Source organism: Rhinolophus hipposideros (genome assembly GCF_964194185.1).
Source record: "Rhinolophus hipposideros genome assembly, chromosome: 12".
NCBI classification, from domain to species: Eukaryota; Metazoa; Chordata; class Mammalia; order Chiroptera; family Rhinolophidae; genus Rhinolophus; species Rhinolophus hipposideros.
In genome coordinates, this window is record NC_138058.1 from 23,010,490 (window position 1) to 23,154,668 (window position 144,179).

The following is a 144,179-nucleotide window of genomic DNA, read 5'->3' on the forward strand; positions in this document are numbered from 1 at the left end:
TGGGCTGCCATCAAAGATAGCATCTGCCATCTTTAAATATGAGCTATATGCAAAGCATGGGGGGGGAGACACTTTGCGTATGTTATTTCTAATCCTCACAACCACACTATTTGGTCGTATTTATTTTCCCCATTTTACAGATGAGGAACAAGTGGCTCAGAGAAGTTAAATAACCAGTCCACTGTCACACAGCTACTAGCTATTAGTGGAGATGGGATTCAAACCCAGATCTTAGGACTCTGCAACTCATTCACTTCCCTTAATCCTATGTTACTTTTTGAGAATGGTATCCACCTTGGTAGAGGATGGCAGGGAGAAAGTAGTTGGGAATGGATTTGGCCATGTTGCAGGGTTCCTTGTGAGATTTCAAGTTTAGACAAATGATACCTTTGCCTACGTGTCAACCATGAAAACTGTTCTGACCTATAGTCTCAGTGGAAAGAGAAACTGGGTGTGAGCAAAGGGCACAGAATGACCTTGACCACTTCTTTTCCTTGGTAGTCAGTGGGCTTCCTGTTAATCTGGCATCTTCTTTTGTGTGCCTGTGCCTTTGTCCTGCTATTCCCTTGCCTGGAGTTACCATCATCCTCGACTTGGCTCCACTTGGAGAAAGTCTGACTGTCACCTCTGCAGATCTTCAAAGAAAGCCTCTGCAGGCTTTCTTTCTCTGAGGGCTCTCCCAACACACAGGTGGAGTTAGGCACTCTCTCATCTCGTTCCCATTGTTCTTGCCCAGGCACCAGTGCATTATTCAAGGCACAGTCATTGTTTGTTTAGGCCCCAGGCTTCTTGAGTGGGAGGGGAATTCTCTTTTAACCAAGACAAAAGCAGATGCCAGGAATGATGAGTGCCCCAAACTGTCAAGAACAAGGATATCCAAAGGGAGTCTGCAGAACTCCCAAACCAAAGGGGGCTGTGGTTAGGGGATAAAGCTGGGTCCCAGAGCCAGGAACTTGGAGACGCTGATGGGAGCAAGCTCTGCAGGTCAGGTCACAAGGCACAGCATCTGGCATGGCTGAACATAGATGGAGGATTTTTAGGAGGTGGGTCATGAACGAGGGAGGAATGGATGAAATATGATGGAGCAGCCTTTAGTAAGCCAAACCTGAGGCTGTACATATTTGTCACAGGCAGTTACTGGAGGCTGGGTTGAAGTCATAATTCTCCCAAGAACTTGTCATGCTTCTGGAAGGTCCTCCTGTGCTTCTCAACTGACTGCCCCACCAGTTTGACCGAAGACCTTGACCACTTGAATTGATAACCACACCAACTATCCTGGCCCTCTCTGAGCAGGGCTTCCCTCTCCAGGCGCCTGTATGCACAGCTAGAAAGAGCGGAGCCCTACATGGTGTTACAGGATGACTGAACCCCTTCATTTTGGGGCCGGCTCCTACTCCAGGCCATGAATCTAATTGTTCCCAACACCCCCTTGTTTTTCTAACTTTGAGTGTTGGGAATTTCCTTGATAAAGCCTCCAGGTCTTCCCTCCTTCCGGATTTAATGAGCTCATTTATTTTTCTTTTCCACTTAACAGGTTTTAGGGCTGGTTAATGAGTGGTGGGGTTCTCTTTAAGAGCCAAGTTGGGCCAAGCGCAGGGCACTTTCCTTGCCATTTCTCAAGTCCCCAGTGTCTCTCGCAGTCTCTGCCCAATTTTGGCAGCCTCCCTCCCCAGTGCAGTTCCCACCTGTGGAAGTTTCTGGAATATAGCGACATAAGCCTTAGGGTTTTGTTTTGCCTTTTTCCCCCCCTGTGTATCTTTCCTGGGACAGTTGTTTCAAGATGAACGTGTTCTTTCTAGAGAGAAGAAGCTGTTGAAGCGTCAGGAAAGAGATCCATTTTAATATACAGCGTTTCCTCTCTGAGTTTTGTCTGAAGCTTTTGGTAGATTTGGAGGTGGGGGCTGCTGGTTGTGAATTCCAGAGAGAGTTGCCAGAGGCTGTTTAAACCTCCTTTCTGTGAAGCTGTTGTAAAGAACTGCCAGGAGGGAACATAATGGAAGGGAATTTGGAAGCCTTGCTGTGGTGGATGGTGTTTGGGAAACTTTCAGCCCAGAGAGAGTGAGAAAGAATTTAGGGTCCACACGGCAAGAACAAGAATCTGCAGAGACTCAGAGACTGACTCACTTCCTAGAAGTTCCTTGAGGTAATGATTTCACAGTTGTCTTATTGACTCATGTACCACAGAAAGTTTAGCCCGGTCTCCTTGTACATTTGTCCATCAGTCCATCCATCCTTCCATCCATTCAATAAACAAAGACTGAGCACTTGCTGTGAGGCAGGCGTTGGGGCTACAGGAGTTATGATTGGATACAGCCTTAATGAATGCCCACAGATCGTCTCCGCACATTTCAGAGTGCAGTGGAGGCCCCAACAGACAGTGGGGATAAGTCACAGAATCCTTAGTACGCCATGTTTGGGTAGTTTGCAGAGCAGTTGTTAATTCCTTGTTTCCTGCTGAACCCCTGAATCTCGGACACAATGCTCCCCCTCCCAACTCCCCACTGTGAAGTCACAACCATCACCCTGCTTCTGCCTGGGGTCCAGGCTGTGGGTGGCCATGGGGATCCTGGGGTGCTTCCATTTCAGGTTGTGGTCTGACTCCTTACCCAACCAGTAAAGGTCAGAGAAAGGGGATCAAGTGGGGAGGCAGCCTTCCTTCAGCTGTGTTGGGTTGCCGTGGGTATTAGTCTGCTTGGGCTGCTGTAACAAAGTGCCACAGAATGGGAGGCTAAACAACAGAAATGTATTGTCTCCCTTTTCTAGAACCTAGAAATCCAAGATTGAGGTGTCAGTAGAGTCGATTCCTTCTGAGGACTGGGAGGGAGAATCTGCTCCAGGCCTTTCCCCTAGCTTCTGGTGGTTTTCTGGCAATTATTGGCCTTCCTTGGTTTTTAGAAGCACCGCCCCAGTCTCTGCCTTCATCTTCACATGGCATTCTCCCTGTGTGTCCCTGTGTCTAAACATTCCATCACTCTAGTGACTTAACTAATTACATCTGCAACACTGTATTTCCAAATAGTCACACTCTGAGGTACTGGGGGTTAGACTTCCATGTGTGAATTTTAGGAGGACACAGTTCAACCCATAACACCATGTTTCTGACTTTATTCCCCTGCTGCTGCCATCAGCAGAGGAGGTCAGAGAGATTCTCCATCAGGGAGGGTCAGGAGTGGTGCCCCAGGGTGAAATCCAGGGGAAGAAGCATCTGCTGGGAGGGGAGTTTGTGCTGGAGAGCAGTGGCCTGTGGAGGTCTCATGGACTGTTGCAAAAAGGAGGAGTGGCAGTTGGCAGGCACAGCAATTTGGTCCTCTGTGCCTTTGTGTTCAGAGCTGGAAGGAGCCTGAAAGGAGGAAAGCCCCAAGTGGGAGCCCTTTAGCCTAGGACAGAGTTACCTGAGGAGAGCAGGGGCAGGCTGCCCCCTGGATCGGGGTGAGGTGACCCCTGGTGATGTAGGTGACGTTGGATCTACCAGCAGTTTCTGAGTGTAAGCCAGGATCCTGTCTGGTGAGACCGAAGAATGAAAACATGGACCCAGGAGAGGCAAAGAGTTTTAAAAAGAGGATAGTTTATTGAAAGCAAAGAGTCAAAGCTCCCGAGCAGGAGGGGGTCCCTAATGTGGGTGCCTTGTGACTGAGGCAAAAGCTCCTGCTTTTATACCTTCCTTTGCCTGCTTGGGGAAGGGGAGCTATTTGAAGAAGGGAACTGTTTGAAGAAGGGATCTGGCTCCTTCTAATGAAATTGGTCTACCGGGTTTGTTCTGCTTGCCCATCCTAAAGGAATTAGCAAAATAACCTGTTCTTATCTATCAGATCTCCTTTTGTCAGGCCAAAAGGAATTTTATGATTAATCTCAGGGCTTTGTTACATTGTGTCCTGAAGTGAAGGAGTGATTTCAAAACCTAAAGTTTTAGGATATGGTTGTCTTTTGTTTATTCCACCAGGGACCTCCCTGTCTACATAGAAACATGCTAGCTAACCCGTATCACTGGGACTTGAGGGAAAGGGGAGAACAGTGATCAGGGTCCAGAGTTCTGGGGGACATCTGGGTCGTCTGGTGGGCAGGAAACCAGAGTATGAGGCTGTGTGTGTCTGGGGTAGGGGGCGGGGAATGGAGCCTGGGGTGACTTGGCTTTTATTCCTGCAGCCATTCGGGATTCTCTGAGCCTCTCTTAACCACATTCTCTTTGAAACATAGATGAATTTAATTAGAAAACATAATTATAGTGGGGCATTTTAGCAGAGCGCTTGTAGACTTTTGTCAGATAATTTTGCAAAAGAAAATAGGGGACTTTTTCTTTACCAAATATTAAAATTTAAAACACGGTGATTGTCATCAAGAGAATATGTTTTGGCACATGAGTAAATTAGCTCAATGGAATAGGTCAAATTCTAGGAATGGACACAATATGTTTATGTACTTAAAATTTGATAAAAGTGACATTTCAATTAAGTGGAAAAATTATGATTGATTCAAGAAATGGTATTGACCTAATTGGCTCTCCATCTGGGGAGAAAAAGGGGGGTCGACACTAGGTCATACCATACCAAACATTAAATCCCAGATATGGGTTTGGGTTAAAGATCTAACTGTAAGTAAACAAATAAATACATACATAAAATATTTGAAAAAAATTAATAGAAAATTAATTTTCCAAATTTCAAAATTTGTATAACTTTAGAGTAGAAGGGATATTTTTAATAATGGTGGAAATCCTAGAAACTGTGAAAGGAAAAAGAAAAAAAGATATGTTCCTACATATATATTTTTTAATTCAAAAAAAATTACTACAAGGAAAGTTAAAGGACAAACTATGCACTCAGATAAACACTTGTAGCACCTATGAAAGATATTATCCTTGATTTGCCCAAAGCTCATATAAATTGGTAATAAAATGGAAAAAGGCAATGGGAATATAGGAAAAAATATGAACAGGCAATTCACAGAAGAGGAAATGAAGATTTAATGAAATCCAAGAAGAATTAGAAAAAGTCTAATTTAATTACTTATTCATTAGTTGGCAAAAATTTAAAAAGACCAGAAACATTCTGTGCTTGAGAAAATGCAGGAGAACTTGCTGGTGGGAGTGTGAACTGCTGAAACCTCTAGGGAAAAATACTCTGGCACTGTTTATTAAAGTTCAAGATGTGAGCCATTGCCTCAGCAACCCCATTTGGCTCGTCATTCCACCAGTGCCTAAGAATATATGGACGAAGGTGTTTATAGAAGCACTGTTTGCTGTGGCAGCATATTGGGCAATGCATGTATGTCTGTCAATAATAAAATGGCTAAATAAACATGACGCCTCCATGCTGTGGGGTGTCTCATAGCAGTCACAAAGAAGAATGAATGGGTTAGATCCATCAACATACTCACATGGAGAAATGCTAATATATTAAGTGCAAAGGCAAGTTGCGGAAAAATGTGCATACTGTGATCCCATTTTTGTAAAACAATCAAAAAAGCAAATAAAACCCAATACACATGACTGTTCTGTGTTTGCATGTATTTATACAGCTTGCAGAAGTGTGGCTTAATAGCACAAGTTACCTCAGGGCATAGGAATGAGAGGGAATGATTTTTAATTTCTTGTTTCTATATCTTTGGCCTTTTTTGCTTATTACAAGAATCATGTTTTTGCTTCTTTTGATTAAAAGTCATTGGATAAAGGCTATTTTAAAGGGAGAAAAATGACAAAGTGCCTAAAACACTTTTATGATTCGTTGGGCCCTCAGGATAAAGTCCACTCTCTTTAACGAACTTACAAAGCCCTGGATCTGGGGTCCACATATACCACCAGACTCTTCCCTTTGTTCTGCTCTTTTCCCTTTGTTCCCCAGCTGTGCAGGACCAGGAGTATTCTTGACAGCTCTCTGCCCTCCCCACACACCTGGACTTCCCTTCCCATGGGAATCCATGAGACTGGGAACAGGACCTGCTCATCATTCCTGTATCATCTCATGCCTATGCCCCTGGTGGCATTGCTGCCCTCCTCTGTAATTGCCCATTTACCTAGTTTAATCCCCCACTGGACAGTAAATCCCAAGAGGACAGGACTAGCATTCCTCATAGTGTCCCCAGGGCCTTGCCTAGCTCATTGTAGAAACGAAATACAATAAATGTTTGTTGAATGAATAAAGGATAGAAGAATGAAACGGATGAATGCCAAGCATTAGAGATACAAAGAAGAAAACAGTCTCTGCCCTCACAATTGTGTGGTGGACAGACAGGTATGTAAACAGGCCAGTCATAATACAACATGAACACTTATCCTTATAGGACAGAGGCAACATTAGCTACCCAAAACTGCCTGGGGAAATTCTAGAAGGTTTCACAAGTGAGAAAACATTTAATCAGAGATTTGAAGGATGAATAGTCATTTACAGGAAAATAAGAGGATGGAGTGATGTTTCTGGCACAAGGACCAGCCCCTGCAAGGGCACGGGCACAGAGGCATGAAAGAGCATGACATATTCTGAAAAAACCTCAAGAGATTTAGTACTGCTTGAGCCTAAAGTTCAAGACTGGGGAAAAGAATATATGAAAGATGATAAATGGAGGTAGTTATACTAGAACCAAATCATTCGTGAAGGTCCCTGCAGGCCATGCCCTTGAGTTTCGAGTTCATGGGGCAGAACTACTAAGGAAGGTTTTAAGCAGGGGTGTGACATGAAGGGTTTTAGATCAGACTGGCAGAATGCGTTAGGCTCGGGGCAGGAGATGATGTCAGATGAAGGGAGACTAGCCAAGTGTGCAAAATGGAAAGGAAGTTACTACAGTCTTCTACTGGAGAAGTTACCAGGGCTGACCCAGGGCAGAGACTAGGCTCAAAGGAGGAAAGATCGGTGAAGTACGAAGGAGGTCAAGTTGACATAACTCGATGCTTGAAGGGCTGGTGTGGGGATGGGGAGGGAGTCGAAGTGGCCTCTCAAATTTCTGATTTGGCAACTTGTTTCATTGATTACAATAAGATATACTGGAAGAGAAGCAAGTCTGAAAAAGGCAGAAAATGACAAACTCGATCTGGGCCATGTTGAGTGTACTTATTTCCTAGGGTGGCTAAATTTCACAAATTGAATGGCTTATAACAACAGAAATCTATTCTCTCACAGTTCTAGAGGCTGGAAGTCTAAAACTTAAGGTGTGAGCAGGGCCATGCTCCCTTTGAAACCTGGAGGGGAGAATCCTTCCTTTCTTGCCTTTTTCTAGTTTCATTGATGGCCATCAATCCTTGGCCTTCCTCGGCTTGCTGCTGTATCACTCCAAGCTTAGCCTCTGTTGTCACGTGACCTTCTACCTGTGTGTCTCCGCCTTCATGTGACATTTTTCTCGTTTTGTAAAAACACAAGTCATGTTGGATTAGGGCCCACCCCAATGACCTCATCTTAATTGATAACATCAGCAAATTTCCAAATAAGGTCACAGTCGCAGGTGTTGAGGGTTAAGACTTCAACACATCTTTTGGGGACACACAATTCAACCCATAACACTGAGTTTAAAGAGCCATGGACCTTGGTGGAGATATCCAGGATGTCTCTGGATAGATATGAGTGAGGGCTCAGGGGAGAGGCTCTTTATCTAGAATCTGCCAGCAAAGAGACAACAGCACTGAGTGATCACAGCAAGTCGGTAAGCAGCCTGAGAAGAGAAACCTTGGGGAAGGTCATGGTTAAGGAGCTGCAAGGGGCAGAGGGTCCCATGCAGGAGGTGGCTGAGAAGGAAGGGGCAGAGGGTATGTGTCTGCGAGGAACTCTGACGGAACTGGCCTGTGTTCATCCTTTGCTGAGAGCTGACTATCGCCCATTGAAGCGCCAGGATGCTTTTCCTGTTGCCTGTTTTTTTCACGTCTGAATCTCTCTCCCAAGCTCAACATGGCTTTTCTTCCTTATTCAGGAAGCGTTGGAACCCTGCAGCCATCTCCTGAAGGAGTCAGTAGGAACATCATAAGATGTTGTTGGGGCAGTCACCTTCGTAAACTCAGCACTACAGTACAGCATTGATAAAGCAAACAAGGCTGGCTTGTTTGTGTTTTGCATTTCTTCAGAAACGAGCTGGCAGTTTTGTAATAACACTGAGGAATTACATTTTACTGCTTCATCCAAATATTCTCATATGGTCATAAAAATGTTGTCCAGAACATATGCAGTGTTTCCCCATCAATCGCACACCCCCACCCCTAAGAGAGGCTGCAAAGCCAGCTTTCAGGTATCAGAGAAAGTTGCTGATTCTAGAATGTGAGACTGAAGGTCAGGGAAGACCAGAATACCTCAGCCAAGGGATTCTGGAAGGAGTAAATTTCAAATATGCTCTCCATGAGGGCAGGAGCCTTGGCTGCTTTGTTCACTGCTTCAGCCCCAGCATCTGGTAGGCTCGTGGTAGACACTCAACAAAGGCTCTGGGTAGCCTAGGAGGTGAGACCTTTGTCCACACTGAGATCAGTAAATTACTGACCAGTCATGCTCAGCTAATGCTGGTCCCCCACTCTGAGATGCTCAAACAGTCATCTTTTCTTTCCCCTATGGGTAGGCCAGTGGTCAGTGGCCAGGCCTGTAGTATGGCAGTCCTAGGCCTCCCACGGCTTACTCCAGCAAGATCTATCTTCACTGGTTCTGGAAAATAAACAACAAACACTGACCAGAGTGACTATTGCATTATAACTTAATAAAAACAATGGCTAAGATTTATCAAGTGCCTGCTGTGGATCAAGTTCTGTGCTAAGTGCTTTATATGCATTATCACAAATAACCCTTGCAACAACTCTGTGAGATAGGTGCTATCTGTATCATCATTTTAAAACAGAAAAATGAAATTTAAAATGATGAAGTCATTTTACCCAAAGACTCACGACTAGAATGCGGTGCTGAGGGTGTTTGAACCCAGGCCGTCTGGAACTAGAGCTCATTCCTTGAAGCCCTTCATTGTACTCCTGAGCTTTGCCTATCTCGTATTGAAATCTCTTGTTCACTCATTGCATGGTTAGCTTATGAATTATCGTCCATGAGATAAGGTAAGAATGATGTGAATGGTTAGGAAACCAGCAGGGCAGCTGCTGTCAGGTTCTGGAAATTAAAATCTGACTTTGGTTTTGAAGAGAAAAACAGTGAGCTTAGTGGGACATGAAGAGGAAGTTGGGTGATTAGGGTCATCACTGTCCCATGAGCTAGGCATGTCTATCAGGCTGAGTTCACCTGTCACCACGTGCAGGCCTACAAAGAGCTTTGTAAATCAGCAAAGCATGCAACACAACATGTGACTCATAGCCTTTGGGGGTGTCAGGACCCTCAAAGATAATCCAACTTCACTCTGATTTCACAGGTGAGAAGCCTGAGGCCCAAAGGGCAGAGCAAGGACTATGGCAGATTCAAGATGGCTGCACATTCTTTGATGTGTCTCCCACTGAGAGTAAGACCTATACCTTCCCCTTGAATTTTGGCAGGCTCCGTGGCTACTTAGCTAATAGACTGCTATCTAAGTGACAATGTGCCAGTTTCTGGACTCAGGTTTCGAGAGACTGGAAGCTTCTACTTCCTGTTCTGTGAATATGGACTCTTGGAACCCCAACGCCATGCTGTGAGGATGCCCAAGTAGCCCCATAAGGATACACATGGAGAGGAATTGGGGTCCCTGGTCAATAGCCCCTGCTGACAGTCAGCATTTTGTGGCCGACTTGGAAGTGGATCCTCCAGCTCCAGTTAAGTGTCCCCTGATGGAAAGATGGGACAGAAACAGCCATCTCTGCAGAATCCTGCCCAAAATGCAGATTCATGAGCAAATGAAACGCTTGTTGCTGTTTTAAGCCACTAACTTTTGGGATGGCTTACGTACGATGTAGCAATAGATACTCAGAACAAGTACCAAGCAGCTTGTGTTATGGCCTTCAGCCAGTGTTTCTTTCCCTCTAGTGCGTTGCTGCTCAGTGGCTCTCTTTGGGTTACCGAGGTCGTTCACCAGTCTCCGTGGTCTGTGTAGTTGGAGAGGCTGGTGCATTACCTTCCATGAAGTCTGCTGGACTGAGTATCTTCAGCAAAAAACACCGAACCTAATGATCACAAGAATCTCTGGGGCCTGTGGGTTCATTATGTAGATTCTTGAAGCCCATTCCAACTGTCTATTGAATTAGATTCATTAGGAGTGAGACCCAGACGTTTCTAGTTTTTAAAGCTTCTCAGGTGATTCTGGTGATCAGTCAGCCAGCTTTGGAAACTATTGGTCATAATTTGTGAGTGAACAACTGGGAGAAATATCCCAGGATTACCTACATGCACAGATTATCTTAAACTGGACATTACTGGAATTTTTCTATTTCTGTTAAGATTCCTGAGCAGGATGAATTATTTCTTCTCCCCGGTTAAGCCAACCTGACCCTCCAAGTTCTTAACATACTTGCCCTTCATAATTGGCCTCGGATCCTCCATGTAGATGTCTCTGATGCCCCTGCACCAGGCTAATGTGACAGTCATTAGGTTTGTTTGTTAAATATACACAGCTCTTTCCTCTCCTTGGTACATAATAGGATTCTATTTCCTGGCCCCCGTGATTGAGTGGGACCGTATAAATAACTCTGTCAATGAGCAGAAGTGATGTGTGTCACTTCTGGGCCAGGGCAATTTATTACAAGTGCAAGACCCTCCAGAATCCTGTCTTTCCTCCTGCATTGTGAGTGGCAGTATTCTGGATGGTTGGTTGTTCTATCAGCATGGGCTCCTGAGTGACAATGATATACAGGGCCTCTCTGCTGACCTACAACAGACACATGATATTAGCAAGAAAGGAATTTTTATTGCTTGAAGCCACTGAAATTTGGAGGATGTTTGTTATTGTAGCATAATCTACCCTCGCCTGACTGATATAGCCAGAAATGGTAGGCTTATTCCTCTGAAGTCTCCTCTCTTTTCTCTGTCTACTGGAGAGGAGATGCCCCATAACCATTTAAATTTTTATGTTTTTCCACTTCAGAGCCTTATGAATCACAGAGTTCTATCCCCATTCTTGCATGAAAGAACACTTCCCCCCATTAAACAGAAACCCATCAGAATTCTCAGAATAGCCACTAAGTGTTGAGAACATGATGTTATCAGTTGAAAGGCAAAGGCTTGTATTTGCCTCTCACATGGGACTCTGATAATTATAAATAGTGGGGCATAAACGAAGTTAAAAAAATTCTACTTAAACATATAAAATACTTTGTGGAATATTATCTTTCTAAAAGGCTGTCTTACAAAGCATGTTTCTAATTTTTCTGAAAATCCAGTGGTGAGAGATAATCTATTAGTAAAATGAGTATGGGTTTCATACACTCAGCAAAGGTGAGCTCTGTATCAAGACTTTATTCTCAGAGATCATTTCTCTCTCTTTTTGTAGTAGACAAGTTGAGAGCCCTGGTATTCAAAGAGAGGAACTGCTGTGTTGTCGCCTAAGCCAGTATGTGGTGCTGTATCTATGCAGCTACAACTTGTCATTGATTTATTTTTATTTTTCTTAGGAGATCATAAGATGAGTGGCTGCTTTCTTTTATCTTGTTTGCAAAAGCAGTCACCAGTGCTTTTTGGTATCCTGGGTGGTGGCTTTTCTTTATCATCTAACAAGTAATTATCTCCCTACTTGATCTATATTTAAATTTGTTTTCTGAATTTAAAAGCTTTAACCTTTTATTCAAGTAATATGTGTTTATATTCTGTTAATGAATAACTCAAATATTGCAAATAATGCTGAAATTTCTTCTTGCCATCTCCCATTTCCCATTCTCCTCCTCAAGGTGGATTGTTGTTATCAATTATATGTTTATCCCTTCAAATTTCTATACAGATATCTACATGCATATATGTGCCTCTAAAATTATATGGTTTTTTGTGTTTTAATTTTTTTACATACATGGAGTTTTTTGTATGTACTGTCCACAAATTGCTTTCTTCACTTAATAACATATCTTAGAGAGTTGTCCATATCAGTGTAGAGAAATATTATTGTTTTGTTTGTTTTCTATAATATGGATGTGTCATGGTATATTTAATAATTTCCCTATGTGAAGACATTAAGGTTATTTTCAAGATTTTGCATTACAAACATTGTGGGCACAAATATCTTTATATATGTGACTTAGTGAACATATATCAATGTTTCTCTAGAGCTCATACAGAAAAATGGAATGGCTTTGTCAAAAGATCTGGAACTTTCATTTTAATAGATACTCCTCAATCTCTCTCCAAGTGACTGGATTATTACATAAAAGCAGCCATTTCCCCTTATTCTTGCCATCATTTTACATTAAGAAACTTTTATCTCAAAGGTGAAAGCAATATTTAATTTAATTTGCATTTCTCCAATTAACAATGAAATTAAACTGTTTTATACTTTTATTTCTATAAATTCTTTAGAATCTTTTCTCATTTCCCATTGGATTGTTTACCTTTTTCTTATTGATCTATTGGTGTTCTTTATATATCCTACATACTCTTCCTTTATCTGTAGTATTCATGGCAATTATTTTCTGAGTATGTCTATTTTAACTTGGTTTTGGGGTTTTATTTTTCTTGTCACCTCATTACCTCTGTTTTTCATCTTTTCAAGGGTGTTAGCTTTTGTCAAATGTTTAATGATTTGTGACTGTGAGTGATTCTTTGTTTTTTACCTGTTAACTGTTTTGTGTGCATTACCTGCTTGCAAGCATGCATAGACAGGGTGAGAGGTAGGAGAGAGAAATTGCGTGCTACTGCACTTGTATGCCAGTGTGCATAGTGAGCCTAAGGAGGAGCAAATTGCTGCTGGGAGTGTTACTTTGATAATTAGGCTTGTAGGCAGGAGAGCTCCTCATACTTGCAGGGGGCCGTGAGTTGCCCAAGTCAAGAGTTTGCTTCTTACTTGAGCAAGCACAAATGCTCATTGCTCATCTCTAAGAAGAGACAATTCTGTTGCTTGCTTCCAGATCCAAGTGGGTCAATCCAAGTAGGAGGAATGAGTGGGGAGATAGGGAAGTTAAAGTTGAGGAAGGAGTCCATGCACCTTGTGCCTCAGGACCCCTCTTTCTCTACTCTGCTGGTAGGCTCTGCCTTGTCTTTGCTTCACCTTTTGTAGCTGCTCTCTCCTGTGTGCATTTTAGTTGTTTTTTATTTCTTCAATCCAATCCTATCTATATGTCATGTTTTAATGATTTTTTTTCTGATTTCAGGTCCCCCGAGGGTTCATCTTCTTGTTTTTCAGAGCTGATTATCTTTTCTAAGAATTTAGAGTGAAAGGAGAGGTTGCCACGCAAAATCTGTCAGCCACCTCGATTCAGAAGATGAGAAGTCATCCTACCTGGTTTATATTACACTCTTCAGTCTGATAGTTCTGAAATATTAAATGATTCTCTTGATCAAGAAAGAATAGAGGAAGATTAGAAGGTTTTCCTCATTAATGTAAATATTCTAATCTAGCCATAGTTGTACCAGACTATATAAGCTAAAGAGGGCATATAAAAGGAAGGAACCCAGACAGCAGAAAAAAAAACAAAAAAAAAACTATCTTCAAATTTATCTCTGACAGTAGGAGCATAGTATTGCCTACTGGAATTTTCCCAAAGGCCCTATCCTGACTTATGAGCTCATGTTTCAATTGTGTTTGAATATAATTTACATATTCATATGCTAGTCAGTTTTCAAGTTGGAACACGTCTATAGCCCTCACTAACTAATAAGTCCTTTGGGAACAAAACTGTCCTCTAACAAACCGGTGAATGAAGTGAAAACAAATACTTCATAAATACCCTAGAAAAGCCTTGGCTTATGGCTTGTGTCTTATGGCTCAGGGGAAATATTTTTGTAAGTTGCTCATGCACATGACAAATATGTGCCTTTGTAACTTCTCCTTGTGCAGGCCTTGCTGCAGGTGGACAGGAAAAATCCTGCTCATGAACCACTGTTTTTTGGGCCTTAGCAAGCAGCCTTAATTTCTCCTTTCTCTCTTCCTCACTTTCAGGGACTTAGGCTCCCTATTACTTCCTCCCACCTATGAGAATGGGAAAGGAACAAAAAGATCAACTCTGTATCTCAGTGAGTTTCAGTAGATATGTTATTTGATCCTGGGGTGACCCCTCACTATTAATATATACAATACCTATGTACCTAATATATACAATACCTACAATATCTTGGAAAAATTTAGTTCACATGTCACAGATGGGCCACTGTAATTAAAAGTAGAACTGGCATCTACATTTATGTTAACAGAGAAGGTGGGTGACCCCAGCTTCCATTAATCTTCTATCAGGAAATTTTCTTCATGAATGTTTGTATTAACTTTCTTATATGATGAGAAAAAGAGTGAACAAGGCTGAATAGTCTTCATGACTATACTTTGAGAGATACTCAAATAAGTTGAAGCAGAGAATTAATGTCTATTTTATTTAATGTCATCGAAAGAAGTTCACTGAACTTTGTTCTCAGGTCAAGAATTTTAGGAAATGAATATGCCTCTAGAGATCCCATTTATCAGGCTCTTGATGGCTCAGAGAATTTTACATTTTTGGTGAAAAGACATGACATTTGAACACATTAACCTTAAAACTGCAGGGGAAAAAAGTCAAGAGTACCTCAATTTACTGAAAGACGTGAACGTATTCAGATTCAAATTGGACATACTTTCCTTTATCAAACTACTCCAAGTTCAGAAAGAATACAAATATGTACAAATTGTAGATATTTCATAGAAATTAATTTAAAAGAAAGTCCCAGATATTTTAGTGCATATGATTCATTCCTTAGGTTTCTGTAGCCTCTCTCGGACTGGAAATTTCAGGATATTCAGAACTACAGAATATCACCATAAACAAGGGGACCGTTGGGGTTAAAGGTGTATTATATCGTCTTTCCCTTTGGTTGGGCCACTGAAGTTCCTGGTGTCACCATGGGCCGTCGCCCCGCCCAATGTGACCGTTATTGTAAGAACAAGCCGTACCTAAACCGTACTTGCTTCTGTCAAGGTGTCCCTGATATCAAGATCCGCATCTTTGACCTGGGGCGGAAGAAGGCAAAAGGGGATGAGTTCCCATTCTGTGGCCACACGATGTCAGATGACTATGAGCAGCTCTCTTCCAAAGCTCTGGAGGCTGCCCGTAATTGTGCCAATATGTACATGGTGAAAAGCTGTGGCAAAGATGGTTTTCAAATCCGAGTGCGGCTCCACCCTTTCCATGTCATCTGCATCAACAAGAGGTGGTCCTGTGCTGGGGCTGACAGACTTCAGACAGGTATGCTGGGTGCCTTTGGAAAGCCCCAGGGCACAGTGGCCAGGGTCCATATTGGCCAAGTCATCATGCCCATCTGCACCAAGCTGCAGAACAAGGAGCATGTGATTGAGGCTCTACGCAGGGCCAAGTTCAGGTGTCCTGGTAACCAGAAGATCTGCATGTCCAAGAAGTGGGGCTTTACTACGTTTAATGCAGATGAGTTTGAAGACATGGTGGCTAAAAAGTGGCTCATCCCAGATGGCTATGGGTTCAAATACATCCCTAATCGTGGCCCCTTGGACAAATGGCTGGTCCTATACTCATGAGTCTTGGCACTGGCCCCTCTTTACACCCACCAATAAACTATACTTCCTGTCTAAATAAAATAAAATAAAATAAAAGTATATTGTATCTACTGGTAAGATGTCATAATTCTGAAGTTTTGGAGACAGAGATATGCAGAGTAGACTACCCTATGAATATATTCCATAGGTTTGATAAAAACTTGGCCTGTTGATAACAGTTCTATAATTAATAGGTTTATCAAATGTTTTCTAGAAGCAACGTTTATTAAACTGTGTCTTGATTTTCTTTGGCATTAAAGCTAAAAAGCCCCTACTTCTGGCTTGCAAACAGACTGTCAGCAAAATTTGTGCACAGTCCACACACATATGTGGTCCATCACTGGAAAAATGAAATGTGCAGCTTGGATGTGGTGCCTTTGAAGGGTTGCGGATTCATGTCTGGTCTCTGCAACAGTTTCAATGTCCCTAAATACCTGAGGATGGTTGTGCAAGATGGGTGCAGGTGCTGGTATCATTTGTCCATATCCATGAGATGATGCTCTCTTTCATCTTTGTGCGTGAGATTCTGTTTTCAGCAGCATTGCGTAAGGAACCCTCATGGGGAGGAAATGACTCGCTCACACGAGGAAGGCTCTCTAGGATACAATGCAATCCCTGTATACTTGGTGTTTGGTATTTCGCCTGTGGCATTTCAGCTCCCTGACTTGGATTTTCTCTGCTCTGTATTTGACGGTTACATGAAGCATTTTTGATAATGAGACTTAAATCTTTGTTTTGGATAAATGCCATCCTTAAGTATATGTTTTTCAGCTTGGATCATTGCCACTCTTATTTTATGAACATTTGTTTGCACTAAAATGTAATTTTGGTTTTTTGTCCAAGGCCTGTGACAGAGTCTAATCCCTCCCCCTCTGGCTTTGTTTTCCCCTCCATATACAGGACACTCATCAGCAGTTGAAATATCTTTGGCACACTCTTCAATCTTGATGGCTTTCTTGCCTCTAAGCCATTTGTGACTGCTTGGAAGCACGTAGACAGTTTTGTTTTTTTGGTGTTTTTTTTTTTTTTTTCCCCAGCTCTAATGTGATTAAGCCATAGTTCATGTTCTTAAAAAAAATCCTTATGAGTTTGGTATTTTATGCTGCGCAATCTTCAGACTTTTATTCTCAGTCCTTGAACATTCTATAGCCAGACAAAGCCTGGGGGAGAGAGGAGAGATGTTGACCTCTAAACTGTTTACATAATAAAACTAGCTCAAATCTTTTATAAGGATTTTTAAATTATGAAAGTCATATATACATACCTACTACTGGAAGCAAGAAAATGGAGAAAAAGATAAAGAAGCTAATAACCAGAGAAAAATGTGTATTAGTTTTGTGTGTCTTTTTTTCCCTAATCTTTTCTATTTGGTTAAATTGTATAATCGCTTAATAGCAGTTAGGGTTACAACTCAGATTTATATCCAGCTTTTAAATTTCATATTACATCATAAACAGTTCCTCATGTTAATACCTACTTTATAAACATTTGTAATGGCTCCAAGACATTAAATCATAGAGATGTACCATAATTTAACAACTCCTATATTGTTGAACATTTTGTTTCCAAATTGTCGCAAGTGTGCATGATGATGTAATGATTATCTTTATGCATGTGGATTTTTAAAATTATTTTCTTAGGTTGGTAGTTTACTGCCTAGCACTAGACTCAAAACTCCAGAAGAAGTCTCACCAACAATATTTAAAGGAGAATGTTTAAAGGAGAAAAACAGGGAAATCTGAATAAACACTTTACATAACCACGGTATATTTAACAAAACTAAGAAATTGACGTAGGTAACATAATTGACTAAAGTATAGTCTTTTTCCAGTTTTCCACAGTTTTTTACTGATGTCTTTTTTCTGTTCTAGGTTGCAATCAAGGATACTATATTACATTTAGGATTACACTTTAGAACATGGTGACCGTTGCTTATTCAAAAAGGGGGCTGAGTTGTGTGTTTTCTGGGTCCTTGCTTAGCTCACAATGTCTTCCTCTTACCCTGACTCATAAATGGTAGCTTTGCTGTGGGTGGAATTTTTGAATCACAATTTTCCCCGTTTTCTCCCTTTAAATATTTGACTATAATTATCATGTTCCATATGCATTTCTTTTTCTTCAGTCTAATTATTCTGAGTCCCTCGAGTTTTTCTTCTATGATCTGGTTCCTCATGTGATCTGGCTTCTCGTGTGATATTTGGCAAGGCTTCACAACTCTGATTGCTTGCAGCTTGTCAGAACCTCATTGACAGTTATCTGTCTAGAACTGGATCAGCACTCAGGAAGTCTCACCAAAACAAATAATTAGATTGGTGCAAAAGTAACTGTGGTTTTTGCGATTATTTTTAACCTTTTAAACTGCAATTACTTTTGCACCAAACTAATACATTAGAATTTCCACTACCACTATCTACAACACTTGACTTTTTGACACAGCCCATGACTATATTTTCTTTAGCAGCTGTATCTCCTTGTTGGCTCACCCTAAATGTCTATTCAAATAAAATGTTAACACCAAATAAAAAGTATATATTAACGTGAGGAAATGCTGATGACGTAATATGAATTTGAATATTCCCTATTCAAATAAAACAAAGTATGTGGTTATGTATCTTATGCATTCTCAGCGGAGTGATTAGTGAAAATAATTTCTACCTAGCAATGGTTTGTGCTCTCCAAAGTTCAGTCATACCCAACAAAAATCTTATTCCTTAGTATTTTAATTTCTCTCAGGGAGAAATTAAATAAAATCAAAATGTTCTCCTTAGGGGAGGTGATAATAAAAGTTATACAGTTATTATCTTCAACAAAATACAGGTTGTGCCAATTCAATTCTATGGAGGCTTAAGTGCGTATTTTTTTTACTATGAATGGATCCAAACCATCAGTAAATAATAGACATATTAAATGAAGCAGCACCTTCACCCCACAAACATCTTGACTATCCTCAAGATTGACACACAGTTAGTGCCTTGGTACCATTATTCATAGATCAAGATTCTTCCTCATAGATAACATGATATCCTTTAAGTACAAAAATATTAATATGATATAATGATTCTGCTAAATGATTTAATAAAATAAGAACAGATTAGGGTTACTAGTATTTCCTTGGTTAATCGACTTAATAACCAAAATAAATGAAATCAGTCTGAAATAACTATTAAATCTTTCCCAGTCCCTAGTGCTTATTGCATTCTTTCACAAAGCTTATGGGTTTAAAAATTACATATAAATCATCATCATCATCGCTACTTTTTATTGAGCAATTGGTATGTGCAAGTTCAATGCTAAATGCCTTACATTCATTACCTATTTTAATGTTCACGAAAAATCCTGTGAGGTAGGTATTCGTAGCCCCATTTTTTTGTCATGGGTATTTCCTACTTCTGAGATCAAGGAGTGCCTGCAAATGAGATAGAAAGCAGTTGGAAGCTAACGAGGTTAGAGCGACTAATGGGAGGACAATGGAGTTATAAACTCTTCTCCCCTAAATGAGTCTTGTCCAAATGTTTAAATTAACAATTAAAAAGGAAGGAAAGATAAAAATGAAGGGAGGGAGGCAGTTCATTAGATGACTACTTTTAGGAATATTGATGATTTCTATAACAAAAGGTATTTAAAAAATATTAAAAAGGAAACTATGTGCTAAAAAAAATCCTAAATTTACAGAAAAGGAACCTGAGGCTCAGGAATGTTAAGTAAATTTTCAAGATTATATTTCTCTTAAAAGGTGAAGCTGGCCCTTCCAGGCCTGCCTGATTCAAAACTAATGTGAACATTGCCTCCCATTCATATTTTCATAGTCACTTATACATTCTAAAATCCATCTGATTGATATAAACCCTGGGATCCACATTTTTTCCTGTTTGAAGACTCGGATATTATTTTATCTATCTCGACTTTGGTCTGATTTCTTGGAAATTACTGACTTCTTCCTTGATCATATTCTGCATGTTCCCTCAGCAAACTAGCAGGGTGTGGATTTGGGCCTGGAGAATTAACTTCATTTAATTGGAACCCACTTACCATTGCCAACACAATTAGGGTGAGAATTTAGTATAGAAAAAGTTTAGGAACCAGTTAGGTTAGGTAATGAAATCCCGTGGGGCTCACCATTTGCTAGGAAAAAACCCTCCTTCCTTATTGAGCCTGGCTCTGCGGGAAATCTGCCATGTGAATGCATGTTCTCGTTTCAGAGTTAACATGGCTGCAAATTTTATGAACCACTTGGCTCTTTCCTCTGTGCAACACTGGTCAGCTTTTCCTAAGTTTCACCTATGGGTTGAGCTGGCTATGGTCAACATGTGAGCTAGGTAGGCTCTGTCAACAAGAAGACTCCTTTAAGGGAGCTGAAGTTGACAGGTTGGTGGCATTCAGCACGGCTCTTGCAGGATATGGAGCGCCCTGACCCATCAGGGTCACTGATTCCATTATGATTGTTTTCTCTTAGGACCTCTGGGGCTTCTAGGCGATCCCAGCCTAAGTGTTTGTCGCCATTCTGTTTGACTCTCTGTGCATCTTAAAACTGAAAAACTTCTGAGATCAAGGAGTGCCTACAAATGAGATAGAAAGCAGTTGGAAGCTAATGAGATTAGAGTGACTTTGATGGATTCACATGCTCTGAAAGAAATAGCTCTTTGATTTTTTTTGACATTTTACTTCCTGTTTAAAGATTTTTTATTAAAATATAGCTAACAGAATATTATGTTAGTTTCCATAGTGTACACCATAGTTATTCAACATTTACATACTTAAAGAAGTAATCACCATGATAAATCCAGCAACCATCTCACACCATACCATGCTATCACAATATTATTGAATACATTCACTCTGCTATATATTACATTACCATGACTTATTTGTTTTATTCTTGGAAATTTGAATCTCTTAGTCTCCTTCATCTTTCCCCCCTTTTTACTTTTTCAATTACAGTTGATATTCAACATTATTTTATATTAATTTCAGGTGTATAGCATAGTGGTTAGACAGTTATATAATTTATTCAGTGATCCCCCTGACTAGTTGTGGGGACAGAGTCCCAGAGAGCAGTTTCCAGGCTCTCGGCCTCATGTGGAAATGTGCTGACTTGGGTAGTAGATGGTCATCAACTGTAACTAATTGGCCATCAGCTGTAACCAGTGAGCCATTGGCCACTGATATAACTGCTGTGGCTGAGCTAGCAAGCATGGATTGCAGTTAGCAAGGGGTTGGTTTGTTGGTAGGCAGAAAAGCGGACGGCGGATTGCGAATCATGTGACTCCTGCTTCCTGTGTCTCCAACCCAGCCGCCAACGAGACTATAGTGGTATGAACCCCTTATCCATGGCTCCGTTGGTGTTCCTTTTTGGCCTCACCATATCCTGCTTTCTGGTGCAGGGAGCGGGACCAGAGACCTTGCATGACACTAGTTTAGTACCCACCTGGCACAAACATAGTTATTACCATATTATTGACTATATTCCCTGTGCTCTACTTTATATCCCCATGACTATTTTGTAACTATGAAATTGTACTTCTTAATCTCTTCACCTTTTTCACCCCGCCCCCCAATTCCCGTCCCATCTATCACCCCAATAAATTTAGTACCCATCTGGCACCATATAGTTATTACAATACTACTGACTATATTCCTTATGCTATACCCTCCATCCCCATAACTGCCTTGTAACAACCAATTGTACTTCTTAATCCCTTTTCACTCACCTTTCTAACCCCCTCCCATCTGGCAATCATCAAAATGTTCTCAGTATCTATGAGTATTTTTCTGATTTGTTTGTTTTGTTCTTCAGATTCCACATAAGTGAAATCACATTGCATTTGTCTTTCTCTGTCTGATATACTCCACTCAGCACAACACGCTCCAGGTTCATCCATGCCCCCACCAATGGCAAGAACCCATGGCCGAGCAATACTCCATTGTATATATGTACTACCTCTTCTTTATCCATTTATCCATCGTGGACACCCATGCTGCCTCCACAGTTTGGCCATTGTAAACAATGCTGTAATGAACATATGGATGCTGCTATCCCCTCGAAGCAGCATATTACGTTTCTTCGTATAAATACCCTAAAGTGGGATTACTAGGTCCTTCATTGTTGCTTGTTATAGCCTTTGTTTTAAAGTCTATTTTGTCTAGTATAAGTTTTGCTACACCAGCTTTTGTTTTTGTTTTCACTGAATTCCTTGAGCATCTTTATACCATTGTTTTGACCTCTGTCTCTGGTAGGTTGCTTACCTCAATTTCCTTTAGTTCTTTTTCTGGATTTTTCTCCTGTTCTTTCATTTGGGATGCATTTCTTTGTTTTCTTATTTTGTCTTCCTCTCTGTGTTTATCTCTATGTGTTAGGTGGATCTGCTATGTCTCCCAGTCTTGACCAGGTGGCCTTATGTAGTAGGTGTCCTATGGGGCCCAGTGGCACATACTCCCTGGTCACCTGAGCCAGGTGCTCCAGGAATGTCCCTTGTGTGGGCTGTGTGTACCCTCCTGTTATAGTTGAGCTTTGATTGATATTGACATATCAGTGGGTCAGATTAACTCTCAGGCTGACTGGTTGTGGGGTTTGGCCACATCCATAGCTTATAGGCTGCTGTGCAGAGGACTTACCCCACTGAGTGGGATTTGCCCCAGTGAGCTCTTTGTGTATGCCACTTGTGAGGCTAATTGGAAGGTGCTCTGCTGTGTTCTGAAGCAAAGTACCAAGTATGTTGGTTCTGGTGCCTCTTGGGAGAGGCTCTTGTGCAGGCCCAGGTCAGCCACTGTCTGTGACTGGTGGGGGGCTACCTGGTAGGAGCTACTAAGTGATGCACAGTTGTTTGATACCTGTGCTAAGCCTAGAGGCACGTGGGAGAGGTCACATTGCAAACTGAGGACAGCTGCTACCAGTGCCAGGCCTGGGGTAACTCTGCAAAAAAGGCAGGAAACCCAGAGGCCTGCTGCCACCTGCCGGATCCCTTAAGGTTTAGCCACTCACTGATAAAGCCTCATGTGGTACATGAGGCAGGGTCTCAGGGAGTCACTAGAGTAGGAAGAGTTGTGGTCACCAGGTTAATGTAGACTCTGGTTTGGTGCCAGTGCTGATCCTGGAGTGGCTCAGCAAAAGTCTCAAAGCACACCAAGGCCAGTGCCTACTTGGGGCCCATGGACTCTGATACCTTTCCAAGAAAGAGTGCAATGTGGGCAGAGCTGTCTGCTCCCTGGAAAGTGCCTTCAGCAGTGTGAGAGTTGGGTGGGGCGAGGTCCCAGTGAGTCAGCAACGCAGAGCAGCAGAGCTCACTAGGCCAATTAGATTCAGATTTGGCCTGTAGGGGCGGGCTCAACATAGGAAAGATGACACCCACCTGCAGGCTGCACAGGGAAAGGACCCCGCATCGGGAAAATGCCAACTGTCCTCCAGTCCTCCTCCTGAAGTCACACACCTCAGTCTGCCCTCTGTATGTCTCTGAGGCCCCCCAAGTCACTCTCCCTCCGCTGGAACTCAAGGTGAGTGCCTACAAGTGAGTAAGTCTCTTTGTGGGCCATTTAAGAGGAAGTTTGGGTTTCCCGCAGCCTTCTGTCCCACCCGAATGGTCAGAATCCCCACTTTTCTCATAGCCAGATGTTGTGGTGGCTCCTCTTCCCAGCACTAGTTCTCCAAGCTGGGGAGCATGATGTGTGGGGCTGGGGTCCCTTTCTCCTCTAGTGGGAACCTCCACAGCTGAGATATCCCTCCTGATTCTCAACGGCCACAAGAAGGTTTGGGGCCTGTTCTGCATCTCCACGCCTTCTACCAGTCTCGACGTGGCTTCTTCTTTATATTTTTAGTTATGACTTCTGTTTGGCAAGACTTCAGATGGTTCTCCAAGTTGATCGTTCTATAATTTAGTTGTAATTTTAATGTGTTCATGAAAGTATGCAAGCACAGTGTTCATCTATTCCGCCATCTAGGATCTCTAGAAACTCTCTATTATTCATATTTTGTTATTTTTTTCATCTTAAAGAAGTTCCTCTAACATTCTTTATAATGTTAGTTTGATGGTGATGAAGTACTTTAGCTTTTACTTTTCTGGGAAGCTCTTTATCTGTCCTTCAATTCTAAATGATAGCTTTGCTGGATAGTGTAATCTTGGTTGTAGGTCCTCACTTTTCATCACTTAGAATATTTTGTGCCAATCTCTTCTGGCAAAGTTTCTATTGAGAAATCAGCTGATAGTTTCCAACAAGGGATCACCCATAACACTAACTGCTTTTCTCTTGCTGCTTTTAAAATCCTTTGTCTTTAACCTTTGGCATTTTAATTATGTGTCTTGGTGTTAGGCCTCTTTGGGTTTATCTTGTTTGGAGTCTCTGCACTTCCTGGACTTGTATATTTATTTCCTTCACCATGTTAGGGAAGTTTTTCATCACTACTTCTTCAAATAGGTTTCCAATTCCTTACTATCTCCTTTCTCCTTCTGATACCCCTATGATGTGAATGTTGGTACTTTTGTTGTCCCAAAGGCCCCTTGATCCATCCTCATTTTTTGGATTCTTTTTTTTGTTGTTGTTCTGTTTGGGTGTTTTCTGCTACCTTATTTTCTAAATTGCTGATTTGATCCTCTGCTTCTTCAAATCTGTTGACTCCCTTTAATGGAGTCTTCATTTCAGTTATTGTATTCTTTAGTTCTGACTGGTTCTTAATTATGCTTTTTAAAAAAGATTTTATTGGGAAAGGGTAACAGGACTTTACTGGGGAATAATGTGTACTTCCAGGACTTTTTCCAAGTCAAGTTGTTGTCATTTCAATCTTGTGGAGGGTACAGCTCAGCTCCAGGTCCAGTTGCTGTGTCTAGTTGCAGGGGGCACAGCCCACCATCTCTTGTGGGAGTCAAACCAGCAACCTTATGGTTGAGAGAATGTGCTCCAACTGAGCCATCCAGGAGGCAGCTCAGCTCAAGGTGCCCTATTCAATCTTAGTTGCAGGGGGAAGAGCCCACCATCCTTTGTGGGAGTCGAGGAATCGAACCAGCAACCTTGTGGTTGGGAACCCACTGGCCCATGTGGGAATCAAACCGGCAGCCTTCGGAGTTAGGAGCATGGAGCTCCAACCGCCTGAGCCACCAGGCCGACCCTCTTAATTATATTTTCAATTTCCATTTTTATGTTTCCTATCTCTTTGTTGAAGTTCTTCCTGAGATCATTGAGGCTCCTTATAACCAGTGTTTTGAACTCCATGTCTGGTAGATTGCTTGTCTCAACTTTGTTTAGTTCTTTTTCTAGACCTTTGTTCTCTTTTTTCTTTTGAGACATGTTACTTTGTCTCCAGTTTTGGCTGCCTCCTTGTGTTTGTTTCTATGTGTTAGGTAGAACTGCTATGTCTCCTGGGTTAGTAGAGAGGCCTTCTGTAGTACATGTACTGTGGGGCCCAGTGGTGCAATCTCCCTGGTCACCTGAGCTGGCTGCTCCAGTTGTCTCACATATATGGATTGTGTGTGCCCTCCTGTTGTATTAATAGTTGAGCCTCAGTTGCTGTTTGCATGTCAATGGGAGGGATTGATCCTCAGGCTGATTGATTGTGAGGACTGGCCATGACTACAGTGGAGAAGCTGTTGTGCATGCGCTCAAATCTAGAGCAAAATTTGCTTTAGCAGGGCTCTGGTGCCTTTCCAGTCTGTCCTTTGGGTGTGTCATACTTGGAAGTGGCCAGGTGGTGCCCTGGCATTGTTGGAATCTGGCCACGAGGCATGTCATCCCCAGGGCCTCCTGGAAGGGGCCCTGCCATAGGTCAAGTTTAGCCACTGTCTGGGCCTTTCCCTGGGGCCATCTTGTATGAACCACAAAGCATTCACCAGATGGCCACCACTCACACTGGCCTTGGAGGTGCCGCAAGAGGCCAAGCCACAAACCAGGTCGGCTGCTGCTAGTGTTAGGCTTGAAGCTGCTCAGCAAGAGGTATAGGGCATGCCAAAGCCAGATGCTGCTTGTTTGGGTTTTGTGAATCTTTGAGAGATTTTAGGAAAGTCTGAAGCATGAGTCCAGACAGGCTGTTTGTATGGAATAGCCACTTGGGTGTGCCCAAAAGTTGAATGGGGCGGGGTCTCAGGGAATCAGCAGGGCAGAGTGACTGGTTTTATCCAAGCTGATAGAGACTCAGATATAGCAGCTGCCTTGCTCTTTGATTTTTTAATTGGGGAAAGAGTACAAAAGAACTACATACAATAAACATCAATGCACCCAAATCCAAAAATAAATGAATGTCAACATTTTATCATATATGTTTTAGCTTCTTTTTAAATAAATAAAACATTACAATAAATTTTAACTCTACTTTGCTCACATCCCCAATTTCATTCCCCTCCTTCCATCCCCAGAAGAAAGGACTATCATGAATCTGTCACATAAAAGCTTAAATACATATATTTCTACAAACAATATATAATTGATTTTGTAAAATGTACATAAATGGTATCATATGGTACATAATGTTATGTGACTTTTTCCATTCAACATTATGTTGTTAAACTTTTTTCAATACATTGAAAAAAGACAGTTCAGTCATTTAAATTGTGTTATGATTGCTTCCATATCTTGGCTGCTGTAAATAATGCTACAATGAAAATAGGGATGCATGTATCTTTTCAAATTAACTATATAGAAAAAAAGGTTTTTTAATTTAAAAAATATATTGTGTTATGATACTCTATCATATGTATTTGCCAATACTTATCTGTTTCCTTTTGATGAATATTTGGACTATCTACAATATTTCTTTATTACAAACACAGCTCTCCTCTAGAACATAGGTTTGAGATTTCATCCGAGGTGCTAATGTAGAGTTGGAAGTGCTGGGTTTTCAACTTTCGGTTTCCAGTTATTATCCAAAGTGGTGAAACTAAATTGTACTTGTATTTGACAATCCCTGCTTTCCTTTATCTTGGCCAACAGGACTATGTCATACTTTCAACTTTTGTCCTGTTGAGACATGTTAAATCGAAGCTCAGTGTTTTTATGTTTTCCTGCTACTAGCATTTTCATATACTAATCATCCGTTTGTGTTCTTCTGTGACTATAGGGAAGAAACACTTGTCCCTCAATAAAATGACATTTATTGTACTGAAGATTTAGTTTAAATATAGTTAAATTAATCAAGCCTTTATGATTTCTGCTTTTTGTATCTTGTTTAGGAGTTGTTTCCCTTTCCAAGTGCATATAGATATTGTTATTTTTTTCAATCAATCTGGAGTTTATTTTTTGAGTGGTGTAAGGTAGAGATCCCACGATATTTTTCAGCTATGGAAATTTTAATATGGAAATCAAATTGTCTCAGTTTCACTTATTAAATAGTTTGTCTTTGCCCCAATGATTACAATGCCTCATCTACTTTATACCAAAGACTCATTTATACTTGGGTCTATTTCTGGGCTGTTCAGTCTATTCCATTGATCAATTTGTCCATATCTGGGCTGTTATCATCTTACTATCTAACTTGCTATCTTACTTTATAGTAAGCCCATATACCTTATAGAGTAAATTCTTTGTATCAGAATTACCTTGGCTACATCTTGGCCTCTTTCTTCCATGTGCAACTTAGAATCAATTTATCTACTTAATGAAAATGCCTATTGAGATTTTGATTAGAATTGCATAGAATTAATAGGTTCATTTGATAAGAATATTATATAAAATATCTTCCATTTCTTCCTTCAAATTCACCCTTTTTAAAGAAGTAAAACATTACAATAAAGTTAAATTTTCCCTTTCTCTCTTACTCTATTGTGCTGCAAGGATGATTTTTCTCTCCACTGTCTTTCTGGACCTGAGTTTCTTGATCTGTAATATGGGGATAACAGGAACTATTATAGAATTGTTATAAGGAATTAATGTATTTGGCACATAGTAAGCCCTATATAATAGGCTATTAAATAAATGAATACACTATCCAAAGTGTTGAGAGACAGAATAATATCCATAAAAAAGAACAAGAAATTATGAAATTAAAACAATTTAGATGTGAATCCTGGACATGGAAAAATCTTGACATAATGTAAAAAAAAGGAAACAGAAATCTTAAAAAAGTCAGAATATTCTTCAAAATTTAAAATACAAATCAATACATAGAATAAACTCTAGATAATTGATGAACCAGGATATAAAATAGTAGAAATCACACAGAAAGTTATAGAACTAAAGCAATAAAAAATATGAATGCAATGACATGGAAGGCAGGCAAAAAGTTTCCAATACAAATTACATAGGAAATAAAATAAGGAAATGACAGAAAATCAATATTAGAAGCAATAATAACAGACTGTCAGAACTATAGAAAAACATGAGTTTTAAGATTAGAAGAACATACAAGGTACTAAGCAGGATTAAATAAACTCACAAGTAAACTTATTAATGGGAACTCTAGAACATAAAGGATAAGTAAAAATTGTTAAAATTTAATAGAGAGAAAAGTAAGAACAATTATATTGACAAAAGGTATTTCATTAGTAATGAAATGCCAGAAGACAGAATAATATCTTCAAAGTTATGAAGGAATATCACTGTCAATTTAGAATTCTACATCCAATGAAATTATTGTGCAAGGGGGGAAATAAAGGTATTTTCAGAAATATAGAAAATATGAGCATCTACCTTTTGTAGATCCTTGAAGAGAGAGTTACTAAAGGATATACTTTAGCAAGAAGAGAAGTACATTCATAGAGAAGAAATAGGATGTAAGAAAAAAGGCAGGATAGTAAAATATATTGGTAAATCTGATGAAATAATTTGGGGGCCTTAAAAGATAAAACTAATATAAGGAAGGGTGGGCTTCTGTGAGGAGATAATATACATAAGGCTTTTCTCTACTTTAGGATGGCAATTGGTGACAACACTTATAATAGGGCCAGAGACACTCCACGTTAACAAGCCATAGACCTAGATATGGTCTCAGTTTTTAGTAAGCTTTCATGGGGTGATCCCAGCTCTGGTCTCTTGTCAGGCACAGAGTGCTTTTGAGTCCCATCACCCTTGAGGAGTTGAAATCCTTTGTCTGAATCAGCTCCAGCTACTATATTAAAATACCAAAGTCTGGGTGGTTTAAACAACATACACTTTTTTCTCACAGTCATGCAGGCGGGGAAATCCAAGATCAAAGTGCCTAAAGAGTTAGTTCTTGTGGAGGACTTGCTTCCTGGATCACAGATGGCCACCATCTCACTGTATGCTCACATAACTTCTTTATGTGCCCCTGGAGAGAGAGAGAGAGAGAGAGAGAGAGAGAGAGAGAGAGAGCTCTGTTCTTCTCCCTCTTCTTGTAGACACTAATCCCATCATGAGATTCCACTGTCACAGCCTCATCTAAACCTAGTTATCTCCCCAAAGTTCCACCTCCCAATATCATCATATAGGAGATTAGGGCTCCACCATATGAATTTTGTGGGGACACCAACATTCAGTCCATAACATCCTTAAAGAAGTAGAATTATAACCCTCTCTGCCCATTTCTGGATCCATAGATTCATGACTTCAGCCCCTGTTCATTACTATCCCATTTGTGGAAATGTTTATCTTGTGAGCATGTCTTATCTGACTTAAAATTTTTTAAGCTGTTTATTATTATCTTTGGAGCAAAAGGGCGAATTTCAAGCCAAAATACATAGTATCATATATGTTTTATTGACTGAAAGCCCCCCAAAGACTGGGCTGAATCATCTGTGGTTAGCTCAGCATCACTACTACCTGCTTCCATAGACTTCCTACATCATCGAGGAGAGACCAAGAGTTACATTTCTCAGAATCCCCCTTTTCTCTATGATCCTCAGGTAGTGTCAGTCAATGAGAGGCATTAGCATGGAATTGGAAGGCAGGTGTATAGGAGAAACCACTCTCTCTGGAAGCAGATGTGAGGTTCTCAGCAGGTTCAGGGTGCTCTCTAGTGAATGATCCTTTGGTACTGTATGCACCTGAGATAGCCAGTGGTAGCCTCTAGAGAATCTCTCACTTCAGAGTTGCTGGTTGGGATGGTTGGTAGGAATTTCTCAAAGTTTTCTGATATTTGATGCAGCTTTCAAGCGAGCTTTTCAGAACCTCTTATGATGGTGATACAAGCTGAGATCATTACAAATAGTTTCCTTGACCTCTTTGCTCATAGTCCTGCAAACAGATGTGAAAGCCTCAAATATTCTTTTTGAAAGCCTTTAGTACTTGGAGTAGATTGAGGAATATGGTAGCTAGCCTTCAAGATGGCCCCCAATGATTGCTTTCTCCTGGTATTCATGAATTTGTGGAGTACCTTCCCAGACTTAGTCAGGATGGCCATGTGTAACCCATAGAATAAGGTGAAAGAAATGGTGTGTGACTTCTGAAGCTAGATCATAAAAGGCTTCTGCCTTGGGTTTTTGAAAGGAACACTGTGTGTATGGGGAGGGAATCCCAGTTTTTAAGTCATGAGGACACTCAAATAGCCTGCTGGAGAGGCCCACCTAATGATGAACTGAGGCCCCCCACCAACAACCAGTATCAACTTGCCAGGCATGTGAGTGAGCTGCCTTGGAGTTGACCCTTCAGTTCCAGGCAATTCTTCAGATGACTTAATCTCCAGTTGATCTCCTGAGATATCCCAAGCTAGAATTTGCCAGTTGAACCACTTCCAAATTCCTGGCCCACAGAAACCATGACAGATAGTAAATTATTATTGTTGTCATAAACTTCTAAGTTTTTTTCCCCTTTGGTGTGGAGGAGGAATTATTCAGAAAGAGATAATACAGTGGCTTCTACTTTCCTACCAAACCTTCATTAAAATTTTTAATTCTTATTCTTTCCAAATTATCTTATGTACCTACACAGTCACTGAATAAAGTGAATTAAACCCATTGCCATTTTCTTGCCTGGAATTATTTGACAAGTCCAGGCAGCTTGTGTTTTGCAAACTGGTTGCCAATTTCCAGCTGGAAGGCTTGCTTGTATCTCCCAAGATTATCAGCAAGCCAATTGCTTCTTCTCCTTGCAGAAAGAAGATGACAGGTTTGAGAGTGGTCAGAATATAACTGGTTGAATCCCATTTCTAATATTTTCTGGTTATATTATCTTGAGCAAATTTCTAAAGCTTTCTAACTTTTAGTTTTCTTGACTATTAAATGTGAAAATTAGTACCGTGTTTCCCTGAAAATAAGACCTAGCCAGACAATCAGCTCTAATGCATCTTTGGCGCAAAAATTAATATATGACCCAGTATTATTATATTATGTTATGTTATGTTATGTTATGTTATGTTATATTATGTCCAAATGTTATATTATGTTGTATTATGTCCAATTTTTGCTCCAAAAGACGCATTACAGCTGATTGTCCAGCTAGGTCTTATTTTCGTGGAAACATGGTATGCAGCACAAAGGTTTATAAGTGGGTTAAAATTTAAAAATATATTAAAAACTTACAACACAGTGTCTGGCACTGTGTAATCATTGATAGTAAATGATAGTAATCATTTACTAATGGTTTCCATGATGATGATGATGATGGTGACAAAGTGTAGACTTTGGTGTTTGGCACTCAAGGACTCCCACAAGTTCCTTCCTATTTCAATTATCTCTTGGTGCATAACATACTACTCCCAGGACCACTTTATTGTCTTTTACAATTCTGTGAGTTGACTGGGATCAGCTGAGTGGATCTTCTGCTCCATATGGTATCAACTGCAGTCATCTAGGGGTTTGACTGGGTTGGAAAATGCAAGATGGCTCACTCACATGGCTGGTCTTAACACTGCCTGTTGGCTGAGAACTCAGCTGAGGCTTTGATCAAAGAGCCTACACACGGCCTCTCTATATGGCCTGGGCTTCTCACAGCATGGTGGCTGAATTCAAAGAGGCAGAGTTTAAAGAGCAAAAGTTCTAAGAAGCAGGAAGTAAAAGTTACTGATTCTCTTAAAGGCTTGGTACAAAACTGGTACGGCATTATTTCTGCTATGTTCTATTTGTTAATCAGTCATGGAACCAGCCCAGATTCAAGAATAGGAGAAGTAAAGTCTACCTCTCAATAAGTACAGTGACAAAGAATTTGCCATCATTTCAATCTACCACAGTCCCCAATTTCCCCTTCAAATGTTTCCCAAAATAGCCCTATGGGGATCCTATGAAACAAAATAAGTCTACTAGCTTTTCCAAAATATGTCTGGTTGTTCCTTGCCTCTTTGTCCAGAGCCAGCCCACCCTCCTCCATAAAGCTTCCCTTAGATACCAGTCGAACTGACTGCCAGCATTGGCCATTGACCAGTGCCTCCTGTTCAGTTTTATTTATGACAACACACGTAACTGTTACTTGACACCTTCCACACTTGATTAGCTATTTTTTGTGTAGTTTCCCATTGAGTGGGTTTTATATGTCTTGGTTTTCTGCATAAGCCTGGTACTGGTCTTACCAATAATCAGCGCTTAGTAAGTATTTTCTGATTTAAATGATATGCTGTGGGGAGGCAGTGGTGGGAGGCAACTGGCATTTATTGAACACAGAGTCAAGTACGATGCTAAACTGACATGTATTATTTCATGTATTTTTGATGACCATCCTATAATAATCATTCCCATCTGACAGATGAGGAAACAGAGTACTTACCTTGCCTGACTTCACAACTAGTCAGTGAAAGAACCAGAACTAAATGCAGGTCTATTTAATGCCAAGGCCCTATCTTTCCTTGGTATTGTCTTGCCTGCAACTGCCTTGGAATGAAGCTATCTGGAAAAGAGGGGAAAACTACGTAACTAAAGGCTGTGGTTTCTAGAGCATTTGAACGAGAAAGTCCCCAGGGTGAGGGCATGCTCACTTCAGCCTCGCTGAGTGCAGGCATTTACCACCACCTTGAACCAGAGCTAAACATTAACCCACTCGAGCTCTGCTTTTTCTTTCCAACTCCCATGGCTTCCAGTAGCTTTGGTCATAGATCCTCTCCATTATTGTTTCCTTTTGAACGGCTTCTGGGCATCATGTTTGGAAACACTGTGGCATATTTGTGGTGATTCAACTTCACTGAAATGTCTAGATCACCACCACCCCCCCGCGCCCCCTCCCCGCTCTCCACAGGCCCCATGGCTCCAGCACTGCCCAGGAGCCCTATTTATGCTTCCATTTGAGGAATCTCAAGAGAGTGCTTGTGGCTCCTTCTCCCCAGCATTGGAGGGGAGCAAAATTGCTGGCCAGGCATTTCCAGAGGGTTTCAAGGGGATCAAAGAGAAAAAAGCAAACACTGAAGAAAAATGTGCTATTTATTCTTGGAATAAAGTTACATTGGCAGCTTTCTCCTCTCCAGTAATACTTGTTTTCCTGAAGGGATTACACACGCGTTTGCTTCCTCCCATAGGATCTAACCACTGCTCAGCTTATGACCTGCAACTTCTATCTCACCGCCCCTTCCCACCAGGCTTTCAGTTTTCTCACAGGCTGGGCAAAAATTAAACAGATGAAAATCATCTATGAGAGAAAGTGGGTTAGTGCAGCTGCTGCAAATGCCCATGCCAGCAATCCAAGTTAGCAGCTCAGATAAACTCAGCCATGTGAGTGGCATTCCTGGGCCACAGACAGAAGGATCCCAGAGATATTAGGCCTCCCTCCCTGGGAAGGAATGAGAGACTAAGGAAGGCTGAGTGAAGAGGGCTGCCAGGAGGAGGTGTCTTTCTTTGGGAGAGCAATTTGATTCATATTTTTTCATGGACATTAGTACTTTTAATTAAGTAATTGAACAAATTCATTGAAGGTTATGGGGCAGACTAGTTTACTGAGATACTCTTTTGTGTCTTGTTCTCTTTGCTATAGGTAGTCTTCTCTCCTCGCTCTCAAGAAGGTAGTAGGACCCTGGTGTGCTCTTGTCTTTGGGGGTTTTTGTTATTGTTGTTGCAGGCCTGAAAACAGACTTTCTAGTAGGAGAAGATATCCTTATTCCTGGTTTTGTTTTAGCTGCCTACACTCACTGAGGGGAATTGTGCTGCACAGCCCTGGGGCAGGAAGGGGGCTTTGGGTTTCTGAGGGTGCGCAGCCTGACCAGAGGCTAAGGGGGTACCTGAAAAGGAAAGAAAGAGCAGGATCACTGGGTATGTTCGTGAGGTGTGAACACCTGGGCCCTGCTTTCCCACAGCACCCACGACAGGGGTAGGAGAGTTGGGGGTGGGGTAGAAACTACTAAACAATAAGGGCTGTGGCCTTCAGAACCCCTGTGGGGGAAAACAAATCGCAAGGCCCAGGCCTCAGAAGAACCTGCCTTGTGGTTCCATGCAGGCTTGGACAATAAACCTGGCTGAGATGATCAGTGTAGACAGCGTCCAGAGGGCCCCCTTTGCATGTTCTGTATGGTACAAGTCACGAGGAGCCTCTCCCTGAACCCTAGGGAGGGGGCATTCCCCAGTAATGACTGAGATTAAATTTCCCTAGGGAGACGGTAGAGCGCTCAGGGCCAATTAAATTCAATTTAGAGAAACAAAAGAAATATGAGATTTCTTGCACCCTAATCATAGGGTAACACCTACTATGTGCTAGGCACTGTGCCAAACTCAAGACAGATGAACAAGCCTCTATAGCCCCCACAGGACTCAGATCCAGGTGAGGCCACATGTGCAGAGCTCATAGTTTGTGAATACATGTCACAGAGGCAGACGAGTGGGAGGGAGGATTTCCTCTATTTGGGGGCAAGGAAGCCTTCTCAGAATTGTTTGCCTTTGTTCCAAGTCCTACAAGATGAGCTGGAATTCTTCAGGGGTGGGGGGGATTGGGGTGGAGTCAAGAACGTTCTGCACAGAGGTACAGAAGCATGAAATAGTATGGCATGTTTGGGAGACTGGAAAGTGGTTGATGTGCTGAAGCAGAAGACAGACAGGTTGTTACTGGATGGGTGGGAGAGGCAGGCAGGGGCGAATGGCTGAGCATACCATGCAAAGGAGTCTAGATTTTATCCTGTAAGTGGTGACATGAACAGATGCATTTGTTCTGAAGCAAAGCCAATTAAGGAAGGTCACAAAGGAGGAGTGATCACAATGAAAGGAGCATATCTAGGAAATGAGGAAGTATAGAAGGGAAGGGAGGAGAGCCTGTGAAGATGGACGTGGTGAACAGTGGAAAACACTGCGAGATATCACCACACAAGTTCAGGGACAGCCTCTGGATTTCGAAATTTGGAGGCTCTTGGTGACTTTCATGAGGGCCGTTCAGGGAAGTGTTGGGAACAGAAACCAGACTACGGCCAGTTCAGGATTGAATGGAGGTTAAGAAAGTGATGATAACAAATGCACCTTTTTGTCTGAGGTTTGGTTATGAAAAGAAATAAAAGACATAGTAAAATATCTATAAAAGGGTACAGAATGTGGAAGATTTATTTAATACTAATTTATTAATGTGTTTTAAAATGATGGGGCAGGTTTAGGCATGTTCAAGGTTAAGGGGAAGGAGGCAGTGAAAAGATCAAAGACAAGGGAAGAGGAAGTAGAGTGAGGAAGAAAGGTCTGGCAAGCGGTGGCTTGAGGCACAGAAAAGACCCCCTGACCTAAACAAACATCCATGTGCCCTGGGGGTTTCAGATCTGGGGCACATGGAAGTTCTGTCACTTTGTATATTTTATTACACTAGACCCCCTTGTTGGTGGGGGATACTTTCCCAGACCCCCAGTGGATGTCTGAGACCATAGATAGCACCTAACCCACTATGTTTTTTCCTGTGCATACATACCAGTGATAGAGTTTAATTTCTAAATTCAGCACAGTAAGAGAGTAACTACGATAACTAACAATAAAACAAAAACAATTCTAACAATATACTGTAATAAGTTATGTGAATGTGGTCTCTCTCTCTCTCAAAATACCTTATTATTTCTGTACTTACTTTTTTACTTAAAAGCACTTTATGGCTTCTCTTTGGCATATCCAAATTGCCAGCAACACTACTCTTGCACTTTGGGGCCATTATGAAGTAAAATAAGGGTAACTTGAACATATGCACGGTGATACTGCAACAGTCAATCTGATAATGTAGGTGGCCAAGAAGTGACTAATGGCAGGGAGAGTGTATAGCAGAGATACATTGGGCAACGGGATGGTTCACGTACTGGGCGGGAAGACAGGGGCAAGCTTTCATCACCCTACTCAGAATGGCATACAATTTAAAACTTAGGAATTGTTTATTTCTGGAATTCTCCATTTAATATTTTCAGACCATAGTTGGCCTCGGGTAACTGAAACCACAGAAGTGAAACTGTATATAGGGGACTCCTATATAGTATGTCCTATGCTTCTGAGAAGTATAGTAAACCATTAAAAATAAATCAAATAGATCATATTGTAAATACATTAATCATACTAGCTAATTTAAAGGATTCCTAGTATGGCCCTTTTGGTGAAGCAAGTGAGTCAGACTTTCATTTATGATTTACTCTTCTGTTAGGACCATAATCTTAGACTCCTTGTTCACATCCAATGTAGATTCCAAACTCCATCAATTGTGTCCAGACACAGGAGGCAGACTGGTTGCTGGTGGCAGATACCAGTTTAGGAATGGAAATCACTCCAGTTTGGGCTCTGGAGTAACAAAAAGATTGGCATCCATTTGGTTTGATCAGATCTAGCACATCTGTGCATAAGGACACCGTGTTCCAGAACTTGCTACCATGAAACTGATGAATTAGAGAACTGATTAAATGAATGCTCTGTGGAGTTTTCAGAAGGTTCACCCCCTGCCACAACCATCTGCTTTAGTTAGTACACACCTTTCAAGGAAAGGAATAGTTTGGTATGTTTTGTCTTCTTGTCTGTGTTTGCCCATTTATTTTCCAGAGCAAATCACTCTATTAATTTCACAAGCTCACACCTTTCACAGAGTTACAGGAAAGAAGTCTCTGAGGAATTTGGAAGGGTTGCTGTCAGCCTTGTAATGGAGCACTGAAATAGAGTTCAGTCTTCAGTTCTGTTATGGTGTTAGGTTGAGGCTACTTCAATTCAAAGTTTATTTTATGCTGAACTCTAGTGTTTCTTATTCCTCTAAAAATGTCTTTTAATAGTTTGCTGCATATGAAGTGCAATCTTTTAAAAGGTCATGGGACTAAAATTACAGTAGGATGTCTCAATTTTGTAATGAGAGTCAAGGGTATTTTCAATATAAAAATAGACATTTATCTTATAGACATCTATTTAAGGTCCTATGTGTTGCAGCAGGAAACTAACTTGCATTTTGTCAAAGAACAACTACTAGCAATTTTTTATAATTGAAACCTCTCATTCTTACAGTGGCTTCCTGTTGGTTGTAACAGAGTATTTTGTGTGGTTGATTTATTAAAGTTCTCTTCATGCTTATTTAACCTCATTGGCCAAGATGAAAAAGTAGAGGAGGTGTCAGGCTGGGCATGAAAATCTCCCTATGGAAAATGGAGGAAAAAGAAAAGAAGCAAAATTTACACTCAACTATGTTTATAGTTTAACCAGTGAATATGTTCTGATTTAAAACCTGCCATTAATCAAAGGTAATGTTGTATTGGGCAGCAGCAACTGGCTAGAAAAATATTTTGATTTCTACTCTATTACCCTGAGCAAGATAAAGTGGTTGAGCCAAGAGTATTTAGATCTCTACTCTTCTGACTGGGGCCGTGAGGAAATAATGCAATGAGCCTCCACTTTGCAATAGATTGAAGAGATGCTTAATTGATGTTTGTTCTTCATTATCTCATCCCTCCTGGGCACATAACATTTTAAGACAGGTGGGGGAGGTGATTAGAACACTGCGGGGACTCAGCTGTGTGCTTATATTCCCTGGGCTTTTTATTTCTATTAAAATTTCATTGGAACAACTGAGTGGTGCTCCCAGCGTTCCCCCATATTTCTCCATACAGGTAAAGCGTTACTCTCTGAAAAGGAGAATGTCTGGTGAATATGGATTTTATAATTTAGCTGTCTACATCTGGAAACTAGAATTTCAGAGGGGGCATAACCGTCAACATTGATTTACTTGGTGATTAAAGGCAACCATTAGACCTTGTAAAAAGTTGGTGACAGGTTGGGCTGTACATGTGCGGGGCTGCATTCCGACCTTTGGTGTCTAGGAGGTGTTAGTAGCTAATACTATCAAGTGACGCGTTGCACTTCAGCAGGCCGTTGTGGAATGAATGAATTTAAATGCCACCTGGTTAATGGCTATCCATGGGCTTTAACAGAAATCCCATTACTTTGCCAGGGAATAAAATGGCAAAAGTGAGACAGTCGGTTAAAAAAAAGAAAGAAAAAAAAAGGAATTGTTCTGCTTCCCCAAACTAATATTTTAAACAAGTACACTTTTTTTTTTCAAGTTTACTTTTGCTAAGATATATAAATATAAAATGACCATAGGGCAAAACATTAAAAAAAATTCCTGGCTTCCTGGTTTTGTTCAAGTGACATCATTAACGGTGACACATTGGTGTCTCTGTCTGCACATCCATTAGCCTCTCATCGGTCCATGAGGCAATTTCTTTTGTCTTTCATTATTCGGTCTACAGGACTGCCTTGCTCTGACGCTCCTGGAGATCATTTACTGCTTCTGGAATTCATAAGCACTGTATGTTTGAAGGCTTCTTGTAAATAGCAGTGCCACAGAAGAAGGGCAAGGATTCTGGTTTCAATCATTTGTACTTTCTTGGGATGGAACAAGATTTCCTATCCTTGACCATGTGGGGATGACCTCATTCACTCAAGGCTGAGATAAATCCAAGGATTTTTGTCAGCTTGGCATTGTCTCAACATGCTTTGGGCAAGGGAGCGATTTTGATACCTTTCTTTTCCTAATGACTCTTGGAGATCCTCCACTACTACACTGAGCTCCTTACAGTTTTGTAAACCTCTCATCTGTTAGGACCTAGGCTTTGTCTCTGCATTTCCTACCAAAGTGGTTCTCAATCCTGTTTTAATTATCTGCAGGGGTTAAAATAAAAGGCCCCACCCTTAGAGATTCTGATTCAACGGGTCTGGTCTGGAGCCCAACTTGTTATTTCGAAACACTCCCCAGGTGAGTGTTGAGTGTACTATGCAAGGTTGCCTATGGTGTGTAGGACGATTCCCTGGGAAGGGCAGGTGGTATCCAGGAAATGGCAGTTACACCGAACCATGCAGATAGATAAAGGGGCTACACAGGGCTAGATGGTTCTGGGCGAGAACATATCCCCGTATTTCACCAAAGGCATCTTGGGTGCCTTCAGCAGCTCATCATTTTGACCATAGGGACCTGAACCACAGGGACCTGAAGGTCTCACCTTAGTTTGGCTGGTAGCCCCACTTTGTTTTGTTGTCCTCCTTTGAGTGTTATGCCTTAGTTTCCTTCTCAGTAAAACGGGGATAACCATATCTGAGGTTGTATTTTTGTTTGAGGCAAAAACTAGTACCAGTAAAAATTTGTCACAATGAGCTTTGTGTAAAATCATCCAGTTGCTGTCCTGCAAATATGGATGGGAGTATGGGAAGTGGAAGCAGCAGAACTGTGTCTGGGTCCTTGTCAGAGCTGACTGATGACGCTCACCGATGATGTGGACATAGGAATCCTCCTAGCAAATTCTGGCATCATGACCTCTGTGTTGCTGACGGAATGCCATAGCCTCCCTTCACTGAGAGTTAAAACTACCATGTCCCCTTTGCACTAACTGAAGGGGCTCTGGGGGCTAGAATTTTTCCATGAGTTGGAAGTGCTGTTGGCCAGGATATTGGTGTGTGTGGGGGGGATGATGGACCTTGCACACTCTGCAGGAGTGCCAAGGCCTGCAGGCGTCCACATTAACAAGACATTCACCTCCAGAGCTCAGCTCACAGGCACGGAGTGATTACTTCAGATCCTGGTCTCCTAGGATGAACACGTTTCCTCTTCTCGTTCCCCAGCCCTGGCTGTAACTGGAGCTGCACCCTGTGTGTGCATGACTCCCTCCTGCTTCTGCCCCTGCCCCTGCCCAGCTTGTTATGTGGATCTCACCGCTGCTGTGTTTCCATCCTCCACCGCCTTAAGGCCCGTCCAGAAGACTCTATGGGACCGCGAGGGTGGGCAGCTTCATAAAGAAGCCACTGAGCATCTGCCCTGCTCTGTCCCAGGGGCTAAATGTCCCTCCTCACATCTGACCTAAAGTCTGAATTGTTATGTAATGTTATTTTTAATTACGTCTCCATGGAGATGGAAAATAGATGATTCCCTCTTTTATGATAGTTGTGCTGTTAGTGAAGTACTAGACCCTGTCATCTTGGGATAACTCTCCCCAGTACTTTCAGTTTCTCTTCACAGTCTATGCATTATCTCCTCCCATCTCTTCTCAGGCTATGGAGTGTCTTGCCACATACAGAAGCTTAGTAACAGGACACTCAAGGACAACTTACTTTACAGGTGGGAGAAGGAGGCATAGTTTTGATGTTGTGTAACTGTAAACAAGTGAATGGGACTTGAAATTTGGACTCTCCTTTCCGTGGCAGGGGCAAGGTAGGGGGTAGGGGTGGCAGTGGGCACAGACAATGGTGGCAGTAAAGCATACCATTTAAGAAATTTGGATTGCAGGGACAAGCAGATCTTCACTTCATGACAGATGTCTCACTTTTCTCTTTTATAAAACGAGAAAAAAGAAAGAGTCCTTAACCTGTTAGGATGCTATGAGAATTAAATATATGTATAAAGGACTGGCGCAGGGTTTGGCACCTAACTGGCTCTTGTTAAAAGGCAATATGTACACACACACACACACACACACACACACACACACACAAGCACCCACGAAGTGGGTAGCTTTGAGGAGTCCCTTTCCAAGGCTTAACCATAGCCCACAGTTCCTCTGAGATAGCTTCTGGGAACATCTATTTCTGTAGGACCCCGGAACAGTCATTCCAAAACCCTTCCTTCAAAGTTGGTCTCTGTGCAAGGATGCATGCTCTAGAGAATAACCTGTACGACCCCCAAGAGGGCTCTGTCTGGCCACCTATATCCAGCAGCATAACCAGAGGCAGAGGCTGCCCTAGATAGCAGCTCTCGTCCCTCTATATCTGTGATTCCCAAAACCAGTTGGAGTGTAGGGGTTCAACACGATCTTCATACTTATAATGAAATGAGGAGAACCTAAGCAAAGCATTTAGCCCAATGCCAGGTGTTTACTAAGCATTCAACACATGTTAACAATTCTTAATAGTACGTAATAATGTTAAATCCAAAGCCAGGTGTATGGGTCAGTATGTTTCCAAATGTCCTTTCTGTGGCTTAAGGGGCAAATGAATAGGCTCTGGATTTGGGCCAGTCCATGGAAAGTCTATGTCACCTACTGGCATCTGTGCCCTGTTTATTTATTCATTCATTTAGTACACATTTATTGAGCAGCAATTATGTGTGTAGTCCTGTGCTTGGCACATAATCCTTTGATCTCGGGTGTTCATGCATGTCTGTGTAGAGGGCTGGTACTAGCACACACAGTACTAAACCAGGAAAACCCATTTCTCAACACTGCCTCTCTCTCTGAAACTGAGTAGAGTACTTGCCCAAGTTCAGGAGAGTAAGTTCGTGGCCACTGGAGGCTAAAATCTGGTTCCCTGATTAGGACACAGAGGCCCTTTTTAGCCAACAGTTGCCTCTGTGTTGGGGGTACAACTTGTCAGTATGTTTTCATCCAAACACAGGTGTTCTTTTCCTTTCTGAAGAGCTGCATTTCAAGGTTTAATAAAGTAGCTCTTGAATAAGTCTAGAACAGTGGTTATCAACTCTGACTATATTAGATCATCAGGCAAGCATTTCAGAAATACTGATGTTGGAGCCCCACCCCTGACCAATTAAATAAGCGTTTATGTGGGTGGAAAAGGGGCCTCATATTGTCTTTTAAAGCTCTCCAGGTGTTTCTAATATACTGACACTCTACTGTACAGTCAGTGTCCTAGCAGTGCTTTCAAAATGCTAATACACATTTGAATCATCTGGGGATCTTGATAAAATGCTTCATTTTCCAACCCCATTTAACCTACTGAAGATTCTGCTTCAGTAGGTTAAATGGGGTTGGAAAATCCCCATATATAACAAACTCCCAGTTGATAATACTGCCAGTCCCTGGACCTCACTAGGAGGTGCTCTGGGATTCTGGTCATCCACTGGTCACTGGTTATTCCAGCCAGAGTTCTGGAAACTACGTCTTCCCTTCATTCTCTCCTCATCTGCACCCTATGGACTCTTGGTCACTAGGTCTTGTCAATTCCATCCCACCACTTCCTACAGCTCCTATCCTCTCTTGATAGAGTGGTTCAATACTCTCTTCCCTGTTTGCCCACCATCACTACCCATCCTGGTTGTTCTCTGCTAGATTGCCTTCTGATGGGGCTTTCTCATTTCTTCTTGCCTCTGTCCATGCTGTTTTTACTCCGCAATGTTTTTCCAGTCCTTGACCCATCTCTTAAGAGACGACACCATCCCTGGATCTCCTTTCTGCCTGCACTAATCATCTATGATGATTGTCTAGGAGCAATATGCCCTTCTGGTTCCTTTCTGCCCAGCTCAGCGCCTATCAGGCTCTCAGTAAAGTCATTGAAGTAACAAACAAAACCCTAACTCTGAATAAGCAAGGCCAAACAAAGACCTCAGCTGCTCTCCTTCCGATCAAAATGAACATTCCTTTGAGATTATGTATCAGGCTTTAAACTCGCTACTGGAAAAAAAGTTGATCAAATTTAGCCAAGTGAGTACTTACTTCCTGTCTGGGTCGGGTGGTTTAACACAGGCTCAAAAGTAGGCAACGGGACAGGAATGAGAGGATGGATGCTGGCAGGAGCTTGGAGGTCTGCTTTTTAAGTCTGGACTCGTCCCAGCAGGGGGAAAGACCAGAGCTGTGGGACAGGGTGGGCACGGCCAATGGGGAACCTTCCGGGGGCCCTGGAGACAGTCAGAAGCAAGGGGAGGCAAGCAGAATTTCGGCAGCGTGAACTAACTTGGTGGGGAGGGAGGTGCCGCACGCTGCGCTGCAGCCGTTCAGGTTTCGCGTCTTCCCAGCGCCCACATGGGCCGTCGGCTTGGGGAAGGGGGCGGAGGAGAGGGAGGGCAGTTCTGGAGCAGAGGGGGCGGAGGAGTAGGGAGACCGAAGGAAATGAGACAACGTTTTCCTCCCGCTGACTCAGGCTCCTCTAGCGTCTGTGGGGCTCCGCACGGCTGCCCGTGAGCTCTGAGGCCAGGACCCCACGCCCCACGCCGGCCCCCCACCCCCACCCCCCGGCAGCTCCTCCCCTAGGATTTCTTTCCTAAGCGCCAGCACTGGCCTAAGCCCAGGGCACTGCTTTGTCACGTCCTCCCCTGCGTGATCGGCTCCGGGTTCCCCGGTTCGGCCCCGCGCACCCCGCGCGCAGTCCCCGGAAGTGCGTTCTGGCGGCCCCGGCGAAGGTAAGCGGCGCCGGAGAGCGCGCCCGGGGCGCAGGGGCGCCCTGCATCCCAAGCGGGCCCCATCTTCCCCGCAGCGCCCCCTCTTCGGAAACAGCCAGAGCACTCTGACCTGAAGCCGCTGCTTTGTTCCTGACCCCCTGCCCAGGTGTTGTAGACTGGGTACCCCAAGGAACTCTGCTTCCCAGCGCTTTCTTTTTGCCTCCTCTTCCACTACTTTCCTGTTGCTTCCTCCGCCCCCCCCCCCACTCCCCCCCCCCATATATCCAACTACTCTCAGCTCCCTGCCTCTGCAGCCTGGCTTCGGGGGTGCTTTCCAAATCTCGGCACCTCTCTCTGCTCCTCTGCCTCCCAGAGCAGGGGCTGAACTGGCCGGCCTGTGGCAGTGATGGCTTTGAACCCAGGCCTGCCGGGTGCGGACCTGCCTGAAATGTCCCTGGCTCACTTTGAACTCATTTACCTGGCTCCTTTCGAAAGCACCCAGCTCGCAGCACGCTTTTCGCGACTTCCAGAACCCCGAAATCTGAGTGGATTGGGGAGTGAAAAGACTGTTGGCGCCCCCTAAAGCCTCCGTGGGACTCTCTGCTAGTGGAGAGGAGTGCAGTCAATTCCTTGCCACTCTGCCTGAGGCTCCCAAATACTGGTTTGGGGCTGGGGGGAGGAGCACTCGATAAGAGTTGCTCAGGGACTCGGAGTAATACAGATGGTTCCCAAGGCGAGGAGGGCCAACCACATCGTGCTAGCTTGCCATTTCGCTCATGTTAACGGCCTGAGTTCTCGCATCAAGCCCATGAGTAGGATCTTTATTCCTGTTTTGCAAATGGGCAAAATAAGATACAGAGAAGTTAAGTAAAGGGCTCAGGGCCACACAGCTGGGAAGGGACCCAGATAGGATTTGGGTTATCAGTTGGTTTGTACAACATATCCCATTGTCAAGCCCTCCAGAGAGGGTTCTTCTGTCCGCTGGCTATACTACTGGGGGACCAGGCTGTTTTCTTTTTGAGCCAGTACATCTTGCTTCTATTCAAATACAAAGGATTTATTTGGTACCTACTCTGTCCTCCCAGTTCAGTGGCAAGGATTGAGATTTCACTTTTGAACCCCACTCTTCCATCCTCCTCTCCTCATCCAGTCTATCACCAAATCTGCCCCAGAAGGCTGGGTTGAGCTCTTTTTCCTGAGAGACAGTGAAGATAGATGGCTAAAAGCTGGGGCCCTGGAACCAGACCACCAGGGTTAGAAGACGACCAGGTACCTTTTTGTACCTTTCTGTGGCTGGATGTCCTCATCTGTAAAGTAGGGATGGGAGGATTTAAAGCAGCGGTTGTCAACTGGGGTTTTGGTTTTGCATCCCAAGTGACACCTGACGATGTCTGGGGACCTTTCTGGCTGTCGACATGTAAGTGGGGGAGAATACTATTCATCTGCTAGGCAGAGGCCGGGGATGCTGCTGAATTTCCTGTGATGCACAGGGCAGCCCCCCCACAAGAAGACTTATTGGCCCCAAATGTTAATAGAATTGAGGTTGAGAAACCCTGGTATCACATATCAGTTCCACTAAGAGTACTATTATTTCAACTCTCATCCTCTTATCTGCTCCAGTTTGACCAATTATACCAGTCTCTGTCCCCAAATCTCCTTTCATTCCAGTGCCAGAAGTCTGCTGTTAAAACCCCAGCAGGCCATGCTACTACACTGCCTTAATACACATGTCGTCCCCCAGTGCAAACAGAAGGGATGGGACTCTGCGCCTGCTTTACAAGCACTGAAGGTAGATCCTGTGCATGTTAAAGCTTGACAAATCACTGTCTTACAGAATAAAATCTAACCTCCAACATCGGCACGCATGGCTGTTCGTGACTGGCCTCAACTTACCTTACCCGCCTCACTTTATTCCATTACCTATGTGCGTCCGTCATGCCACCCAACTCATTATGCTTTTGGTATCCTGGGTCCTGACTTTTTGGCATGCCCTTCCTCCTTAGCTGGCAAATTCCTCATTTTTGGAAGCTAGAGCTCAAGTTCCCTTTGGAGGGGAACATTCTTCAGGTCCTGCAGATGGCTCCCTGCTATCCCAGCCCTCCTCCCCCTCTTTCTTTTCTTTCAGTATATCTCTCTTGCAGTGTGTACTGCACTGCATAGGGATCCCTAGTTAATCTTCCCATGGGTCTCTATGTACCTAGAACCTAGCACTATGCCATGCTCATGGTGGTGCTTGAGCTTGTGGGCTTTGGAGTCAGGCTGCCTGTGTTCAGATGTGACCTATTAACTCTGTGACCTTGAGCAGGTTGGCTCAACCTCTCAAAGCCTTAACTGGTAAAATAGGAAGAAATATTCGGCCTTCTCTGCAGACTACTGTGACTAATTAATGGGATAATAAGTATTCATTTTAGTACTGAGTGCCTACTCCGTGCTAGGACATGGTTCAAGTTTAGCATTTTGTGTTTTTACTTGTTTCATTCCCATAACAACCCTTTAAAGTTATTACCCTATTTTCCAGACAAAGAAACGGAGGCACAGAGAGGCTAAGCAGTTTGGCCAAAGTCACACAGCTAATGAGGGGTAGGGCCAGGATTCACACAGACATCTGGACTATAGAACACACACTCTTCACACTGTGCAGGTAAAGGGCTTAACCCAGTACTCAGTAAACGTGAGCTGAGATTTGTTGTGTGCATTGTTAAGAGCTGAAGTCCATTGGGTTTTCCACTTGCATCACCTTGTGATCTAAGCCTGTGCCATTATTTTTACAACTCCTGTTCCTTTCCTCTCCTCCTTACCCTGCCCTTAGCCACAGAGGGACAGGACATTGCGGGCAGCCCCCCGTCACAGTGCCAGCTCGGCACCAATGAACTTGATGCTAAATGGAGCCTTAGTGTGCTTGGTCAGGGTGAGAACAGTATTAACCCTTTGGGGATGGGGGGTAGAGTCAACACACCTGGCTGGAGGAGAGAGGTGCAGACTTGGGGTCAAGTCTTGACTCCACCTTTGTCCTTTCCAAGCACATGCTCCCTTCAGTGTGTACCTAGCACATGAATATTGGTGAAATCAATCAGTGAATGTGGGATGGATGGACGAATGCCACCAGCTGGGTCTCCCACCTTATACTTGATCAGATGGAGACTATGCCTTCTCTCCAAGTGTTTTGAAGAACACATAAATTAAAGGTAAACCGTGGTAAGAGAATTTTATGACACATTTGAGGTTTTGGAGAATGAGGTTTGGAACCAGTCACTGATCTTTTGTGTGACACCTGATACTAATTGATTGCTTCACCAACTTGGAATCTTTTATTTTCTTGAATGTGGCCCTGGCTTTGAACGCTGAGCCTCCTCCTTGCTGGTCCCTTGGCCACTTGCTCGGTAGGCCAGACTGCCTTGCACAAATACCTGCACATCTGTGTACTCTGGCTTCCTCCACAGCTGTGATCCCCTGAATTTGCTTATTTTGGCAGGTTGTCCCCAAAACATCAGTGGGATGAGGGTACCTGGTGTGTGCAAGCCTTTCAGTTTTGTTGGGGGTCGCAGTAAGGTTGCTTTTGAGAGTGGAGCAGGCTGAGAACTTCCCTGTCCATCAACACAGCAGAGACCCTCAGACCCCAGGGCACTGCCTGCCCCTTCTGACCCAGAGCCTGCTGGCATGATCCCGTCTCCTCAGTCACCAGTTGCCTGATCTGAGAAACAGATTCCCCAGGCTGGAGTAAAAGACCCAAGATCTTTGGGTATCCCTTGTATCTTCACTGAGGTTTTTATAGCCTGGTTCAGAAGATAAACTAGCCCAGGGCGTAATGTCAGGCCTGGTGCCAGGTTTGCACACCTTTGATGTCATACTTTGTTGGCTGCCATCTTCGGTAGCACCTCTTAACTGACCAGATTCTTAATGAAGCTGGTTCCTGCTTGTGTGTCTGGTTCTAGGAAGAGACACCTCACCCTCTAAGGTCTTGAGCTGTGTTTTCTGTGAAATGTACCTCCGTTGTTTAACTCTGTATGAAATCCTGTTTGGTGCTAGAAGGGGCATTTGGTCTAGACCAGACTAGACTAGAGTGGCGATGGAATCTTGAGGTATTAAGGTGGGCTTGGAGTGAGGTGAGTGGCTCTGTGCTGGGTGCCAGAGACACAAACATGAGGAAGCACGGTCCTTATCAGCAGGGTCACAGTCCGTGACATGTGAGGGACACATGGACAGCTCATCAGAGTGTGTTAAATGGAATAGGAGAGATCTGAGCAGATAACTGAGAGCTCAAAGGAACCAGCCACTGTCCCTGCTGGAGAAGTCAGGAAAGGCTGCAGAGAGAAGAGAATGTTTGAGCTGGGTCATAATGGAGAAGTAGGAGTTTGCTGGGTTTGGGGGGACTGGTGATCAGGGCTATTACAGACAGGAAACTGTATGTACGTGGTGCAGAGCCAAGAAATGGCCTGGCAGATGAGGAGGTAATGGTGGGACGGGGCCTGGAGATGGGCCTAGCGAAGTGGCTTTGACTTTTCCGCAATCTAAGGATCTGGTTCCTTATGTTGGGAGACAATAGGGTGGGCATTTAGACCTCAAATGTGCCAAGCTCTTTGAATGGTGGCTCTGCCTCCTGTCTCTGCTGGCCTGTTTCTTCCTGGGTCAGTGGGACCAGTGCCCAGGGGTCTCGGGAGGGATGTTGTCTCCAATAAGCAAAGAAAGCAGTCACAAACAAAGTTGCGCTCAGTGGTTGGGGGCTGTTGTTTTGTTTCCTTTTCAAAGCTCCGGTCAATGAACTGTGATGACCCTTTCTGAATCTGGGGTTTTGGACATTACCTTTAGGGCATCCAAAAGTCTGGATGAATTGCTAAGTAATTGATAAGTTTCTCAGGACTTAGAGGGAGGGAAGGGGCAGGGAGGGAGAGAGAGACAGAGAGACAGAGAGACAGAGAGATAGTTAGATATTGATCAGGTCTGTTTTACATAAACCCCAGCATGTGACCCAGCAGGAAATGGACACATTTCCTGGAAATCGAGTTCACATTTGCAGTCCTCTTTGAGCCCAAAGCCTTTGCATATGGCTCACCACAGGTGATGAGTGCTTATGCTGGTTGATTAGATGATCCATACAGGTGCTTCTGCAGGTTGTTCCCAGACTTCACTCATTTATTCACCACTTAGTGACCCCTTGGTCCATAGGAGGCACTTAGTGAGTGACGAATGAATGAGTGTTCTAGCATGACAGTCCCTTTCCGACCCTCAGGGTGCGCATGGCCTTAATGGGGAGATAGATAAGAAAACAGACCAGCCGAGCACAGTGGACTTGCCATGATAGAGAAGATCTGGGTGCAGAGGAAGACCCAGTCCAGCCAGGAGTCAGGAATGGAGGCAGAAGGAAGCATGGTCTCTTCTCCAGGGCATGTGACCCTGCAGTTGGTTCCTCATGGTAGATTATAATAGTGGCACCTGGGGGTAGGTGCCAGGCTCTTCTATGGGGCTTTCTATGCCTGTATCGAATTGATCCCCACGGCCACACTCTGAGGTCGGTATGAGAGGAGGAAGCAGGGTCGTACCCACAGCCAAATGGCTGACCTGGGATCAGATCCAGGCCAGGACTCAGAGCCCTTCCCCCTTGCCCCAGGCAGTCTTGGGGTGGTCATATTGTCATCAGATAAGATGCCTTCAGAAAATCTGGTTTTCTGAGAGGAAAGTACAGGTATGTAGGCTGTTGGCTTCGGGTGGGAACGGCCATTTCCTCCCCGTTTTCCCCCCTTTCCCTTGCTCCTGCCTGGTGTCAAAGGCCCTGCCCCAGGTACTTAGAAGCTCTCTGCTCTGAGGTTCAGTTCAGCACCTTTCTTCCTCTCGCCCCCTCTTTGATCACCCGGACAGCTTGCACTTTGTCCTCCATGGTGAGAGGAGGCGGAAATGCTACTCAGCAGAGAAGTCACCATAAACTTGTGAGGAAAAGAAGGCTTTTTACAAAACACCTGCTGTAATTTAAGCCTCTCCCCTTTGTCCTGCACCCTCCTGCCTGTGTCACTCAGACAGGCAGTGGCTGCAGGGAACAGATTTCAGGGGATCTTGTTTCTGCACAGGGACCCCGATCAAAAGGGCTGCCTGAAGCTGTCTTCCCCTGGGCATGGAAACAAACACGGCTGGCTTGTCCTTTCACTCGCTCATCTTGTTAGGACAAGACAGGCCACAGCCACCTACGGGAGGGTGCAGGAAGGGCCTCTCCCTAGAAACCACGGGCATTACTTTCCTGAGGCTCCTGTCCTATGTGCCACATGGCTGAGCAACCTCTGACAGCAGCTCCCTTCTTTGCTGCTGTAAAATGCACCAGTGTCCCTGTGGGAAGGGGTGTCAGCACTGCCACTTACCTGCTGTGAGGACTTGGTCCCTTCATTTCTCAGTGGATCAGTAATGTGGGCGGCGTGGTTGGTGTGGAAATTCTCCAGCGTTAGAGCCCACTGCATGTCAGAGCAGCAGGGTACACTGTGAGGACCTTGTGAAAATGCAAAAAACAATGACTTGGACATTTAGGGTCTGGAAAAGACACACATGAAAGTGGAGTATGCCTGTGGATGGGCTTGTGTGCTCACAGAGATGGCGTGGTGGTCTTGTGCGTCTGCTCACCTCAAGCTGTCAGTGTTTCCTGACACCCTTGTGTGCCAAGCACAGTTCTAGGCCCCCGGGGACACAAAGATGAACAAGATACTCTTCCTGCCCAAGAAATAGCAATCCATCATGGAGACAGGAATCGGACATAGTAATGAAGCCTTATGTTGCCCATCTCTCTCACTGAAGTGAGTTCTCTGAAAGCAGGACATATAGCTTGTTGAACCCCAAATTACTGGAGCCTACTGGGAACTCTGGCACATAGTAGGTGCTTGATCAAGGAATGTGGCATCACTCCTCGTGGTTGCCCAGGCCAAAATTGTGCGAGAGACAATCACAGAGTGCTACGGGCATCCAGACGAGGGACACCTAATTAAACTCAGCTTGGACAGCAGGTGAGTCCCAGGCCTAGGAGGCTGAGATGGAGGCATCGAGGCTGATGAGAGGGGAAAGGCATCCGAGGCAGAAGGACCAGCAACACGTACAGCATGGCTAGGTGAGCAGCATGGTATGCTCCCAGAAAGGAAGGGAGTGAGGTGTGCTTGGAGAGAAGGGAAGCAGATCTGTAAATGGCCAAAGTGACCACATCAGGAAGAGACTTGCTGAAGAATTTGCATTTTATTCTGCAGCCACTGGGGAGCTACTGCAGGAGTTCACACAGAGGAGAGACTAGGTCAGAATTTCATTGTAAAAATAGACCCCCTCTAGCAAAAAAGTAGATATTGGAGAGGAATAAGACAGGTGGCAGGAAGACAGTTAGGACACCATTGCAGTTTATAGGGTGGGGAAAGCCTGGGGTTTGGAGTCAGACAGACCTCCGTCCACATCCCAGCCCCACAATGTCTTTGTGTAACTGAGGCAGTTAATTCAATGTCTCTGAGCCTCAGTCTTCTCGTCTGAAAACAGGGTCTCTAATTCCCCCCTAATGGGTGGTATGGATGGTGGTCAGCATTATGATGAGGTATGTGAAGTGTCTACTAAAGTGACTGATCCATAATTGGCATGTGATAATTGTGGCCAATATTATTTTTAATATTATGGTTACTTATTCTCAGCCAGGTGAGATATAATGAGGTTCTCTCTAAGACACTGGTAATAAGGGTGGGGAATAAGGCACAGAGTCAAGAAATACTTTGTCAATAAAGTCGACTCGATTCGGTGACTGATCCAGCGGGGAGTAAAGCAGGGGCAGGAATCAGGATGACTCTCAAATTTTGGCCTGGGCAACCCGAGGAAGGACGGTAGGGCTATTCATTCCAAGAGGGGATGGAGGAGGAGCATTTGCAGGAAAAGATGATGAGCTCGGCTTCAGACACAGTGAATTTGAAACATCTTAGGGATGGCCAAGGAGATATGATTTGTGGGCAAATGGTGTTGTGGGATTGACATTCAGGAGAGAGGTCTTAAAGAAGATTCACATGCAAATGTCTAACGAGGTAATGATGTCATCAAGTAGCTCAGTTGTTCAAGGAGGGTACGCAGCATGGGAAGAGCAATGATAATGGCTAATGCTAATTGAGTATGTATTGTGTGTTCTAAATCGCTTATGTGTATGAATCCTCAAGAATCATGGCCAGGAAAGACTATTATTATGCCTATTTGACAAATGAGCAAACTGAGACACAGCTCTAGTAAGTAACTTGCCCAGGGTCATGCAGATGTAAGTGATAGGCCTAGGGTTTTAGCCCAGGCTGTCAGGATTCAGGGCCTGGGCTATCAATGTCTGAGCCAGACTGTCTCTGAGAATGGGGGGTCTAGAGTGCAGCACTAACCCCTGAAAGAAGAGAAGGAGAGGGCCTGGTGAAGGCAAGAGGGGTGGTGGCTGGGCAGAAAGGTAGGAGGAAATGGGAGACTGGAATGTGGGAGAAGAGAGTTTCCAGGAGGGAGGAATCAGTAGCATCAAGTGAGTTGAAAGTCCACTAAGAAAAGAAATGAACTATCCATAGATTTGGGAATTAGGAAGCTATTGGTGACTTAGTGGGGGGAGTCGGAAAGATGAGGTGGGCTGAGGAACAAAGGTGGGGTGAAGGAATGGAGACATCCAGCATAAGCAATTTCTGCCAGAAGCGTGGCTATGAAAGTAACTAGAGATATGAGGCAGAGGGAATGTTTTGGAGACCTGTTAATATAATTGTATATATGGGGAGGGGTGGAGCCAGAGGAGCGCCACAAAGGGCCACAAATGCACTGTGCACACTGGGAGAAGTATCTCTATGTTCACTTTTTTTTCCCACACATATTTGAAATATTTCTCCCCATGTTCTAGGCAGCTTCCACATCAATGGTTGGAAATCACTAAGAAGCCCCTGATAGGTGTTTCGGATTTTTAGCTTTTATTAGGTGGAGTAGAAAAACATTTATTTCGCAGTGGCCAATGGGGAATTATCACATGTGAAATCCAGACCACACCAAAGTCATGTACAGTATATCCTTCTCTGAATTTGTCTGAAATATTCAGACAAATATTCAGTAGAGAAAGCTCAGTGTGCTGGGTGCTCTGCAGATACCAGGGTGATAAGGATGATGGGTGTTACAAAGCCTTGAGAGGAGAGAAAGGGACACAGACCACAGTGGGGGATGGGCTGCAGGTGGGTAGGGGGAGGGGAGGGGACACGGGCTTTGAGCTGGACATGAGACACCTGAGCCTCTGAGCAGAAGGAAAGGTGATTGGGGAGAAGGTAAGTCTGTAGAAAGAGACAGAGTTGCTTGGATCTTACAGGAAATGGAAGACACATTATAAGGAGGGTTGCTGGATGATAACCCTCTGCTTTGAATGACCCTACATGATTTAACTGCTGCCATTTAAGTTCTAAATAAGGGAAAAGACTGACATTTCCTTATAAATGCTTTGTTACCAGGCATAAAGGACATAGGTCCAACAGGCTCTTAAAAGATGTGTTTTTCTAGATCGAAGACAATCTCTCTGTGTTTTAATACATAAGATTCTTTTGTTCAGGACCAGAGGGAGAAACCACTGAGGGTTAACGCTTGACTTAAACAAGAAACTCAGCTTTCCTTGGTTCATGGTGCTGACATCCCTGAGACTCTGGTGAGAATTAGGGTTTGACTGCCAACTTCATAAATTTCCCTTGATTGAAGAGGCATCTTTGCTCTTCTTAGAAACATCTCATGAAATGCACACACCTCCACAAAGGGTCTTTATGGATGGAGCTCTCCCAAAGAGACAATGGCCAGAATCAGAAAGACCACACAAGAAATGGCCTTGGGATATATATAATTTTCCATATGAACCAGCAACTCAGCTGAATTATTTGTTTGATCTTGAGCTTTGGGTATCGGGAAAAGACTACAGTTCATCTTTCAAGGGTCATATTTCAAGCTTCAACTTTCTCTTGGTACTGGAAGCTGTGCAAGGCAAGGAAGGATCATTCCTATCTCATCCCCTCCCCACCCCATCTTGCCAAGGTCTCTCACCTGGATGTGAGCATGGTTCGGAGTGCCTTTGGCTGGGTATGGGTGTGATGGACAGACAGACAACTTCCTTAGGGGAAGAGGGATGAAGATGCAGGAGTCTTGCCTACCTTTCCTTAGTAGACAAGAAGTGGGATGTCCTTCTCCAGGAGCACGTGGCTGGGACATTGCATGGTTCAGTGCCAACGTGGACTCAGTGATATAATCCTACATGTGGCTGTATTCCAATTCCAGGGGGTCTGAATTTTCTCTCTTGGGAAAGGGCTATGTAAAGGTTCCACATTGATTCCAAGAACAAGTGTGTAGGCCTGTATACCTGCTCCAGATTTATCAGTGGTGCTTATGCCCATCCAACATTCTGGACCATAGGGCTGCCAGAGGGTCTGAGAGATAGTACCCAGTGTGCTCAGAAAGTAACATCTTTGATACCTTACCTTCTTTCATCTGTATTTGATTCATTCATAAAATCTTTTTTTTTTCTCCCATTCATCCAACCATTCATTCATTCAACAAACTTAACAAGTACTATGTGGCTGGCTCCCGGCCAGGTGGTGGTAATGTGGTGGTGAATCCAATAGTCTTAATTCCTGCCTTCTTGGAGCTCACAGTTATTAGGGAAAAACATTAAAGAAGTAAATACACAAAGAAACACATGATTATAAACTATGCTAGGTGCTCTGCTGGAAAAAAAGAACAGGGTACTCCAGAAGGGAATGAGAGAGGACAGGCTGGAGTGAGGGTGTCTAATGAGGAAGACAGATATATAGACTCATATCTACTGTATATGCCATGCCATTTATTAGTGGAATATCACTTCTAAGGAAAGAGTGGCTGATTCTTGGCTAGGGCTGAGGGAGCAATTCTGGAAGACTTCAGAAAGGAAGGGATGTTTAAGAAGAACCTTGAAGAATAGAAGTTTTCTATATAGAGAGGGAGTGGTGGTGGTCTAGGTGAAGGGAACCAGATGTGTTTGGAGGACTCTCATTCAGTGAGAATGGTGCTTAGGCTGCACATTGGGGGAATAGTGAAAGATGAGCCAGGAAAGATAGATAGTCAGGGGCCAAAGGACACAGCTTGGACTTTATCTGAGAGACAAGCACTGGGGGAGTGATGAGCTACCAAAGGGAGCTTTCTAGAACAAGTTACCAAGGGTCCAGCAAGCTTTTTCTGTAAAGAACCAGATGGTCAATGTTTTACTTTTTGCAGGCTATGTCGTGACTACTCAGTTCTGCCACTGTAGCATGAAAGCAGCTGTGGACAGCGTGTAAATGAATGAGTGTGGCTCTTTTCCAATAAAGCTTTATATACAAAAAACAGGCAATGGGCTAGATTTACTTACTTGTGACCTGTAGTTTACCAAGCCCTGCTCAAGAATGATATTTCTGGTGGCTCTGTGGAGGTTGGATTGGAGGATAGGAAGAGAATGGAGGTAGAGAGCCCAGTTGGGAGCTGCTGCTTTAATTCAGGGGAACTAAGGGAGGGACCATGGGGAGAAATTGTCTGTGACATGCTCCAACGTAAAATTGACAGGAACTACATGACCAATTTGATGGGAATATGTCTAGTTGTTTCTTGAATGCTCCATGGACTTATTCTTCTACTGAAGGAAAAAAATTGTGGCCGTTCTGAATGTTTGACTCAGAACCACGCACACATCCTGCGAGATCACCTGCTGGTCACAAGACACCGTGCTGAGTGCCTGACACAGATTATCATCGCTAAGCAGAATTCTTAAGAATTCTTATGTGTATCAAATTCTATTTCCTATTTTTCAAACTGAAGTTTAGAAATGGTAAGTTGTTTGCCCAAAGTTACACAGCTAGTAAATGGTGAAGTTGAGATTGAATTCGGGTCTGGTGTCAAAGTCTGTGCCATTCCTAAAATGTAGTCTTCTCCCCTCCTTTCCTGCACGGCTCCCTCTTCTCCTTCCTCTCTGTCCCCATTAAGACCCGTCTAGCCTTTTAAAGTTCTCAGTATGTTTCTGGCATAGCAAGGAGTGGACCTGTGTTTTAGCTGCAAAAACTTTTAGGTGTGACATTATTCTGTATTTGACAAAGGGCATGCTGCAAAACTCAGACCTGGACTTAACAGTTCTAACCTGATGATTTTGTTCATGTTACAATATGGAGAAGACAGTGGTATTAGGCTATGGATTAGGGAATCCCTGGATTTAAGTGCCTAAATCAGAACATTATCTTACTCACTGCCTAACATAGATGCCCAGGAGATGTTTTTCAAATTGAAGTAATAGTATCAGATGAGTGAAAACTTGTAGGTTTAAATCCTGGAGGTCAAGGTTAATATCTGAAAGGACAAATCTGACCAGTGTGATCAAGGTAGTCAGTTACCATTCTCCATTAGGTTGTCTGTAACCCCACTGATCATTAATTTAGTGCCTGTTTAGGTTCAAATAGAGACAGCCTCTGTGCTGAATATTTTAAACAGGACTTTAGAGACATTGAAATATCCAAGAACATCTGAATTATATCATGGATAAAGCATTCCTTTTAGTGAGCCCTATTGGCCAAGATAGGGTCACATGGTAAATGGAATGGCAAAGAGACCTCCACGAATGATGTGAATCGATTGTATGACCCACGCCTTGGGCCAAGGAGGATGGACATACAACAAAAGTGGGGCTCTTGCAGCACGGAGGAGGGAATGCCTGTTGAGGAGCTAGATACCAGTGTCCAACACAGTTGTTGATCTGTTTTGAGTACCAGCCTGTATTAGTTTCCTATGGCTGCCATAATAAAGTATTACAAACTGGGTGGCTATGAACAACGGAAATGTATTGTCTCACAGTTCTGGAGGCCAGCTAAGGTATCAGCAGGGCCACACTCCCTCTGAAGGCCCTAGGAGAGAATCTGTCCCATGTTTGTCTTCTAGCTTGTGGTGGCCTTAGGCATTTTGTCTTTCCCCTGCATCTCTTCGTCCTGTGTGTGTGTCTGTGTCCAAATTTCCCCTTTTAATAAAGAGAGCAGTCATTTTGGAAGAGGACCCATTCTAATGACCTCGTCTTAACTTGGTTACATCTGCAAAGACCCTATTTCCAAATAAGGTCACACATTCTGAGGTACTGGGGTTAGGACTTCAGTATATCTTTTTTGAGGGTCATAATTCAACCCATAACACAGCCCTTTCCCAAGAAGAATTCAGACTGCTTTCTCACACTGAGGTGTCTAAGTGGGACTCAATCCAGAGCCTACTCCGAGGCCTCTTCATCTGTGGTCATTTTTCTGTCCAGTTCCTCCATGTGCTGCTTGGGACATGGTGATTCTGTGTCTATTCACTCATAGCTTACTATATTCCACATGGTTTCCTGTCCTAACTGCTCAGCCTTTGCACATACCAGTGTTCTCTAGGCCATACTCACTGCTCCTGTGCCCCCAGCCTCTCCTTTCCCTACTTTGCACTTCGCTCATTCATTTATTAGTTCATATACGAGTCACAATCAGTGTTGAGCTCCTGTTGCATTCAGGCAATATGCTCAACTCCGAGGACATAAAGATGAAAAAAGTAAAAAAGACAGTTGCTGCTCTCCGGGAGTTCTGGTGGGAGGCCACACAAGCAAATAGTGAAACAAATGCCAAGGGGAGTGCGCGTGCAGGTTCTCACTGCGCTGTCCCCAGCCAGTGCCTCCCTTGGCTCCCTAGGGCTGACAGGGGCCTCCAAGCTCCCTAACTCCCTAGCAGAGCACACCAAGCCCCTTCGGCAGCTTCATCTCTTGCCATTCCTTCCACTTTGTGTTACACCCATTGTTCGTCTGCTTGCTCTTTCCCAACTATGCAATTTTCTGTCTCAAATCTTGTCTTTCTACATGAATGCTTTCTCTGTTAGAATGTGTTCCCCTTCCACCATCCTCAGTTATTATCCACTTGATTAAGTCCTGTTTCTTCTTTGAGACTCATCTCTGGAGCTGCTTCTACTAGGAAGCTGACTGTGCCTGCACCCTCCAATCTTCTCTAGCTCCCTGTGCTCCCGTTTGGGAATGATACTCCCGCCTCCCCAACACACACACAAAGAGACACTGACTGAGGCTTGTTTATCTTCATAATGCCAGTACCTAGTATGCCTGTATTAATAGGTGCTTAATCAATATGCGAGTGAGTGAATGAACGAATGGATGATTCCTAGTCTGTGCCTTGTTCTTTGTTTCTGCTCCCTAGGTTGCAGTTTTCCCTTGGCCTCCTTCCCTCAAAATCACATGTCTGGTCACCACTTTTTCTCCAACACAACTCCAGAGACCTCACTGCTCCTGATATTCTTTTGTTATGCTGACACCTCAACTATGCTGTCCTTAATGGTCAGTGGCCATGTGTGGTTACCCACTGACTGTCATCTCTTTGGTCTGCCCTGCTTCACACAAAGAAAGGCCTGCTTACTTGCCTGTAGGAAGATGGTTCTCATAGGAAAAGCACAACTTCCTCTATGGTCTTCCCTGTGTCTCTATTTCCAGTTTCCTCCCTCCCAATTCTAGGAGCAAGGACGCACTATTTCTGCTTTATTGATTAATTCAACAAGCATTTGTTTGAACCCCAGGTTTATACCTGGGGCTATGAGTGAAGCACACTAACTCATATCTAGTTTCTTCCTTTGTAACCAAAATGATCTGTGGGTTTTTTTTAAAGCCTTTCCTGCTTAATATATTGGGTTTCTCCTATGTATTGAACAGCACAGTGATTTTCAATTTTTTTTTTAGCATTAAAACTCCACATGAAACCGTGCATGGCATATCAATGAGTAAAACAGAAGAAACAAATATATGGTATATAGTATCATTTTATTTGATAATTCTAGTTTATAACATACAGTTAATTAATGAAAACACTGAGACTGTTATGACGAATATGAAAATTTGAAATGGAGGGTTTGGGATGAGAATTACAGCCTCCTACCTAGCATCCTCACTCTTAATGCATCCGTGTATTTTATATTGGCTGGAGAGCCTTGAGGAAATTGTGACAGCTAGACATTGGAAGTGACAGCACTTTTAAACAGGATACTTGCAGGTTCACGTTACTCTGACTAAAAGATCCAGAAACTTGAAAGAGGAATATAGGAAAATTTGGTTTTAATGTTGACTCACTAACACTATGTAACTACTGTTTGCATTCCTTAATTACAAAGGATCTAATTGAAAGGAATAGACGAACAGGTTCTTCAACCAAGTTATATCTTTGTTTGACAGCAAATACTTCCCAAAATAGATTGTGCCTTTAGGAGATGTTAATGATGTTAGTGAAATTATTTTCAAAAACTTCAGTGTCTGTTTCTCTCTAGCAATCACGTAACCTTTAACACAGCAAAAAACCCTTTTTAATTTAGCAGGTTAAGTCAAAACATCAGTTGTCATTTTCATCATTAACACTTTATCAGCTATAGGAGGAATTGTAAGAGTGTGGCCCTGCATTTCTGAGTTGCTCTTGTTTGGATTTTTAAAAGCCTGCCAAACACTCTAAGAATAAAACAAGTATGAAAGCTACCAGTAATACTTTCCACAGTGCCATGTGTAATATGGCCACTTTTTACCGTACAGTTTATTATTATATCTTTGTACGAGCATGGAGATCCCTGAGCCTTGCCTGGCATTTAGTTGAGCTAGGGTTGTGCTGGCTACTTGCTTGTACAATTTCACAGCATGAAAAGACTTGCATGGATCTGAATTGTTAAAAGACATTTTTGGAACTACAGCTTTCCTAATTATTGACATATCTATGTGTGTTCAAACATATTCACTGTGTTGGCAATAGGACCTTTATTCTGAAGTGGGTATGAGTATATTAACCTGTAGCTAGCTCATGGGGTCTATGAGTGTTCAAATTTGGCATATCACTTAAGTGTGTCTGTTTACAGTTTGAAAAGTATTTTTGAAAATGTAGTTTAAATCAAACATTTGTAGAACCCTTGAAACAAATAGGTTGGACTTCATTGTATTGGAGTAAGGTATAAGGCAATTGCAGTTTCAGGAAAGCTGTAGAGCTGGCTTGGGAGGGCCTCCCTGTTAGAATCAGAAGAATGCCTGTCCAGCTAGGGACATTTCACGTCCCCGGTGCTCAGTAGTTTGTCTGCATTGAATTGAATTGAATTGAATTGAAGGGGCACAGAGCAGGTCCTGTGTAGCTGTGGAACTAGGTCCCCCTGGGGAGGAGACATCAGGAAGTGGAAGCTGCCTGCCTCCCCAAGGATCCACATAGTTCCCACCAAGGAAGTCTGGTACCCCCACTAGCTAAAATTTCCCTTTTCTCAGGGACTGCCCTGAGCCTCCAGACTCCCCATAGTCAGGGGTTTTGATCTACACTCTGACTTTGTCAGGGTTCTTGTGCTTATGCTCTGCTTTTAATAATTGTAATAGACTTAGAAGTCAGCATGAGACTCGTAGGCCAAAATAGAAAAGCATCAGGGACCAGGAATCTCCTTGTTCCCATTTGCTTACTCCTCAGTTGGGCATTATTTCTGTGAGTCCACATTTGCGGATGCCTCAGATACGCTGGACTTGGGAGGCCCCACTGGTGGTGGACCGAAGCATTTGCTTGAATGTTGGTTAGGGATAAAATGGCAAGTGGATCGCCTTTATAATGGTCCTGATTAAGGATCCACTAATCTGCCAGCATGTCCTGCCCTACTTGCAGTTCTAGAGAGAAAGCCACACAGGATTTGGTCAAAATTATTCAAGCCCATGTTGATGTAGCTGACCAGCAGGGTGGAAATTCTTTTCATGCCAGTGTGGTACGAAGGTTGTGATTCTGTCTGACCACTTCCTGCAGTCTCCATGACAATTTCTTCCTTATCTGGCTAACACTGGTTTTCTCCAGGGACAAGCCAGAATACCTTTATATTTGGTATTCTTGGTAAGGGTTACCTCATCTATTTTCATACTTCAGCTGATGGCTCTGAAATGTCTTTAATTATCAGTCCAGGATCTCAAATTACTTCAATCTCCCTTTCCAAAGTTATTCTCCCAAACTTCTTTACGTTTCTTACAAGCTGGTCAAACTCAGTGTTCTTGGGTCTGCCTGCACTTCCTCCATGAAGGAGAATCTGATGTAAGGCCCCTATTCTCAAAGAGCTCATAGCCCAGTACAAATATATATATAAAAAGCACATACTTTTACTGTCTGCAAAAGATTGGCACACGGGATTATGAGAGTCCAAAAGAGGGAACAATTATCTATGCAGGGGGAGAATGTTCTTGTAGGGGGGGATGTGACATGGATCTTGAAGATGGGTAGGATCCAGGAATACAATCATATAGAGAAATGCATTCAGAAGAGCAAAACCCAGAGGTAGAATCAAGTAGGAAGTGTATGGAGAAGAGGGCTATTCCATTTGCCTAGACATTAGGCTGTGTTGGAAGGATTGGGAAGAACCCATGAAGAGCTAACATTTACAGGCTCATATTTTAATTTTACTCTGTAGGTGACAATTTTAGAACAGAGGAGTGGCATTATTAGAACACAGTTTCCCAAAGTTCCATTTGCTACCAGTATATGATATTGTGGTACGGGGAGAAGAAAAAGGAGAAACTCCTGAGTTGGGTGAGTGGTAGTGGGATAAAGAGTTAGAATGGACATGAGAATAGAATTTTCAGGGCAAGAGAGAGGAAGGGTTCGTGGTGACCCCCAACTTTGAACCAGAGTAATTAGGAGGCTCAGAAATTTAAAGGAAGCAGATTGGTGAGGGAATGAGTTTAGGACACTTTGGGCTGGAGACATCTCTGGGACATCCAGGTGGGGAATTGCATCTGCCCTCATCCAACCTCAGTGTTCCAGACTCTCCTTTCAGGTCAGGATGGTCTGGCTCTCTGCCCTACTCATCCCAGCTAGGACCAGCCCTGCCTTATTGCCCACGCTTATCTGACTTGAAGCAGTAAATCCTTGAGACCTGACCCTCTGGGCAAAGATATCAGGGATCAGTCCTGATGGGCCAACCTAAGGCTGGTCATGAGAACATTGTTGCCCATCTCCAACCATATGCTCTGCCTCACAGGATCAGCTTTTGCTTGTCTCCTTTTCAAATTCCTGTCCCATTTCTGATGTCCTCACTTGTAGAGGCCTTTCTGAGAGAGAAACCCTTGTCCCCAGGCTGGTGGCAGGACCCTGCTATCTATGGACAGAACCCAAAGTCTGAAAGCTAGTCTTTACAGATAACTTCCTGTGTTTCCTGTCTGTTCCACCAACCTAGGAGACACTTTGTGGCTTCTGATCATTGACCATTTTTAAGACCCATAGGGTTGGCTCAACTTTTGCCTGCAAGGCCTAGTCTCCAGTGCCTGTATCATCCTCAAGGATGATCCTGCCCTTCTTCTTACATTCAGGTGCTACTTCAACACCAACACCTCATCAGGAACTCCCTGGAAACGTGAAACAGCACACGCTGCACCTTGCACTCACCTATGACCTCTGAGGAAAGCATCTTGCATCCTGCCTCCCTGGTGTTCAACACTCCTTTGGATTCTCACCCCTTTTCATTTCTACCCTGGCTGTTCTTCCACAACTGGACACCTGACCTTCACACTACACTGGAGATCTTTGGACTGGTGGTGCTGACGTTTCCTGTCTTGATTGTTTTTGCCACTGGTTGCACCTTGGTTCTGATGGTGCCATCATCCAGTTCCGTGGGAACTTCCTTTGTGTTCATGATTTGGGGGCTGTGGAAATAAACTGAAACTAGGGAGAGAGCTGGTAACATCCAGAGCCTCTGGGATTTAGTAAAACATCTTCAATCACTTTCTTCTCATTCTGAATGCTTCACGTAATTAAAACCATTCCTGGCCAACACTAAATAAATTTTGCACATGCTGGTTGGATTGCTGTGTAGTCTTACCCCCGTGTGGCTTTCTCAGAGATTAATATTTCACTAAAACTATTCCTCTGGGTAGGCTGAAGCCAGCAGCTGTGGAAACTCAACATTTGCTTTATACAGTGAAATGTTAGGACAGGACTGCTTTTCGCATTTCTCAGATATGCTGCTCATTTGGAAAAAAATAAGCATTCTTGGCAGAGTCCATGTGGCATGAGCCAAATAGCCCAGCTTGTGTTTCTATATATTCAGATAAAAAATAGTAAGAAACGGTGGTTCAAAACGACCATCATATAACTTTGGCACATAAAAGTTAGAATTACCATTTATGTGCTGGGCATCTTCCAGGTTCTGCAGCCTGACAGACACCCTGTGAGTGTGCCAGCCCTCGGTCCGTTTGCCTCTGATTCCTGCTCTGCCCTGGATAGCAGGCGCTGCTCTGGAAGGAAGCTCTGACTTCCTGCTAGGTGTGGCCAATGGAATCACCAGCGGGAAGTTGCGGGGAAAGCAAAGGAGGAAGCCAGAGTATGTCTTCCCTCTTTCTCTTCATTAAGCATCTTCTCCAGTAGTGGCTGCATCTCCATGGTTCCAGCTCCCACTGTTTGAGTCCTCCATAGTTTCAGATTCTTTCTGGTGACCCTGGCTCCTGGGTAACACTGCCTCCTTCCTTTGTCCTGATGATCCTGGCTCTCTGCTAACTTCATCCATTCAAACTCTTGGCTTTGCCATCTATTGCAGGAGTCTGCAAATCTCAGCTTCTCTATCACCTTCAACTTCTATTTCTACCTTATTACTGCAACCAGTTCCCTGCATTGAATTCCTTCTGTTGCAAATACTGGAAGCAGCTTCTGTTTCTCTTTGTAGATGCTGGTTGATGGACTGAGGTTGGCATCATAAGCCTCGTATTAATGATGAGGAGACAGAGGGTCAGAGAGTTGATGAACTTGTCTAGTTTTAAGATAGGAAATAGTGGAGCTCGGATTTAAGCTTCTGCCTGCTCAATCCTGAAGCTAGTGCCCTTTACCCTATATCGGCCTGTGTTCTGTTTACTGGTGCCACACAAACCAAGTCTAACTTCTCCTGTATAATCTTCACGTTCTGGACAAAGAAAACTCTCATAATCTCCTCCAAGATTTCCCCAGGTGAAACATTCTCTTCCCTTTAACTTCCTCTAGAAGGATAGAAGGTTCTGGTTGGAGAGTGGGATTTCTGAGTGTGAGTCATTCATCGAACCGTCACTCAGTGTCAGCTCTGTGCACTTACTGTGGAAAACTCTGGGAAAAAAGAAAAGAATGAAGACATAGTCTCTGTTCTTAAGGAGTTCACAGCCCAGATTTCAGAGTCAGTACTTTGCAGGTGACGACAAGGTCAAGGATATGTCTCTGGAAATGATTTGCTGCAGTGGGTGGGAGGGGAAGGTGGAAAGAGCAAAGGAAGTCCATCAACTGGCAGGCCAGCATGTTGGATGTGTCATTCACAGGTGTTTGTCACTCCTGCAGAGAAAAGTGGGTTTTTCTTTGCTCAGTCATTTCTCTTGGGCCATGTGTATCCTCTTTCTATCCTGTCATGTGGGAGCTATTTTCCGTTGAAGCCTTTGCACCTCAGACTGTGTGACCACGCTGGGATCAGTCATCAGGGTGGTTTTCATTAGTGTAGAGCGAGGGTGAGTGCATCTCAAAGAGCTACTTCCATGCTTTTGTACATGAGTCTCTAAAGAACTACTGGTCCTGTACTTCAAGTTTCCTTTTCTTTCTTGCCTTTAATGTTTTTTACCAGTAAAATGGAGATAGGAAGGTGCCACAAATCCTTTGTGAGGCAGAGGCAGCGGGGATCAGTATCTATAAAGATTTAAATAAAGCAGCAGCAGTCGGATGCTGAAGGAGTCAGCAGGAAGCAGGGATGACAAATGGAGGAGTGTGTCCATGTGGAGCAGGGGGATTGCTCAGGGCTCCGTGAGCTCCGTGACTGATTTCATTCTTTCTACACACTTCTAAATGAAGCTGACAACATAAAGGAGCTGTGTGGGATCCTGTCGTCTCAGAGGCCCCACTGGCTTCCCTAGCTGGGTGAACAGAGGCCTTGAAACGTCTCGATGAAAGGGACAGGCTATGGGACTCCACATATCAGCGTTTCCAGGTTTTTGGTGCCCACACACACTTCATGAGACTTCATTTCATGGCCCATCTGGGCATTGATATCTGGGAACCGAATCCCCTCCCTTCCTGTTCCAGAAAGGCTGGCATGAAAACTTCATTGATGAGGGGCCATGTGGACACATCCCATTCTAGCTGTTTTGTGGGTTTTGGCTGACAGGAGGGAAGAGGAAGCATGTGTCTTTGATCTTTTACCCCTTACTTCCCTTTCTGCTATGACCTGGGAAGATCGGTTTCTCTGGCTGTCTGGTTCAAGTTCCAGATTAAACTCTGGCAGTGGGCTGTACCCTCTCAGGGGATAGTATTCCTGCTCTTCAGGGGTCCAGACAAACATCACCAAGACTGATGTGCTCAGCCATTCATGATGACACCAGGTCTAATGCATGATGTGGTCTCCTGGGCATGTGATGCCCTCTAATGGTTTTTGTGCCACATCTCTTTTCTTTCAGAGCCTAAGAAGCCAAGTACGGCCAACCAGGATTCAAAACCTGCACTGCCTGATACCAACATCACCCGGGATGAACTGTTCTTACCAGAGACTCCACTGTTCCTGACAGCACACCTCTCCCCAGGTAGCTAAGGAGATAATGAGATTTTTTTTTTTTTTTTTTACCACTTTCTGCATACTTTGTAATAAGTTAGTCTCCTGCATGGGTGCTATTGCAATATAAGATGAAAAGTATCATCACCAGGCACATTTCCTTTTATACATTCAGTGCTTACACTTGGTATAAATGGGTTCCAGAGAAGATGAATTGCAGCAGTGGAAATGAGGTTACCTCAAAAATGAAAGCCAGTGAAAAACAGCATACAATGCATGCAATTAGCCATTCAGTCTAAGAGGTAGTGCTCAAAAGACAGGTTGTCCTCTTCATCCAGAGACTAGCAGGTGTTCAGGAAGACACAATTCTGCGATGTTAGTCATGGAAAGAAGCTATCCGTTTTCAGTCGTGTTGCAGTTTGTCAGTAATTAGGCAAAGGAGCTTTGGGTCACGGATGAAAGAAAGCTGTTGGAGAGTAAGATTTATAAGTATTGGTAGGGTGTATCCAAAAAGAGTGTGCTGCCATGCTGGTTCACTGGCCCACGAGTGTTCTCTATACATGATTTTTCCCTAGAATAGTGTGGGGTTAGTCCCATGGGTTATCACTGGAAGAAAGCCCTGGCTTTGAGAATGTACAGCTCCTTAGTCCTAATTTTGTCCCCATCAATATAATTCCCAGGGTCAACTTGTTTAGAAGAGGACCTGATCTAGATCTTGTGCTGGTGGCTCTCTAGTTATGAATTAACGAGCTGGTATTGGTTGATGTGTTCTCTTGAGGGCTTGGTCAATGTGGCTGTTCTCCCAGAGCTCTTCTGGTCACTGGGAGCATTGAGTTGCTGGCCTAGGCCTTGGACTTGTGTCCTGATCAAGGCGGCTGGGGGTTTATTATATTGGTGATGTGCACGAGGCTCATAAACACTGAGAACACTTAGACTGGTCAGTGAAGTAATGATGTTTGTTCTAAAACAGGGTTTCTCAACCTCAATACATTAGTATTTTGGACCAGCTAGTTCTTTGTTGTAGGGCGCTATTGTGCATTGTAGGATGTTTAAAAGTATCCTTGCCTCCTACCCACTAGACACCATATTAATCCACACTGCAATTGTGACAGCCAAATATATCTGCAGACATTGTCAGATGTGCCCTGGGGGACAAACTACCCAAAGTGGAGAATCACTGGTATAGAAGCTAGCCAGTGATAAGGAGTTTCCTTGAAGAACAGAACACAAAATTGCATTTGGGGGAGCATGAGTATTTCATGCCCCTTACCTTATATTGGTAGGTGTATTAGTCAAGGTTCTCCAGGGAAACAGACCAATGGACTATTGGGGTGCCAAAAAATGTATACGCATGACTTGTATTCATCGTTTGTTATCAGTGTATATAATTACAATTTTAATAGTTTCTTTCATATATTTATATTTATATTTATATACATACATACAGAAGTTGCCAAAAAAATAAATACACATTTTAAGATAACATCTTAAATAACATTATAAGGAAGTTGCTCGTGTGAAAATGGAGACTGCGAAGTCCCAGGATCTGCCATCTGCAGCTGGAGACTCAGAAAAGCTGGTGATGTAGTTCAGTCTGAGTCCAAAGGCCTGAGAACCAGGGCAGCTGATGGTACAAAGCCCAATCTGAAGGCTGGAGAAGATGAGATAAGATGGGATGTCTCAGATCACACAGTGAGGCAGAAAAAAAGGGGCAAATTCCTTCTCCCTCCACCTTTTGTTCCATTCACGCCCTCAGCAGGTTGGAGGGTGCCCAGCCACATTGGGGAGGGTAATCTGTTTTTGTGAGTCCATCGATTCAAATCCCAGTCTCATCTGGAAATACCCTGACAGACACACCCCGAAATAATGTTTAATCTGTACACCCTGTGGCCAGTCAAGTTAACTCATGAGTGGCAGAAATGTTTTCATTAGAGGGCAAACTGCCAGTGAAAAGTGTCCACAGCTACCTGGAGCGGTTCCATCACTATTAAGGGAGGGCTTGGGACAAGAGTTTGGCTCTGGGGCTCATCACTTCTCTAACTTCTGCAGATCTTGTCTCACTGGCATTTATCCTGAACACAGTCTATTTTGCCAAGTCCTGACATTGGTCCCGGTGTCCTCACTAAGGTGCTCTGTAACCACTTGGAGAGCTGACTGTGTGGCAGAGCCAGTGAGGACTCGCTTTCCTACCCGGGATCAGGTTTACAAAGGAGACACTAAGTGAAACCCGTCCTGGGCCTGTGCTGTTACCGTATCTTAATGCTTAGACTGAAGGGGATCACAGAGCTCAGGTAGAGAACTTTGCAAACGCTCCTAGGTGTTTTGTAGAATGAGATTTTTATTCCGAAGGTCTGGGTGGCACCTAGGATGATGCAGATCTAACAAACTCCCAGGGGATGTCAGTGCTGCTGGTTTTTGAACCATGCTTTGAGTAATAAGAACTAGGCCAGAGGTCGGCACACCGTGGTCCATGGGCCAAACTGGGTCCACCACCTATTTTCAAATATAAAAGTTTTATTGGAACACAGTCACACTTGTTGGTTTACATATTGTCTGTGGTGGCTTTTGGACCACAATGGCAAAGTTGAGTATATATGGCCCTCCAATCTTGAAATATTTACTTTCTGGCCTCTATAAAAAAGATGTCCTGACCCCTGCTCTAGGCTGACTTGTGCCACAAGGGCCATGGAGGGTCTTCTTGGTTGCTCTTTAGGATGGACTATCCAGAGGTTGTCTTTCCTCACTCTTGGCTTGCCTTCTTTGTCACTGTTCCTCTCACCTCTGGCTCTTGCAGCCCTCTCCATTAGCACTTGGGGCATGAGGCGACTTGCAGGAAACTTCCATGCCGCAGTACAGCTTCCGTCTTGCATGTGGTCCTTTCTTAGTCCTGAGAAAGTACTCTGCTTGGTACCCCGCTCAGAGCCAGTCAGCCCTGGTCTCCTTTTCATCTTCAAGGTGGCTCACCCTCAGACCTGTTCAGAAATATGCTCTGAGACTTCCGCATGCAAAGCTCATGCCTAATTGTTCTTTTTTGTGTTTCATCTAGTCAGTCAGCCAGGATTTACTGAGAATCACCTTTCATCAGGCACCTCGTTAGGTGCTTGGGTAACAAGGATTTATAAGATGCCTCTTCAGTCTAAGAGACAAGCATGTAAATTGATAATTTCAATTATAATACATAGGTGCAATATTAAAAGAATATCTGGATATTTTGATGGCCAAAGAAAAGAGTCTGGAGGATTTGGAGCTTTACTGCACTAGACGTTTTGTTTTTGTTTTTGTTTTTATTAAATCACAGGTTTTTATTAAATTTTACACAAACACATTTTTGCATCTATTGATGTGATATATTTTTCTGTTAATCTGTAAATGTGATAGATTACAATTAGTTTCTAATTTCTTTCATAAGTGTACTAACATCTTTTACTTAGAATTTATTATTATTATTATTAGTTTAAAAAATTGTGATACAATATATATCACAAAATTTATTAATACCATTTTAACCATTTTTAATTGTACAGTTCAGTAGCATTAAGTACATTTACATTGTTGTGCAACCATCACCACCATCATCTCCAGAATAATTTTCATCTTGCAAAACTGTACTCTGTATCCATTAAACAATAACTTCCCATTCCCCCCTTCCCTCAACCACTGACAACTACCATTCTACTTTCTGTCTCTATGAATTTGATTATTCTAGATACTTCATGCAAGTAGAATCATATAGTATTTGTTCTTTTGTGACTGGCTTCATTTAGCGTAATGTCCTCAAGTTTCATCCATGTTGTAGCATGTGTCAGAATTTCCTTTTCTTTTAAGGATGAGAGTAATAATCCATTAATTTATCTACCACATTTTGTTTATTCATTCATCTGTGGATGGACACTTTGATTGATTCTACTTTTACGCTACTGGGAATAATGCTTCATAATAATTGATGTACAAATAACTGTTCAACTTCCTCTTTTTGATTCTTTTGGGTATATACCCTGAAGTGGAATTGCTATATCTTATAGTAATTCCATTTTTAATTTTTGAGAAATTGCCATACTGTTTTCCATAGCGATTCCACAATTTTACCTTTCGACCAACAGTACAAGGAGTCCAGTATTTTCACATCCTCTTCGACGGTTGTTATTTTCTGTTTTTGTTTGTTTGTTTTGGGGGTTGCTTTTTTATTTTTTTATTTTTTATAGTAGCCATCCTACTGGGTGTGAGGTGTTATCTCATTGTGGTTTTGATTTAGATTTCACTAGTGATTAGTGATGTTGAACATCTTTTCATGTGCTACTGACCATTGGGATATCTTCTTTGGAGAAATGTCTATTCAAGTTCTTTGCCCCTGTTTTAATCAGGTTGTTTCTGTTGTTGTTGAGTTGAAGGATCTTTATATAGTTTGTATATTAACTCCTTATCAGGTATATGATTTGCAAATATTTTCTGTCATTCTGTGGATTGCCTTTTCACTCTGTTCATTGTGTCCTTTGACGCACAGGAGTTTTAAGTTTTGAAGTTGTATAATTTATCAATTTTTCCTTTTATTGCTGTGCTTTTGGTGTCATGTCTAAGAAATCATTGCCAAATCCAGTGTCATTAAGATTTTCTCCTATGTTTTCTTCTAAGAGTTTTATAGTTGTAGTTCTTACATTTAGGTCTTTGATCCATTTCTAGTTATTTTTTTAGTATGGTATGAGGTAATGGTCTGACTTTATATTTTACATGTAGATATACCAGTTTTCTCAGCACCATTTGTTGAAAAGACTGTTTTTTCTTCATAAAATTGTCTTGATACTCTTGTTGAAAATCATTGACCACATATGTAAGCATTAATTTCTGGGCTCTCTGTTCCATTGGTCTATATGTCTGTCTATGCCAGTACTATACTATTTTGATAACTGTAGCTTTGTAATACATTTTGAAATCAGGAAGTGTGAGGCTTCTAACTTAGTTCTTTTTCAATATTGTTTTGGCTATTTGGGATTCCTTGAAATGTCATATGAACTTTAGTGTGGATTTTTCTATTTCTGCAAAAGAAGTCATTGGGATTTGGGGACTGCCATAGGACTTTTGAATTTTCTCTAAAGGAAACACTTGCCAGACAGATAAGGGGAGGGAGGTATTTTAGGCAAAGGAAGAACAAAACCAAATGCGTGGAAAGATAAAACAGCTTGGTATATTTGGGGAATTAAAAATAATCTGATATTGTTGGAGCATTAAGCATGCATGTATCTCTGTGTATGTGTGTGGGTGTAGACTTGGGTAGGAGATGAATTAGGAGCTAAGGTAAAAGTCAGATATTGTGGAAGTAGATGTGTGTTGTACCATGTTTCCCCGAAAATAAGACCGAGTCTTATATTAAGGTTTGCTGTAAAATATGCATTAGGACTTATGTTCAGGGGATGTCATCCTGAAAAATCATGCTAGGGCTTATTTCCTGGTTAGGTCTTATTTTTGGGGAAACACGGTATTAAGAACTTTAATGGAGATTAGTTTAATGATTGGGCCATGAAGTGAGGTGATCAGATTTGTGCTTTATAAGGATGACCTTGCTGATGAGAGTGGGTGCTAGATTGAGCAAGAAGTGGATGCTGGCAGAAGGACCACATAGGAGACTGTTCTAAAATTCCCAGAAATGAAATGATGAAATTTGCTCTGTGGTAGAATGAGTGGGGATAGTTAGGAAATGGGTGTGAACTGAATAAGTGTCATCAAGATCTTTGCCACTTGTCTTCCCTTCCATTCTCAGGCTCTCTCTTCAAGGGCTTCTCTGAGTGAACTGAGTAATGATAATGCTGCAGCTAGGGAGAGAATGTGCTCCCCCAGCCAGAGGCTGAGCCCCTGAATACTGAGATCCTAAGTCTGTGGTCTGAACCCCGGTGGTGTGCTTCTGCCGGTGGGCAGTCTATGGCAGTGCAGGTGTGTTTGGTTGGCCCATTGCAGTCACAGGTGAAGTTGTGGAGCTGGGGGCAAGGAGCAGGCCTGACCTCCCAAGTTCCTGTGGGCATTTTAGAATGGGAGCCACTTCAGCAGGGCTGGAGTAGGCAGCTCAACCCCATTGCCAAGGATACACGTTTGGTGACCCATGGGATGAGACAAGCTGATCAAAGTACACAGGTGCCGTCAGGGCAGGGGAGCAGAGCCAGGCGAGGAGCAGGCTGGGCTTGGGGTGGCATTGCAGTGATTCACATGGCGATAGGCTGTGCTTCAGGGGCAAACAGAGGGAGAATGCAATAAAAAGTACCAGGAAAGGTGACGGAGAAGTGCCAAATGGGAAGGTGGGAGGATAGGGGGAAGAGAGAGGAGAAAGGCCAGGAAAAACAGAGATGTGAAGAGGTGCCATTTCCTTGAAAGCCAAGAAGCTGGGTGGAGCAAAGAGGACAGACTCTAGATCCCTGCTTGGGAAGGCTGGCTGGCACTTAAAAAATTGGCTCTTTGTTTTGAGCCCAGGCTACCTGGCACACAGCTGCAGGAAAGCAGAATGTGTTCTCATCACTCACTTTGTGTTCCCAAACAGAAGAGAAGAGAGGGAGGGGCCACACTGATCCAGCTCAAGCATCTCCAGGAGGCTCTCCGGATGCCACGTGGAGACTGCCCTGCTGCCACAGCACAGAGTCAGAGCCGGTGATTGGGAGCCTGCGGAAATGGCTTTACTCAGCAACATCCTAGCGGCCTATTCCTTTGTCTCAGGTAGTAGTCCGGTCTGGGCTGGGCCAGGGCTGAGGCCTGGGGCTGGGGCTAGGGGCACACTCAGGAGAGAAATGCTTGCCTCCTAGCAGAGGGGGCTCTGATATGCTGAGTTTTGAGATGAAGGTCATCTGGTCTGAGAGTTAAGCGTGGCATTCTCTAATTTGGCAAATGGGGTTGGGCATCCTAAGAGCTTTATCTTGCTGAAAATGTTTGGTTTCCTTTTGGGCTGAAGTGAGTGAATAAAGTGGCCTGGGGCTGTTGTCTGCTTCTGTCATTAGGTATTTAACTCTGTTGTGAAAGGCCTGGACGGAATATTCTCAGCCTGGCTACATATATGCAGAGGATCTCAACCCCGTCTAGGTCCTGTGTGTGTGGCAGGGAGGGGCACGCCTGTGTTTGGGGGGCTGTGTGAGGTGTTTGATAACCTTCTGGGAGACATGGAGAGAGAGGCTAGGTGGGTCTGGGATAGTCTGATATTTGCCCCATCCTTGATTGAAAGTTATACTCTTTTAGGAAGATAGCTGACTTTCTCCTTAAGATTATTTCTTGAGAAGAGATGTTCTTCATATAATACATGACAACACATGTTTTAAAATACATGAAAATATACCTCAATTAAGCTGAAATTTAAAAAAAAAGCAAAACATGCAAATGCTCACCTGCTTGAATGACCAGACTGGTTTCCTTCTACTGGAGTGAGTTTTTAATTTTGTAGTATATGTGCTGTCGAAGCGAGCACGAGTTTTTAATTTTTTGATAGTTTGTTTTTACTGTGCTTGTTTCACCTGATGTCTCTCTGGATGTTGTATGAAAAGGAAGGGATTGAAGTTCTGATTAGATTTCCTCTGGGCAAAGACTAGGTTTTACTTTCTAGTTCTCTAGGCAGGGTTCATATGTGGTGACGTAGGAGTTCAGATGCAAAACCTGACATTTCTATTTACAATGGAAAATCTGAGCCAGGGCTGAAGATAAGGGACGCTCATGGCTTCTCTTTGTGAGAGTATCTTGTATGACGCGCAACCTGATTTTAGAAAGGAAGACTTCTCAGGGCATACCTGGCTGGCTCCTTTGTGTCTGGCAAGATGCAACATGTAGTCTGCATGTGTCTGAAATTCAGGGTTCTTCTTTCTCAGGTCCTTAGTCAGCTCTTCACCTTCCTAAGGAAGCTTAGTGCCTGGGGGCGCCTTCCCCAGGTACCCATCCATCAGAGGAATCCCAGCTTTGCTCTTTTTTCGAAGCTATTCTTGGGAGAAAGGCCACTGGAACTGGAAAAGAGATGTTTGAAACTCTGGTATCATATTCACAAGCAATTAAATGATGATTCCCTCAGCTGTACAGGGAAGACACCCCCAAAATGAAGTAGGGGTGCCAGAGGGTCTGGAATTTCCAAAGCTTCAAAGGACACTTGCAAGTCATTTGTTGCAAGAAAATATCTTATGTGAGAGCAAACAGGGTACTGGACTTTGGAACTCTACTCAGCACAGGAGGTACCTGGCAGTTTTCCATTTTGGCCAGCATGACTCTGAGTTGTGACCACTGAGCTTGGTAACTCATTGAATGGTCTGGTGTTTACTGTGTATCTTGTGATCTTGTTAAAGCTGAAGGGGTGCATGGCTCTGTTTCTCTCCCCCCTCCAACCTTTCCCCTGCCCATCCCATATTCTAGGATTAAATATTTCTTGGGATGTAGGAAGACAATGCTTTCCTTAAGTATGGGCTAAGATAAAAAGAGAATGCAAGGAAATGGAAAGTAGAGTGGCTAAAATAAAATGCATTCGATCCAATCAATAGACTTGATGGTTGAAAATTGATTCTGAGTGCAATGGGGAACACTGCCTGACTCTCAAGGGAATGAATAAAGAAATGGCAAAATATGAATGTGACTATAACAAATAAAAGTAATCATTGTTCTAAAACAAGAAAACAGAATAAATGGATCAGAAGCAATAACAAAAAGTATGATAGAAGAAAATTGTAGAAAATTTCCTACTCTTATAGCTCTGTCATGTGCTCATTAGTCTGTGTCTGTACTTCAACTACATGGAGCCCTTGACCCCTCCTATTTTCTTCCAGCACAGCAGTTATCTCTCATCTTATCCCATGCAGCCCATCATTTCAGCAACACACTTGCTAATACACATGTGCGTAATTCTCTTATTCCTTTTCCAGCTTCTGATTAAACCAACAGGCAAATCCTAACTGTAAGTGAATACTACTTTCTCTCTTTGCACTCAAGTAACCAAATGCAGCCACATCTTTACAGATTAAAGTCATTAGAAATTCATGATATCCCACCTCAGCCGAGCCTTTCAAATAGTGCTTCGGTCTCTCTTATTTGCTTTTGGATCCGTCCTGTTCCCATTCTTCACAATAGCCAGTTCAAACCATGACCATACCAATAGTTTGAAATATGTTTATCAAAATGTAGCCGAAAATTAAATGGCAAATGCAAACTAAGAAAAAATGGTAGCAGTGATGAAGAAGGGTTAAAGTTTATAACGTATAAAGTGCTCTTACAAATCAATAACAGGTAAGTATACCAAAAGTAAAGTGGACAAAGGACAAGAACCAGTAGTTTGCCAAACTTAAAAATCCAGATCACTGATAAAACATAATAAACAGCTCAAATTCTAGCAATTAAACAAATGCAAAATGAAAACAACAATGAGGTTAACATTTGATCTTACCAAATTCTCAAAGGTTTGAGTGATTAAATATATAACTTCAGTTTTGGAGAAAATGTGGGGAGATGATTACTTGCATATAGTGCTGATGGGGTTGTCAATTGCTACAACCTCTCTAGAGAATGATTTAGGAACATTTGTCAAAAACTTTAAGAACATGTGTACCATGTAGCCAACAATTCTACGTCTAGGAGTTTATCCTCAGGAAATAATTAGGGACATGGGTAAAAATTTTACTGTGAGGGTAATTGATCTTATCAGAACTGTTTATAATAGTAAAAAACTCAGAAAAATGGGTGAATATTAATTGAAGTAGAAAGATGTTTATGATATGCTGTTAAGTGAAGAAAGCTCATTACCGTACAGTGTATGCAGTATAATCCCATGTATGTGTGTGTATTCACATGTATATGTAACCATATTTTACTGCAAATTATACATGGCTGCTGCGGTTGTATGAGTGTGTATCTGTGTGGTTTCAATTTTCTTGTGCTTAGCTATATTTTCACGTATTCTATACTCCGTTGATATTACTTTTATAATAAGTAATGTTATTTTATTGGAATTTAAATGTTTGAAATCTATGATACATGTATTTGAAAAATCACCACTATCCTACTCTTTTGACTTTCAGAGCCATGTGTTTAAATGTCTTCAACGTTACCACTTGGATATATCATAAGCATTTCAAATTCAACCTGGACTAGAATGGAATATTGTTCTTCTCTTTAAATATGCTCCTTCTTTTGTGTACCATCTAGGACATCACCTACACCAAAGATATAATTTTTAGCCTTTCATACGTCTTCTTCACTGTCCATATCCAATTGTTTAGGATTGATCCATATTGCTTCTCAATGTCCCTCGGATATATCCCCTGCACTTTATTTCCACCAATACTGAATTGGTTTAGGCTCCATCATGTGTGTGCCTGCCTTGCCATAATGCCATTTTCCATGGTCTACCTGTCTCCAATCTTGCTTCTTAGTCTGTGTTTTGTAGCAAAATGATGTTTCCAAAATGTAGATGTGATGATCCAGTTCTTGTTAGTTTTTAGAATCCTTTAGTGGATTCTCATTATCTCTGGGATAAAATCCAAATGCTTTAGTATGGTTTCACAATTAAGATTGTTTTCAGTTGCAACTAATAGAAAACCTCAGGTTGGTGGCCTAAGCACATAGGATCTTACCCATATAACAGGAAGTGTGGAGGTAAGTGGTTGCTTGCATTGTTCCATTGGCTCAAATACATAGAGACCAACATCTCTGTGATTCTCAATGCCTTTTTTTTATGCTTGTTATCTCATGGCTGCAACGTGGCTGCTGTTGCTCTTGCTTTCATTCAAGATCAAAAAAAGGCAATAAAAGGAAGTAGTTTCCCGCAGGTCTACTCTCATATTTCATTGGTCACAACTATGCCACATGGCAATCTCTAGCTGCAAGGGAGTCTGGAAAAATGAGAATTTTAGCTTTTTCAACTTCCAAAAAGGTGGTTTATAACCAGGGATGACTTTGCCCTACAGGGGGATTTCAGACAATATCTGGAGACATTGTTGGTTGTCACAAGTGGTGTGTGTGTGTGTGTGTGTGTGTGTATGTGGGGGGGCTGCGACTGGCATCTAGCTGGTGGAGAAACATCTTGAGATGCACAGGACAACCTCCCCACAACAAAGAATGAACTGGTTCAAGATATTAATAGTGCCAAAGTTAAAAAAAACATGCTCTAGAATAGAGGAAGCAAGAGAGAAGGGCCTCGGGAGTGATTTGAGGTACTCTATTCTGTAGTTTACTATGTGCCTTCCCAGGGCTTTTAGTGTCTGACCTTAACATCTTCATGCCCTTATTTAGTTATAGCCCTCCCTGACCAAGATTTCACTGCAGTCTCTTTAAACCACTTGCCAGGCCTTTTCTCCCTTGTTTGCTTTTGCACATCATTACTTTTTCCAAGAATTCTTTCGTCCAGTCCTCAACTAACTCCCTCCGAGTCTTCAGAACTCTCTCAGTGTCATCTTTTCCCCTCACTCCACACCTTAGCTTAGGTGCCAATCCATGTTCTCCTCACACATATTTTGTTTCCCTCTATCTCAGCACATGTATTGGAGGAGTTAGCATTTCTTTTCTTTTCTTTTTTAAATTAAAGTTTATTGGGGTGATAATTGTTAGTAAAGTTACATAGATTTCAGGTGTACAATTCTGTAATACATCATCTATATACTATCTATCTATCTATCTATCTATCTATCTATCTATCTATCTATCTATCTGTCTATCTATATATCTATGTTCACCACTCAGAGTCAGTTCTCTTTCCATCACCATATATTTGATCCCCTTTACCCTCATCTATCATCTCCCTCTCCCCTTACCCTTTGGTAACCACTAAACTATTGTCTCTCTATGAGTTTTTGTTTCTTCATTTGTTTGCCTTGTTCTTTTGCTGTTTTCAGTTTTATATACCACATATCAGTGCTATCATATGGTTTTTGTGTCTGATTTATTTCACTTAACATTATAATCTCAAGATCCATCCATGTTGTCACAAATGGTACTATTTCATCTTTTCTTATAGCCAAATAGTATTCCATTGTGTATATATACCATAACTTCTTTATCCATTCATCTATCGAAGGACACTTTGGTTGTTTCCATGTCTTGGCCACCATAAATAAAGCTGCAGTGAACATTGGAGCACATGTCTTTATTGATAAATGTTTTCAGATTTTTTGGGTAGGTACCCATGAGAGGGATTGCTGGGTCATATGGTTAATTCTATTTTTAATTTTTTGAGGAACCTCCACACTGCCTTCCATAGCGGCTGCACCAGTCTGCATTCCCACCAACAGTGTATAAGGGTTCCTTTTTCTCCACAGCCTCTCCAACACTTGTCACTATTTGTCTTGTTCATGATAGCTATTCTAACTGGGGTCAGGTGATATCTCATTGTGGTTTTTATTTGCATTTCTCTGATGATTAGTGACGTTGAGCATTTTTTCATATGTCTGCTAGCCATTTGTATGCCGTCTTTAGAGAAATGTCTCTTCAGGTGCTCTGCCCATTTTTTAATTGGATTGTTCATTTTGTTGTTGTTGAGTTGTATAGTCCTTGTGTATTTTGGCTATTAGCTCCTTATCGGAGTCTCTGTTTGCAAAACTCTTCTGCCATTTGGTTGGTTGCCTCTTTATTTTGTCGGTGGTTTCTTTTGCTGTGCAGAAGCTTTTTAGTTTGATATAGTCCCATTCATTTATTTTAGCTTTTACTTCCCTTGCTTTTGGAATCAAATTCATAAAATGCTCTTTGAACCTAAGTTCCATAAGTTTAGTGCCTAGTTTTTCTTCTATGAAGTTTATTGTTTCAGGTCTTACGTTTAAGTCTTTGATCCATTTTGAATTAATTTTGGTACGTGGTGACAGATAGCAGTCCAGTTTAATTCTTTTGCACGTGGCTTTCCAATTCTCCCAACACCATTTATTGAAGAGGCTGTCTTTTCTCCATTGTATGTTTTTCGCTTCTTTGTCAAAAATTATCTGTCCATATTTATGTGGTTTTATTCCTGGATTTTCAATTCTATTCCATTGGTCTGTGTGTCTGTTTTTCTGCCAATACCGTACTGTTTTGATTATTGTTGCCCTGTAGTACAAGCTGAAGTCAGGGAGTATGATACCTCCAGCATTGTTATTTTTTCTTAGGATTGCTTTGGCTATTTGGGGTCTTTTGTGGTTCCATACAAATCTATTGATTTTTTGTTCTATTTCTTTAAAAAATGCTATTGGGATTTTGATGGGGATTGCATTAAATCTGTATATCTCTTTGGGTAATATGGCCAGGAGTTAGCATTTCTTGTTTCAACTATTTGCAAGCAACTCCTTTGGAGCATAATATAATAATTTATCATGAGGGTCATAATTTCATTAATATTAATAATTCTATTAATAACTTCTAATGGGGTTGTTAGAAAGATTAAATGGAATGATTGGTCTTTTCAGTTTAATGTTTTGAATTGATAATACATTCTCCATGCTCACTCTTCCATTTCCTTTACGTTTTTCCTTAAAAGTCACCTTCTCTGCAAGACTTGCTCTGGTCACTCTGTCTACCTCCTCCTCCAGCATACATTAAACACTTCAAATCCTCCTACCTATTTTTCCTGTTTTCTCCCTATCACCAACTAACATGCTACCCATTTTATTTATCTTGTTTACTGTCTATCTCCCCAATTAGAATGTAAGCTTTCAGGAACACATTTTTTTTTTTCTTCATTTTGTTGACTGTTATATCCTCAGCACTTAGAACAGTGCCTGGCACCTATTAGATTCTGAACACATCAGTGCATGAACATGGCTCCATGATCAAATAATATAAAAAGACGTAGTGAGAAGTCTTACCCCAGACCTACCCCCTCCATCCAGTCCCCAGGTTTGGTCCATCGCCAGTCTTCTCTGCGTCCTTCCAGAGTTCCTTGTGCAATGTAAGAAAATATGAAGCTATAGTCTCATTCTCTCCCCTTTTAACATAGCATCGTGTGCATACTGTTTTGTACTTTGCTTTTTTCACTGAACAATATATTGTGTAGATATGTTGTATCAGTGTATAGAGAACTTTTACATGCTTTTAGATAACTACATACTGCTTCATTGTATTGATGAGCCACAATTTCACCAGTTTGCTATTGATGGCCAGTGGAAATAGTTCAGATCTTTTCAGAGTTGTTGCAATAAATAACTGTCACACACATACATGTTCATATACATTTGTAGAATAAGCTCCCAAAAGTGGAATTGCTGGATCAAAGTGTATATACAGTATTAATTAAGATACATATTACCAAATTGCAATTTAAGGAGTTTTATCAATTTACTCTTTATAAGAAGTATGAGAAAGTCCCGCAACAGTATTTTCAAACTGTTGGATTTCCGACAGTCTGATAGATGAAAAACGATATCTAAATGTCATTTAATTTTTGTTTTTCTAGGTCATAGGTCAGCAAATTTTTTCTGTAAAGGATCATATAGTAAATATTGTCAGCTCTGCAGCTGTATGGTTTCTGTTTTAACTACTCAACTCTGCAGTATAGCATGAGACAGACATAGACAAAAAATAAATGAATGTGCTTGGCTCTGTGCCAATAATAAAACTGTCGTTGGGCAGGTTTGGCTTGGAAGCTATAGTGTGCCAATCCCTACTTTAAATGAGTATCTTTTCATATGTTTAAGTGCCATCTATATTTATTGTTCTGTGTATTGCTCGTGTCTTTTGTCCTTTTTCTTTATTGATTGTTGTTCTTTTTCTTAATGCTTTTCCTAGGTGCTCTTTATGTATTAGGTTTTTTTTGTCTCTGTTACATATTTCAAGTATTTTTCCTATTTTGGCATTTGTCTTTTGACTTTGCTTACAGTAATTTTTTTCAATGCAGGAGTTTTGGGAGGTCAGTTTTTTGTTTTTTGTTTTTTTGTTATTATTATTTAACCAGTATTCTTTGCAAGTACAGTGGTGGGGATTGGGTAGTAGTAAGCCAGAAAATGAATCACTTTTCCTATGAGATTGTCATGAATGAGGTGGTCTTTCAGCAGTGAGGAAGCCTAACCCACCATAATTCAACTGATAGTTACAAATTTGGGGATTTTAGAAAGCACTGTAGTTTCTGTTTTATATTATTCCCCTTTATACTGGGAATCCCGCGAGGGTTGAGAACCTTGATGTCGCTAGCCCCAAAGGCGTTGTAAATTTTTTGTGGAATAAATAAAGTGATCACTTATTGACCTATAAAATTTTGGGGGGAAAATTAATAATTGGAATATCCCCTCCTGGAGAGGGCTTGGTGAAAGTGGTATTTTCATACACAGCTAATGGCAAGATTAATTAATGTGTCACTTTTGAAAAGTGACTTGGCAGTGTTTATCGAGAGGAATAAAAATATGTATCCTTTTGACACAGAGATTCCTTTTCTGAGAATCCATTATAAGGCAGTAAATGAAAGACATAAACAAGCAAAAAAGGAAGGGGTGTTAAGTTCAAAAATATTTATTCCATCATCATTTTTAATTAAAAAAATTGCAACAACCTAAATATGCAAAGGTAGGAAACTTTGTAACTTGTGACATATTCACCTGATAGAATACTGTGTAGCTATTGTTCGGCTGATTGAGGGGAAGACAATAGGCCAATAAAGAAAGATGTTATATATTGTATGAAATGTATACCCTTGGAGGGAAGGATGAATCTGTAGAGCACAGACAATTTTCAGGGCAGTGAAAACACTCTGTATGATAGTATAATGATGGATATGTGTCATTCTACGTTTGTCCAAACCCATGGAATGTACAACACCAGGAGTAAACCCTAGTGTAAACTATGGGCTTCCGGTGAGTGTGATGTGTCAATGTAGGTTCATCAGTTTAAACAAATGTATCCCTCTGTCAGGAGGTGTTGATAATGGGAGAGGCTATGCATGTGTAGGGGTGGGGAGTATATGGGAAATCTCTGTACGTTCCTCTTAATTTTGCTGTGAACCTGAAACTGCTCTAAAAAGTAGTCTTAAAAACAGACAAAAAAAGTATATCCAGGTAAAAATATATAAATTGTATATATATTTGAACTATAACCAAGTAAATAGAAATAAATATTTCTATGAGAGAGAAAAAGGACAGAAGAAAACTCACCTCACTACACTGCATATTCAGGTTGTGAGATTATAGTGATATGATAATTTTTTTTCCATCCCCTACTCTTTTAATGTTGTACTAATGTATATAAATTTGCATCAACCTAAATGCCCAAAGGTAGGAAACTGTTTTTGTAATTTGTGGTGCACTCATGGGATAGAATAGTTTTGTAGCCATTGTTAAGCTGATTGAGGGGAAGATGATGGACCAATAAAGAAAGATGTCATACATTTTATGACATTGTAATACGTATATACATGCATATTTATATGCACACTTGCATATATATGTATACATACATCTATATACATATTTGTCCATATATAATAAATTTATTCACTGGACTTTTAGAAATTGTGTATTCATAATTTAATTCAACAAGCATTTGTGAGATATGTGCCATGAGCAAGGAACTGTGCTAGATGCTCTGGAAATCCAGTGACTCATGGATTCTGCCCTCAAATTTCTCACTGTCATGTAGGAAAGATAATGGTTATGTAACTAATTATAATACAACTACATAAAATGCTACCTAAATCCATGGGGCTAATTAATCCCATTCTTCCTCTTTTCTAAGACTCAAGGTGCCCGAAAAGCATCAATCAGAGAAGGGGTCAGGGCTTCTACCCATCTTCCCTTGAATCCTAGGGTTGTAGGCCAGCAGGTCTGTCCCAGTACAAGTGAAGAAAAGTGAAGAGAGTAGATTAGGCTGTTGGTAGGATAATAGAAGGCCTCTTCTGGGATGCCTACTGCTGGGGCTCACAGGGCTAAGGGAAGAGAAGGGAAGATGAAAGAGGTGAAAGCAAAGGAACATACACCAGAGCCAGCCTAGTGGGACAGTGATTTTCCAATGCTCCTTATTCCTGAGGAAGAATGAGTCAGGGATGGGAGGGGAAGGAAGGAAACTTCCTCCAGCATTTCAGAGAGGGCAGAATTGTTAGTGGCAGGAGTCTTTGCTTTTCTGTGAGAAGGGGCAGAATCCCATAAAGAGACATCCTTGCAGTGCCTCCAGATTTCAGAGAAGAGATTATGCTGAATACTTCCTGATTCCACACAAGCCCCTTTAAGGCCTATTATCTTGAAGGCCTATTTTCAAAACTTCTTCCTTTCTATGGAAGGGATTGCAAGCTTTGGGACCAACAAGAAAGTCCAGGCAGGGGAAAGGTTCCACTTACATGGAGACCAGCTGACCGGGTCTGAGCTGGTATTGCTCTTGTGTCCTGCAGAATCTGCTGGGCTCATATGATTTGACCTCAGAGGGTGCAAATGAAATTAGCCCTAGGACCTCCACATAGGGCCTCTTCCTGCCCAGGGAAACAGTGACCCTGCAGGAAACAAGATACAGCAATACATTTATTTTTATTTATTGAGGGAAACCAACCGACAATAGCCCTCCCCACTCTGCTTCCTGGGCAATTAACAGCTGTCTGGATCTGCTCAAGACCAGGGCAGATCATTGGCCAAGAGGAAGTGACCTGGAGCAGAGGAGAGAAAAAACAACCATGATAGAGCTACAGTTTTGATTTTTTTAGAGGAATGATGAAGAGAAACAGCACAAATTGTATCAGCTCTGAAAATCAGCCCTGAGTCACCTGCTCAGGACCCGGTGAGGCCCAGTGAACTCCCTTGCCCTTTCTGCTTGCTTTTACTGGGCTTCTTTGGGAATCCGTGTCTGAGACTGCTATAGGCAAAAGAGGATGTTTTCTGATCAGGTAGCAGGACGGGGTGGACTAGTTAAGCTAGAGGAAGAACAGTGGTTTCTAAGACAGTTCAGTAACCATCTTCAGAAATAACCTGTGTAATAGGTGGGGGTGAGGGCACAGTGTGAGATATACACCACTGGGAAGGAAGGATGGGATGAGAAAAGGAAGTAAGGAAAGAAGAGAAAGGGAGGAAAACAGGTAGACTAAATAGATAGAAGGATGGGGGGAAGGGAGGGGCAGGAGAAGAGACAGGGAGAATGAAAGAAGGGAGGAAGGAAGGAAAGAAGGGATTTAGGAATCTTTTTCTATGAAAGCCTTCTCAGCTCCCCATATCTGAACTTAGCTTTTCCACTCACCTTTGTGTTTTTAGAGAATTCTCTTAATGCTTTTGTAGTAGCACTTCCTTTTGGTAATAAAACAGGTGGGTCAGCTTCCCCGCTGGATTGTTAAACCCCCCCTCCCCCCCAGTCCTCTCAGTGTTTGCTGAGTATCTGAGTATCGACGGGACAGAGTTCACTTTCAGCCTTCTTCACTGCATTCATTGATTTATTATTTATTTTTATTGCGATATAATTGACATATAACATTGTTGATTTAAGGTAACAATGTGTTGATTTGATACATTTCTATGTTGCAATGTGATTATCATAGTGTTAGGTAGCACCTCTTTCACATTTACGTAATTATTATCTCTTTTTTGTGGTGAGAACAATTAAGATCTAGTCTCTTAGAAACTTTAAAGTTTATAATACAATATTGTTGTGTATAATCACTGCACTGCGCATTAGATCTCCAGGACTTATTTATCTATGAGTTGCAAATTTTACCCTTAAACAACATTTTGCCAATTCCTCAACCCCCAGCCCCTGGTAACTGGCATTCTACTGTTTTTACGGGTTCAGCTTCTTTAGGTTCCACATATTAGTGGTATAACATAGTAGTTGTATTTGTTAATTTATCTCAATTTTAACATAATGCTCTTAAGATCCATCCATGTTGTTGCAAATGATAGGATTTTCTTCTTTTTTGTGACTGAATTTTCCATTATATGTATGTGTGTGTGTGTTTGTGTGTGTATAATGTTCTCAATATCCATTCATCTGTTGATGGACACTTAGATTGTTTCTATGTCTTGGTTACTGTGAATAATGCTGCCATGAATATGGGAATGCAGATATCTCTTTGAGATATTAATTCCTTCTTTGTCCTTGATCATCTCAACAGATGCATAAAAAGCATTTGACAAAAGACAACATCCATTCACAATAAAACCTTCAACAAACTGGATATAAAAGGAATGTACTGCCACATAGTAAAAGCCATAAATGACAAACCCACAGCTAACATCACACTCATTGGTGAAATACTGAAAGCGTTTCTATCACGTACAAAAGCTCTACCCTTTTATTCCCCTCTTTATATTTTTGATGTCACAATTCACCCCTTTTTATATTGTGTACTTATTAATACATTGCACTAGTTATAGTTATTTTTAATACTCTTTTCCTTTAACCTTTATCCTAAAGTTAAGTGGATAACACACCATCCTATTACAGAACTAGAGTTTTCTAAATCTGACTGTATACCGGGGGTGCCAAAGAAATGTATACAGGTGGACACTTTAGTCAGTGTTGCTCAAGCAGTAGTACATTGTCATAATCAGAAGTGTCTGGACGCTGATGGTAACCTTTTCGAGCACCTCTTGTGATTGCAGAAGTCAAATGTGACTTGTATTCATCTTTTATTATCGGTATATGTTGAGTATTAAAATTTTAATGCAGGTTTCCTTTCTCAAAATGTATATACACCATCTTTATTTTTCCTTCACATCTGAAGGTTAACTTTGCCAGATAGAGTACTCTTGGCTGGGATTTCTTTCAACACTTAAGATAGGTCATTCCACCCACTCTTGGCTTGTAGAGTTTCTGCTGAGAAATCTGTTTGTAACCCTCAAAGCTTTGGGGTCTGGTGAGAGGTGTGCAGGCAGGTTGGAGTCATAGTCTCTCTCTGCATATAGAGTTGCCCTCTCTCAAATGCTCTCTTTTGCCTCCTCCTCCAGAAAACCCTGAGCGAGCAGCTCTGTACTTTGTCTCTGGCGTGTGCATCGGGCTGGTCCTCACACTGGCCGCCCTGGTGATGAGGATCTCTTGCCACACAGACTGCCGGCGGCGTCCCCGGAAGAAGTTCCTGCAGGACCAAGAGAGCAGCAGTGACAGCAGCGACAGCGACGATGGCAGCTCAGACACAGCCTCTGACATCTCCATCCGGAGACACCGCCGCTTCGAGAGGACTTTGAATAAGAACGTGTTCACATCGGCGGAGGAGCTGGAGCGCGCGCAGCGTCTGGAGGAGCGGGAGCGCATCATCAGGGAAATCTGGATGAATGGCCAGCCCGAGGTGCCTGGGACCAGGAGCCTGAACCGCTACTATTAGGGGCAGGACTGCTGGAAGGCTCCCGGAAGGGAGTGAGACCCCAGGGAGCGTGGGCACAGGGAGCTGAACGCAGTTCTGCTAACTAAGGCCACTGCTGGCGCCCGAGATGAGCAGAACACCTCCGTTTTCTCCTTTGGGATGAGACGTGTGGAGCAGTAGAAAAACCCAGTCGGTTCATCAACCTTTCCAGGCCTTGCAATGGTGCTGAAAAACCCTCTCCCACCATGTGGACGGAGATGAGAGAAACAGGACTATGGTTTCTCGATTTCTGAGGATCTCAGAGTCTCTGCGGACTTCATTGCTATGAGTTATTCCTTTACAAAAGGAACGGGGGTCATAGCGTGAGGGCTAGGAACAGCAGGGTGAACTTCATCCAGTAAATGCAATTTTCTAAATGACTCCATGCGGTGGAAGTTATTCTGATCCAAATAGCATGAGCCATACTTATTATTTAAGGCTGATTTTTAAAAATCTTGTGTTGCAAGAGCAACCTCGTCCATTTGAACTGGCACCTCAGGGATTAAAATCCTAATTTTTAGCATAGTTCCCACCTCATTCATGACAATGAATAGAATTAATGTATTATGGGAGATGTGTCCGTGAACAAGACAATGACATTAACCTCAAAGGATGAAGGGTTTTATTTTAAATAGTTTATCAGATATCTATTAACATGCATGTTTGAAAATGCTGCATAAGAATAAAAGCTGTGTTTCCCCCCTCCCCCCCTTTTGGAGAGAAGAAAATTTTGTTATGACTGTAGATAATCATGATTTCAAACATTTTGTTTAAAAAAAAATCCAAGTTTGGATTGCCAAGAAAAGAATGGGAGCGGGAGATGAGGAATAAAGCCAAAATTAGGATGGGATTAAAAACATAAATGTTGCATAAAATCTTTTTTGTTTCATGTCTGTCTCTCTGGTTACCTTAAACAGCAGCCCTTTTATATAGGTGGGTTTGGGTCTTTTGTCAGGCCTTTCAAATAATTGGAGAATTGAGAGAAATGGAAAAACTGGGGAATGGAGAAATGGCCGCTGCGTGACTAGGGGCTTTTCATTTTCTTTATGTTGTATGTTATGGTTACAGTATAGTTGAGTGATTGTTAAGCAGACAGAGAAATAGAAGACTTACCTAAAGTTAGAAATAAGATGGCGGCCCCGTATGGAAAGGGGAATTTGGTTGGGAAGGAAAAGAGAGAGACAGGGCTACGCCACATTTAGAAATGGGTTACAGAGGAAGAAGCACCTCCTCCAGCCTGAATAATGATTTTTATCTGTCAGCTCCCTTCTCTTAGCCTGTCTGGATGCCCCAGAGACTGTCTACTGGGAGGCTCTCCCCTCCCAGTCACCGTGCCTGAGAGGGGGGGTCGGGAGACTTCCCCGGCTGGGGTCTCTACTACTTTAGCAACCTACTCTCTGAGATAGAGGCTTGGAGGACTGTCTAAGCTGTGAACAATCACAAATCTCTATTTGCCAAGGGGGCAATAATACAATGTGCTTGAAACCCTCACAGGCTGGCCTGACTATATCATTTTGGGGTGGCCTCATTGGCTAGTAACAACTGCCAAAAATCTAGTTAATCAGCATCTCTGAATCTGGGTTCCCACCCTTGTGGTTTCAGTCCCTTGATGGCAATGCAGGAATCATCCCATTCCCCTTGGCTTTAAATGAACATTATCTATCTTGGTCTCTGCCTCTTAGAAAAATGAAACAGTGGGGAACTGCCTCCACCCCCAGGACGCATCCAAAGCTGGCAACGGGCAGGGATTCATCCCTTGTGGTAGGGACCATGGGAGACTGAGGTGGTGGAGGTGTTTGGGAAGGTTCTGGGACATCTGCTTGTCCCAGTTCTCATTCCAATGTCCTAATACCTTTCTACCAAGTTCATGAAGTTTCCATGTTTAGGCTTTGCCTGAGGCACAAACTATACCAGGTAACAGTTTAACTCACGACTTCACTTCCATATACCAATATATCTTGACTCAAGCAGTTTCAGATTTTAGGCAAGTCTGCAGCATGACCCAGGACATGCCATTTTTATGGCAAAGCCACTGGAAGTGGCTTGGATGAGCCCAAAGGTTGCATGGAGTGGAGTCTCAGGAAGCACCAGCATAGGGCAAAGGGTGTTAGTAGGGTTGATGGAGACGCCAATATTGGGCCCACCTGTGTCTGCACATGGGGTGCAAGGGAAGGTTCAACAAAGGAACAATGGCTTCAGTCAGCACTTCTGTCTGAGAGAAAGCTGCCTCTCCAGCCCTCACCCTGAAGCTAGTTCCTCCCCATATGTCCCTGGCGCCTTGAGCTGCTGCTCCAGCACTGGAGCTCAGAGTGAGTAAGCCCGTCAGCGAGTAAGCCCATGTGTGGAATGTCTGGGACTCTAGAAGCCCTCCATGTCACTCAGCCACAACCTCCTCTGGTTTTCAAAGCCAGAAGTTGTGGGGACTTCTTTTCCCAGCACTGGAACCCCAGGCTGGGGAGCCTGAGTGAGGCTGTGACTCCTTGTAAGTAAGGAGCGGCAGGATCCTCACTCCTCAGGGCAGGATCTCTGCAGCCAAGGGTTCCCTCCCAAATTTTAACCCCACGTATGGGTTTCAGGCCAGCCCATTTCACATCTTTGCCCTTTTTTACCGTCTCTATGTAGCTTCTTCATATCCTTAGTTACAGGACTTCTGTTCAGCAGACTTCAGATTGTTCTCAATGATGATTATTCTGCGGTTTAGTTGTAACTATATGTGGTCATGAAGGAGGCAAGTGCAGTGTTTTTCTACTCTGTGATCTTGACCGGTTATGCCACTAGGTTTTGACAGGTGGTTTTTTACACAATACATCACTGGAGAATTCTTCAAACCGCATTCACCTTCTCCCAGACCTACTGCTCTATCTATATTTTGTATAGGCATACATTTCTATGTCACTTCATGACAAGACAAGTTGCAGGGTTACCCACGTCAGAAGTCTGGGACTGATTCCAGGGTTTTTTCTTTTCCTTTAAACCTCACGTATAACTAAGTTAGCAAATCTTCCCAATTTTAAGTTATCTATATTTCTTGTGTCAATCTTTCTTTTACAACCTAATTCAAGCCCTTATTATCTGGACAACAGTATGAACCTCCAAACTGTTCTCCAATTCTTGTCTCCCTCAAAGTCACCCTGAATATAGACACTAAAGTGATCTCTATTAAATGTGTAGCTCTCCGTGTGTCTATCCCACGTTTATCCTCCCTATGTTTTCCTGTTGCTTATCGAAAATGTCCAAATGCCTCTAGATAGCATGCCAGTCTCCCCATGAAGGCCCCCGCAGCTTCGTGACTTGCCCCTCTGTGCCCATTTTTCACTCCAACAATATTAAATTGCTTATAGTCCTCTTCCACACAGAATGATCTAATCATTGCTTTGCCTACAATACCTTTTCTCCACTCTCTTTCTCCCTCTCCGCCACTCACCCTAAAAGCTCCGCACAAGAGTTTCATCAACCAGGAAGACTTCCAAGCCTTCTCCAGGCTGGGCATCATCCTCTAAGTTTTTATGTATCCTATGCTTGCTATGATCGTTGCTATCACCACTTTGTTATGAAATTATCCATCTGTGCCTCTAAGGCAGGGAGTCTATTATGTTCATCTTGGGTCCCAGCAAGATGCGCAGAGCCTGTCATATCATGTTTTCAGCAACTATTTATTGAATTGTAGTATAGACTATGGTGTAGTCACCAAACTCTCTTTTCTCTGCCTCTTGGGCACATAGAAGGACTGCATTTCCCAATCTCCCTTAAAGTTAGATGTGGCCATGTGACCAAGTTCTGCCCAATGGACTATAGTAGGCTTCCCTAAATGACATTTGCATTTGAGTTTGCCTTCCACATGATCCTCTATATTCCCTTTCTCCCTATGTGCTGATTGGATGCACTGAATCCAGCAAAAAATTCTGTGGCTGTAGGGGGTGGTGGAGCCACAAAATAGAAAGGGCCTGGGTTTCAAATGACCACACAGAAGGCCACCCACTGACCTGGAACATGCACATTGTACTTTGTGTGAGCGGAGAGATGTTGATGAAATGAATTCCTGGAGGACTCTTGACTTCTCTGGTTCCAACTTGATTTCTACTGTGTTTCCCAGAAAATAAGACCTAACCAGAAAATAAGCCCTACCATGATTTTTCAGGTTGACATCCCCTGAACATAAGCCCTAATGTGTCCTTTGGAGCAAACCTTAATATAAGACTCAGTCTTATTTTCAGGGAAACATGGTAGATAGGTATATTCCTAACTCATTCTTCATGAGTAAAATTGATCTTTAATTTTTAACGGAAATTCTAGAGGGCAGAGTAACACTCTTATTTTTGGAACAATTTTTCTTTACTACTTTTAAGTTCCTTTTTTTAAACAAATTGATTACATATGTATTGTGAAGTGATTACCACAATAAGGTTAGTTAACACATCCTTCACTTACATTTACAACCTACTCTCTTTGCAAATTTCAAGTATACAGTACAGAATTAACTACAGTCACCATGTTGTACATTAGATTCCCAGATGAATATAAGATATTTATCTTATAACTAAAAGTTTGTACTTTGGCCAACATCTCCCCATCTTTCCAACCCCAAGCCCTAGAAACCACAAATTTACTCTCTGTTTCTATGAGTTCAACTTTTTTAGATTGCAAATGTGAGATCATGCAGTATTTCTCTTTCTCTGTATGACATTTCTTAGCGTAATGCCTTCAAGGTTTACCCATTGTGTCACAAATAGCCGGATTTCCTTCTCGTGGCTGAATAATATTCCATAGTACATACCACATCTTCTTTATCCATTTATCCATTGATGGACACTTAGGTTAATTCCATGTCTTTGTTATTGCCAATAATGTTCCAATGAGCATGCAGGTACAGATATATCCTCAAGATAGTGACTTCATTTCCTTTGGGTAGATACCCAGAAGTGGAATTGCTAGATCATATGGTGTTATAGTTCTGTTTTTAATTTTTTGAGGAACCTCCATACTGTTTTCCATAGTGTCTGTACCAGGTTACATTCCCACTGACAGTGCACAAGGTTTCACTTTCTCCATATTCTCACCAACACTTATCTCCTGTATTTTTGATAATCGTCATTCTAACAGGTGTGAGCTCATGTCTTATTGTGGTTTGGATTTGCATTTTCCTGATGATTACTGATGTTGAACATCTTTTTCAGATACCTGTGGCCATTTGAATATCTTTGGAAAAATGTCTATTGGGGTCCTCTGTACATTTTTAAATCAGATTATTCATTCATTTATTCATTCATTTATTGAATTATATTACTTTTTTAGATATTTTAGAGATTAACTCCTCAACAGATATAAGGTTTGTAAATATTTTTTTCCCATCCATAGGTTGCCTTTTCATTTTGTTTACTTTTTTTCCTACGTAGAAGCTTTTAGTTTGATGTAGTCCCACTTCTTTCTTTTTGATTTTGTTGCTTGTACTTTTCGTGTCACATCCAAAAACTCATTGCCAAAACCAGTGCTATGAAGCTTTCCCCTATGTTTTCTTCTAAGAGTTTTACCATTTCAGGTCTTACGTTTAAGTCTTTAATCTTGAGTTGAATTTTTTTTTTTTTTTTTTAAAGATTTTACTGGGGAAGGGTAACAGGACTTTATTGGGGAACAGTGTGTACTTCCAGGACTTTTTTCCAAGTCAAGTTGTTGTCCTTTCAATCTTAGTTGTGGAGGGTACCGTTCAGCTTCAAATTGTTGTCCTTTTAGTCTTAGCTGTGGAGGGCTCAGCTCAGCTCCATATTCAGTTGCTATTGCTAGTTGTAGGGGACGCAGCCTACCATCCCTTGCGGGAGTCGAGGAATCAAACTGGCAACCTTGTGGTTGAGAGCCTACTGGCCCATGTGGGAATCGAACAGGCAGCCTTAGGAGTTAGGAGCATGGAGCTCTAACCGCCTGAGCCACCAGGCCGGCCCCTTGAGTTGATTTTTTGAATGGTACAAGATAGCAGTCCAATTTCATTCTTTTACATGTGAACATACAATTTTACCAACACCATTAATTGAAGAGATGATCCTTTCCCTATTGAGTATGATTGACTCCCTTGTCAAATGTTACTTAATCAAATATGCATGGGTTCATTTGTAGGTTCTTGATTCCATTCCATTGGCCTGCTTTTTTATGTCAGTACCATACTGTTTCAATCACTATAAGCTTTGTAATATAATTTGAAACCAAGAGGTGTGATGCATCCAGCTTTGATTTTATTGCCCAAACTTGCTTTGGCTATGTGGGGTCTTTTGTGGTTCCATATGAATTTTAGGATTTTTTTCCTATTTCTGTGAAAAATGCCATTGAAATTTTGATAAGAATTGAATTGAATTTATAGATGGTTTTGGGTACTATGGACATTTTAACAACATTAGTTTTTCCAATCTATGAACACAGACTATTTTTTTTTTCATTTGTTTCTTCTTCAGTTTCTTTCATCAAAGTCTTATAGTTTTTCATATACAGATTTTTTTTACCTTCTTGAGTAAATTTATTCCTAAATTTTTATTACTTTTGATAAAATGCACTAATGTAAATGGTATCACTTTCTTTTCTTTCTTCTTCAGATAGTTAGTTATTAATGTATAGAAATATAATGGATTTTTCACTTTGTATTCTGCAACATTACTGAATTTATTAGTTCTAAGAGTATTTTTGTGAAGTCTTTAGGGTTTTCTATAAGATTATGTCATCTGCAGAGATAATTTTACTTCTTCCATTTCTATTTGGATGCCTTTTATTCCTTTTTCCTGTCTAATTTCTCTGGCTAGAACTTTTAGTACTGTTTTGAATAGGAGTGGTGAAAGGGGCATTCTTTTCTTGTTCCTGATCTTAGAGAAAAGGTTTTCAACCTTTCAACAATGAATATGATATCAGTTGTGGGTTTGTCATATGTGGCCTTTATTTTATATTTGTTGAGAATTTTTGTCATGAAAGGATACTTTTAAGATCTTATGCTTCTTGGAGTTACTTTATGTTCATCAAGAATATTCATCCATCTCTCTTTTCAATTCATAATACCCTGTTTCCTCAAAAATAAGACCTAGCCGGACAATCGGATCTAATGTGTCTTTTGGAGCAAAAATTAATATAAGACCTGGTATTATATTATATTACATTACATTACATTACATAATATTATATTATCTATAGATTCAAAGTTGACATGTTCCTTGCCTTTCCTCTCTTCATGCTAAATATTTTCAAATTTCTTGATATGTTTCTCATGGTACTTCTTCCTTTTTATCCTAATATTTTATTTACATGTAAACATTTCTCGTATCCACTTTGTTGAAGTAAAATGGTCAGGCAATACTTCCTGCCTTTTGTCATAGCTTTCACAAAAGCTTTAGCATCATTCTTATCAGAGTGGTAGTACTATCAGATAAAGGCAATTACACTTACTCTTTTAATCAACCAGCCTTGCCGACAACTTGATTTTAGCCTCATAAGAATCATTTTAGACTTCTGAACTCCAGAACTGTGTGATAATAAATTGTATTGTTGTAAGCCATTAAATATGTGGTAACTTGTTATAGCAGCAAGAGGAAACCTATACATTTATCATCTCTGTGCCCCTTGCATTGTAGAAGAATCATAGGCTTCACCACGGAGTCTCACAAGATATAGTGAGTCCCTATAGGCAAGCTGGGTAAGGGGGGCAGGTAACGTTGTGAGAGAAAGTTTAGAGCACAGGACATGCAGCTGATTGCAGACTGATGGATTAGAGAGCATTTGGGAAAGGCACCCAAAGAACAGCGCAATTGTAATCTGTTAAGGAAAGAACTGCTCAAGGGAATGAGGGTGAAAGTCAAGGGAAGGGAAATGACTGAAGGACCTGGGAGAAGAGACGCAGTTGAATTAGCTAGCTCGGGTTTCACATGGCCTCCACCCAGGTATCTATCTATCTGAACTCAAATGACGTCTCCATTGGCAGCAGAAGAGAAAGAAAGAAAGCCCTTAAAATTTTAAGGGTGTGTTTTTGTCAACCATATAAAGCCTGATAGTTCCCTTCCAATCAGAATATTTATCTCCACCTGCCTCTTAAGTTCAGATGAATTTTTCTCCCTCTGACTAAGAATCCATCTGTTCCCTGTGTTTTCTGTAATTTGCACACAATGGTATCCTTGGCAACCAGTCATTTGTTGCCAATACAGCCCTTAGTGTTCAAAATTATGTCCGTATTCCAGAAACTATTTACTAAACAGACCAATATCTCTTAAGACAACATTTCTCACATTATGTCTTGCAGATCACCAATTATCATTCCTTGGAACTAGGAGTCTGTAGAATACAGTATGGGAAGCACCTCCTTAAATCATTAAAACTGAATGCAAAACACAGATTAAAACTGAAATTTGGAGTGAGTTCCTGCTTATGTTGCAGGCCTTGGAAGAGATACCAGTACTTGGAATTCCTGAGGCTTTTCTCAGAAATTTGGGTCCACCCTGGAACAGATCCTATAATTCAAATTATTTATAAACAATATGAATATAAAAGCAGGAAAACACATAGCTACTTTTAGAGGTTCTTTCCAAATATCTGAGTAGTTTTGTGGGTGCAATGACCCACAGTATTGCTTTTCCCAAGATGCCTGCAGCTCACAATCACCAGCTCCTTGTAGGTGATGGGGACCCTGGGTAAGATTTCTCTAGGGACCAGGAAGTCAGCAGGTGCTGCTAAAGACCTCTGTGACATGCAGGATGCCCAACTCTGCCCCTTTGCTTAACTCGGAAAGTGTGAAAGATTGTAAGAGTGCTGATGTTTCCTAGTTGGATATGGAACAGAACCCCAAGGATCAACCTTGAGATACTGCAAATAGAAAGATAGGCAATTTGTCAATTGAGTTTTAACTGTTCGATGAGCCCACTACTTAAAGGGTATTTGGCAAGTAATTTTTTTTGTTTAATTGTCTGTCTTCTCCAGTAGACTCTAAGTTCTATGAAGTCAATAAATTTGCCTTTTCCATATTCCTAACACAATGCCATGCCTTAATATGTGCTCAGGAAATATGTGTTGAATGAATGAATGTTAAGTTTTAGCACCCCAAAACTCTTTTGAAACTCAGAGGCAATTTTGGCGTTGTTACTATTGCCATACAAGGCAGTAATACTAAGTGTATTGGTAATCAGTTATTTTCTGCCAGGCTATTTGAGTTGCCAATAGGTGAAAAAGGTCTTCTTTTGGTGAAAATGAACAAATAAATAAAATAGCCTCTGGTTATACTTGCAGATTCTATTAACATGAGGAAAACCTAAGAAAGAGTAGAATGTTAACAAAACACTTTTTTTTTTAACCCCTGAGATTCCTTGGCATAGATTCTGGAGTTTCTGCTATCATCATTTCAACAAGTGTTTATTGAGGACTTATTATGTTCAACACACCAGGATAGTTGTGTCCGCTCTCTCAGTCTGCTAGAAGATATAAGAAAGCACATAATAGCTGCTTTGCAAAGTATAATATGATAAGGATAAGACTGAAAGATAAAAAAGTACTAGAACTTTCAAGGATGGAGAGAACATTGGCATCTGGGGAAAATAACCATGGAGCTGTCTCCATTTCCTTAAAGTGTTCAGTCTTAGGGAGAATGAAGATTCAGTGACACAGGAAAGCCAAATAAATACACATCCGAAGAAGACACACCCATTTAGCCATCTTTTCTTAGACCAGGCACCTCCTAGCCAGTTGGGGAACAGCGTATGCTCATAGTATTTGCTTTCATTCATAGGAAGGGCAGCCTTATCTGTACATTCTATTCACCAGTAATGTTCACCTCTATGTCTTTTGGAGTTCCATGCACCAGCACACTGGGTTATTTCTTGTTTATCAAAGGCCTTTGTGGGTAAATAAGTTGTTCTCAGATATGAGAGAATCTTTTCTTTTTTTTTAAAGATTTTATTGGGGGAAGGGGAACGGGACTTTATTGGGGAACAGTGTGTACTTCCAGGACTTTTTCCAAGTCAAGTTCTTGTCCTTTCAATCTTAGTTGTGGAGGGCGCAGCTCAGCTCCAGGTCCAGTTGCCATTGTTAGTTGCAGGGGGCACAGCCCACCATCCCTTGTGAAAGTCCAAGAATCGAACTGGCAATCTTGTGGTTGAGAGCCCACTGGCCCATGTGGGAATCGAACCGGCAGCCTTCAGAGTTAGGAGTACAGAGCTCCAACCTCCTGAGCCACCAGGCTGGCCCAAGAGAATCTTATAAGATAGATATCTGTCATCCAAGATTAACAGAAAATGCCCATCTGATCCAGGTTTTCTATCTATTCAAAATCATTTTCAATGCCTACGTAACAATCTCTTTCAGAAATACCCACAGAAGTCCTAGAGTTGGGCTCAAAGAGTGGTGAAAACACTGACAGAGAAGTGTGTGTAGCGGGGGTGGGGTGGCATCCTGCTTGTAGGAAACAGCCAGAGAAAGTTCCAGAGGCAGAATAAGAGACAGTGAGTAGTTCCAGTTGGCTAGAGGCATGGGACATATTTAGGGAAGTGGTGGGGAGTAAATTTGGAAAGATAGGTTAGATCTAGTTTCTGGAAGGTTGGACTTTGAGAACTGGCTAATAAGATTGGCCATTTGTCCTCAGGCAATGGAGAGCAAGGAAAGATTTATGAACCAGAAAGTTATATGATCAGCACATGCTTCAAAAAATGTTAATCTGGATTGGAAAGGGTAAGGTCTTGTGGAAAAGGGTTTAAGTAGAAGACTTTTATAGCAGTTTTGATACAGAATTAAGAAAATCTGACAACTGATTAAATGTTGATGGGGGACAATGCAGAGGAAGATAAAGTCAAAGAGTGATCTGAGGGTTAAAGTCTGAATTATTTAAACTTGTGATATCATTAAAATAGTAGTAGTAAGATTAACAAGATTTGAGGAGTACAATTTAATTTACATAATGGTTTTACAGATATTATCTTGTTTAACAGAAACAAGTTAATCAATGGGGAAAACTTGGTTGGGGGGGTAGATTACAGTTGACATCTGCTGTGTTTGCTGATTCAACATACTTTCTCCTTTTTCTCAATTTATTCTGTAGAAGACTACAGTTTATGTGATTGAAGCTAATCCACAGCTTCCAATCACTTAGAACAATAATTAATATATTTCTACCCCTGTAGAGCTGGTGTTAAAGATGGTTGTCGTGCCGGGTGTCTGGCGGGGTGGCCTGCGGGGTCTCTGGTCCCGCTCCCCACATAAGAACGCAGGACACAGTAAGGCCAAAAAGGAACACCCACAGAGCCATAGGTAGGGGAGTCAAACCAATATATTCTCGCTGGCGGCTGGGCTGGAGACACAGGAAGCAGGATCTACATAATCTGCCTAACAGCAGTCCGCGCTTGCCAGCCACCGTCTTCTTGCTAGCCCCCATTTCTTTCTGCTAGCGTAGCCACGGCAGTTATATTAGTGGCCAATGGCTTACGGGTTACAGCTGACGGCCAACTAGCCACAGCTGATGGCCATCTGATCACAGTTGATGGCCATTTACTACCCGAGCCAGCACCTTTCTATGTGAGGCCGAGAGCCTGGAAACTGCTTTTTGGGGCTTTGTCCCCACAATGGTCATGGAGATTAAGAAGATTCCTGGTATTTCGTGAATTATGTATGACCTAACAGCCCCCAGGAACTACTGAGTAGGAGTAATAAACTCCTTGTTCTATTTAAACAAGAATAATAATTAGCTTATTTCCACATTTTAATTATGTGATTTGTTGCAGGATGGCCAGTGTCCCAAGTCAGCCTAGTGAGATTCAATTGTAGGATTTTTGATGAAACTGTTGGGAAAGAGAAGATCTCTCTTTCTAAGACCACTGTAATATGAACAGGTAATTATAATAGGGAGACTCTGACTAAGAAAGAATGAGATCAACACACACCCACACCCACACACACACACACACACAAGGGGGTTGGGGGTAGAGAGAAAAGAAGGAGGGAAGGAGAGGGAAAGGGAGGGGAGGGAAGAAAAGAGACTCAATTTCAGACAACACAGTTTGAATTTCTGGGTTTAGCTCTCTCGTAGTGACATATGAAAATATATTCCTCTTCCCCCACTTAAGCTACTTTAAGTTGGATTTGTCATTTGCAATATAAAAGATCCTGGTAAATACAGTGGTGATGTGTTTGACTTCAAATATCTATTAGGTTGGTGCAAAAGTAGTTGCAGTTTTTGTAATTATTTTGAATCTTTTAAACCACAATTACTTTTGCACCAACCTAATACAATCTCAGTTTCCAGAATGATATTTTTGTAGATTGTAATTCAGAAGAGAAGTTATACCCAGGGATAAATATTTGAGACTCATTTGCACAAAAATGATATTAACTCTCTGGTAGTGACTGAGATCCCCAAGGGAAAGAATGTACAGAAAGATGGGAGGGAACAAAGAGCAGATTAATGCTTAGTCATAAGAACTGAGAGAAGTGATTGGAGAGAAGAGAGAAATGGTTCTTAGGGTCAAGTAGAAGTCAAATAGAATGAAGACTGCCACTGGGTTGGCAACTGGAAGTCACCAGCAATCATTAAGGCAGTGATTTGTGGGATTATGGTCTTAAATAAGTGATTATAAGAAGATAAGATTTGGATCTCCTCCTATGTAGCATTTTATTTTATTCTTCACTGGCATTTGTGTAAGATTCGAGTATCTATTATCATATCCATCTTTAATACTCTCTGTCTGGCACTCAGCAGGTGCTCAAGAAATGAATGAATAAAATGAAAATTAGCCAATGTATGTACAGAATGTTTCTATTTATGAAAATGGATTATGTCAGGGAAAACATGCTATTTACAGTGTGCTTCTGGTTAAAATCTGAGTATGTGCTTCCAGCATAACAACAGCCATGATTTAAGGCTGGTAGTTAGGTAGCTGCAGAGCCTAGTGAATGTGAACAGATCGCAAAGCATTCGGGAGTTGTGTTATAAACTCAAACATACAAAATAAACACTGCAAAGAGATAGATACATCTTGTATTTATGACAAGAAAGGGAAGAAGGCAATCAATCCTACATCATCAGGTTCTTAAATAAGGATGGATAAAAGCTGTTCCCTAGATCATTCTCTAATTCACATTTTCTTCCTTGCTTTAGAAAGAAAGGCTTTGGGAACAGGATGGAAAATAGGACTAAGCGTGCATGTTAACATCAACCCAATGACAGTGATGGCCTGGAGTGCTGAGAGAAGGATTGTGTGACTCCATGGAAAAGAATGGATGGCTCTGATTGATTATCAATGTCTGCCATGAGGAAGGAGGAAGGAGCATTTAATTCAGATCTCTGCTCAAATGACACCTTCTCAGAGAGGCCTTCCTTGATCATTCTATCTAAAATTATCTTCCTATTTTTTATAATACTTAGCATGATCCAATATTACATTATGTGTGCATGTTTTATTGTCTGTCTTCTCTTCACTGAAATATAAGATCCACAGGAATTCACTGCTGTACCTCCTCAATAAACATTTGTTGAATAAATGAATGGTTTTCATGCTCTGTATTAGTCAAACTGGGCTTAGATAAAGTTGATCTTTGAGAATGGAGAACTCAGACGATAGTACAGCATACAGACACTCCTTTCAAAAACGTTTTACTGTGTTTTAGTGAAAGGAAAACGAGTGGAATCCCTATAACCCATATGTACAAATACTGATATCCATTGAAAACTAAGTTTTAGGAAAAGATAAACAAGCATAACTTCCTTTCTCTCCCCTTCTCAGGGGCTGTATTTGGAACACAAGTCTGGACCACACACAGAGCTGGGGCTTTGGGCTGACATGTGTGTGTTCTATGCTGGCTCTTCCACCTTAATGGAAGAGCTGCTTAAAAAAACAACCACAATCTTGAGAGAGAGTTAAGAGCAATGAATCATAACATTGGAGTGACACTAATTTAAGATTCAAAGGATTTGGAAGGCACAACTGTCAAACAGCAAGATGAGCGATGGTGGGCTTGAAAGCCTGAATTATGAATGAGTGCGCATGCATTTACCAAACAGCAGGGTAGAAATACACAAAGGGAGACCTTGGTTAGATTATTTCATTGCTTAGGGTTGGGGGTCAAAGTATAAGAAAGAATCCCTGAACTAAGTCTCACTTAGTCTCACCTAACTGAATGCTTGATTTCCCTAGGGGAATCTGTTGTGGACAGAAAGGTGACTGATCCCACTCAAGCAGAACAGGTGTCATGGTGGCCAAGATCTGGGAGACAGAGTGAAGCATCAGAACCAGGGCAGAAAACTGGATGCTAAACTTAGGGGTCAGGGCAGAGGTGGGAGCCAGAAGCAAGGCCAGCAAATGGAAATCGAGAAGAAAATGAAGGAAATGAAATGTTCCAAGAGTATGTTGGTGCCTGCAGTGACTAGTAACAAAGGATTATTATGGAGACTGGGGAAAGGCCAAAGGAAGAGGCAATGATTACACAGCAATATGACTGTAGTCATGGCGAGGGTTAAGGGGTTGCTGGGTGGAAGGAAATAGACACATGTGTCTTATTTATTCATATTTTATATCTGCATAAAACTGCCAAAAAATTAAGGTAGTTTTCAAGAATAGAAGCAATTGCAGTGCAGCTGTTAAAATAGAGACTACATATATATATATATACACACACAAAAGGAGAAGAAACGGAAAAGAATTTACAAAATGCCTAGAAAAATCTAGTTATTTTAGCTGGGCATTGACTTTAGCTCTGAATTTCCTTGCAGCCAAGGAAAAAAAGAGGATTTCTCATAGTTGGCAGTCAAAGAAAAGAGAGCAGAAGGATAAAATGCCAGTTTTTTATTGCAAATAAAGAGAAGGGAACCTGCCCGTAGGAAGAGATGGAGTACCAAGATGAAAGCGAAAGGGAAAACTGAGGGTTGAGTTTGACAGGACCACACCACGCTGAAGTCTCTTTCTCCCTCCGACGCTGGCTCCACACTCGCACTTATTTCTTGTCATAAAACTTTCACCCACAGTCTGTCTTCTCTCCACCAGTCTAGCTGCTGGCTTCGCCATAGGAATGTAAACTTTTCAGACTCCCCTTTCTGCTGTGCTCTGAGCAAGCCCACCACCTTTTTCCTTTCTGGATTTTGCTGCTTGTTACTCTGGGTGAGGCTTCAGCTGCCACGGAGACTAGAAAAGTGTCCCACCTCCTGCTGACATTGAAACGGAAGTGGTCCCAGACTTCTGCTCTCACCTCTGCATTCTGTGGATGGTGTACAGCACTCCAAGCTCTGTGGTATCCCTTTTATTCCCACGGGTGGTGCCCAGTCCACCTCCACCTTCCCTGTCCTCTGAGTCTTCTTAGGTCTGACTGAGTGTGAGATCCCCTGTGTCTGTATTGGGGCGCTGTGGGGGGTGGGCATCATCCTGAATGATGAAGATGGGCGTGTCAGACCGTTCCTTCTCTTCACTAGTCTCCAGATTCATACCTACAAACCCTAATATTATTCTCACCACCCTTTATCATAACACTCTTTACCCTTTTTTACAATTGTTTGTTTAGTCTGCCATGTCTGCTGTCCATCTACTAACCTTCCCCAAATACCAGAGGCCATAAACCAAATGGGGCATCCCCAGCATTTGGCATAAGTGAGCTTTTAAAAACACTTCCTTTATTTAACCAACATTTATTAAGCAACTACTATGTGAGTACTTTTCTAAGAATTTGGGACCCATTGGACACAAAATAAACAAATCTGATTTCCCTTGTCAATCTTACGTTGTTCTCATGGCTTTTGGTAAGTGCATGACTATAGGCCATGGAGGACATAAGGAAGAATCTGTGAAGGAGCAAGGAGAGGGGGCAGGACATTCCAATAGTGGTTCTCAAACTGGAATGTGCCTGGGAGCGTATGGGGGGACTTGATAAACATTCTGGGCCCAGCATCAGGGAGCCGGAGGCTTGGAGCAGGGTCTCTCTCCTGTGGGTGGTCCTCAGACCACACGTGGAGAAATCCTGCCTGGTCTCCTGGTGGGGGAAGCTTGAAGGGGGATATTGATGAATGGGGTAAGGCTTCACATTCAGGTCAAAAGTGACATTCTCGACAGAGCGCTGACTTGTGAGATGGTTAAAAAAGAATAATACAAGCAGTTAAGGCTGTCTTTGGTGACAAGTGAAAAGACTGGCTGACTTCTGCCCTAAATCACCACAGGAACCGCTGCCCTGAGGCGTTAACTGAACCTGGAGCACGCTGCCACCTCCGCTGGCATAAACAGCCGGGTATCAGAGAAGGCTCTGGCAGGACACACACAAAAGGCCCGTGCACACTTTAGTGAGAGGCCAGGGTGCTCCTACCAATTTCTGGGGCAAATCTTCTGCTTTCTACTCCCACAAATATGATGGTGGGGAGAGAGCAAATCCGTTTTCGTGCTGAACAGCTTTCTTTGGAACGCGAGGCACGTTGGTGGGCGGCCAAAAGCCACCACTATCTCCGGGGCTCTCTCTATCCCACGCAACTTCCCTGCCTCACCCATGCTCAATCGTCCAGGTGATTCTTGGTAAGAACATACATTGGAAATGAAGGAGAGAACCATCCCCTCCCTAATCCCTTCCCTCTTCCCACTTGGCCCTAGCCAGCCCATACCTCAGCGTCTGAGGACCAGATGCCAACTCTGGAACCACAGCCTAAACTCGCCAGGACAAACCCAGGAGATCCTTAAGGCAGGGGCTTCTCTCTACCCCACCAAATGCCTCCAATGCCTGTAGTGCAAGCCCTCTGCTGGGTCATCCCATCCTGGCTGCTCAATTCTATACCAGCTCCTGCTCTCCAGCATGCCCTACAATCTTTTTAAACAATATTGGTTAGATCTCTCTCTCTCAGCTCTCCAATCTCACCTCACACATTTACCAGATTGCTTAGCCTGCCTCACTTCATTCTCAGCAGATGAGTTTATGCTCTACTATGAGGTAGGGCGTTGGAGTTTAGCAAGAACAGGTAGAGACCGGAAGTAGGAGCTGCCTAGGTTGGAACTTGGGCCCTTCCACTTGGCTATCTGCTCTGGGCAATTTTGTTTTTCTTCTCTGTGTTTCAGTTTCCTTCTGTAAAATGAAGATGATAACATTTATTTTGTAGGGCTTGTGGGGACAGAGTCCCAGGCTCTCAGCCTCATGTGAGAAGGTGCTGGCTTGATTATTAGATGGCCATTAGCTGTGATCAGATGGCCATCCGCTGTGGCTGGGTGGCCATCAGCTGTTACCAGTTAGACATTAGCCACTAATATAACTGCCGTGGCTAGGCTAGGGGCTTGGTTGGTTGGTTCACAGAGAAGCAGATTGCGGCTAGCAAGTGGTGTTAGTTGGTTGGCAGAGAAGCTGACGGCAGATTGCGGATCATGTGGCTCCTGCTTCCTGTATCTCCAACCAATCCGCCAGCGATAAATAGTGATATGAACCCCCATCCATGGCTCCATTGGTGTTCCTTTTTGGCCTCACCACGTCCTGCGTTCTTGTACGGGGAGAAGGAGCTGAGTCCCTGCGTTACAGGCTATTCTAAGGTTCAAATGAGTTAATGCAAAGGAAAATAAGAATAGAGTCTGGAATATGATATAAACTCAACTTTGTGGGGTTCCCAGGTATAGAACCTTCAAGGTGGAGGGCAGAGATGGCTCATCTATGCAGAATACCAGGAAGCTTTATCTGTGTTTGCACTTACTATACACTTGTCATGAGAAGCCCATGTGACATCTCAAGTGCAGGGCACAGGAAATTTGCACAAAAGTCTGTGTAGCTAATAACCTCCCTCCCCATTGCATAATCCCCTCCCAATTTAATCTTTTGCTTTCACTCTGACAATTTGTATCCCTTAATAAGCATAAGAGGAATTTTTAGGGAAAATGGGAAATGTGTCTACAAATACAATCTTTGCCTTGATTTAGCATTTCTTGCCCTTAGGGGTATAATTTTAGCATTTTGTGGCATACAGGACCTGCTCATGAGCACTGGGAAATCTACCATGTGGATCCAGGGGATTTTAAAGTCTCTGCACCAAGAAGATTCTTTTCCCAACACCCAGGAAATACTTGGAAAAATGTATTCAAGTCACAAGAGGAGAACATGGTTCATGGCCAACAAACTGTCCCCAAGGCTCTATTCTAAGGGAAGAGGGGTGCCCTCCTGGGCAGGCATCATCGATTGGCTGCAGGAGCCATGGCTCTAAAATAGAGGACCTAGTGCAACTCACTTTCACCTCAAGTGCATTGATATTTTCTATAAATCTTCCTAACATTGGTATACTTTGTTTTCACATGAAAGTTTTCATATTGCACATTGAAGTGCAGTAAATTCCAAACAGTCCAGCTTGGCTTCGGTGAAGACCAAAGTAATCCACAGCACGGTGCAAATGATGGAGGCCAGATGTGGGCACAGAGCTGGCTTCACCACACACGCAGGCTGACCCCACTGGCTGCCTCACATAGAACACACTAGGACAGAACACCTAAAAGAAACCAAATCCTGACTCTCCCAAGAGGAGGAATACGAAGGAGACCCAAAGTATCTGACCTGCAAAGGAAGTCCCTAATCTTAATAAAAAGCAGTAAGAAAAAGTAAGAGTAAGGAAGATGTGTCCTTTTAAGAATCCCTCTTTACCACTCTTCTTTCCAGGGAATCTCAAACATTTTGCCTCTGCTCTCTCGTCACATGCAGTGTGGATCCACTTTCTTATTTCCAGTCTCCTTAGGCAGGTTATTGCTTCTTCCAACATTTTGTTCACATCCTTTGATTAGGTAACAGTTAACAGCATCAGAAGGTTCCAGGTCCATCCTCATCCCCAGGTGGTCTGAATCCCATTAGGGAGAAAGATTGGAAAGGTCTATACTGAATACAATAGGATGGTGAGAACCCTTAGACAGTGGTCCCAAAGGGAGTCATAATTTCATCAGGGTTGACCAAGGTTTTCCCAGGACTTTCCTGATTTTAGTATTGGATCCCCTCAGTCTCAGCACACCAGGACATTTACTCATCCTATAACTTATAAAAAACACTGATGTCTAATGCTCCTCTCCAGATATTATCTTTTAACTGGCCTAGGGTGAGGGCTGGACATCAATGTTATTTAAAAGTCCGCCCACCCCCAGGTGTTTCTGATGTTCAATGAAGGGTGAAGACCACACTGCATCAGGCCAGTAAAAAAAAGATTCTCTTAGGACATGATGTGTCCGCTGATAGATTTCTAGCCTGACCCCACTTTCTCAGAAGCCTTTGGGAAATATATGTACTTATGGTTTAGCACTCTCCTGGACCTCAAGAAATAAAAAAGAGCCAAAGAAGGAAATGAGAAAATCCAATGATATCAAATAAAACCATCATAGTGATATACCGCACATTGCACTTTGACAATTCCCCAGACAATTAGATGTGAACAATTTCTGGGAGTCCATGTATCTTATACAGTATCACCTGGTTTTTCAAGAATCCAATGCCAATGAATTAAAAATTCAAACTGAAAAGGCCATCACCCAGGCTCAGCCTAGTGCCCCAGTGGTGTGTACCTTCCATTGCTGACTGCAGCATACCAGCCTCTGACTCATATTCTCCTTGTATTCAGAGATCCTTCAATATATGCGTAATAAATCCAGCAACACTCGGCAAAATCCAAGGATGCTTTTTGAGGAGAAAAGTCAAATTAAATAAAAAACAAAAGAACAAATAAAACAAAACCAAATAAAAACAAACCTTAAGAGCAGAAAACGCAAAAAAATAAAAACAAACCCAAACAACTATCCTTTAGTATTTCTCCATAAGTTTTACTGCAGCGTTGGTGAATTTTCTCTAATTTTCAGCTTATTCTGTTAGAAACCCAATAAGAACCAGCATGAGGCCTTGGGAAAGGAGTCCATTCTGGTTTGCCTCATCCTAACAGCAAGAGACTGCTGGCATCTGATCCAGCCAATGACCTGGGCTAGAATATCTACATGAGGGTTTAGACTCAGGTCAATAATGAAGCGTTCCTTGACCTGGCATTGCCGTCAGTGCACTCCTAGATACCTCATCAGTCCAAAGTGCCTCGGCTGCAGAAAAATATTAACAGATAGCCCAGTCTGAGGGTGGAGTGGCTAGCAAAGGACCCAGGTCTCCAGCCTAAGAAGTTCAAACTAATGAGATAGAAAGGATTTCTACATTCAGGGATGGTGGTGGTCAAATGCATTATTTTACTGTAGAATATATCCTGTGAAAAAACATTTTGAATAATAGCATCCTGAGGAGCACCCTTCCTGATTTCCAAGTAGGATTTACTAAACACTATGTAACCCCAGGGCCAAATCCTACCCACCTGTCTGCAAGACTTATGATCTGAGAATGGTTTTTAAATGAACTTTAAATTTCAAAAACAAACAATGAGTAAGTTTTAAATTGCGCTTTGTTCTGAGTAGCATGCTGAAATCTCATGCCGCCATCCCACTGGGGACATGACTCATCCCTTTGTCCAGTGTAATCACACTGTATATGCTACCCACCTATTGGTCACTTACTGGCTGTCTAGGTTATCAGATCAACTATAGTGGTATCACAGTGCTTGTGTTCAAGTCAACCTTATTTTACTTAAAATGGCCCCAAAGCACAAGAGTAGTGATGCTAGCAATTCAGATATGCCAAAGAGAAACTACTTTCTTCAAGTGAAAAGGTGAAAGTCCTTGATTTAATAAGGAAAGAAAAAACTTGTATGCTGAGGTTGCTAAGATCTATGGTAAAAATGAATCTTCTATCCATGAAATTCCTTCAAGTTCATAAATTAAACTTTATCACAGGTATGTATGTACAGGAAAAAACATAGTATAAATAGGGTTCAGTACTATCTGTGGTTTCAGGCATCCACCGCGGATCTTGGAATGTATCCCCCCTACAGATAAGGCGGGGGGGACTATTGTACTTGCAACAGAACCTGTGTGGCCCACAAAGCCTAAAACATTTACTATCTGGCCCTTCGCAGAAGTAGTTTGCCAACCCTTATCTAGGCTGATTGGCAAGTTTGTTATTGGGCCACAGAGCAAGGGGTGGTGCCTTTACAAAGGCCCGAGGCTGAGCAGTGAGTCTCTCCTGTAACTCTTTGTCACTTTCTTCTCAAGGTCTCCAGGGAGGCTCCTGGGGCTTTCAGTGCCTCTGGTCTAACCCATGTGAAGACCTTTACAGTCCTTAGTCCCTCCTACTTTTCTTTTTCTTCTTTTTCCCCATTAGCTCCTCCTACTTTAACACATCAAACTTGGGTAAATACACTGCATCCCTCAATAAATGTAACATACATATGCAACTTAAGAACTGTGTTAAAGTGCAGTTTTCTAGGTGACAGAACGTTTCATTTTGTAGATATTAAAATTAAAGATGCATTATTTAGAAGAATGTTCTGCTTAGAGATTCAGAATTAAGGACTCAGAAACCAGATGCTTGGGTTCAAATCTCGGTCCTACCACTTGCTGTCAGAGTGCCTGACTCCTATGTGCCTCAGTTTCCCCAACTGTACTATGGAGACGGAAATAACAGTATCAGAGGGATGGCTGAGGAGAGAATGAGTTAATATGAGAGAAGTTCTCAGAACAGAGCTTGGGATATAGCAAGGACTACATAGGTGTTTGTCAAAATTTCAATTTTATTTTGTAGTTCTCATCATATTTCAGAGCCTACCGAGTTTTTAAAGAGGATCCTCAAGCACTTTTTTTCCATCATCATCAATATTTATTGAGCCTTTACAGTGCACTAGGCACAACAGAATATACAAGAAAACATTGTCCCTGCTCTTGAGGAGCTTACATCCTAAAAGAAAACAAAACACACCTCTTTTAAAATAGTATTTTTGTGTGATATTTTCTTCAAGGTGCTGAGGAAACAGTCTATAGAGTGAGCTTTGGGTGTAACTTAGCCCCATAATTAAAGAAGAGAGGAAGGATTTTAAAGGCAGACAATGATTGATCACTTTTAAAACAAGCCCTTGAAAAGTCCATTAAGGCTCCAGCACGGTGTCTGCAGCACCTAAAGGTGTAGACAAGCTGTGCCCATCTTTAGGAAGCAGCGATCCCCTGCTATTCTAGGTGTGTGTTTTCCTTGGGTTTACCTATTTTTTGGTTCACTTTTACTCACCATCAGAGAAACAAGACCTAGAAGGCTGAAGTTAGGGTTAAAACCTGTGAAGGAAAGGACTAGGAAAGCCTCTAGGCCTGTTTTTGTTCTAAACCTTGGCCTGGGACTCCATGAAGTCAGCTTAATTCACCAGGAGACAGTGTCAAAATGCTCATATGATTAGGGTGTGGTGTTCTATAGATTGTGTAGGTTCAGAATCCTGGGTGCTCGTCAGGATGCTATTATTCAAAATGTTTTTTCACAGGACATATTCTACAGTAAAATAATGCATTTGACCACCACCATCCCTGAATGTAGAAATCCTTTCTATCTCATTAGCTTGAACTTCTTAGGCTGGAGACCTGGGTCCTTTGCTAGCCACTCCACCCTCAGACTGGGCTATCTGTTAATATTTTTCTGCAGCCGAGGCACTTTGGACTGAAGAGAACTTTGCAAGGATCTCTAGGAGCTTAATTGCTGTATTGCTCTGCTTTGCTTTTCTGTCTGTTATATTTAGGTAGACTTAAGGCAACAATAAGCCTAGTTGGAGTGGTTTTATACCAAGCCGTTTTTCAAGTTCTCGTTCTCATTTTTTTCCTCTGTAAACCTGAGTGTTACTATATAATGATTATCTTTATAAGCAGGTGAGAGACCTCCCTCTACTGGGCAGACAGACAACTGCTGCCCACATTTGGAATGAAGAACACTCTTGTTTTACATTACATATTGAAAAAAGAAAATAATTTATGTCTTTGGAGAAAGAAAGCTAAACAATGCAGTTGATCTTTCCGTAGGATGAATTGTCACTAACTCTTTCTTTGCTCCTTCTCTGCTTTCCTTTATCCTTTGCCCAAAATAGTCGAATGAGTTTTGCCACAACTCATCGTGGTAATGACCTACACAACACCAAGCTGTTGTCAGCTTTTTCAGTGCATTGATAAGAAAAATGGACGCATAGCCACCAGGCAAAGCTAATGAGTCCTTAACTTGGTCCTGTAATGGAGAAGTTGATTCTAAAGCCAATTCGATTGTAGATTCAGGCTACACACGGGTTCAGCACAGACGGTGCTAAGTTCTGTAGCTTCCTAACGCAGGATAGTGTTTCCAGTGGCTTGTCTGGGGAGAAATTCTGTAGCCTTTCTACAATTTGCTCTCATGACTTCTCTCCCCCATCCCTATAACCCCTTTTTATTATTCTTTTTTTTTTAAATAAATTTTATTGGGGAACAGTGTGTTTCTCCAGGGCCCATCAGCTTCATGTCGTTGTCCTTCAATCTAGTGTGGAGGGCGCAGCTCAGCTCCAAGTCCATTTACCATTTTCAATCTTTAGTTGCAGGGGGCGCAGCCCACCATCCCATGTGGGAATTGAGCCTTGTTGTTGAGAGCTCCTGCTCTAACCAACTGAGCCATCCAGCTGTGCCTTTATCGTAACAAATAGGTGTTGGCTGGGCAGATGGCATGCTCATGGGTTGAGAGATAGGAACAAACTGGGTAGGTTGTGACAATTTTCCATGAACTCAGAATAACTAGAACACTGGGATACATGAGAGATGATGCTAGAGAGGTGAGCTGGGTACAGGTTGAATAGTCTTTTATGCTGACTTTAGACTTTATTGTGAGACAAAGTGTTACAATCTTAAAAGCTTACATGGGACAAGTAGATTTAAAAGTGACTCAAATAGCTCGGTGGGGATAAGAAAGAAATTGACCAATTCAAAGGGACAACCACAGTATTATCAGCCAACAGTGGCCATGTGCAAATAATTTTTTTCAAATAAATCTGTATTTAAAAATTTGACAATTAATTAAAAACCCCACAGTTTAAGCTACCTTGTGAGACAAGTTAGTAAGCTTTTGGAACAGACACATTTAGATTAAGATTTGCTCAGTGAAAACTAACCCATCTCTGCTGTTTGCTCTTGTCTTTCTGCTTATTATAGGAATAGGAACACTAAGGAATGCATAAACCTACCTTTCTCATTTTTCAAATAAAATTAGAATTCTATGTTAAAACAGTGATCTTAATGTTATACCAAGTCGTGGGGACCAAGAGCAAGTTTCATAGTCAAAAGGAGCTTTGACTTCCCCTGTGTCTGAAATGTTTTGAACTTTTCCCAAACCAAATCTTATGAACAGATGGTGATCAGATTGCTGAATTTTAACATCACTACTTTGAGCTTAGCATCATCGACCTCTGTTAGCAGTTTGTATTCAAACTGGTGGGCTGCTCATCATCTAAGTGGCTTCACCTCTCTCTCTCTCACTGGCTGCCCAGGAGTGTTTCAGATGACAAGACTTTATTTTCCAGTTCACTAAAAATTCCCCGGGTTCCTCATCTTGCCTCGCTGAGCTCCTCTTTCTTTATTTCTTCAACATGAATGACAAGAAATCAAACAAGATGTGCAGGGGAATTGATATGTTGACAAAATAAAATTCTTATTCCAATGACAGACCTCCCTACTGATTTGTCTTGACAGAGGAAAGAAACAGCTTCCCTCTTGAATTCAGTGTTTCTCACCACCACCTGACCTTACCCCACCTTGTCCTCTTTTTGTCTTCCCTCTTGCTCCTTAACACCCTCTTCCCCCTGTTCACCTGTGATCCCAAATCATAAATATGAGTGGCATCCTGGATTTCTTTTTTTCTTTCAACCCTACTTCCTAATCATCATCACATGTTATCAATTCTATCTTCTAAATTTATCCTCCCAACTCTGCCCTCACTACCCCTGAATTCATTTATGTAGCTTCAGCCTAGAGCCTCTATTTACCTTTTTCCTATTACATTCAGCCTGTCTTTCATCAGGCATCCACTTTCCACCGAAGTGATAGTTCCTTTTTTTTCTTTTTTAAATTATTCATTTCCTTTTTTCAGTTACAGTTGACATCCAATATTATTTTATATTAATTTCAGGTATACAGCATATTGGTTAGATAGATATTTATATACTGAACATAGCTGTTGTAACATTACTAGTTATTCTCTATGCTGTACTTTACATCCCCATGACTATTTTGTAACTACAAATTTGTACTTCTTCTTCTTCTGTTTTAATTTTTATTGGGGAATAATGTGTTTTTCCAGGACCATCAGCTCTAAGTCAAGTCATTTTCAATCTAGTTGTAGAGGGAGCAGCTTACTGGTCCATGTGGGAATTGAACCAGTGACGTTGGTGTTATGAGCACTGCTCTCTAATCAACTGAGCCAACCGGCTGCCCCACATTTGTACTTCTTAATCCCTTCACCTTTGTCACTCAGCTCCCCAACCCCCATCCCCTCTGGCAGCCATCAGTTTGTTCTCTGTATCTGTGAGTCTAGAGGGTATTGTGCTAAATGAAATAAGTCAGACTGAGAAAGACAAATACCTTATGATTTCACTTATATATGGAATCTAAAGAACAAAATAAACAAACAAAACAGAAACAGACTCATAGATATGAAGTGATATTTCTAAAATGCAAATCAGTGTATGTCATTTATCTGTTCAAAACTCCATCCAGTTGCTCATTTTCTTCAGGACAAAGTCCAAGCTTTGTACCTTCTCTTGCTGGTCACTTCAGCCACCTCTGCATGTACCAGACTCCTCTGAGTTCCACAACTCCTCTGCCCAGTTTCATACCCTCTTGCATTGTGTGTGTTCCCTCAGTCTAAACAACTCTTCCTCACTTGGAAGCACGGTAGAGTCTTTCTCATTCTTTAAAACCCATATGTCACTTTCTCCCAGCAGCCTACCTGTGCCACTTCTGTTCTTCACTCCTTCTGGGTGTCATTTTGGAATATTGGTTTGCCTCCAGTATGGAGATAGTTATTGAAAAGTCTGTTTTCCCATATGGCTGTGATCTCTGTGACTATTGTCCACTCATCTTGGTTTCCTAGCAAAGTGATGACCTCACTGAAGGAAACAGAAATTTATAAATGGTTGGTGTATAAATTAATATGAATATGACTGAATGGCCCTAGCACTGTTCCCTCTTTTATCCCTTGTACTAGTTGGGGAAAAGTGCTGTCCTAAATAAGAGATATGTTCTCAGCATCTGGCCCTAGTGGAATTAAGGTTGAGATAGAATAGCTCTCCACAAGGAAAAAAATAAACTAGTAGGATACCCCAGATATTTTTCACTGCTGGGGATTAGAAACGAAGAATGGCTAGTCTCTATGTATACTGGACTTCCCTCATCCTGACACTTACTCTGGACACTCCACCAACAGGCTAGTAACATGGGACTCTTCCTGGCAGGCTTTATGAAAACTACCCACAAAAGGTCAACTAAACCATGTATAACAATAAATGTCATTTAAAACTTTCTTAGATTTAATGAGCACTCACAGTGGTGGGTGGCAACCTTAGGGAGAGAGACTCAGTGGGTCAGCAATTTGGAATGTGGGTTTTACTTTCCATGTGGTAAAAGCTGTAAATGCTAAGGTGCCATTACCTGTAAAGTAGCTCTCCATTTCCTGTTATGCTTGTAAAGAGGACAGCTAGGTACCTTCTGATTCCAGAACAACTAATACAAAATTGAATCAGCGATTCCTTACTGAATTAGTTAGGATTCTGAATTGCTAATGAAACAGCCTAGCTAAACTAGCTTAAACACAAAAGGGGAACTTATTATAAGAATATGAGGTTGTCTCATGGAACCCAAGAATGAGAATGAGATTTCTGGTCAAGAAGGTAGAATAGGTAAACACTGTGCTTGCCACCTCTCAGGAACACATCGAAATTATGACTAAACTATAGGACAACCATAATTGAGAATTGCCTGAATTCTAGTTGAACCAAAGTTGTCCAACTAAGGACATACAGAACAAGACACTTGGAGACTGGTAGGAGGGGCATAAACATGGACTGGGCTGGTCCCACATACACATGTGACCATTAAAAGTCAGAGTGGGGATATCTTGGTGCAGAGATCCCCCCAGAGGAGTGAGGGGTCCTAGCCCCACAACAAGCTCCCCAGCTCAGGGTTCCAGTGCTGGGGAGAGAAGTCACCATGACTTCTGGCTGTGATAACCAGCAGAGATTGTGGCTGAATGAGATGGAGGGCTGCTGGAGTCCCAGACATTCTTCTTAAAGGGCCTGTTCGTGGACTTACTCACCAACAGACTCATTTACTATAAGCTATAGTGCTGAGGCAGCAGCTCAAAAGATTCCAGGGAGGAACTGAATTGTCTGATTTCAGGGCGAGGGTTGGAGGAGCATCTTTCTCCCAGACAGAAGTGCTAGAAAAATCCATTGTTTCTTTATTGAGCCCTCCCTACTTCCAGCATACAGATGTAGGCAGCTGCCATATCTGAGTCTCCATCAACCTGACTAATACCATTTGCACTGCCATGAGACCCTGCTCCACTCATCTGTTGGGCCCACCCAAACTGCTTCCAGTGGTTTTTCCATAAAAATGGCATGTCTTGGCTCATGCTATGGACTTTCCTAAAATCTCTCAACAGCCCACAAACTCAAACAAGCAGCATCTGGTTTCAGCATATCCCATACCGGTCTCACTTCCCAGCTTGGCCTTTCCCAGGCACCTCCAAGCCCAGTGCAAGTTGCGGCCACCTGTGAATTGCTTTGTGGCTCATGCCAGGTGGCCCCTGGGCAGGAAACAGACAGCAGCTGAAATTGGCTTACAGTGGGGCCCCACCAAGGAGGGCCCAGGGCTGGCATCCTGGATGCTCAGCTTTGGATTGAGCCAGAGCATCACCTGGCCACCTCCAAAGACGACACACCCAAAAGACTTACTGGGCAGGCACCAGAGCCCTGCTAAAGCAAATCCTGCTATATAGGATCAGCCCCTGCACAACAGCCCCTCCACTATAATTATGGCCAGTCTTCACAACAAATCAGCCCAAGGGTCAATTCCTCCCCTTGATGAGCAAAGAGCAACCAAGGTTCAAATACAATAGGAGGGCACACACAACCCACACATGTGACACACCTGAAGCATCAAGCTCACGTGACCAGGGAGACTGTGCCACTGGGCCTCACAGGACACCTACTACATAAGGCCATTCTACTAAGACCGGGAGACATAACAGCTCTACTTAATACATAGACATAAACACAGGGAGGCAGCCAAAATGGGGGAGACAAAGAAACATGTCCCAAATAAAAGAACAAACAAAGCTCTAGAAAAAGAACTGAACAAAATGGAGACAAGCAATCTATGAAACAGAGTTCAAAACACTGGTTATAAGGATGCTCAGTGATCTCAGGGAGAACTTGAACAAAGAGTTAGGAAACATAAAAATGGAGATAGAAAATGTTTTTAAAAACCAGTCAGAAATGAAGAATACATTGGAGGTAATCAATAATAGATTAGATGAAGCAGAGGATTGAATCAGCGATTTAGAAAATAAGGTAGCAGAGAAAATCCAATAAGAACAGCAAAAAGAAAAAAGAATCCAAAACATGAGGATAGTTTAAGGGGCCTCTGAGACAACATCAAACATACCAACACTCACATCATAAGGGTACCAGAAGAAGAAGAGAGAGAGAGCAAAGAATTGAAAAACTGTTTAAAGACATAATGATGGAAAACTTTCCTAACCTGGTGAAGGAAATAGACATACAAGCCCAGGAAGGGCAGAGAGTCCAAAACAAGATGAATCCAAAGAGGCCCACACCAAGACACATCATAATTAAAATGTCAAAGGTTAAGGACAAAGAAAAAAAATCTTAAAAGCAGCAAGAGAAAAGCAGTTAATTTACCTATAAGGGCGCTCCCATAAGACTGTCAGCTGACTTCTCAACAGAAAATTTGCAGGCCAGAACGGATTGGCACAAAATATTCAAAGTAATGAAAAGAAAGGACCTATAATCAAGATTACTCATTTAGAATTGGGCAGGAAACAGACAGCAGCTGAATTGAAAGACAGATAAAGAGCTTCCCAAACAAGAAAAAACTAAAGGAGTTCATTACCACAAACCAGTGCTACGTTAGAGGAATGTTAGAGGGACTTCTTTAAAGCAAAAAAAAAAAAAGAATAATGAAATGGCAATAACTACCTATCTATCAACAATTACTTTAAATATAAATGGATTAAATGTTCCAATCAAAAGATAGGGTGACTGAATAGATAACAAGATCCTTACATATGCTGCCTACAAGAGACTCACGTCATCAAAAGACACACACAGACTGAAAATAAAGGGTTGGAAAGATACGTCATGAAAACGGAAACAAACAAACTAGAATAGCAATACTTATACCAAACAAAATAGACTTTAAAACAAAGACTGCAACAAGAAACAAAGTAGGACCCAGTAATCCCACTTCTGAGCATTTATCTGAAGAAACCCAAAATGCTACTTTGAGGGGATGTATGAATCCATTTGTTCATCGCAGCATTATTTACAATGGCCAAGATGTGGAGGTAGTCTGGGTATTTGTTGATGGATGAATGGATAAAGAGGAGGTGGTACATACTCATACATACAATGGAATATTGTAGTCACACAACAGCCTAGGTCACTGCCCCTCCATGTCTTTCCTTAAGGAAAGAAGAGTCTGTGAAATTGTGCCTTTCTGGGACTCTCTTCCATCCTTGTGTTTACACATTATGTCTCTCTGTCTGGTCCCCAAAAGATGGTTTGCAGCCAAAGATGGGTAAGATATCTCACGGGAGATACAACCCAGGCCAGGCGGAACCGAGTGGGGACCCCTAATGAGTTACCTTAGAAGAATATGGGAAGGGTCCTTGCCTCCCCTTCCCCCTGCCTGGGAAAGTCTGTTACGGGCCCTGGCTTTTCCCTTGCACCTGTTTGTGAGAGAAGTCATAAGGACAATAAAGATCAGTTCTCTCCACTTATCTCAATGGAGCTGTTACAATATGAGAGACTTGACCCTGAGAAGGTACAGACCTTAGGTAAGACATCAGGGGACCTTGTGCTTCGGCTGTTTGAAGGTTAAAATAATTGCCTTGGGATGTTTCTATAACGTGATAAGTGAGTCTCACAGACCGTGCCAAAAACACTGCTACTCCCTTGTATACTTATCAATAAAAGCCTCCAGTCAGCTTTATTCGGGGCTCCAGTCCTCTGAGACTGAGAGACCCCTGGCCTTCTGAGAGATTTAACAGCATTAAGTCTCTGTTTGTTTCTTTCTTAAAAACTTAACCCAAACCGCCCCTTCTCACCTCCTCACTGCCCTTGTTGCGTGGGATGCAACAGAATATTGCTCGGCCATGGAAGGGAATGGGGTCTTGCCACATGCAATAGTTTAGATAGTCATGAAGGGTATTCTGGTGAGTGGAGTATATCAGACAGAGAAAGATTTCACTTATATATAGAATCTAAAGAACAAAACAAACAAAACAGAAAGAAACTCATAAATACAGAGAACATTTTGATGGTTGCCAGATGAGAGGTAGGTTGGGAGGGTGGGTGAAAAAGATGAGGGATTAAGAAGTACAAATTTGTTGTTACAAAGTAGTCATGGGGATGTATAGTCAATAATATTGTGATAGCATGGTACAGTGCTAGATGGTTGCTGGACTTATTATGGTGATCACTTCTTTAGGTATATAAATGTTGAATAACTATGGCGTACACCTGAAACTAATATAATATTGTATGTTAGCTATATGTTTAATAAAAATCTTTTTTAAAAGATTGAGAATTCAGTTGCTGGAACAACTGGGCTCAAAATGACTCTGGTTCATCTCTCATACCTTCTTTTCTCTCTACTTTCTATCTTTTGTAGATCAGCCATTTCTCCTTGCAGGTGAGAAAGTTTTTCTTTTTAATAGTTTTTAAATTTCATTTTTAAAAGTATCACACAGTAAAATTCTTCTTTTGAAAAATATATGTGAATTTTAATACAAGTATAAATTTGTGTAACTACCACCACAATCAGGATACAGAACAGTTTCATAGCCCCTGAAAATGCCTCATGTTATCTTTTTATAGTCATAATCTCCCCCCACTGATAGCCCCTGGAATCCACTGACATGTTCTCCATCACTATAGCTTGTCTTTTTGAGAATATCATATTAACAGAATCATATAATATGTAACTTTTGAAGACTGGCTACCCTCAGTCAGCATAGTGTCTTTGAGAGGAACTCAAATTGATGTGTGTATCAATCATGTCTTCCTTTTTACAGTTCTATAATATTCCACTGTGTGGATGTACCAAAGTCTGTTTATCCATCCATCTACCGAAAGATGAGATAAAGTTTTAATGCTTACCTCTTTAGCTGCCTGAAAAATATGATGTTCTTGGTTTCAAATCTAAAAACCCATATGAGGTACTCACAGACCCAGCATGGATTATATTGCCATCCCTGGAGAAATCCACTAAGATTGGGGATAAAGTGTTAGAATTGGTTCTGCTTGCGTCCATGCTCAGCCCTGGCACATCATCTGTGACCAGGAGTGCAGAGTCATGAGAGAACAGGGCAGGTGCCACAGAAACTATGAGGATGGAGAGGGAGAGGAGTGAGGGGTGAAAAACTAATACATTCTTAAACTCTTCCTCCATGAACTTGTTCTTCATCAAATCTCTTCCCAGATAAATCTGTCCAAAAAATTATGTTTCCCAAACTTAATTCATAAATTCTGAGAACTATGCTGCAAACTCAGTTTGATAGGAACAATTACATTCCTTCATTATCTGAGTGGTAACAGATAATGGGTAGTGATTGCCTGTGGGGCACACGGCCCCACCCATGCACCCTGGCTGGACTGACCCTGCTCACCTAGCATTGTGACTTAATTAAGTGTCCTTAGCAACGACATGCATTCAAACAGAAGATCAAAGAAACATATAGTTCAAACCCAACCTGAGGCAGACATTTTGCTTGCAACTCGTGTCTTCGTTCTCTCATTTGTCTTTTCTTTCCTTGGAAGATAAAAGGTTTCTTTTCCTTGTTTTCCCATCTAAGGCATCTTTTTAATCAGTGCTGCACTGCCTTCAAAATACATTTATTCTAGCCAGAGCACAGTAATGGCTGTGACTGACTAAAAGTTGACACCGGGCTTCCACTCAGCTTTGTCAGTCATCCTCATAACACATACATCAAACAGAGCTCCCTGTGCGTAAGTCCCTAAAGCCAAGAAAACAGAAAAGAAAAAGTTAAACCACTGTCGATCTCACTCTCAGAGGTGCCTTCGCCTTTGTTCCTGGGGAGGGTGCCCTCAGGCATAAGTGGAGTAGGTGAGGCTCAGGGCCTCCTATCCCTTCAACCATAGCAGGGCTCTGTGATCTCTCTTATATACAGGGCTTCTGTGTAGATTTTATTGGAAGAAAGAATTCCAGTGCTGAAAAACAATATCTGACAAGCACTGCCTTAGCCAAACACAGAGGTACAGAGATTCCTGTGACTTACACATCCCTGCAGGGGTCTTGCTACTGTTTGATCTGTTTTAGTTTTCTTTTGAGGACTTTTCTCATTTTGTAGTTGTTTCTCCAGTATCTGTCTTGTACATAATCTTGTTATCCCATTTTGGATGTATTCAGGAAGAATTATTTTTTAAGTTTTAAAGAATTGTTTTGATACCATATGATCCAGCAATCGCTCTCCTGGGTATCTACCCCAAAAATATAAAAGCATTTCTCTATAGAGACACGTGTACGCCAATGTTCATTGCAGCTTTGTTTACGGTGGCCAAGACATGGAAAAAACCAAAATGTCCTTCGATAGATGAATGGATAAAGAAGTTGTGGTACATATGCACAATGGAATACTATTCGGCGTTAAGGAAAGATGATATAGGAGCATTTGTGACAACATGGATGGATCTCGAGAGAATAATGCTAAGTGAAATAAGTCAGACAGAAAAAGCAGAGAACCCTATGATTTCACTGATATGTGGTATATAAACCAAAAAGAACAAGACAAACAAATGAGAAACAAAAACTCATAGACACAGACAATAATTTAGTGGTTACCAGAGGGTAAGGGGGTGGGGGGTGGGTGATGAGGGTAAAGGGGATCAAATATATGGTGATGGAAGGAGAACTGACTCTGGGTGGTGAACACACAATGGGATTTATAGACGATGTAATACAGAATTGTACACCTGAAATCTATGTAAATTTTCTAACAATTGTCACCCCAATAAAATTAATTAAAAAAAAAAAAAAGAAAACAAGATACACATCTAGAAAAAAAAATTGTTTTGAAATAATCAATGTTCACTGTAGAAAAATTATAAAATGTATAAAAGGAAAAAGTGGTGACTAAAAATTATCCTCCATTTCCACCTCCCAGAGATAGCTACTTTTAACATTCGGTCCAACATGAAATCCTATCATTGTACTTTTAATACATTTGGGAAATCCATCCACTTTATTTCATTTCTACTGCTGCCGCCCTAGTCCAAGTCTCTTAACTGGTCTCTTAATCTGTTAAAAACACAACTCCCATGAGTCATTCCCATGGGTAAAACCTTTCAGTGGCCTCAGTGGAGAAGTAAAACACCATTCCTATGAGCCACAAAGGCTGCATGCTTTGGCCCTGGGAACTTCTTTAGCCATGTTTCACCCTCTCCACTATGTTCACTCTGAGGGTCTCATATCAGCCCCCAGTGGTTCCTTCAGCACAACATGTCTAAGAAATTCCTTCGTGTGCATGTGTTGGTGCCCACCTCTGTGTTCAGTGCTAACACAGGTGAATTCCTCGTTGGTTATTTCATTGCAAATGTAAGAAAGGAGGAGAGATCAGGTACAGGGAATCATAATGCCATCTTGTCTCCTTAAGAAAAACCTCCTTCTCACTTAATAGTTGGCTGTGCCTTTTTGTGAAGTGCTAGCTGCATCCCTGAGACATGATGATGAAGGTCAGAATAAACAGATTTGACATTAATTACAGGCTGTGAGAACTGGCTATGGGAGTCACCCAATTGTGTACGTGCATGCACATTAACTTCTCTCATTCGTTTGTGATAGTTACCAGGATATAGATTCCCACCGAGACCTGTGAATATCCAGTTGGGTCTGGCCCCTGGATCCTGCCCACCCTTGAGATGGGTTGAGTTTTAGGTCCCAGGTGTTAGAGTCTTCCCAGTCCTGCTTAGACAAGATGGATCAGAAACAAGGTGCCCTGCTTCTGTCTTACAAATTACATCCTCTCTGTGATGCTCTCTCCACTTCTGCAGAATTTGTCCCTTTTCAAAACTGACTCCCCTTCCCATTTTTGTCTTGCATGTTTGTTTGATGCTTTCTCCATCAAACATCTCCATGTTATACTTTTTTGTTTTTTCTCTGCCTGGAATGCCCTTTTCTCCCACACCCTGTCTACCAAATGAACTCCACTGATTCTCACTGCCAGTCTAAATATCATGTCTGATCTGTGCATTTCCCCCTTCATCCTCCCACTCAGTATTAATTGCTTGCCCTCATTGCACTTCATAGATGCTGCTATTGTAGAATTGACAACACTGAATTATAAAAACTTATTATTAGAACTCGTTTTGTGGATGTCTTTGTCTCTTTCCTTAGACGAGTGAATCAAAAGGCAGACTGCATAGCAAAATCACCTGAGAATTTCTACTGAACCAGAATCTCTGGGATGAACTCTGGGAGTCTTCATTTTTATCTAACAAGAACCTCAGTTGTAGTCTTTTACAATCCTCTGGGCTGGCTTTAGAAAATAGTAGTTGCTTAGACTACATAAGCCTTAAATCAAGCAACGTATTTTACTCAGTTTTGTATCGTAAGCCTGCACAGTGTTCATCTATGGGAAGCACTCAGACATGTTTATTGACCAAAACTTAATTGATTATAACTTCCTCTCTACAGCTCTCAAATTCGTGAATTTAACAGAGGACAGGGGCAAGATATAAAGGGGGGAGAAATGCTAATTGTGGAATTTCCAGAAGGAGCAATTCAGGAAATGTTTGAGGGCAAAGCAATCTTCCTAATGCTTGTCACGATCAACCGTAAATAAGGTCTCTGCGAAAAGGAGAGCGTCTCTCTCACACCCACCCCCACGCCCAAACTTACCAGAAGCTCACACTCTGACTTTTTGGTTTTCTTCTGTTTAAAGGTATGTCCTTAAACCAGAACAGTGGTTCTGGAGCCAGGTGGACCTGGAATCTCTACTTTCTAACTTCACGATTTGGAGCGTGTTATTTAACTTCTCTGTGCTTCAGCAATTACATCTATATAGGGATAACAATACCAACCTCATAAGGTTGTCATGGTTAAAAGAGGCAATGTACTTGTAAAGTGCTATGCCTAGCACACAGTCAGTATTCAATAAGTCACAGCAACAATTGTGCTATGTGTACTTGTGGTAACATCACTGCCTGCCACGACCAGCCCCACCCCACTGAGCTGGGTGATCGGAAGGGCCATACATGCTGGGCACGCTGTGACATGTAAAGAAAGCAGGCTGACAGCTTGAATTGATGGCCAGGGTGAGATGTGTTCCCTGCCCCAGCGACTTCGTCCTCAGGCTGTGTTTGGAACTGTGGCTTTTATTCTGACTTCAGCCAATCTTTGAGAGTCAAGCAGCACATTTCAGTGTCTCATGCTTTTTGGCTCATGTTTTCCATATTAAACAGATCCCTTCAGAACAGAAGTTAGCTGTGGAGCGGCACTGTATCATTTAATACAAAGTTGTTGATTATGCTGCCGCCGATTTCTGACGTGGGTGGGATAGCATCCCAATCAGAAGCTATTGTCCCCGACCAGCCCCGATTGAAATCGCACCTGTGTGCTTCTTGCGGCTGTGTAGTGAGGACGTCAGACTTGAAAGCTATGGGTGAGGACACTGTAGGGGGCCCGGTGCCAGGCAGCTTGGAGGCATTCACAGCCGTGTACCTGAAGTATCTCTATGTACGAAAGGTTTTGTGCCACTCACAAAACCGCTCCTTGTTGTGATCTGGAGCACCATGAATAACCGAGTGATTGCATTCTCTAGGAGGTTCTATCAAGGTGGTTTCAGAGAACCAGAAGGGGACGCTGAGAAACACATGAGGAGGAGAAGGCAGAAGAATTCAATTCAGATGGGACTACAGTAACGTAGAATTGAGGCAAGACCATTGGGAAGCGACCTTCGGTCACCTACCTCTAATGGCTAAAGGTGAAGTGACTTTGACCTGCTCAAGGTCATATTGTGGTGAGATGGGCTCTGCATCCATTGGGTTCTTCCCCTGTGGCTTTCTTTGGGCTGTAAGCACACCTGGTACATTTTGTCTTCATTTCCCATGTTGTGGTACTTGGAACAATAATGAGATAAATGAGGAGCAAATGGCTGAGGAGTAAAAAAGGAGTGTTCAGCGAGGAGGAGCTGATCAGTGGTTCTCAGACCTGGGTGCACAGAAGAATAACTAAGGGAACATGTTGCAAAGACACACTTTCCCACACCACCCCAGACCTGATGAATCAAAATTATTTGGGGCAGAGGGACGGCGCCTGAAAATCTGAATTTTAAACTTAAATGTAATACTGAGGATAATATAAGCAGTCAACTCTTATATGGTCTTTATTAAATGGCAAACACTGTCCAAAGTGTTCATATTCATTAAGTCATTTACTATTCGCAACAGTCCTGTGAGTAGGGTGCATTTTTTTCATTCCAATTTACAGATGAGGAAACAGAAGGTAAGTAACTGGCTCAAGGTCACATAACTAATAAATGACCCAGATGAGCAAGGGTGGGATTTCGGTGAGTTCCCAGGGCACAGTATTTAAGGAAGTACTCAATCTCAGGATTTTACAAGTGCTTCTCAGGGAGTAAGGCCCTCCTTAAATTTTGTGCCGTAGGGGCCTCCCTTGAGTCCCGGTCTTGGATCTGGGATTTGAATCCAAGGAGTCTCTTTTTAGAGCACAGACTCCTGCCTGTAGTAGTATATGCAAATGCAACAGAGAAGGATGTAACATATGGAGACAAATTCACCCTTAACCTCCATGTGACAGCCAAGGTTCTTCCTTCAGGAGAACATGCTGCTAGAAGCGTAGCTGGTGGACAGTCTCCAAGGCCACATTTCAGCTTTCATGCCAAGGCTATGTTCCCAGGGCTGGAGGTAATTTTTTGCTGGTCCATTCCTGCCCAATACAGGACTGTTCTGGAGGACAACATTTGCTCTGATGTCCCCATGAGCCCATCCAAGACTGTCTATCTCAGAGCTGCACTATGGCCTGAAGCGCTTTCTGCCCAACACCTTCCTGCCCTCTCTCCTTTTGGAGTGTTCGATGGGCATTCCAGTGTGAACGCTCTTTTTGCCTTCTGCTCCCTTCCTTTTTCTCCTTCATGGTAGTTTCCACCAATAAATCTCTTGCATGTCTAATTCTATCTTGACATCTACTTCTTGGAGAACCTGGACTGCCATGCCACATCTCTTTCTTTGACATCAGTGGTTTTGAAACATTTTTGATTGAAACCCACATTCAGGAAAATATGTTTCATCTGGTCACTCTGTGTGTGTGTGTGTGTGTGTGTGTGTGTGTGTGTGTGTGTGTAATTCTGGTTATAACCTACACAATTTCATTCAAGACCAAACACATGCTAGAAACGCCACTTACTTTCACCCACTGGCAGCATATACTGATGATCTCGTGTCAGCAGCATTGAGATTTGATTGCTCCATCACCCGTCAGGGCAGGAGGCTCCTTGCCTTGTACTGACCCTCCCAACAATGTTTCTTTTTGTAATTTTTTAAAATTTATTTTAAGTGTGTGTTTTTCCAGGACCCATCAGCTCCAAGTCAAGTAGTTGTTTCAATCTAGTTGTGGAGGGTGCAGCTCACACGGGCCCATGTGGGAATTGAACCAGCAACTTTGTTGTCAAGAGCTCACACTCTAACCAAGTGAGCTAACCAACTGCCTTTTTGTGTTTGTTAGCATTTCCCACTATTTCACATCATGATCTCTGACTTACCGAGGAAGAAGAAACTGAGTCACAGAACAAGCAAGGACACGAACTGTCTGTTTCTTAAATTGCCTTCTTTCCTGTGAGATGTAGCCCAGCTCGGATGAGTGTATACCATGACTTCAAGGAACAGATGCCGAATCAGAAGACTTACATGGGTAATTTTCAGTTAGTTCCAATGTCAGAAGCACCTACATGTGAGGATGCTCTTTGCAGAATACCTTGGATTTGAAAAATTCAAGGTCATGATCTACAAAATGTATATGTAAGTGTGTACACTTACTTATTTAATGAAAATATTTCTTATGTTCCCCATGAATACCAGTTTCTTAATTGTTTATTTGATACTGATGAGGGCTCATTATTAGCAAGCAGAGGCAGGTTCCTAAGATTAAGAAATATTTATTGGATAAAAAAATTAAAATTGAGAAATTATATCCATTTAATTTTTGATTAATTGGGCAAAGGTTGATTTATTTATTTTTTAATTTTAGCTTAAGGAACATCATTTGTCTCTAGAAGCATAGTTTGAGAAGCAGTGATTCATATACTGGACACTGTGTTCCCAGCCTGTGTGGTCTACCTGTACCTTCTGCTCATGCATTTTAAAGACATCTCAGTGCTGTTTGGTTTGTTAATTCTATTTTGAGACATCTATCCTAGAGATATCATCAGAGTTACAGAAAATTATTTATGTGCAAGGATAGTCATCATGACATTATTTCTAATGGTGTAAAATTGGGAACAACCCTAATTTCCAACACTAGGGGATGACGCAATAAACCATGACTTATCCATAAGAGTATACAATGTGTTCCCAATATATTGATGGGGAATTAAGGCTGGACACTAAACTGAGTATAAAATTTAAAAACTATATTGTAAAAGCATAAAGACTAGTGGTAAATAACCAAAGTGTTAAAAGTGATACTTTCTATATTATAGGATAGTGGTTCTCATCTGGGGCAATGTTGTCCCCCGGGGGACATTTGACAGTGTCTGGAGGCATTTTTGGATGTTGTGAGTGGAGTGGGGATGTTCCAGGCATCTAGAGGGAAGAGGCGGGGATGCTGCCTAATATCCTGCAATGCACAGGACAGTCCCCTTGGGACTGCAGAGAATTAACTAGTCCCAAATATCAGCAGTGCTGAGATGGGGAAAACTTGCTCTAAGAATATGAGCCACTTTAGTTTTCTTCATCATACTTTTTTCAATATTTTCCAAATGTTTATTTTCAACAATAAACCCTACTGCTTTCATTGTTAGAAAGTCCATGAGTGATATGTGATTTTTAAGACTGTCTAAAAAACAAGTCCAAAAGAGCTCGTGTGGTTTTTCTTTTTTAATTGGTGATCTTTATACCTGTCTAACCAATATTTTTCAGACCTTCCTCCCTGGTTTCAGCATGTGAAATCGAGTTCCCAGGGCTTTGTGCTGAAGTATGTAGGCATCTGTTTTTGTGCTGGTTCCCTTGGGAATACCCTTCTCTGGGTTCATTCCTACATAAAGACTGCAGAGCCCATGTGCAATTTTTAGTCTTGGGGATTATTCCTTATGGCTGTTTCTTGAATCTGTTCTTCCTCTATGACACTGACCCCATCATGATTGAGGCTTTCTTCATCATTCTCCTTTATATTACAGGTATTTTCTGATCCATTTTCTTTCCTTCAGAACTGTCTACAGAAATATTCCTACACAAGGCCCTGCCCAACACAGAAATCCATGTAGGACTCCAGCAGAAGTTGGTAAAATTGTTTGTAAAAATGGTAAATTTTACATAAAAATATGGATCCCAGCTTCTCTAAAAGAATCAGGTGATAGGGCAACAGTGACTTTTATTTATTTTGGTGACACTGAAAACTGAGTAACTGGTACTTCCTTTAGACAGAGCATGAAGTCTCTAATTTGCCACTGTCTCCACTCTTCTTTGTTATCTAATAGCCAGACGGCTTCACTTAGCTCCTTTACCTGCCTGGCCCTGGTAGGCACTGAGGTTTTGATCCCTGGCTGACATGACAGCCCAAATTCCTTGGCATGGTGTGGTAGGCTAAATAATGACCCCCCAAAGATGCCCGTGTACTAATTTCTGGAACCTGGGAATATATTACCTCCCGTGGCCAAAGGGACTTTGGAGATGTAATTAAATTAAGAATCTTGAGATCAGAAGATTATCCTAGATTATCTGGGTGGGCCCAATATAATCACAGGAGTTCTTATATGATGGAAGCATGAAAATCAAAGTCAGAGGAAAGGACAGAAGCAGGGATTGGAGTGATGTACTTTGTACAGGAAGGAAGAGGCTATTAGTCAATGAATGCAGGTGGCCTCTGAAAGCTAGAGAAAGCAAGAAAACAGATTCTCTCTTACAATCTCCAGAAGGAATGCAGCTCTGCTGACCCCTTGATTTTGACCTGTAAGATCCATTTTAGATTTCTGACCTTCAGAATTGTAAGATAATAAATCTGTGTTGTTTTAAGCCACTAAGTTTGTGGTAATTTGTTACAGCAGCAAAAGGAAACTAATGCACATAGCTTTCAAGTTTGTTCACTGTCTCATTTCCTCCTCTTTGCTCCATTCTCTATTTACCATATAGTCTCTCCACCCTAAATTATACATCGTTCCCCAAGACATCACGTTTTTCATACCTCCATGTGTTTGGGTTATTCTTTTTTGCCTAAAATCCCTTTCTTTCCTCTCCATCAAGCAGCCAGAAGATAAAGGGGGAATGCCTTCTTTAGTATTAGTAACTAGTGAAAGAATTTCTACCACCTGTAGTACAGACTAGCTGAGAATGGGGAGACACCCAGGATCATTGCTCAAGTTTCCTACTTGAGAAAGTAGAGCACATTAGAAGCGTCCCATTAACATACCCTAATTTGAAAAAAGTAGAGCTGGCGGTGAAAGCATATTTCAGAATAGATGGGGAGTTCTTAGCAAGGAAATTCTTTTAACATCGTAGAGCAACAGCCCTGGAAAGGCAACATGACTAGAGGTGTGAGGAAGCATGAGCAAGGAAAATGGGGGGTTTCCCAGAGACACAGCTTCTTTGTGCTTTTCTGTGCCTCTGAAGTTTTAGTATTTAGCATGTCATGCATTTGTAGTGAAAATATAGTTAACTTAAAAAAAGAATTGGGATTGCAATCAGCCTGTTTCAGTTTTACTTGTAGAACTGGCAAGCTCAATAGCAGGTGGCTGTCCAGCAAGAAGCAGACAGAACTGGTCCACCTGACAGCATTCTCATCAACATTGACTCAAGGAAGACAGGAAGCACCTCCCTCCCCCTGCCTGTGTGAGTGGGCTGCTCCTGGGATGGTGGGCACGTCGGTCAGTCCTGGCTGGGCTCACTGCCAAGTCTGCTGAGCTGCTTTGCTTCCCAAGATCAACAGTGCCACCAGTATGACCTATTAATATTGCTGAGGGCCCTGAAACAATTGGCCTGAGTCCCTAGGTATGGTAGCGAACACACATACCTGGGAAGGACACAAAGCAAGCCTTGTGCGTCATTCCCAACATTTTGCCAGAACACCGCCTTTGCAGCAGACAGGAGTTTTTAATTTCAGATCTGGAGCTTTCCATTCCAGGTGCCCATTCACTTTACTCTAGAGAGCTTCCTCTTTCACAGGCAGAAGTACTATCTTAGGCTCTCCGCACACTCTTTGCCCACATTCCTCTTTATACAATGCTAAAGTATGGCACATTGCAGCACTGCGGGGCTTTCCTTGCAAGCCTCAGGCCCTCAGCCCTGCATGGTGAGGTGGGGAGACCTCAGAATCCTGATATGCTAACGTCACTTCTCCTCTGCTCAGTTTGCAGTGGTGGGAACAACCTCATCTAACAGCTACAACGGGAGAGCATTGTAGGGTGCCAGATCCTAGCCTTATTAATCCACCTAGTGTGTCTCTGTGGGACTAAGGGACAGTCTTGTAACTCTTACTGCTTGGTGTTTCAATAGCTTTCAGGTGGCTTCTGTGAACCTACCTTTCAGAACATCTTCCCCAGAACTGGCCCTTGTCACACATTTAGATTTTGTTTTCAGGGAATTATGGACTCTAAGTGGAATAGGTAGAGTTTAGGGATAGGTAGAGTTGTGGGAACACAGCACTACAGCTGCCTCAAAAATCAGCCCCAGCTCTGCAGAGATAAAGCAGTTTAAATGTTCTGATATTCACTTGGAGCTTTCCAGTCAAGATACAGACAGAGCGGGAGAGAGGCCACATTTTCTTTCCTCCCCCCCCTTTTTTTTTAATGTTGCCAGCAGGTTTGCCTTATTTCTGATAACAAAGCTTGTGGGGGCTGCCCCATCAAATTCTGTTCCTCTAAGATCTTTGTGATAGATTGATTTTCAATCCAAGTTGATGAAATTTTGTCTTTAATTCCTCTTGTGCTCTCATAGGCGTTTGATTGGAAAGATGAAAAAGGCTACATTTGGGCCTGTTAGCCATATGGCTTGCCAAATTGATATTTTGTAACTTTCAAAAGGCTGTTTTGTCCTCTTTGATTCCTTCCCCCCTACAATGTGTGTTTATTCAGACAAGCCCATTTTATGGATTGTAGAAGAGAGCTAAATGGAAGTGGTTATTATACAGAATGAGGAACTTCATTCAGTTCTTATCTTTCTTTTTTCTTAAAAAAAATCTTGATTTGAATGGAAAGCTCAGAAACTTTTAGCTTTTACATTTATGTACTGCTGGGGTTTTGGTGCCAATTTTCTTTTTCTTTGGATGAAAGATAGGTAATTTGTAGTTGATTGTGCATTTACAATGCAGAGTCTGGTGTCTCATTAACAACAACAAAAATTGCATCACATGTCAGCTAATGACATATTCTCTCCCATAGCGTATGGTGATTTTTGAATACTGAGAAATTATTTTTAAATTTGAAGGGTTTTCTTTAGAAATCTAGCTGCCACTCTATTTTCCTATTTCCCTTTCAGTCTTGGGCTTTGAAAGAAAGATCTGCACTTGCTGCCACATTTCCACACCCCAGTCACTCCTTCGTTCACTGGATTCTGGGCCACCATCACCCCATGTAGCTCATCTCAAAAGTCACCATTGAATTCCTAGTGGAATTCAACCTCTACACTTTTCAGCTCTTTGCTCACCTATGCTCGGTAACATCTGATTTTATGTTCTACTCCACAGGGAAAATATACGTGAACCAGTTTGACCTTTCTCAACTTACTATACTGACATCACCCATTCTTTCTTCCCTGTGAATTGAGCCTATCTTTTGTTCAAAGTTCCATTCTTGATACTATTCTCTTCCGATTCCTCTGGATTCTTACTCGGTCAATAACTCCTCTCTTGTATATTTGGCCTTCCTCTATCTACTGGCTCCTTCCAAATCAACATATGAATATGTTCAAAGGCACTCCATCTTTAAAACGCATGTACGCCTCGCCTGCACACATGCATGCACACCACCATCACCACCACCACCACACCACACACTGTTCCTCCTGTATCGTGTGTATACTCCTTCAACTATAAGACCATCTGTCTTTCCTTGAACAACCAAATTGGTTGACAAAACAATTTCTACTTGCTATCTCCAAATTCTTGCCTATCTTTTTCTCTTGAAAGTTCCAAATGATTTTTTTGGCATAATGAGATGATGATATGGTTTTTTTTCTCATAAGATCCTTGGACTTTTTACTTTTTTTAAATTCAGTTTGCTAATGTTTCCTTTGACATTTTGCATGTCACAACAATTTAAGCCTATGTTTTTCTTCTAAGAGTTTTAACTCTTACATTTAAGTTTTTGGTTTTCAATTTATACTTAAGTCAAATTTGGGGATTTATATTTTCCTACACAGTGGTTCTAAAAGTATTGTTTCTCGACCAGTCGCATCAGCACCTCCAGGAACTTGTTAGAAATGCAACTTCTCAGCCCTCAGACCCAGACCACTAAATCAGAAACTCTGGGAGAGGGCCCAGTAATCTATGCTTAACAAGTCCTCTAGGAGATTCTGATTCAGTCAAATTTCAGGATCATTATCCTAGAAATTTATTATTTCATCCTTATTTTTAAGTTAATTGGTATGAAGTGTTATTTTTTCCTTATATTCTTCGAATAGTGTATGAAATATTTTTAATATAAAAATACATCTTCTCTCTCATTGCTGATATTGTTTGTTTTTTCTCTCTTCCTTGATGTTGATCATATTTGCCAAATATCAAATATATTATTGGTTGTTTTAAATAACTAATTGTTTTATTGATCAACTTTTCTGTTTTCTTTCTTTCTCTCTTCCTCTCTTTCTTTCCTTCTTTTGTTCATATCACATTCTAGGTGGGAGTCTTTCCAGGTGGATGAGGAACAAAAAAGTGAAAGAAAAGAAGGAAGAGGAAATTTAAAAAAGAAATACAGGAAATCAAAGGCTTTCTGTGACTTCTACTTATGTGTCAAAAATCACAATCAAGTCTTATATACATTTCCAGTTGCGAAAGAGGCTGGGAAGTTGACTATTGTAATTTCCCAGTCTCTAGAGTTGATTAAGGCAAGAGAAAAAGTGCTGAAAGGGATATTCAGTGATTCAAACTTCAGATCTGCCACATATATTTGAAAAGGAAACCACTAGACTGATTTCACTAATAAATGCAGAAGCAAAATTCCTTTATAAACTGTAAGAAACCAAATTTAGAACTGTAATGTGGGAGAAATATACTATAAGTAAGTTGACCTTTTCCCCCCAAGGCAACAATAGCTTAATGTAAAGAAATATATAAATGTGTTTTGTCAAATGCTAGATAAAGGAAAAAGCTTAGAGAAGTGATGTCAGTAAGATGGCTAAATAAGACATCCCTTGCTCACAACCCCACCTCAACACAACAATTTGACATCCCTCCATGGACAAAAGTGTCTTTCTGGGAGCCATAGGGTCCAGGTAGGAGACTGTGAAACTCGGGTGCAGTCTAAGAAAGAAGAGAGCCATTCTGAGAAGACAGGCCCAAACCCAGGCAGCTGACACCGACTGTGGACCTGGTTGTAGACCCACTAACGGCTCTGTGTCCCTGAAGACTCAGATATAGCCTGTTTGGCTTTGGTTCTGTCATCAGCACCATACACCAAAGGACCCCAGAGGGGTCTTGACCACCAATCTGTTGGGTAACAGGCACACAGACCTTGGTCTTGGCTGCGAACCCCTAGAAGTGGTTCATGAACTGGCTCCAGGCGCCATAGCTGCAGTCCTGGAGCCACTGGAGAACACTGACTGAGACCATCACCCACAAAGAAAAGAACATTCATGGAAGTCCAGGAGTCCAATGGAGAAGTTTCAGCACACCATTGGAACAAAAAATCTGAAACTGAATGCATTGGAGAGGCTAGGGAAATAGTTTGACTTTGCCTGCATGACCCCTCCCCCAAGGCAACACAGCTCAGTGCCAAGAAATCCCTTCTCAGCCTGTGATTTTTCCCATGGGAAAAAGTGAGAGCATGTGAGTGAGCTTTCCCAGCTGTGCAGGATGCTGACAAAGAGGCATCTTTCTCTCTCATCCCATCCCATCTCACCCCTATTCTGAGTTGGGAGCTGTATGATTAGGAGGCCGTGACTGGCTGGAAGAACAGCAGCCAGGGCTTGGAAGAAATAACAAAGGGATATGGATCCTACTAAGTGCTTCATGGACTCCATCAGTAGGCCTAACCGCAGATCCCAACTGACTCACAGGCATACCCAGTGCTTCATCCATGTACCTCACCCACACCTTCCCCACCCCATGGCCAGCTCCATCTGCACACTCAAGACACAGGTAAGAGCAAACTTTTGCACATGGCTAATGAGTACCTGTAGAAAGCAAGCCCAATTTGTGGGCCTAGGAGAGACCACAGACTGGATCACTTAGCACTGCCCTTGAGAAAGCAAAAGGGAGACTCTGTCAGCACCCGGCCTGTGCTTTACAGGATCTAGAGAAGGCGTGTAAACTTAATAGTTCTGCCACAAGAGGGAGCAAGAAGTGTAGAGCAGGTGTATGCTTAGAAGGTCTGGGAAAGCCTCAGAATCCCTCGCAGGGCTAATGGAAGGTGTTCCTATCTAGAAGTCAGCTAGCAAAGATTGGAGGAGATGTTTTAGACTGCAGTACAAGACTTTGAGTAACATGAAAAACCAAGGAAACACGACACCAAAATATCACAAATGTTCAGTCACCAACCCCAAACACATAGAGATCTGTAATTCACCCAATAAAGAATTCAAAACACCTGTTTTAAAGAAGCTCAATGAGTTGGAAGAAGACACAGAAAGACAATTCAACAAAACAGTGTAGTACTGGCCTAAACAGACACATAGATCAAACAGACACAGAGATCAATAGAACAGAATCAGAGCCCAGAAATAAACCCATATACATATATAAAACATTTGGCAAGAGAGCCAAAAATGCTCAATAGGGAAAGTACAGTCCCTTTAATAAATAGCATTGGAAAAATTGGATATTCACAGGCAAAAGAATGAAACTGGACCTCTGTCTTATACCATTCACAAAAATTAATTCAAATGGATTAAAGACTTAAATGTAAGACCTGAAATGGTAAAGCTTTTAAAAGAAAACATAGGGGACATTCTCCTTGATGTGGATCTTAGCAATGATTTTTGTTTTTTGGATGACACCAAAAGCATAAGCAACAAAAGCAAAAATCAACAGGTTGGACTAAATCAAATTTAAAAGCTTTTCACATCAAAAGACACATTTAACAAAATAAAAAGGCAACTTATAGAATGGGAGAAAATATTTGTAAACCATCTATCTGTAAAGAGTTAATTTCCAAAATATCTAAGAAACTCATACACCTCAATATTAAAAAAAACCCCAAACAATCTGACTTTGAAAGGGGCAGAGGAACTGAACAGGCATTTTCCAAAGAAGACATACAAATGGTCAGCAGGTACATAAAAATATACTCAACATTACTAACCATCAGGGAAATGGCAAATCAAAATAATAATGAGATAACACATCACACCTGTGAGAATGGCTATTATCAAAAAGACGAGAGATAACAAGTGTTGGCAAGAATATGGAGAAAAGGGAACTCCAGTGCACTGTTGGTGGGAATGTACATTGGTACAGCCACTATGGAAAGTAAAATGGAGGTTTCTTTAAAAATTAAAAATAAGACTACCATATGATTCAGCAATCCTCCTTCTGGGCATATAGCCAAAGGAAATGAAATCAGGATCTTGAAGAGAGGTCTGCACTCCCATGTTGTTGCAGCATTATTCATAATTGCCAAGACATATAACCTAAGTGTCCATCAAAGGATTAATGGATAAAGAAAATGTGGTGTACATATACAATGGAATATTATTCATCCACGAGAAAGAAGAAAATCCTGCCATTTGCAGCAGCATGGATGAAACTTGAGGCATTATGCTAAATAAAATGTCTGACAAAGAAAAATATTGTATATCATTTATATGTTCTTTTTAAAAAGCCAAACTCATAGAAATAGAGAGTAGAATGGTGATTGCCAAAGTTTGGGGGTGGGAGAATTAAGAGATGTTGGTCAAAGATTACAAACCTTAAGTTATAAAATGAATAAGTTCTGGAGATCTAACAATTGTTTTATATACTTAAAATGAATAACGATGGTGATAGTTAACAATGGTGACTATAGCTAACGTGCTGTTTTATGTACTTGAAATTTGCTAAGGAGTTGATTTTAAATTTTCTCATCACGCACACACACAAACGATAATTATGTGAGGTGATGGCCGTATTAACTAACCCTATTGTGGTTATCATTTTGCCCTATATATGTATCATCTCTTTGTACACCTTAAACTGTTATATGTCAACTACTTGTATATCTCAATAAAAATGGGAACAAAAATGAAGGTGTATCACAAAAATTGTGAAAAGAACAAAAACAGAAAAAGATTATTTTTTAAACAGGTGGTTGATACACATTCATACAATTTAACATTATTTCCTGACAGAACTCATTTTAGAAATAGTATGATAGATGCTTTGTTTTTCATTTCACATGAGAAATATGCACACACTACTGTAAAATACTGGAAGATCCCTGTTAAAGATGAGCACAGAATGGTAGTTACTGTGATCGGTATTGTTTAACACTTTTCTGGAAGTTTCAATGAATACTGGAAGCCAAGGAAAAGAATTAAGTTCGGTAACTATTGGCAACAAAGTTATGATTTCCATATGATTTTTTCCTAGACAATCAAAGGAAATGAACTAATAAAAGTTTATTAAGACGATCAGTTAAAAATGATCTATGTAATATTAAAGCTTTCTATATATTCAGCAATGTAGAACACAGGATTGTAAAAAGAGCTCATTGACAATAGCAATTAGAATATGTAGGATTAAACTGAATAAGAAATAGTCACTTACTAAAATAAAGCAAAAATGAAACAAAAACAGGCAATTTAAAAGACCGGTATGCTGGATAAAGAATATTTACTATCATAAAAATTGTCTTAAATTTATACATTTGGTAAAATTAGTAATACAGTGGGGTACATGATACTGAGATTGTAAAGTTCATGTGGGTAAATAAACAATCAAAGCTTATAATTTTTCAAAACCAATCGTGGTTCAGGGAATTCACAATGCTAGTTATTAAAGTATATACATTTCTAATAAGAGTAGAAACTTTGACTTGCAGCTATGGTGGAGTAGCTTGCCCCTGACAAAAAAAAAAAAAAAAAAAAAAACATTAGAAAAGCCAGATAAAGCACAAAAACATCTGTTTGAAGGCCTGGGAGAACTTCCAAGGCAGTCAAGATAATAGCGTAGTATCTTAAGTGTTGAAAGAAAAATAACTAGAGTTCTATATTGTGAGAAAATACATAATTAACAGTGTAGAGTACAAGAACTGAAATAAGCAGACATTTCCATACAGTTGACCTTTTAACCTCCTGGAAGGCTCCCTTCCCTAAAGTTATGATCCCAAAGGCTTCTAGAGTGAACCTTTATTCAGACTCATCCTCAGGGTGGGGTAAAGAGGGAGATGGGCAAGTTCTAAATATCACTTCTGTGTCTTCCCTATCGAGGCCAACATAACCCCTGTGTTTTATTCTTTCTCTACTTAATTCCAAATCCTTTACAGGGAATATTGTAGTCCCAGGATTGTGGCCGTTTCCCTGTGAGGGGATATCAATGGAGAATCAGAGAGATCCTGCTTCCTCAGTTCTTGTCTCTGCCTCATCACATCCACCTGGGGTGAATAACAGGAGCACTTCAGTAGTTTAAAGTCTTTGGAATCGCTCCCTACATTTTAAAAAATGGATCAGTAGAGGTGATGACTTCCCTTTACCCAACGCCTGACACTAGGTAAGAATTCACTCAAGAATCCTCTTTCCATCTGGAATGAGGGTCAGTGACATTGACTAGACAAGCTTATGGATCAGGAAATACAGTGTTCATCAAAGGACATGATGGCCCTAATGACGCAGTGCCAGGACTGTGAAATGCCCTAAATGGGCTACTTTTCTCAGAAATGGCCTCTATGTCTCTCCCCAGTCCTCTTCTCACTCCCTCTACTAAGGATGATTCAAGAGGAAGGCTGCTCCCACCTCTCCTCTCTTCACCTCCATGGGGAGGCGGTGTCTTCTGAATAGTCAGTTTTGAGCCCTTGTTTGATGGGCCAGGAGGTGTAGCATTTCCAAGGCATTGAGGTCAATTCTGTAGCAATAGCTCTCTCATTCCCCCCTTCCCTGTGTGCATCCAGAATGGCCAGCTATCTGCCTCTCATATCCTTCTCTGTGGCCATGGGCAGCAGCTGGTCTGGGCAGATTGGGGCAAACCTGCCTTTTCTTGCCCTCTGCCTTTTGGTCTCACCAGGCCAAGTGGGAAGGAATTGAGTGCAGGTGATAAAATGTCCGTATTGCACATGTGTACGCAGATCTAAGAGCTGATTTAGGGAAAATTTAGTGGGAAATGAGCTTTCTTGGATTTCCACTTGTACAAATATAAGAAGCTGTTTTCAATTCTCCCAATTTTTCTTTCCCCTGGGCTCTTCGGCATGTACAGCCTGTGTTGGCCAAGAGTTTGTGGAGGGCTCAGGCCCTCTCTGGTCTTGCGGTGAATGTGTGTGGTCTCAGCTAATATTATTCTTGTTCCAATCACAAGCTCAGGCGAGTAGACTCATTAGCTGTCACTCTTGGTCCACTGCTGAGATTGTCATTTTCACTGACATTGCTGTCTGGGCATGGCCCACTTCTCCAAATCAGCTATGCCAATATAACCAAGGCAGCAAAACTGCTCATTGTCATAGCCTGTCATCCATGTCAGCCACGCTGGGGGAAGGATGGGAGTAGTGGCAGAAAAGAAAACCTTAGCCTCCCACTAGTCTTAAAAAATCTTCAGTTTTTCAAGCACAAAGATTTCTTAAATTATGGTATCTCTTTGATAAATTTCCAGAGCATGGAAGCAATTGCCTTTTGAGGAGATTTGCTGACGTCCGGACCCAGCTGCCCTGAAATTCTGCTTCATTCATCCAGTAAGTATCTATTGAATAATTTCTTGTAAAAGATATTTTTCTGGGCACCGAGGATATTTTTATAAATAATCTATATACCTTATAGGGTGTCAGATGAGAACATGTCTTTTTAGGGAGACCACTTCCTGAATGGTGTAGATGCTTGACCACTGCACTGTACACCTGAAGCTGAAGTTGAATAATATTGTATGTCAACTATAATTTAATATATATATATATATATATATAGTCACGGAATATGGAGTATAGCATAGGGAATAGAATCAATAGAATTGTAATAGATATTGTCACGCAGGGAGTCACACGGGGTCTCAGCTCCCACTCCCCACACAAGAACACAGGATGTGGTGAGGCCAAAAAGGAACACCCACGGAGCCATAGGTAGGGGAGTCATACCACTATAGTGTCACTGGAGGCTGGATTCACAGGATGTGCGACCTGCTGTCCGCTTTTCTGCCAACCGACCAACTCTCTGACTTCCCTCGACTCTCCTCGACTCCCCTCCATAGCCGCGGAGGGTTATATTAGTGGCCAATGGCTCAATGGTTACAGCTGACGGCCAACTAGCCACAGCTGACAGCCATCTACTACCCGAGCCAGCACCTTTCCACATGAGGCTGAGAGCCAAGAAACTGCTCTCTGGTGCTCTGTCCCCACAGATACATACGATGTCAGAGGAGCAATAGATTGGGGAAGGGGTGTTTATCACTTTGTGAGGGGTGACATGTCTAACTAGTACATTGTTTGGTCACCTGAAACTGATTTAAAAAAATTAAATAAATAAATAAATAAATAATCTTTATAAATACATTTCTAGTTCTTGTGGACGGAAAAGGGGCCACAGGTCAAACCTGACAAGCTCAGGAGACTGAAAATAACCACATAGGATGGCATGAACATAAAAATTCCTAACTAAGGTGGACCATGGTGGGAAGTCACATCCTTGGCCTGTAGCTTCCTTGACAAAGGTCAATCTTTACCTTAAGTGAGCCTGTCTATTGTCTTTTTGCATCTAAGATAACATACCCTTTGGAATGTCAGATTAATCCCTTTTTCTGGACTCCCCAGGAGGCACAACTCACCACACCAGAGCAGGAAACTACAAAATCTCTCATTGTTATCTTGTTCCCCAAATACCATCTCTATGTGTGTAAAATGCTATTAACTATCCTGTACTCACCAATGGAAAAGAAGTATGTGTCTCTCCATTTTGCTTTTTATCCAATCCCAGAGATTTCCCCCGCTTTGCTTTCTCCCACCCTCTTAATCTACAACCAATGGATTTCATGTAACCTTCCTTCTTTGATTCTAATGTATAAAATAAGTTGCAAAACGGCCATTTTCCAGAGCACTTCCTCAATCCATTGAGGCTTTGTTTCCTGGCAATTGTCTTCAGTTTGGCTCCAATAAACTCTTATAAACTTTCTCTTAGGCCGGATTTTTTTGGTCGACATTCTTATACAGCTCATGTTTTAGCAAGGGAGAAACAAGTGGCAATACAATTTATTATTTAACTGCAAGAGTAGTGAATGCTACAAAGGAAAAGCACTTCTACCTTGTTTTTATATCATGTCTATTGAATTAACCATAACGTCTAGTAATTAACCATAATTCCTTAGTAGGTGATGATATGTATAATTTTCTTGTTCCTATTTTTTAGAGACATACTTCTAATATGTAACCACTAAGATTTTTTAGAAATCATTTTGAAATTACATATTTATTTTTAGTTTCTATCATGTTGTCCCCTCAAAAATATATGGTAAAAGTTAGATTATTTTCAATATCTGTTGAGATTTTCAAATAAGTTTTCATATTAGACCTATTTGCATCATATTTTATGTTTCAAGATACTCTAATAGCAAAATACTTTGCATATTTGGAGTAAAATACTAGATGGAGATATGTAATCATTTAAGGATACTTGAATTTAAATTGCTGCTACTTAGTGTCTCATTGAAAGTGAGATTCGGCTATTATTTTGGTTCTAACATTTTTCAGCTTTTAATCATTTTTTATGTTCTGAAATTGTTTATGCAAGATTTTTTTTTTTTTTACAGTATGGGATAATTTAAACCAAAGGAAGGGAAAGAAACTAGCAGTTTTTACATATTATGTTAGTTAGAAGGCAAGAATAGGACCTAAACACTGAACTCACAAAACCAAAGCATTTTATTAATATATCATGAAAGGACTTTAACGATTATCTAGTTGAAAACATAGTCCTCTAGCCCTTAAAAAACTCTATGTCCTTAGAAGTTAATCTGGCTGGTTTTTGCTCAGTAACTTTAAATAGAGTTCTATGTCCTAATAAAGACAACTAGTTAGAATGAGAAAGGTAGAGAAGCCCCACTAGAGAGAAAAGTGTGATTCTCATGGCACGAGTAAACATCTTTCTTATAGCACTTACCCCAGGGAATTAAAATTATTAATTTACATAAAGATAATCCCTACGAATTTGCAGCACCTTGAAAGCAATGATGATTATTTCATTAGGTCTCTGTCCACACATCCTGGTACAGCTCCCAACACATGTAGTTCTCTATAAATTTTTATTATGTGAAGAAATGAACGAGGCCATAGCGGGCACCTCACAATCTAAAAGCCAATTCTTACTGCTCTGATGTCCCAGTAAAAGACCTAAATAAGAGATTTTATAGGGGTATAGACGTGGTTTAAAGATAAGGGTTAAGGAGAACGTGCAATTGTCAAGGACTTTCACTGATGGAAGGACAGCTAGTAAAATGTTCTCATTTCTTCTGCTAAGAGTTCTTACCAAGAAGAGTTCTCTCCAAGCATGTTTGCACGGAGATGTCATTAAGCTCCCAGAGACCTGTACAAACACTATGATCTCATGTGGGTCCACATCTAGCTACGTGAGCTCAAGGGAGCTGGATCACAGGATTTGCTGGATCTCTGTCTTCCTGGCTGTAATACATGGGGCTGATTAAGACTTCTTGAAAGTCTCTTTTATACCTCACATCTTTGATTCCAAGATGAATGAAAAACAAGCAGATGTTTCTTCTGGAAGAGTTATTTTAAAATAAATACGATTATATATTTTTATAGTAATCAAAGTGATTTGGAGATTGCCAAGCCACCGACCAGTTCTAAGCATGAGCAGGAAATCTCTACCAAAAGAAACAGAAATTCAATTCAGTACCAAAATGTCAAGTCTTCATACCTGTTAGGAGGAAAAATGATTGTTTGCTCTTAGTAATGTCAGACAGTTATCAAGTCAAATAAGTTGAATAGGTTTATCTTCCCAATATTTGAGACCTGGAGCTTGCTTTCTTATTTCTGCTCCGAGAGCGTTTGATTTGGTTAATATTTAGCAAAGGAGAAAAAAAGAGGGATTGCAAATTGCAGCCACTTTTCTTCCACAGCCACAGGCTGTGGTGTCAAAAAGTAAGTGATAGAAAGTGTCAGCTCTGCTATCTATAACCTCATGATCAGCAACTTCCCTGGGGCCCCGTGCACATTTACAGCTTCTTAAACAAGAAATAGACTGACAAAAATATAAGTGCATTTTGTACGGGTTACACCACAGACTCACACAGAGTAGTCCTAAACAGACTTCACAGAGAATTCTGACACTTTGGGTTGTTGTTGTTTTTGCCAAAGAACAGTGTCTCCTTCAAAAATGCTGACCTTGGGATATTGGACATTCTCCTTAGCAGTTCTCTTATGAAAGGAGGAAATTGATGGCCTTGTTTAAACAGACTGCCTTTCCACACAATAGCACTTGAGAAGAGACAAATGCAGCACTGGCAAATACAATAAGAGGGTGGGGTGGGGAGGAGGGAAGAAGGTAGAGGAGGAGATCAGGAAGAGAGGTGAAGTCGACTAGAACAGCCAACGAGAGCCGAGAGCACTGGGCAATGGGAGGATCTGCAAGACGGGAAAGGAGACCCGAGAAGGTCCTCTGAGAAATCCTGCCATGTCTGTGCCTACTGTAGAGAGTCTGGGTTTGTACAAACTGTGTGTTCTCATGGGGATCCAGAGCTGACTGCTCTGAGCATTTCATGGTACAAACTGTGGGACTTTGACTAATGCTGGCAAAGTTCTTTAATATCTTCCGAGGAATGGTGTGTACAGGAATTTTTTTATTACAGAAATCAATCATTAGGAACAGCTCAGATGATATTACTCATGCAGTTAACCTGAAATAAGTACGGTAATCGTTACCAAAAAACAAGCAAGAATCACCCTCATAAACTTGGAGATTAAATTAAATCTTTTTGTTAAACTCATTTGTTGGAAAAATTATCGATTCTCCCAGTAATAATGTGATTCTGTGAATTGAATTTTATGTTATTTAGGGACTTCAGAGTAAAATTATTCTAAGGCTTGTTTCTCTTGGATGAGGGGCTGAGCAATCTCATTTAGGATGTAGAATATTATAATTGCATAAATTACTCAGGGCTTAGGATATGAAATTTTTTTAAGACAAATAAGTGGATTTTTTGCTTTTAAAAATTGAGGGAGTATGTGGTTCCCTGTTGAGATCAGTTTCTTTTCAACCTCTCATCAGCTTTATTTCTTGACTCTTCTACTAACTCTTCTCCCTGAGCTCCAGGTACTTCTAAGGAAGCGCATCTTGCACTTTCAGATTCTGCCAAGACTAAGTACTCCAGTGCTCACAGTTGTATTAATGTCATTTGGATAGTTTCTCTAATGGAACATAGCTAAGGGGAGAGGTCAATGCTGAGTTCTTACTAATAGCGTATCTCTAAATATTGACTCTGCAGTTCGATTGGCCTTATAAACAGAATAAGTAGCTAAATCAATCAATGTCTGAAATTCCTTTTTTTAAAAAATGGGTAAAGTCTCTCATAAGTAGAAATTGTGTTAGTCTAGATTTCCCCAATATGTCAAGTCTAAGACGAGCTCTTGCATGTAGATAGTGTATTTGTGAAAATGATTCCAAGAATAGAACTAAAGGACGAAAAAGGAAGGAAAAATAATCCAATGGTGTATTATCAAACTTTTCACTACTATGGGCAGCTGGGTCTTCATCCACTTGGGTACCTCTGAGGAATCATTTAGAATTCACCTTAGAATTATTCACTCCAGGGATGTAAGAGAGGAATATTTATCAAACAACTTCTCTCCCCCATTGGTCAATGCCCAGTGGGCTATCACTCCCTCTCACCTCCAGGCTTGCCCATGGATTGGAATGTCTGATAAGTGCCTACAGCTGTCCAGGAGGTGGTGTTGAAATTTTCACTTTGTTTATGCATTGCTCTTTTGAACTCAGGTAAGCATCTTTGTCACCATTATTTAGAATTCTTTATCAGGTGAATCACTTATTTCCATTTTATTAAGATCTGTTTCTGGAGTTTTATCTTGTTTTTGTTTGTTTGTTTGTTTGTTTGTTTGTTTGGAACCTATTCCTATTTTTTCTTTGTCCTTGACTCTCTGTGTTGGCTTCTGTGCATTAGACAAAACAGCCTCCTTTTCCGGTGTTGACATCATGGTCTCACGTAGGAGATGAAACTTGTTGATCAGCCTGGCCTGAGCGCCTAGTTGTCTCTCAGACCTTTGTGATTGTCCAAGCCTTCTTCTTTGTTCTTAGTGGTTCCCTGGAGTTGAGGGTCCACTGAGACCTATCAACGTCCCAAAGGAGAGGATTGCAGTCAGAGCCTAGATGCAGGCTGGTTAGAATCTGCACCTTCAGACAGCTGCTAGGATAGTATATAGTTAAGTTCCTTTCAGGGAGAAATAGGAAGATGGGCGTTTTTGCTTGCTCCCCCTGTGCTGGGCCCAAGTGTATAGCTGCAGGGGGGCAGCTGCTCCTGCACCTATTAAGAACTGCTTCTTTGTTTGCTACAGTACTGTGGGACTTATGAATGCAAACCCAATTGGATCTTAGAGCTGGGCGATCTGCAGGCCCATGCCTCAGGAGGCAGCCATAAAAGCTGGGGCACCTGATGTGGGTACAAGCTCCTTCCAGGGAGACACTAGTGACTTGGTTTTATTACTGGAGCAGGCTGGAGGGAGACGGCAGAAGAGGTGTTCACTAGCTTCTCCAGTCTCTGGGGAACACAGCCACCTCCTTGTTGTTTGCTAAATTAGGAGCCTGATACTCAGGCAGCAGCTTTTTTTTAAATTATTATTTTAGATATAGTTAACATACAACATTATGTTAGTTTCAGGTGTATAACATAATGATTCGATATTTGTGTATGTTGCCAAATGATCACCACAATAAGTTTTGTTCATGCCCATCACCATGCATAATTACAATTTTTTTCTTATGATAAGAAATTTTAAAATCTACTATCTTAGCAATTTTCAAATGTACGTGTAGTGTGTTAATTATAGTCACCATGCTATCCATTACATTTCCCAGGACTTACTTATTTTATAACCGAAAGTTTGTACCTTTTACCACCTTCCTTCACCCATTTTACCCATTCTACCCCTCACCTCTGGCCAGCACCAACATGTTCTCTGTATCTATTAATTTATTTATTTTACTTTTTTCTTTTTAGATTTCACATATAAGTGAGAAGCTATGGTATTTGTCTTTCTATGTCTGACTTATTTCACTTAGCGTAATACCTTCAAGTTCTACCCATGTTGTCACAAATGGCAAGATGTTTTATATGGCTGAATTAAAAGTATGTGGATAAACCTCTCTTAGGGAAAGACCAGGAGATGGGTGATTTACCAGCTCCCCCTGTGCTGAGCCCTTGGGGGACAGCCACAGCGAGTACTTGTGAACCCCTTAAAAATGCTTTTTTGTTTACGATAGTTTTGTGGGTCTTGTAGACACAAGCTCCATTGTCTAGGTGTTTTGGGATCCTGTCCCTCCAGTGGGAGTCATAAAAGTTAGGGCACTAGATGTGGGGTCTAAACCCTTTACTCCTCAGGGAGCATCTAGGATTGGGGTCCCTCCTGATTATACGGCACTCAGTTGGGGTGGGGTTGGTGACCTTTCCGACCCTTTTCAATTTGGGTGTTTTCTCATTCATCTGATATGTTCTCTGAGGAGTCACTCAGCTATTATTTAGATCCCCTTTTCCAGGTGTTTCTATACATTATGTGCATGTGTGGGGAAAGGAGAACTCAGGAGCCGCCTATGTACTGTCTCGGTTGACCTCACCTACTTACTCTTAAAATTTGAGTGGAGAACTAATGATTGTCACAAACTTTTGAGAATATCTTTAAATAATCTGCGTTTTCTTTTCTCTCTTTATAGTAAAAAAATGCCATCATGAAAGCAACATTTTTGCTATGAGTCATCCCTGGTCTTGTAAAGACCCACTCAAAACCTTTGAGTTTATTGTTGCTCTGGTGTAAGGCCTTAATCCTTAGTCCTTTAAAAATATTTGTATTCCTTTCTACAAGGCCAGTCCTCCTCTCTCAGTCCCCTCAAATCTCCCAAACGACAGGTTTTTCATTTTGACTTTCATAGAGTGTTGGAACCACTTCTGATTTACAACATACCCAGCTCCTGTTGTATGTTGCTTGACTTCCATTTAGTTATTTCCCTGGGTGTTTTATTGAATTGGTATTTTTTTTGTTTTTCTCATATTGTATTCCATTGTGTCATCTTACTGTGCTATATATATATTGAAATTGAAACTGGTTTTCTAAGAATAAATAACAAGTATTTTAAAGTTTAAAATAAATCAAACCTCTAAACTATTTTTATAGTCGGCTCTATTTTGTTTATTTTATTTCATTGGTACTATAGTCAGTCACGATGTCCTATTAACTGGCACCTTCCATTAAGGTCAGGGAGACTTGAAATTTTCATGTCACTAGTTTACTTTTGAATACAATACTGTAGCTGAGAGACTGAGGTGTGTTGATACATAAAATGTTTATGTAATTTTAGAAAGTTCAGTGAGGCATATAAATTTGTACCTATTCTAGGCTATAAGAGTAAAAACACCTTCAACAAACTTCAAAATATTCTCCTGATTTACTTTCTATTATTTTTTTGTTACAAATATGTAGAATGTTCTTCTATACAGAGCTTTCTTATGTACATTTAAATGTACCTAGGAGTTTCATTTTTCTTATCAACTTAATGAGAGGGAGAAAAATGGAAGAGTATGTGTGAAAAGGGGTGCAGTGTAGAGCCGAGCACTACCAATGGGAAGGGTTTTTCTGTGCCCAGAGATAAAGAATGAAGAGCCCTAATACCCTGAAAGCATGTTTCCATCAGTGTAATGGACCCTATAACTATTCTTATATGAGTCTCAAAATGTAAATTTTTCTTTATGATGAAAGGGCAGGTGGTAATGAATTGTTGGTACAGAAAATAGATGAAGTGAAAAGACAGGAACTTAAATGTGATGCATATTTATGCAAACTCAACTTCTAAAATATAAAAAGGTCTTATCCGTACTACGTGACTAAAATGAAGGGGTGAAAGGTGCGGACCTTTTGTAGGTCTGCTTAACTTTCCGCCTGTAGAGTCGTTTTGAAAGGATGTCTACAAGACAAATGGCTGAGTCATTTTATACAGATTCCACACTATTGTCAGTTTAGGCTGACATCCCGGATACTACAAAGGCAGATGTGTTTTGTGAAGACTTGAGTGGAATAAAAAAAAGACAATGCCAGACTCAGAAGAGAAACTTCACATGGATGGGAATGATGACAAATACCTAGGAAATACAACTAAAATGAGCTGTGGGAAGCTTTAAAAACCTTGACAACACTCCAAACTCTCCTGTAATGTGGACTGCCTTTATGACCATAGGTGAATTCAAAAAAGACAAAGAGACTCCACAGGAAAGAACAGTAAAAGACCTTAAATTCATCTCAAAGTATTTCGTTTTGACCTAGGTTTACATAAACACAAAATCTCAAAGACACACTCTAGCTTTTCTGGGGTCAAGGTGATCTCCTTCTGTGAATTTCATTGTGTTGAACTTTTCCATAAGATAAAATATGATACACGTGTTTATAGGTGCCAAAAGTACACAAGCAAGAGACATATGGTAATTAACAGGGATATTTGAAAACAACTATCTAGAAAAACTGCAAAACATAAAAGCAAAATCTACATGCAGATAAGTGTTCCAATTATTCTACCTTAAGATAGTGCTGAAATCCTGGAACATAAATGGAGGATGGTTTGGTGGAATTCTAATATTTCGCTGCTTGTTTACATAGTTGATTACATTGTATTTTAATGATAATCCTCTATAATTACACATTAGCAATAACATTTGGAAACCTCAGAGCAGGGCATATAGCCAAAGAAAAGTAATCAAGAAAGATTTTAAGGCTGGAAGAAGAAAGATAGTTTGGTAGGTAAAACATGTAATATATACATATTCTAGAGAAACGGCCATGACCCATA

The 144,179-nt window shown here is 41.7% G+C and overlaps 2 protein-coding genes across 12 annotated transcripts; both read left to right on the forward strand.

Annotated features, from left to right (window-relative positions):
• Positions 1 to 14,877: 14,877 nt before the first annotated feature.
• Positions 14,878 to 15,525, forward strand: LOC308505779 (large ribosomal subunit protein uL16-like; the record flags this gene model as incomplete). Its single annotated transcript, XM_081068452.1, has 1 exon — positions 14,878 to 15,525. The coding sequence occupies one exon, from the start codon at positions 14,878 to 14,880 to the stop codon at positions 15,523 to 15,525; it is 648 nt and encodes a 215-aa protein (XP_080924578.1).
• A 5,182-nt stretch (positions 15,526 to 20,707) lies between these two features.
• Positions 20,708 to 85,426, forward strand: EVA1A (eva-1 homolog A, regulator of programmed cell death). Of its 11 annotated transcripts, none has more exons than XM_081068271.1 (6): positions 42,207 to 42,266; positions 42,603 to 42,861; positions 44,509 to 44,629; positions 64,259 to 64,381; positions 70,871 to 71,043; positions 84,147 to 85,426. In XM_081068271.1, exons 5-6 carry the CDS (start codon positions 70,998 to 71,000, stop codon positions 84,518 to 84,520), a joined length of 420 nt encoding a protein of 139 aa, XP_080924397.1. In that variant the 5' UTR covers positions 42,207 to 42,266; positions 42,603 to 42,861; positions 44,509 to 44,629; positions 64,259 to 64,381; positions 70,871 to 70,997; the 3' UTR covers positions 84,521 to 85,426. The 11 variants fall into 11 exon arrangements, with proteins under 11 accessions (XP_080924396.1, XP_080924402.1, XP_080924397.1 ...); XM_081068272.1 differs by lacking the exon at positions 42,603 to 42,861 and adding an exon at positions 45,359 to 45,481 and having other exon boundaries at positions 42,217 to 42,266; XM_081068273.1 differs by lacking the exon at positions 44,509 to 44,629 and adding an exon at positions 45,359 to 45,481 and having other exon boundaries at positions 42,226 to 42,266.
• The last annotated feature ends 58,753 nt before the right edge of the window (positions 85,427 to 144,179 follow it).

Excerpts from the sequence above, each read along its gene's own strand:
- EVA1A (XM_081068268.1), top strand. The coding sequence starts at position 44,596 with ATGGGACTCTGCGCCTGCTTTACAAGCACTGAAG. Across the intron at positions 44,630-64,258 it reads CTGCTTTACAAGCACTGAAG|AGCCTAAGAAGCCAAGTACG; the intron begins GTAGATCCTGTG and ends CTTTTCTTTCAG. Across the intron at positions 64,382-84,146 it reads GACAGCACACCTCTCCCCAG|AAAACCCTGAGCGAGCAGCT; the intron begins GTAGCTAAGGAG and ends CTCCTCCTCCAG.